We start from the raw sequence: 144,179 nt of genomic DNA, 5'->3' as shown, positions 1-144,179 counted from the left end.
CCTGATATCGGGGTGGGCAGTAAATTCTGGCCTCGTCAGTGATGCGCAGGTCCCACAATTGATTGAAAAAAACATTAAGGGCGGCCGAGTCCATTCCAGTTAAATGTAATAAAGCCTGATCCAGTTAAGGATGATATAGTCCAACTGAGTTAGAGATGGCACAGTATATTCCAGTTAAAAGTGGCAAAGTACAGTCTAACTGTACCCGCAATTTTTTCTGTCTTCTACAACAGGCTCTTTCATGGCTTCCTTGTATAACGTTGTCCCTAACTTACAGCAAGAATGAATTTTCTGAATCAACAATTGAAATTGCTGGAAACATTCAGCAGGCCATTCAGTAGCTGTGGAGAGGGTTGACTTTTCAGATGTGGATATTTGACAGGAACTAAAAGATACATGCGCGATCGTAAAGCCCACCTTCCCGCCCTCGGGAATGGCGGCGTGGGCTTAAAATGCGGAAAGTTTGGAAAACTGACTCTTGCCGGCAAGATTGCGTTTTCCGATTTTGAGCTAACCTCGCCGTCGGAGTGATGTGGAATACGTCGGGAAAGAGCGGGAACCTGATTTGAATGCATCAGCAAACCACTAGCGAGCACTCACAGATATTGAGTCCACACCAAATATTCAGCTGGCATTGGCATGATGTCCTGTCGGCACCATTCACAACAGCTCTACATAATTGTGAACCCGGCGCCATCACCTCCACAGGGGATATCGGAGGTGAGCGCTCAGGTGGCCATTACTTCTCAGGCATTTCAACACACGAGGGGCATCAGGGAGAGTACTGGGGATGCACACAAGTACAGCTCTGAGCCAGGCGTGAGAGTCACCGTGCCATCGTGGGGGCGGGGGAGGGGGTCACTCAGAGGCCTTACCTTCCCTTCATATCCCCTTGCTCCGAGGGGATGTGCTGGCTGGGGCCTCAATGCTGGGTTACTGTTCAAAGATGTAGCTAAGTGGCTGCCCTTCCCTTTGGGAACTGCAAACTGGGTGGGAGGCAGCCACAATAGAGGCTGCCTCCCACCCTGGTGTGACTATGAGGTCCTGGGGTCCTGCTTTGGGAGAGGCCAGATTGTAAGGGCAGTGTGGGGATATCAGTGATGAGGAGCTACTCTCCCTCATGAGGCAGAAAGACCCTCTCACTTGGTGGGAGGGCGAATGCAGTGAAACCTACAACACTCACTGTCAGTGGTGTGAGGCCAGAGGGGATTATTGGACAGGGAACTGTGGGAGACAGAGTGTAAGGAAGGCAGAGACTCTTTCATAAATAATCTTCATCTTTATCTTTAAATTTGGGACTTTCCTCCGAATGAGGGCAACTCAATTCCCTTCCCTCATATCACTTGATCCCTTTAGCCCCAAGAGCTATATCTAATCATCAGAAAGACAATGCAACACTTGGTTTTTGTGCCTGGATGCTTTGAATGCAGAAATGAAGAAATAACATTGAACTTGTGCAAGACTGTTTTTCTGTTGTAGGTGGAATATTGTTATAGTTTTGGGCATCCGTAGAATCCCTGAAGTGCAGAAGGAGGCCATCTGGCCCATCAAGTCTGCACTTGAAACTTGCTTGTTTTGGTCTAACTCTTGTCTCTCTATAGTCTTTGCTTTTCAATGGTAACGGCTATTCATGCCTTCTCTGAACATGTCTTTTGTTTCTTTACTTATCCCATTGCTATTCCCTTTGGCTCTGCTCACCACCCTTCTTTGTCATTTGACATCTCCTAACTTGTGCTCTATCACAGACCTTCCCTTTTTTTGTTTTTTTTCCAACCTTCCCTGTTTAAGCCACCTAGTACGTTTCTAACTTTTCTAGTACTAGTGAAAAGCTTGGAGCATTATCCCCAGCCCACACATTAGCCCAAGCCCCCACCTTTCCCCAACCACCAAATTTCCCAGCCCCCGTCATTCCCCAATTTCCTATACAGGGCCCCGGCTCTGGCTGTCCCCTCGTTCTGCTTACTGGTGCCCATCAGGAAGGCGAAGGGGTATATGACTGCATGCGGGAAACAAAAGGGTGGAGGGAGGTGTGTGACAATATTGTGCCTTTAAGAAATGTATTTTACTCATATTTCTCTACAGGTTGTTCAAACAAGCCCTGGTATTTTACTGTTGCCTCACTGTCTGTAGCCATGCCCTCTAATTGTTACTGAAGCAATACAATAGAACATAGAACATTACAGCGCAGTACAGGCCCTTCAGCCCTCAATGTTGCGCCAACCAGTGGTACCAATCTAAAGCCCCTCTAATCTACACTATTCCACTATCATCCATATGTTTATCCAATAACCACTTGAACGCTCTCAACGTTGACGAGTCCACCACTGCTGCAGGCAGGGCATTCCACGCCCTTACTACTCCCTGAGTAAAGAACCTACCTCTAACATCTGTCCTATATCTCTCACCCCTCAATTTAAAGCTATGTCCCCTCGTGCTAGCCAACACCATCCGAGGAAAAAGGCTCTCACTATCCACCCTATCTAATCCTCTGATCATCTTGTATGCCTCTATTAAGTCACCTCTTAACCTTCTTCTCTCTAACGAAAACAACCTCAATGATGTCGCTAGTCGCGTCCCGGAAATCCTGAGGTGGGAGGGAGAGGAGCCTGAGGTAGCGGTACATATTGGTACCGCTGATGTGGGTAGGAAGGGAGAAGGGGTCATGAAAAAGGAGTACAGGGAATTAGGGAGACAGCTGAGAAAGAGGAAAGCAAAGGTAGTAATCTCAGGATTACTGCCTGTGCCACGGGAAGGTGAGGGCAGGAATGGAGTGAGGTGGAGGATGAATGTGTGGTTGAGAGCAGGGGGCAGGGATTCAGGTTCCTGGACCATTGGGACCTCTTTAGGGGCAGGGGTGATCTGTATACAAAAAACGGGTGGAACTTGAATCACACGGGGACCAATATCCTGGCCGGTAGGCTGGCTAAGGCTACTGGGGAGAATTTAAACTAGATAGGTTGGGGGGAGGGGAGCTAGAAGAGTTGACTAGGATCAAGGAACTAATTGATGGGGGGGAGGATGCAGGGGTAAGGGGAATTACAAAATTAATGGTAGAGGAGAGGGTGCAAGTGAATGAAGGCGGTAATTTAGATAAGGGAGTAGAGGGAGAGGGTGTTCGCGACTCATCAAAGCGGGTCCAGATAAAAGCTGGAATAAGGACACTTTGCCTGAATGCACGAAGCATTCGGAACAAGGTAAATGAGTTGATGGTGCAAATCAGCACAAGTGGGTACGATCTAGTGGCCATTACAGAAACGTGGCTGAAAGGTGACCAGGACTGGGAGATGAATATCCAGGGGTATCAGGCGTTTAGGAAGAATAGACAGGAAGGAAAAGGTGGTGGGGTCGCGCTATTAATAAGAGATAATATCAGGGTAGTACTGAGGGATGACATAGGCTCTGAGGAACAAAACGTGGAATCATTATGGGTAGAGATGAGGAATAGTAGAGGGAGAAAGACACTAGTAGGTGTGGTATATAGGCCCCCAAATAATAATGTTGAGGTAGGGAGGGCTATAAACAAGCAGATAAGGGATGCGTGTAAAAACGGAACGGCAATAATCATGGGGGACTTCAACATGCACATTGACTGGCAGACTCAAGTCGGTAAGGGTGGAATGGAGGAAGAGTTCTTAGAATGCTGTCGGGATAGTTTCCTTGAACAGCATGTTACGGAACCGACGAGGGAACGAGCTATTTTGGATCTGGTATTGTGTAACGAGGTAGGTAGAATTAAGGATCTTATTGTGAAGGACCCTCTTGGGTCTAGTGACCACAATATGGTCGAATTTCTGATTCAGATGGAAGAGGAGAAAGTTTGGTCCCAAACCAGTGTCCTCTGTTTGAACAGAGGGAAATATGATAGGATGAGGGATGAATTGGCTAAGGTAGACTGGGAGAGCAGGCTGGCAGGTAGGATAGCTGAGGAACAGTGGAGGATTTTTAAGGAGATCCTTTTCAGTTCTCAGCAAAAATATATTCCAGCAAAAAACAAGGATTGTAAGAAAAGGGAGAACCAGCCGTGGATAACGAAGGAAATAAAGGAGAGTATTAAAATAAAAACAGCTGCGTACAGAGTGGCCAAAAATAGTGGAGAAACAAGTGATTGGGAAAAATTTAAGAAACAACAAAGAGAGACTAAGAAAGCGATAAAGAAAGGAAGGATAGACTATGAAGCTAGGCTAGCAATTAATATAAAAAATGATAGTAAAAGTTTTTATAAATATATAAAAAGGAATAGAGTGGCTAGAGTGAATGTTGGACCCTTGGAGGACGAGAGGGGGGAGTTAATAGTGGGAAATGAGGATATGGCTGAGTCTTTAAATAAGTTTTTTGTGTCGGTCTTCACGGTGGAGGACACAAATAGTTTGCCAAATATTAACGATAGAGGGTTGGCAGCAGGAGAAATACTTAATACAATTAATGTTACCAGAGAGGCAGTGCTGGGTAGACTAATGGGACTGAAGGTGGACAAGTCCCCGGGTCCAGATGGAATGCATCCCAGGGTATTGAAAGAAATGTCAGAGGTAATAGTGGATGCGTTAGTGATTATTTATCAAAACTCGTTGCATTCTGGGGTAGTGCCGGTTGATTGGAAAACGGCTAATGTTACGCCGCTGTTTAAAAAAGGAAGGAGACAAAAGGCGGGTAACTATAGGCCGGTCAGCTTAACGTCTGTAGTAGGGAAAATGCTGGAATCCATTATTAAAGAAGAGATAGCAGGGCATCTGGATAGAAATGGTTCGATCAATCAGACGCAGCATGGATTCATGAGGGGAAAGTCGTGCTTGACGAACATGTTGGATTTTTATGAAGATGTGACTAGGGCGGTTGATGGAGGAGAACCGGTGGATGCGGTGTTTTTGGATTTCCAAAAGGCGTTTGATAAGGTGCCCCATAAAAGGCTGCTGAAGAAGATTAGGGCACACGGAGTTGGGGGTAGTGTGTTAAAGTGGATTGGGGACTGGCTATCCGACAGGAAGCAAAGAGTCGGAATAAATGGGTGTTTTTCCGGTTGGAGGAAGGTAACTAGTGGCGTGCCGCAGGGATCGGTACTCGGGCCGCAACTGTTTACCATTTATATAGATGATCTGGAGGAGGGGACGGAGTGTAGGGTAACGAAGTTTGCAGACGACACAAAGATAAGTGGAAAAGTGAATCGTGTGGAGGACGGAGAAGATCTGCAGAGAGATTTGGACAGGCTGAGTGAGTGGGCGAGGATATGGCAAATGGAGTATAATGTTGAGAAATGCGAGGTTATACACTTTGGAGGAAATAATAACAAATGGGATTACGATCTCAATGGAAACAAATTAAAACATGCTACCGTGCAAAGGGACCTGGGGGTCCTTGTGCATGAGACGCAAAAGCCCAGTCTGCAGGTACAACAGGTGATCAAGAAGGCAAATGGGATGTTGGCCTATATTGCGAGGGGGATAGAATATAAAAGCAGGGATGTCTTGATGCACCTGTACAGGGCATTGGTGAGGCCGCAGCTGGAATACTGTGTGCAGTATTGGTCCCCTTATATGAGGAAGGATATATTCATAGAAATCATAGAAACCCTACAGTGCAGAAGGAGGCCATTCGGCCCATCGAGTCTGCACCGACCACAATCCCACCCAGGCCCTACCCCCACATATTTACCCGCTAATCCACGCATCTCAGAACTCTAAGGGGCAATTTTTTTTTAACCTGGCCAATCAACCTAACCCGCACATCTTTGGATATTGGCATTGGAAGGAGTGCAGAGAAGGTTCACCAGGTTGATACCGGAGATGAGGGGTTTGGATTATGAGGAGAGGCTGAGGAGATTGGGTTTGTACTCGTTGGAGTTTAGAAGGATGAGGGGGGATCTTATGGAGACTTATAAGATAATGCGGGGGCTGGATAGGGTGGAGGCGGAGAGATTCTTTCCACTTAGTAAGGAAGTTAAAACTAGAGGACACAGCCTCAAAATAAAGGGGGGTCGGTTTAAGACAGAGTTGAGGAGGAACTTCTTCTCCCAGAGGGTGGTGAATCTCTGGAATTCTCTGCCCACTGAGGTGGTGGAGGCTACCTCGCTGAATATGTTTAAAGCGCGGATGGATGGATTCCTGATCGGTAAGGGAATTAAGGGTTATGGGGATCAGGCGGGTAAGTGGTACTGATCCACGTCAGATCAGCCATGATCTTATTGAATGGCGGGGCAGGCTCGAGGGCCTACTCCTGCTCCTATTTCTTATGTTCTTATGTTCTTATGTTCAAGCCCCTCAGCCTTTCCTCATACGATTTTCCCACCATACCAGGCAACATCCTGGTAAATCTCCTCTGCACCCTTTCCAACACTTTCACATCTTTCCTATAATGCGGCGACCAGAACTGTACGCAATACTCCAAATGCGGCCGCACCAGAGTTTTGTACAGTTGCAGCATGACCTCCTGGCTCCGAAACTCAATCCCTCTACCAATAAAAGCTAACACACCGTATGCCTTCTTAACAACCCTATCAACCTGGGTGCCAACTTTCAGGGATCTATGCACATGGACACCCAGATCCCTCTGTTCATCCACACTACCAAGTATCTTACCATTAGCCCAGTACTCTGTATTCCTGTTACTCCTTCCAAAGTGAATCACCTCACACTTTTCCGCATTGAACTCCATTTGCCACCTCTCAGCCCAGCTCTGCAGCTTATCTATGTCCCTCTGTAACCTGCCACTTCCCTCCGCACTGTCTACAACTCCACCGACTTTAGTGTCATCCGCAAATTTACTAATCCATCCTTCCACGCCCTCATCCAAGTCATTAATAAAAATGACAAACAGCAGTGGCCCCAAAACAGATCCTTGCGGTACACCACTAGTAACTGAACTCCAGGATGAATATTTCCCATCAACCACCACCCTTTGTTTTCTTACAGCTAATGGTAATGGACATCTTGTTTATTTTTAATCTGGACTAATGCAGTATCCTGGGGTTTTATGAACCTTTTTGAATTGCTGGGTGGAGCATGATTGACAGGTCAGGTGCTGCCTGGGGACAGTTTTTTCCACAGAAAGGTCCATGGTTTTAGTTTCAATTTTCTCAGATGCTGCTTGGATGTGAGATAGAAAGCAGTGGTTGTTTTTTCCCCTCTGGAGTTCAAAATTCTGCTCTCTGTAAGTTGCTGTTAGAAGCAACTGAAGAAAGCAGTGTGTTTCTGTCTCTCTCTCTCTCTCTCTCTCTACAGAAGCGTGCTGCAAATTCCAGGACTGGGAAGTCTCAGAAATTTAATCCAATATTCAAAGGAACAATTCACAGCGGGTGTTGAAAAGCTGCAAAATCCAGCATCACATGAGCATACTTGCTTTTTATGCCAAGCTTAGAAAGCGGTATATGTTTGTGGGTGTTGTTTGACTTGTAACATCATAGTTAGCTGTTAAGGTTTATACCATATCAAGGTTGTTTCTTGTGATTGGTAAAGATTATGCTATTTTTTTCTTACTATATGTTAACTGTGTTCTTAAATAAACTTTGTTTGATAAAAGCTTCCTAGTGGGTCATTTGAATCATACCTGGAGTGAAACACCTCATGCTCACCCATGCCAAATTCAAAGGTAAAAACTTAAGGTCTAGGCTACCTTCATAAAAAACATTGGAGTTTCTAGCCTGGATCATAGCAGGTGACAACATGGGGAGAGTGAAGATGGCATCGGGATGGTGACAACATGGAAGGGGATGAGGAGGAAGAGCAGGGGACAACGGGGGAAATGAGGGAGCGGGTGAGGAGGAGATGGCATGGCATTTGGGAGACAATATTGGATGGAGGCATAGCATGAGAGTGACAGAGACATCAGAAAAGGGAGGGAGATGAGAGGATGACACAGGAGCAGGTCAAAAACTTTCATGGAGCTGTGGAAACAAAGATGGGAAGGGAGATGGAACAGGTGAGGGGGATTGTTTCTTTCATTTGTTCAGGGTGTAGATAGGGTCCTTCAGGATTTATCTACTCTCCTTAGGTAAGTTACTCAAAACTATAGTTTGTTAAATCTATTATCATTTATTTATAGCTGTGTGCACATCTTCGGAATGGGATGTGGTGATAAAGGAATTAAATGGGTAAGGCTTGAGGAGATGCATGAGAAGAATGAAAAGGCATTGGATGTTTCTTTAAAGAAGTACCGTTGCAATAAAGATACTAATTTCACTGCAGATGTTTAGCGGGTCTCTAAATTGAAACTTGTGAGACTTGCAGCAAGACCTAGACAATATTTAGGCTTAGGCTGATAAATGGCAAGTGACACACAAGTGCCAGGTAATAAATGATCATCTCCAACAAAAGAGAATCTAACAATCTTCCCTTGACATTCTGCAACATTACCATCATTAAATCCTCCACCATCCATCTTGGGCATTACCATTGACCAGAAACTTAACTGTATTTGCCTTATAGATACTGTGGCTACAAGAGCTGCTGAGTGGTTCAGAATTTGGCATCGGGTAACTCACTTCCTTACTCATCAAGGTCTGTCTGCCATCTCAGAGTGCAAATCAGGAGTTGATGGAACATCAATTTGCCTGGATGAGTGCAACTCCTACAACATGCAAGAAGCTCAACACCTTCCAGGACAAAGCAACCTGCTTGATCGGCACCCTATTTACCACCTTAAACATTCACTCCCTCCACCAGCAATGTGTTCCGTATACAAGATACACTGTAGCTACTTGCCAGGACTCTTTAACAGCACCATCAGATCTGGAAGAACAAGGGTAACAGATGCATGGAAGCACCATCACCACCTGCAAGTTTCACTTCAAGTCACTCACCATCCTGACTTGGTACTATATCATCTTTCCTTCACTGATATTGGGTCAAAATCCTTGAAATCCCTTTCTAGCTGCACTGTGGGTGTACCTACCCCACATGCACTGCAGCGGTTCAAGAAGGCAGCTCACCACCACCATGTTCTCAATTAGGGATGAGTGATAATTACTGGCTTTGGCAGCAATACTTATATCCCCAAGAACAAATTTTTAAAAACATAAATAATAAGGCATATTTATTAGACAGCAATTCACCTTCAAAATTATCTCACATAAAGTTACACTTATTTTATATCAACTTTCAAGCATTTTAAAGCACCTCATGAATAAATTCTGAAACAGATTAGTAATACAACATGCAAATTGTGTGCACTTATGTTTGCCACCACCCCCCCCAACTTAAGTAGATCATACTGAAATTAAACAGAACTACAATAGTGAATCATCTAATATAACATGTTAAAGTTGTTTATGCCACTCATAGCAAATTAGGCATTTTATGCAAACACTTTCCAGTGTAAAATTTTGATGACAGTAAAATACTGGCAATATAAACAAAACTGCAAAAACAGCTTGCATTTATATTGCACTTCCTCATGGAGAAAATATCCTTAAGTGTAATCAGACAAAAATTGATGTCAGGCCAAAGAAAGAGATGTTAGAAGGGTCTGGGTCAAAGGAGTATATTTTAAATAGAGTTTTAACTAAGTGAGGGTGATGGAAAGGTTTAGTGAGGGCATTCCATAGCTTTTAGACAATATAACTGTGTTAGGGATCTCAACTATTCATTATATTTATTAACCGTGTCGATGACAGGATAAAAAGACATATATTGAAATTTGCCAATAACACATAGATAGATGGTAATGTAAGCAATGCAGATTGAATAAAACTACAAAGAGATATAGATACATTAACTGAAAGGACAAAATTGTTTCAGATGGGTTTCAGTGTAGGCACATATGTGATGGTCCACTTTAAATATACAATATAACAGGGTACTCTCTAAATGGTGAAAATCTAGAAATGGTGATGGTCCAAAGCGACTGAGCGGTTGTAAGTTTTTGCATGTTTAAACTCTAATTCTGTGACTTAATATTAATTTGTCCTTTTGAAGCTTTGACCATTTGAACAATCAGAGAAAGTCTGGTAACATAATTTCAGGACACCTTTATTAAGTAATAACAAGGAATACTGAACAAAGTTAGGCAATGACTTTACTGGCTTCAGACAGGTCTGCCCTCCCAGTTTGGCCTTGGACGCAATCGACATGTGGGTTCGTACTTCTGTCTTTGTTCTTCTGCTCATGGCAGGCATGCAGCCTCTCCTCCTCAATTCTTCATCTTCGCACTCTGTGTGCCTTACTGCTTTTTAATCCATTCTGACACATAGTCCATCCTCTTAATCAGTGGCATTCCTGGACTCTGATTAGTTTAGACTGTAGGTGATCAGTCTCTGCTTGGATTAGGTAGTACATGATCAGTCTCTGGTTTCTCCTTCAGCCCTTCAAACTGCCATTAACACTTCCTCTGTCTCGTGCCCTATGCATTTGTGTTGCAATCTCTTCTAGTTCCCAACTATCATTGACTTTCTGTTCTACTACAGTATACAATCCATCACATTTCTCTCTCTTTAATTTTGATGAAGTCATACGGACTCAAAATGTTAACTGTTTCGCCCTCCACGGATGCTGCCAGATCTGCTGAGTTCTTCCAACTTTTTCTGTTTTATTTCATGAGTGTGTTGAACTCTCTTCCTGAGAGTGGTAGAGGCAGGGTCATTGAATATTTTTAAGGCTAATTTAGATAGGTTATTCATCGACAATGGAATTAAAGGTTATCAAGGGTAAGGAGAGTGGAGTTCAGGTCAACTATGGTCTTATTGAATGGCAGAAGAGAGGGTGTATGGCCTACTTCTGTTCTTCATTTATATGCTCTCTTTTTCTGAAGTCTTGCTTGGAGTTCAGCTGGTACCTCATTCGAATGTCCACTCTTCCATTGTGAGCCTGAATAATGAGTGGCTAACTAATCTTAAAGGACATCACATATTAGCCAAATCTTGTTTTAATCTAACTCCAGCAATAGATGTTAATTAAGATGTACAAGCTCTAACCCTGGCTGTAACAGGCTAACTCAGCATTGGAAGATTCTGGCTATGTGCCTTTAGCAACTTGGCCCCTGATGAAGCCATTTGCTGAAATCTGAGAAAATGCCCGTTTAAATGGATTATTAGACAATTCTTTACTCTTCTTCGTGTTATATTGTCACATTGACATTGGAGACAAACATAGTTCTTGTTAAAGCTTCAATATGCTTCTTGCCCAATGGCCTGTGTGACAAGAGAGAGATATTTATGTATTCTATTTTATGTGACGTATATAATTTAAGGAAAAACTGATTTTAAATTGGTATTTCAGCTAGCCTTATCTATGACAGGACTAGATTCTTAAATGGCATCAGTATCTAATCAATATAATCGGTTAAAGTGTCAAACCCTGGGAAACATTTATTTCAAATGAGACATTTTTTATTTGCTTCAAGGCTTTTGTGCAGAAACTGTTCAAAATGGTTTAATGGCTGGAAAAATTACTTTTAATATTAACCGATATATACAGATTGACACTAGAATGAATTGAACTGATACTGAGCCATTAAGGGAAAAGGAGTAATGAGGAGGTTGGGCATTATCGTCCAAATATTCGGTTTACAATATATACATATCTCTCAAGGAAATGGCTATGACATGAAAACATCCCATGGCAAAAGGCAGGACTCAGCGGACTAAACTTTAGTTCTAAAATGGGCAAAGTGGAAATTTGCATCATTCATGTGGAACAATTTGTTCTGAAAATTTATAAATTCTGTAGAAATATATTCTGAAGAGCTATGCCTTTTTCAAATGGATTCTAATTGCCTTGATTGAATGACTTGTAATATTTGGTTTATCTGTGCTATTGAATTGACAGGTAAAGGTAACCATGTAGATTTAACCTATATGCATTGTGTCAGCATGGTATTTTGCACCTTTGGGAGAGACAGGAGAACACTCTAGCCCAGATTATCTCCAATAAATCATATCCTGTGATTGTTAAACCTGGATATGCTAACCTAGACACAGCAGGTACAAGAGCTCAGGACTTGGTTAATGTGAAGTTTGGTCTGCTTATGAAAACCACCTTTTCAGTAGCAGGTGGCTTGTGAACCTTACCCGAGTACAAGTTACCAGCATCAGGTAGAGAGCAGTATCTGGAAACAGTCAGAGATCAATCTTAGTTTGGGGTAGGGAATTAATTGCTGATCATTTCTAAACACATAGATGGTACTATTTTATAGATATGGGTGATAGGAGCACTGTAGATTTGATTTAATTTCCTTAACAATGACTGCGCTCATCAAATTGAAATGGAGATATATTTCTAGTGAAAGGATTGGTATCTGATAAAAGCTGTCTTCAAAGAGGAACATGATGACTGTATCAGATAAAGCATTTTTGACAAATGGTATTTGTTATTGACTTATTACTTACCAAATCAATCCTGTTAGACAATATGAATTCCCAATAATCCATATGTATTAAACTGGCCCATTGGGAAAGAAAACACAATTATGTACATTTAAGAGACAAAGAAGGACAACTCATTTACTCTTTTCACCAAACATGAGGACACTATCAATAAATTACGTTATCCGGCATTGCAAATGGTTTTTAGTTTCAGTGTTTTTAAAAATTTGATGTGTTATTGTCACACGTATTGGGACGCAGTGAAATGTATTGTTTCTTGCGCACTATACAGACAGAACATGCCGTTCATAGAGTACATAGAGGGCAAGGAAAGGAATGTGATGGTTGTTTTAATTTTCGGTCTGAAACATGAAACCCTTCCGCTTCACAGCTAAGTTTAAAATCGAGAACTTGCTGACTACACACTGCATCCAGGAATGCAAACCTTGAATGTTTTTTAAAAACTCATATCCAGCCAATGAGGTTTTTTAAAAATCTGCACTCAATTGCAAATCCTACGTATGAATGTGGGCGTATTTAAGGTAAGAATCAATTTCCTCATTTAGTGACGAATAATCAATTGTATAAATTGTTAACCAGCGGTGCGTAACATAGTTCAGGACTTTGGAAATCATGTAATGCATCCTTTTCAAATTTATTCCAACGATGTATCTCCCTTTGGCGATTACTCAGCGATAGCAGCAGTTTTCAGTGCATTGGTGTGTGTGTAGGCATGTGGCTTCATATTATTTGCTTTCTGAAAAAGACTAATGAAATGAAATCGAAAATGCTAATAATCGGATTGCTCGGGGATTTGGTTATGAGCTGCACAATGTAATTAATTAATTAATGAAACTGGAATGAGAAAGGAAATGCACCCTGTCAGAGAAGCAAAAACGTATTGATTTTGTGATCATTTTAAGTGATCATCAAAGTGCTTCCAACGGAGATCAGAAATGTTACCGCAGCCATTGGGAAAGATGTTCACTGGATGGTAAGGGGTCCTCTGTTGTTTTCCTATCCACAACAATGTAACATTTGAATACGTTTTAAATTATTTTCATTGGCATTTTGAGGAATATGCATTCGTCGAGCACACGTGCACACATATGTTGTCTTTAATTGTAAATCTGACAGCAACTCCGAGACAAAATATATCTGCACAAAACACTCCGAACTAACGGGAAACACGGAGCTAAATGAAATGACCAGATAGTACCAAGAACAGTCTTTCAGTGTGGCTAAGCAGCCTGCTGTTACCCTCTCCACACACACACACACAGCTTCAGCAAACCAAAAAAGAAAACGCTGGAAAATCTCAGCAGGTCTGGCAGCATCTGGAAGGAGAGAAAAGAGCTGACGTTTCGAGTCCAGATCACCCTTTTGTCAAAGCTGCCAGACCTGTTGAGATTTTCCAGCGTTTTCTCTTGGTTTCAGATTCCAGCATCCGCAGTAATTTGCTTTTATCCAGTTTTTTAAAAAATATACAGCTTCAGCAAATACTGCAGGTGTTGGAAATGTGAACGACAAACAAATATTGGAAAATACTCAGGTCTAATCTGTACAGAGAGTAACAGGATCAACGTTTCAAATGTGATCTTTTCTCAGACTGCAAAATGCTACCGGTCTTAAGCGAACGCAGAGATAGGTAAAGGAGAGGAAGTTTTCTGTGACAGATAGGAATGATTTAAATTTTAAAAAACGGATGATGGTGCAAGAGGTGGTGACAGGTCAGATGCATTACACTAATTTCTATTCATATCGCAACCCCCATTTAAGGGTTCAGATTAGCTGGTGAAAAGGACTGAAGATAGGACATAACTTAGCTGACATGACTTCCACAGATTTGTACGTTGGAATAGTTATCTTGTGCTAAATCAATACTTCATAACTCGTTGTCACGCTAGAATTCCATTTAAACACAACTTTATTGAATGACTAAATTAATTTGAGTTGTTTTAGGCATTGGAAGAGTTACAAGGGCCTCAAAGCCCATATACTAAAGAGATGAGAAATGAACTAGAACTCCCATTCGAAGGCCTTACTGAAGTCCATGTAGACAGCATCCACTTCCCTACCCTCAATCATCTTCCTCACTTCCTCGAAAAACTTGATCAAGTTAGTGAGAAGCAACCTCCCCTTCACAAACCATGTTGCCTGTTGCTAATACATCCACTTATTTCCAAGTGGGAATAAATCCTGTCTTGAATCCTCTCCAATAATTTCCCTACCACTAACGTAAGGCTCACCGGCCTGTAATTACCTGGATTATCCTAGCTACCTTTCTTAAACAAAGGAACAACATTGGCTATTCTCCAATCCTCTGGGACCTCCCCTGTAGCCAGTGAGGATACAAAGATTTCTCTCAAGGCCTCAGCATTTTCCTCCCTTGCCTCTCTGTATTCTGGGGTATATCCCATCAGGCCCTGGAGACTTGTCTACCGTAATGTTTTTCAAGACCCCCCCCCCCCAATACCTCCTTTTTGATTTCAACATAACCCAAAACTATCTACACACCTTTCCCCAGACTCATCATCCACCAAATCCTTCTCTTTGGTGAATACTGACAAAATACTCACTTAGTACCTCGTCCAATTCCTCTGGCTCCACGCATAGATTCCTTCCCATCCTTGAATGGGCCAACCCTCTTGCTCTTTATATATGTATAAAAAGCCTTGGGATTTTCCTTAATCCTGCTGGCCAATGACTTTGTTACACCTTTTAGCCTTCCTGACTCCTTGCTTAAGTTTCTTTCTATTCCACACTTGCTTAGTGTATTCCCAGCCTTAGCCTTGACAAATGCTTCCTATTTGTTTACGACTTAAGCTCACAATCTCTCATTATCCAAGGTTCCCGAAACTTTCCATATTTATCTTTCATCTTTACAGGAATGTGCTAGTCCTGAATTCCTATCAACTTACACTTGAAAGCCTCCCCCGCATGCCAGATGTTGATTTGCCCTCAGTCTGCCCCCAATCTACATTCTTCAGTTCCTGCCTAATATTGTAGTTAGCCTTCCCCAAATTTAGTACCTTCACCCGAGAACTACTTATCTTTATCCATCAGTACCATAAAGCTTACTTACAGTAAACTGTTCCCTATTGAAACGTTGACCACCTGGTCAGATTCTTCCCCAATACCAGGTCCATTACGGCCCCTTCCCTAGTTGGGACTATCAACGTACTATTTCAAGCCCTTCTGGATGCTCCTTACAAACTCTGACCCATCCATGCCACTAGCACTAAGTAATAGTACCTCTAGTAAATGGGCTTCCATTAAGCATGGAAGTAGAAAGCAGTGCTTCTGTTATCATAGGGCAGCAAATATTTAAATACCTTCAAGGTGGAGTTCAACCCCTAAAGTTAATAGAAAAGCTACTTTTTTGGGGGGGAACCCCAAGTTTTGGGAACTAGATCCATACCAGTGACTATCAGCACCAGTCTTCCCAACTATTGATCAATGTCACAAAAGGCCAGGACCCTAGCATCAGTGAGATTGGTTATGTAAAATAAAAATTAACTAGACATTTTCAATAACTGATGGCAGTTTACAAGAAATTTTTTTAAAGTCTTAATTAGGCAGAATTTGGGGTGTCAAGACTAATGTATGTAAATTTGGATGCTACTCCAATTTCAGAGCTCGTCCAGTGTCATATGCCTTGCATCAAAGTTAAGGTAGAACTTTTTTTTAGAGAAAAGTTGAGACACAAGGCTTATAGTTTTCTGAATGGGCATGTGGTAAGCAGTAGGTTTCCATGCCCATATTGGACTTTGTGGGGTCTGGAGTCAATGTTGAGGACTTCCAGGATAACGCACTCCCGCCTGTATATCACTGTGCCATCCCCTCTGCTAGGTCTGTCCTGCTGCTGGGACAGCACGCACCCAGGACTGTTGAGGGTGGTGCCTGGGACATTGCAAGGTATGAGTCAGTATGACTCAGACTAATTCATATTATCTTCTGTTCTGTGGAGTTGAAGAATGACGTGATCTTATACAAACAAAATTCTTACAGGGGCTCAATAGGGTGAAGCAGCAAGGATGTTTTCCCCTAGCTGGGGATCTAGAACTAAGGGACAGAGTCTCAGAATAATGGACAGGCCATTTAGGACTGAGATAAGGAGGAATTTCTTCACTCGGAGTTGTAAATACTTGGGAATTCCATGGAGGCTGTCATTGAATATGTTCAGCGCCGATATTATACCTTTTCTACTTATTTTAAAAACATCAAGGGGTACAGGGATACTGCAACAATATGTTGACTTACATCAGCCATGATCTCAATGAATGTCAGAGCAAATGCAAAAATCTGAAAATGCTAGAAAATCTCAGCAGGGCTGACCGCTTCTGTGGAGAGAATAGAGCTAATGTTGAGTCTATATGATCCTTGGTTCTGACAAAGGGTCATCCAGACTCAATGTTAGTTCTATTCTCTCCACTGATGCTGTCGGTTTGCTGAGATTTTCCAGCATTTTCTATTTGTTTCAGATTCCAGCATCCGCAGTCATTTGCTTTTATTTTAGTTAAGCTCGATCAACTGATGACCTATTCCTGCTCCTTTATGTTCCAATGGCTGGGGGTGAAAGTTTTACAAAGAATGCAGAACATGAATACAATATTTGACAGTAAATTTATTTGATTTGGTATCACAATTATGCCATGAACTCATATGGAATTGGTTCTAGCAACTGTGGCTTGTTGTTCTTGGTTCGTACGAAGTGTGCCTTTCTGGGCTCAGCAGGCTGCAAAGTAGAAAATCAGCACGTTAGTTAAGTGGTATTGTTATTCTGATATTTAGCCACATTGATCTTAAACAAATCAAAATTCTGCTCAAAACTGAAACCAAAAAAATCCTGATAACCAGGGACACAAAATTAGTATATCCAAAACGTAAATCAATGTTTCAAAAATCATCCACTTGTTCAACTGCCATTTTTATTGAGCAATGAACATCTTGACCCCCCCCCCCACCACACCTTTAACATCCAAGTGCTCATTCAAAGATATTTTCAGGTCTAAACTAGCTGCGAGTAGAGTTCTGCTTTGTCTGTGCAGTGCCTGAAGTGGAGTGTTTCAGTAAACAAAGGTAAAGAAACTGGGGAAGAACAAGTTTTAATTTTCCAGCTAGGCTTAAAAGCAAAAGATTGTCAGTGTATATTTTAACTTTTGTTCATTTGCCATCCTCCCAAATACTCATTATCTTTGAACTATAAAAATCAGCAGACAGACTTCAGTAACGAGTATGTGAGATGGCCATGCCCTTGGGTATCTGACTTTGACACAGACAATATTCCACTTGTGTTCTGGGTGATCACCTAAAGTTGAGGTCACCGTAGAGTCCTTTACCTTGCGTTTCAGCTCAACCCAGGTCCCATTCTCCTTCGCTGCTTTCTTTGCTGCTTCATTCGCTTTCACACGCTGCAGAAAACTGTCTCTGCTTTTTGAATGCTTGATGTGCTCAATACGCACATTAATTCTTTTGGCGAGGATCTTGCCCCTAGGATGCAATTCAAAGCAAGGAATTCAGAGTACCATTAAAAACCATCTAAAATTCATAATTGAAACACCTGGGGCCCTCTATAGTATATGTAAAAATTGGACTTTATAAAAGGTAGTGTAACTGCATTTAGATCCTGTCTTATCCATTGATCAGCTTTAAACTAATGTGGCTCTAGATTTCTAGAAGCCCACGTGACAAGTTCCAATCAGACTCCTCAGTGCAAGGCCTTCTCAAATTAAATTTCAACACCTGCATTACACTCATTTTACAAAAACTTCAATATTTTGAATAAGCTTTTGCTAAATCAAGAGTATCTTTCACAATAAGATGCACAAGTACTTTTTTAAACTGGAGATTTTACTAGTTAATTTCAAATGATCAAATACAAATGTATCTGGTAACACATTAGAATTTATCATTTGATAGAATACATGATGGAAATATTCGGTGTGACGATTCAATTATACTCTAGTTTTCAAAGATGGGCACCAATGTGTTGACTTGTGACTTTCAAAAATCAACTTCAATGCAATATAAAGCAGCTAAAACAATCTGACAGTAAAGCATTGTGATCAGTGAGGCCAATAACCCTGAAAAAAAACATTGGGAACGTCAAAGGGCTAGCAAGATGCAAAACTACCAAAACCAAGGTAATGGTCATCACAGCTGGTATCCTAACATCTAACTGTTATCAAGATCGGTGAGATGTGAAAATGAATTCCTCACTGTTCTTGTTTATTTGCCTTTTGAAGTAGTGGTCATCCTTTTGATAGCATTTCCATTCAGATGATTGCAATGAAATATGATTAAAGTTCAGTTCATTTGATATTTTTGCATGGTATCCTGAATGTTACTGCAATGACTGTTACACAACGCAGGCCATTTAATGAAGGTACTCAAATGTATGAACACCAAAAAAAATAGGAAGTCTCATTCACTAAGCCTTATGGTGCTTTCATAATACTGCAATTCTGGAATAAAAATTCAAGTATCATTTTAGAAAAGATGATTTATCAAAACAGGTTTCACAATTTAGGTGTAAAGACATCTTAAGCCATCACAGCAAGGTTTAATTCTTCCAATATTCTTAAATGTCCCCTTTGACAGGAACCAAGTCAAATATAGATCTGCTTGGGTTTTTAAAAGGGCTTTTTTCTGTACCCCACTTGAATGACCAATAAAGACACATGTCTTGATGGCAAAGTGAAGAAGGGTGGCACAAAACTGGTTACACAGCATCGAAACAGCTCAAGTCACAATTCCACGAATCTGGTCCATTTGCTTCACATTGTTGTACTGTAAACCATACAATCCTTCAGTTGACATGGATGTGTCAGTCATTCAGTTTTGTAATTCCCTCCAATGAAACATTGGGAGAACCAAATCATTTTCTCACCAATTCAGAATTTAACTACCCACCACCAACCCTGCTGAATGGTTACCTGTAGCTGAAACCTTCTTTGTACCTTTTTGTCACAGGTTATTTTACTGATCTCCTGACACGGCTTCCATTTGCTACTTTTCATAAACTTGAAGCTCATCCAAAACTCTTGCCTCTTCCAGCCTTAAAAGAATGCTGCATTTCCTCCATTTTTTGCATCTGCGTTAGCATATGCTCTAGGATTCCCTTCGTAGATCTTTCTACTAATTTAAATCTGCCTTCAACTGTAAACCACCCTCCCAACCAAGATGTTTAGCTTCCAAGTTAGGTTTTGCCTGATTATGCTTTTATGAAATGCCACAGGACAGCACTGCCATGATATGATTGTAATCTGGTGTAGCCAGATTATCACCAGTAATGCATTTTACTCCTTTCCTGATACCACTACCAAGATCTCCCAATAATCTTTATTGCCCTGGTCTAGCAGCATAATGCAAAAAAACAAGGTCAACTTTCACATGTATGCCAACTAACAGCCAGCTCCATCATTCCTTGACTCGATGTTTGCCTAACAGCGTGTTAAACAAGCTGCATATTCTTCCGTTATCAGGATGGCAATCTTGCAGTCTTCACCACAAACTCTGTATGCATTCCACTGTTTTAACCACACCATTACCCATCTCAGACTGAACTACATCACTTGCAACCTCAACTGTTCTATTCAACTGAATTATGAAAATCATCATGACCACCATCACATACATGCATCTCTAAAATTGTCCACTGCTGGCCTCATCTCAGCCTGTCTATGTCTGATATGTCTGGGCAGCACGGTAGCACAGTGGTTAGCACTGCTGCTTCACAGCTCCAGGGATTTGGGTTCAATTCCCGGCTTGGGTCACTGTCTGTGTGGAGTTTGCACATTCTCCTAGTGTCTGCATGGGTTTCCTCTGGGTGCTCCGGTTTCCTCCCACAGTCCAAAGATTTGCGGGTTAGGTTGATTGGCCATGCTAAAATTGCCCCTTAGTGTCCTGAGATGTGTAGATTAGGGGGATTAGCGGGTTAAAATATGTAGGGATATGGGGGTAGGGCCTGGGTGGGATTGTGGTCGGTGCAGACTCGATGGGCCAAATGGTCTCTTTCTGCACTGTCAGGATTCTATTCCAAGATATCCTCATGACTTTCAATGTTTTCCTGCTGGCCTTCCACACTTCATTCATACAAAGCTCTGTTGTGCAAGTCCCATCTTGCACAAAGTCCATTCATTATTGCTACTCATCCATTAGTGACTGTCACTAATCAATTTTAATCGTATCCCAATTCTAACATCTTGCAGCTCTTCTAAACTCTTCACTTCCTGATTTGTGACCTCCAATGCTTTTTCTTTCCACAGGCAATCTCATCTCTGCCATCCAAATATCTCCTTTCATGGCTTGGCACCCATTTCTTGACCAGACCTCTTACAATGTTTCTAGACCATTTCCCATACTTAAAGCACAATACAAGTTTTAACTGCTTATACTCACTTGACTTGCTTGTTGATAATAATGCCCACAGCATGCTGTGTAACATTATAAATTCTTCCAGTCTTGCCATGGTAACATTTGTGGGGCATACCCTTTTGTACAGTGCCTGTGCCCTAAGGGGAAAGGGACAGTTCAGTCCTTACTCTGGTGAGTTTTGAAATCAATTCTTAGCATGGTTCAATGAAATTCAAATAGGAAAGTGTTTTAACACATCTAGGCATGAAGATTTTCTTTTTAGCTTTCTCTGGTATCAAATACTGCTTGCACTCAGTTTTGGAAATGCAATCTAAAGATAACTCATCATTTCTCTAGTTGTACAGTTATTTGCAAGTCAAGGCATAGGTTTTAAGCAGGGTGCGCAAAGAGGGATGTAAAGGAGCAAAGTGATTTGGAGAGGGAAGACGTAGCCAATGGGTGGGCCCAAAGCAGCACGGGATGTACAAGTCAACAGGAGAAATGAAGAACAGCTGTACAATCAATTTTTACATTACTCCAAAGAACACATTAAAATGTAAAGCAATAAAATGGCACGGGTGTGGCCATGTTATTCAGAAAATAATTTGATAAAATACATGTACTTGAGTCTTACTAATATGCACAGAACTGATTAGTCTAAAGAGCCAAACTTGCATTAGTCCTACTTAACAGCATTGAATATGGCTCCAGAAGGGGTCAACCCTATTCTATATACCCCATAAAGGTTTCTGCAGATGAATCATATGGACCATGAAAAGAAATGTAGATTTCCAAAGAGGCCTGCTCCCCATATCGATCAGAAATCTATCTACCCGTGATTTAAACATATTCAACGAGGTAGCCTCCACCACTTCAATGGGCAGAGAATTCCAGAGATTCACTACCCTCAGAGAAGAAGTTCCCCCTCAACTCTGTTCTGAACCGGCCCCCACTTATTTTGAGGCTGTGCCCTCCAGTTCTGGTTTCCCTTCAAAGAGGAAAGAATCTCTCTACCTCTACCCTATCCAGCCCCTTCATTATCCTATATGTCTCTATAAGATCACCCCTCAGCCTTCTAAACTCCAACGAGTACAGATCCAATCTGTTCAATCTCTCCTCATAAGCTACACCCCTCATCTCCGGTATCAACCTGGTGAACCTTCTCTGCACTCCCTCCAAGGCCAATATATCCTTTCGCAAATAATGGGACCAAAACTGCACACAGTACTCCAGTTGCGGCCTCACCAGTGCCTTGTATAGTTGCAGCAAGACCTCCCTGCTTTTATATTCTATCCCCCTCGCGATAAAGGCCAACATTCCATTCGCCTTCTTGATCACCTGCTGCACCTGTAGACTGAGTATTTGCGATTCGTGCACAAGGACCCCCAGGTCCCTCTGCACAGTAGCATGATGTAATTTTTCTCCATTTAAATAATATTCCAATTTATTATTTCTTCCAAAGTGGATAACCTCACATTTGCCAACATTATATTCCATCTGCCAGATCCTCGCCCAGCCTATCCAAATTTCTCTGCAGACTTTCCGGGTCCTCTACGCAATTCGCTTTCCCACTCATCTTCGTGTCATCAGCAAACTTTGATACCCTACACTCAGTCCCCTCCTCCAGATCATCTATGTAAATGATAAACAGTTGAGGCCCCAGCACCGATCTCTGCGGCACGCCACTGGTTACCAACTGCCAACCAGAAAAGCACCCATTTATTCCAACTCTGCTTCCTGTTAGATAGCCAATCCCCAATCCACGCCAACACCTTACCCCCAACTCCGTGTACCCCAATCTTCTGCAGCAGCCTTTTGTGAGACACCTTATCGAATGCCTTCTGGAAATCTAAAAACACATCCACCGGTTCCCCTCTGTCAACCGCACTAGTCACATCTTCATAAAAATCCATTAAATCCGTCAAACACGACTTTCCCTTCATGAATCCATGCTGCGTCTGCTTGATCGAACCATTCTTATCCAGGTACTCTGCTATTTCCTCTTTAATGATGGACTCCAGCACCTTCCCAACTACGATGTTAAGCTAACCGGCCTGTAGTTACCCGCCTTTTGTCTACTTCCTTTTTTAAACAGCGGCGTAACAGTAGCTGTTTTCCAATCAGCCGACACTACCCCAGATTCCAGCGAATTTTGATAAATAACTACTAACGCATCTGCTATTACCTCAGCCATTTCTTTCAGTACCCTGGGATGCATTCCATCCGGGCCCGGAGACTTGTCTACCTTCAGTCCCATTAGTCTGCCAAGCACTACCTCTTCAGTAACAGTAATTGTACTGCAAGTGATCAACATATTGCATGGATTTGTAAAATTTTGATGTGGGTGTTGCAATTGTTGTCCATCCCCCATTGTCCTTGAACCAAGCAGCTTACTATGGCATTGCAAAGGGCAGTTAAGAGTCAACCACGTTGAGGATCTGGAGTCACATGTAGGCCATGCCAGTTAAGCATGGCAGATTTCCTTCCCTTTGATCACAAGATTTATTAGACAGGGACTATGAATTCATTTAACAATTAGATGCTTGAGAGAAATGGGGTGTCAGCTGCAGCAATCTATGGTTTTTCAGGGATGAATCACCACCATTATCTCATGGAAAACTACTCATCAGTATAGTCACACAACAGCATTAATAACAGCAACACTATTGGTTTCTAGAAAACAGAACATCCTATTTTACGGTACATTAAACTTAATATTTATGCTTCAAAAAAATGTCAATTTGTCACATAATTTCACTGATAAAAGTACACAATGTATGGCCACGTGTCTATTAAATACCTTAACGTCAACAATATCGCCTTTCCTGTAAGTACGGAAATAAGTAGAAAGAGGAACAGGCCCTAAAAAAACAAACAAATCCATTTTAAGTCAACAACTCAAATTCATTTTATCTAATACCAAAGTCAATGTTGCATATTCCATTTATTCAAAGAGCTTATGATATAATTTGTGAACAAAATTAAGGCGTATGAAAAAAATGGCTCAAGGACAGAAAACAGCAAGCCATGGTAAATAGTTCTTTTCCTGACTAGAGGATAGTAAACACTGGTGTTCCCCAAAGTTGGGTGTAAAGATTTGGATATTGATCATGTGTTTCAATGTGAAGTTGTTCACTTTGGCAGGAAGAATGAAAAGCCAAGTATTACATAAACTGAGAATGGCTGCAGAATTCAGAGCTGCAGCAAGATCTATGCGTTCTATTGCATGGGTCAAAGTTAGCATGCAGGTACCGCAAGTAATTAAGGCGGCTAATGGTATGCTATCCTTTATTACGAGAGGAATTGAATATAAAAGTCAGGATGTTAAGCTTCAGTTTATACAGGGAATTGGGGAGACCACATTTGGAAGTGTGTGCAGTTTTGGTCTCCTGATTTAAAGGAGGATGTAAATGCATTGGAGACAGTTCAGAGCTCAACTAGATTTATACCTGGAATGAGCGACGCATCAGACAGACTTAATATGGGGTGATCTGATTGAAGTACTTAAGATTCTGAACAGTCTCGACAAGGCGGCACAGTTGTTAGCACTGCTGCCCCACAGCACCAGGAACCCAGGTTCAACTCCAGATTTGGGTGACCGTCTGCGTGGGTTTCCTCTGGGTGCTCCGGTTTCCTCCCATAGTCCAAAGACGTGTGGGTTAGTCTGGCCATGCACGATTGTCCCTTAGTGAAGGAGTGTGACAGGTGGATGCAAGATAAATACATGGGGTACAAGAATTGGGCCTGGGTGGGATTGTTGGTGGTGTAGGCTCGATGTGCTGAATGGCCCTCATTCTGCACTATAGGGATTCTATGATTCTTCTATTCTAAAGTGGACGTGGAAAAGATGTTTCCTTTTGTGGGCGGGTCAAGAACTAGAGGCCACCACTTAAGACAAAGTTGGTGACTTTTTTCTTCCAGAGGGCTGTGCAAATTTGGAATTCTACTTCCGCAGACTGTGTCATTGTATATTTTTAAAGCAGAGATAGGTAGGATTCTAGTTCGGTATGGGAATCAAGTTATCGGTGATAGATGGGGATGTGGAATTCAAAACAGACAGCCACAATCTTATTGAATGGCAGAACACACTCGGCCGAAGGCCGAATTCTGCTCTTTTAAAAAAAAAATCATTTTATGGGACGTGAGCGTTGTTTGCTGGGCCAGCACTTCTCTGCCTCTCCATTTGAGTCAACCACTTTGCTGTGGATCTGGAGTCACATATAGGCCAGACCAGGTCAGGACAGATTTCCTTCTCTGAAGGATATCAGTGAACCAGATCTTATTTCTTATGTAACCTATAGAAAGCTCTAGTTAGACCATGACTAGAATAGTCTGTCCAGTTCTGCCCAGAACATTTGAGGAAGAATCAGAGGCTCCATGAGAGAGGGTAGAAGGGATTTCTGAGAATGGCTCAGGGATGAGCAATTTTAGTTTCAAAGCTGGGGTTGTTCTCTTTGGAGCAAAGAAAATTGAGGAGTTTTGATAGAGGCATACAAGATTATATGGCAGATTTAGACAAGATAGACCAGTGGTTTCCAACATTTGTGTGTTATGGAACACCTCTATACTATTAAACCTTTGATGCATACCTATTTTCTGTTGAGTTCCCTTACTGAGAACTTCATTTTTAACTTCACCTGTTCTTTCTTCCAAACCGCTCCATCTCACTTCTCCCAGGGTTTTTGCACCCTTTGAGTTTTTGCTTTTTGTGCAGGCACGTGGGACCTTTGTCTTCAGCTCCATGTGAATGGGCCTGACCAGCATAAAAAATCTAAACCACACATGTATGGCTCTTTCCCAGCTGGCACATGCACAGGAGGCTAATCGGAGCTGAAGACGAAGTTTTGGTTTAATTAAACAAATTTCTAATATTTTGAATTTTCTTTCACTGGGGGTGTTTTCTTTGGGAACCACTGAGGTAGACAATGAAAAACTGTTCCAATTTGCCGATGGCTCAAGGACGAGGGGACACAGATTTAAGGTTTTGAACATGAGATGCAGGGATGGATGAAAGCAAGAACGTTTTTATTTTAAATACACAAGTGGTAATGACCTGGAACTATCCAATGACCTTTGCTGAGAAATGTACATGCCAAATGGATTAGGCCCAGCTTTGACATTCCCCATTCCCAAAATTGAACATCCTGCCACCATCCACCTGTTTCTCATAGGTTCCAGAATGAATGAGTTCCTCCAGGACAAAATACTCTATTCCAAGCAGTAGTTAATTGGTTGTAAAATGCTATGATGTATGGGGGGCAAAATAAGGTACTTTTTTTTTTTAAAAAAAAGAGTAAAGCTTCCACAAGTTCTCACTCACACCTCCCCAATTCTGGTTTGCTGTGTGCCGGTGAAATAACCTTCACATTTTGTCTCAGAAGACAATCATCGGAGTTCATTCATCATTGAACATCAGATATCACAGAAATCCATATACCAGCATCATTAACGGAATATAATCAACCCGTCACACTAATATCTTACACCAGAAACAGAAGCGTAATCAAAGAGATCATGAAAGTCAACCTCCCCTTCATGCAGGAACCCTGGTATTCTTGGTCTGCTTTCAATAGCAAAATGAACAGAGATGGGCCCAACTTCACAATCTAGTTACTATCTATTAACTCCTTCATTACATGAAAGATAGGATTAAACGGATTTGCCCAAAATTCAATAACCTACAAAATAAAACGACAGGATTGCTGATTCACAGCCCAGCAGCAGATTGGTACAGCTATTTAATTGCTATATTTCCCTATCGATAACATAAATTTTCTTGACAAAAATCGGTGACTGTAATAAAAAAAATAAGAGTTCTCACCATGTTTCCGGAAGGGTCTTGCAAACATATATCGAGTCCCCCTCCTCTTACCCCGGGTGTTCGTCATCTTGAACCTTTACTGAAGAGAAACCAGTGTTACTTAGATTCCTGTGCGCGCGTCTGTATACATTGGGGGGGGGGGGGGGGTCTTGCACAATAGAATAGTTAAAGTATAGGAGACCATTCTGCCCTTCATGCTGGCTCTCTGCCAAAAGAACTCATCTCATTCCAACCCCCCTCCGATTTCCTGCAGTCCCGGATTTCAGTTACTTATTTAACTCGCTTTTGAAGACCTGGATCGAATTCCCACCACTGTCAGGGGGTGCATTCCAGATCCTAAGGACCACTCAACCGGTGTCGACTGATTAATGTGAATTAACAAACGTGGAGATGACGCAAGCCTACCGCTTAAAACCGACTCTTTTCACAACGCTTTAAACCGAGCCGGATTTGACCTGCAGCAGCCCCTGGCTGCAAACCCTACCACTGTCTCAGTCCCGGTTTAAGACGACGTTAAACAGTGTGGCCCGGTCTGGGCGGCCATGTGGCCGAACAAGCCGGCGCAGGAGCGGCTCGGCCCTCGAGTGTGTGGAGGAACAAACCCGACACTAAACAGAATTTATTCCGTCACAACCCGCTTTCTGCAACACTATGAGCCGTGTGCGAGCCCCGAGAGCCGGTGTTTTATTCACAGGGCGGAGCGGAGCCCGAGCGCCGCGCTACCTGCAAGATGGCGGAGCTCGGCGGAAAAGGAAGAGCCAGGACCCCAACCGCCTTAACATGGCCATCGGCAACTGTCTAACCCAGGGCCTGAGCAGAAAGCAAACCATTCCGCGCAACGTTCATCCATTTAATTCATCAATATTGCATTCGTTCAGCAACTACACAAAATATTCATGGACTCGGCGAACAGTTTTTAAATGACGTGGCGTAATAGCTCGAAGGACCTGTACCGTTGACGGTCACGTGACTGGGGGGGTTTGTTTACCCAGTTGTGTTTCTAAAGCAATGTGGGGTGAGGCAGTTTATAGGAGGGAGTAATAATTAAACAGCAAGCCCAAAGAGATATTAGCACAGAGGGTCAAAAAACCTGGTCAAAAAGGTAGGTTTTAAGGAGGAAGGGGAGGGGCTTAGGGAGAGAATTTAGTGTCTTCTGGAGTTAGGCAGTCAAAAGTATTGTCACCAAATGTGGAGGTTCTGGAAGGTTTAGAATCAGAGCTACCAGAGGTCAAAATTGGAGGAGTGTACACACCTCTGAAGCTTGGAGAAGGTTGCAGAGATTAAAGATGGATGAAGTCACAGAGGCATTTGAACACTATGAGAATTTCAAAATCAAGGCACTGCTTTAACTGGGAGCCACTGAAGACATGGGTCGCAGAGTTTTAGATGACTTCCAGTTTCTGGAGGATGGAATGTGGGAGGCTAACGAGGGTTGTGTTGGAATAGTCTACTTGAAAGGCAATAAAGATAGAGATAAGGATTTCAGCAGCAAATGAGATGGGATGAGTTGGTGATTAATTGGGATGGATCTGGTTAGAGTTAAGCTAATTTAATATTATATCATGTTTCACATGATCTAGTTCACCCAACAGAGTTCAAAATAGGATTCTCTATTAAAAATAACATTCTTCTGTCATGTGTCAATTTTTCCAATGCTGACAGATTTATGTACAGTTCTTTAACATGAAAATTTACACAGTGTAAATGGAATCATTCATACAATGATGGAAATCACCTATTTACTTATCTCTTTAATTGCTGTTAGCTGTTTAACTGAACTACGCAAGAGGTGAAATTAAACTTGCATACATATGAATGTAGGAAAATTTGTTTCAAATTCTTAAAATGAACCTATTAATGTTGTAAAAGAAGTCTTTTCTTTGAATTTTCATTGTCTCATGACACTATGCTTTTGCAGAGTATTCAACTGTGGGTGCAAGAAATTGCAGTCAAGCACGACTTGCCCTTACAGTTGATTTATCAAACATGCATGCACTTTTTTAAAAAAAAATCTTATTGGGTTAAGGGCATCACTAGCACAATCAGCATTTATTGACCATCTCCAGTTGCCTTTAAGAAAGGACAGATAAGCTGACTTTTTTGAACCACTGCAGTTTGTGTGGTGAACTCAGTACTCCCACAGTACTGTTAGGGTTAGAGTACCAGGATGTTTATGCCAACAATGATGAAAGAACAGGAATGTATTTCCAAGTCAGGATTGTGTGACTGGAAGGTGATGATGTTCTCGTGCTGCCTTGCCGTTTTAGGTGATAAGGGGTCATGGTTCAAAGAGGTACTTTCAAAGAAGAATATCGTAAGCAGTTGGCCTTAGTGTTTACTGCAGTACAGCCATGTGGGAAAGATGATATTTCTGCAAGGAGCCACTGATATCAATCTGAATCCTGTCTAATTCTACCCAAGAAAAATAAATATTTGCATTTGTATCGTACCTTTCACATCAAGATACTCCCAAAACGTTTTACAGCCGCTGAAGTCACTGTCATAATGTAGGAGATTTCCACTCCATCTGACGAAGGAGCAGCGCTCTGAAAGCTAATGGTATTTGCTACCAAATAAACCTGTTGGACTTTAACCTGGCTTTGTTAAAACTTTTACTTATAATGTAGGAAATACAGCAGCTAATTTGCACACAGCAAGTTCCTACAAATAGCAATGAGATAATAACGTGATAATGTTTGCGTCATGTTTGTGAGGAATAAATATTGGCCTGGACATGTGAGAGAACTCACCTTCTCTGTTATTGAAATAATACCATGGGATTGTTTGCATTTGCCTGAGAAGGCCTTGGCTTTACATGTTGTTCAAAGCTGGTATCTCAGAATGCAGCTCTCCCTCAGTAATGGAAATCCCCAAAGTCCAAGTAAAATTGCTAATTCATAGGTGTCAGAAGGATGGGTCAATGCTGTACGTATGGCAGGAAGAAATTGATTGTGCAATCTGGTCATTTCAGATAATTTGACGTGGAAAAAATTAAAGTGATCTGACTGCGTTTTCTTTATTGCAAACATTCCTAGCTGCCTACTGAATTATTTTTTAAAATTGGTTTGAATATTTCATTTGCTAAATTGAAGCAATCCACACTGATAACTTAGTAAAGAGTGGCTACTTGACTGAATCGCAGTTTTGTATCTATGAACATGTGACAATCTGCCACTTTCCCACGCACCCCTGGTCAATTTCCCAGTAAATCTAGAAGTGGAAAGCAACTCACTCATGTGTTTTGCTATGCTATCATCTTCCCACTATTCCATGTACCAGAACCTTCAAACAAACTAAAATCCCATGTATGCAGGTGAGAGAATGAAGAAGAAGCATACGTGAGGGAAATGTGGCCTCAATTATGTTTCTCACCACTTACACTTTTTAAAACTTGGGTGTGGAGGCTTGCTGTTAAGCTTCAGAATCAAAGATACAGAGTGGCCACTGAGATCAAACCTGGAGAGGGGCCTATACTCCATCAACTAAATTAAGGATTTTCCAAAAAGCTAGCTTACCAGCAGCTCTACTTCCTACTGCAGCAAACCCCAAAGACTTGTCTAAAAATTGCCCATCTCCTGATTGGGAACACTCCTCCAGCAGAGGCTGAAGATTTCATCTGCTTTCTATAAGTTAACCCAGACCCTGAAATACAACCAGGGCTGAGTCTTCTTGGACTCCAAAAGTTAACACTGTTTCTCTCTCCACAAATGTTGCCAGACCTGCTCTGAGATTTTTCAGTAAGAAGTCTCACAACACCAGGTTAAAGTCCAACAGGTTTATTCGGTAGCAAATACCATAAGCTTTCGGAGCACTGCCCCTTCATCAGGTGAGTGGGACTTCTGTTCACAAACAGGGCATATATAGATACAAACTCAATTTACAAGATAATGATTGGAATGCGAGTCTTTACAGGTAGTCAAGTCTTAAATGTACAGACAATGTGAGTGGAGAGAGGGTTAAGCACAAGTTAGAGAGATGTGTATTGTCTCCAGCCAGGACAGTTAGTGCGATTTTGCAAGCCCAGGCAAGTTGTGGGAGTGTATCTTGTAAATTGAGTTTGTATCTATATATGTCCTGTTTGTGAACAGAACTCCCACTCACCTGATGAAGGGACAGTGCTCTGAAAGCTTGTGGCTTGTGCTATCAAATAAACCAGTTGGACTTTAACCTGGTGTTGTGAGACTTCTTACTGTGCTTACCCCAGTCCAACGCCGGCATCTCCACATCTAAGACTTTTCAACATTTTAGGTTTTCAGTAGCAGGGGATTTTCACAGTAACTTCATTACTGTGTTAATGTAAGCCTACTTGTGACACTAATAAATAAACTTAAGCAATTGTGGCAGTTGGTCTGCTCTTGCTTTTATTCGCCTATAGATCAGTTAATGCCACAATGAGTGTTTCAATGGGAATCCTTTTGGGAGGAGAAGAGGCTGACCAATGGAGGGATACAAGTCAGGAAATCCTGTACCAAAGGTATTGTGTTCACCCACATACCAACATCTACAAATTGAGCTGCAAATGCCTTGCTTTGTCAGAGCATTAGTGCAGGGGAGGCTGTGACAACAGACCTCTGAGCTCAAGAATGGTATATAAAGGGTTGTCCAACCTTGATTCTAATGGTTCTTCAGAAATACTCAAATCATCATATGTTGTAGTTTATATGGTACTGTACAAAATAAACTAGTGAGCTTGCGCAGGCCAGTAGGAGAGAGACTGCAGCCGGAGTGAGATTCAGTCAGAGTAAGGTATCGGGAATTTGGAGCTGAGTGGGAATTCGATGCTGAGGGGAAAGAGGCGTTCATCTTCGAGTGGAGAGGCGCACCTGTGAGGGAGATTTGAGGGCAAGTGAGAAGTAGAAAGAAATTGAACCGTGCCATCACTGCCAGCAGGTTTGACTGGTAAGTAGTTTTTCATTTGTTGTCTTTTTCTCTTGGCATTGTCGTTATTGTTAAGTTAACTTGAGGGTTAAGTCATGGCAGGAGATTCCAGACCCATGTTATGCTCCTCTTGTGCGATTATGGGAATTCAGGGATTCTTCTGGTTCCCTGGCTCCTTCACATGCGAGAAGTGTGTCCAATTGCAGCTCCTGTTAGACCGCTTGACGGCTCTGGAGCTGCAGATGGATTCACTTTGGAGCATCCATGATGCTGAGGAAGTCATGGATAGTGCATTCAAGTGAGTTGGTCACATCGCAAATAAAAATTACTGAGGGAGATAGGGAACGGGTGACCACCAGACAGAGGAAGTGTAGGAAAGCAGTGCAGGGGTCCCCTGCGGTCATCTCCTTCCAAAACAGAGATATAGTTTTGGATGCTATTAGGGGAGATGCCTCACCAGAGGAAGGTGGCAGCAGCCAGGTTCATGGCACTGTGGTTGGCTCTGCTGCACAGGAGGGCAGAAAAAAGAATGGCAGAGCATAGTAATAGGGGACTCAATTGTAAGGGGAATAAACAGGTGTTTTTGCGGACGCAAATGGGACTCCAGGATGGTATGTTGTCTTCCCGGTGTAAGGGTCAAAGATGTCTCAGAGCGGCTGCACCTGACAGGAGTGGAACGAATGTCCTGGGGAGGAGGGGTGGGGGGGGGGAGGTGGTTAGTGTTTGCTAGTGCTGTTGGGGAGGGTTTAAACTAATGTGGCAGGGGTATGGGAACCGATGCAGGAAGTAAAGTGGGGACAGAAACAAAAGGCAGTAAGAGGAAAGTAGAAGGCAGTGAAACCAAAGACAAAAATCAAAAAGGGCCACAGTATGGAGTACAGAGATTGTGGAGAACTCAGTGAATGGGTCCAGTGAAGCTAGGCAAAATAAAACAGGGAGAGTGTACAAAACATGACAGGACAGATGGTCTGAGAAATCAGGGCAAAGAGCAAGGGAAGTCTAGATTAAACTGCATTTATTTCAATGCAAGAGGCCTGTCGGGCAAGGCAGATGAATTCAGGGCATGGATGGGTACATGGGACTGGGATCTTATAGCTATTACTGAAATATGGCTAAGGGGGGAGCAGGACTGGTAGCTCAATGTTCCAGGGTACAGATGCTATCGGAAAGAACGAACAGGAAGTAGGGAGGAGGGGGAGTTGAGTTTTCAATTAGGGATAACATCACGGCAGTACTGAGGGGATATATCCAAGGGTTCGCCCACCTAACACGGGTAGAACTGAGAAATAAGGAGGGAGAGATCACTTTGATAGGATTATGCTACAGGCCCCCAAATAGTCAGCGGGAAATTGAGGAGCAAGTATGTAAGGAGATTTCAGATAGCTCCAAGAAAAATAGGGTGGTAATAGTAGGAGACTTAAACTTTCCCAACATTGACTGGGACAACCACAGTATTATGGGCTTGGATGGAGAGAAATTTGAGTGTATTCAGGAGGAGTTTCTCATTCAGTATGTGAATGGCCCAACTAGGGAGGGCGCAAAACTTGACCTCCTCTTGGGAAATAAGCAAAAGTGTTAGTGAGGGATCACTTTGGGACCAGTGGCCATAATTACATTAGTTTTAAGATAGCTATGGAGAATGATAGGTCTGGCCCAAAAGCTAAAATTCTAAATTGGGGTAAGGCCAATTTTGATGGGAACTTTCAAAATGAAGACAGGAACTTTCAAAAATTGATTGGGGAGTCTGTTGGCAGGCAAAGGGATGTCAAAAGCATGTTGACCATGGTTCAGGGTAAGCACATTCCCTTTAGAGTGAAGGGCAAGGCTGTTAGAAGCAGGGAACCCTAGATGACTCGGGATATTGAGGCCCTGGTCAAAAGGAAGAAGGAGGCATATGACATGCATAGGCAGCTGAGATCAAGTGGATCCCTTGAAGAGTTCAGAGGTTGTCAGAGTAGAGTTAAGAGAGAAATCAGGAGAGCAAAAAAGGACATGAGATTGCTTTGGCAGATAAGGCAAAGGAGCATCCAAATAGCTTTTGCAAAGGACAAAAGAGTAACTAGGGAGAGCGTAGGGCCTCTTAAGGATCAACAAGGTCATTCATGTGTGGATCCACAAGAGATGGGCGAGATCCTAAGTGAATATTTCTCATCAATGTTGCTGTTGAGAAAGGCATCAATTTTTGGAATCTTGGGAAAATAAATAGTGATGTCTTGAGGAATGTACGTATTGCAGAGAAGGAGGTCCTGGAAATCTTAAAGCGCATCAAGGTAGATAAATCCCCGGGACCTGACGAAATGAATCCCAGGACATTTTGGGAGGCTAGGGGGGAAATTGCGGGTCCCCTAGCAGAGATATTTGAATCATCAATAGCCACAGGTGAGGTGCCTAAAGATTGGAGAGTAGCAAATGTTGTGCCTTTATTTAAGAAGGGCTGCAGGGAAAAGCCTGGGAACTACAGACCAGTGAGCCTAACGTCTGTAGCAGGTAAGTTGTTAGAAGGTATTCTGAGAGTGAGGATCTGCAGGCATTTGGAGAGAAGGACTGATTAGGGATAGTCAGCATAGCTTTGTGAGTGGAAAATCATGTCTCATGAATTTGATTGAGTTTTTTTGAAAAGGTAACCAAGAAAGTAGATGAGGGCAGTGTAATTGATGTTGTCAATATGGACTTTAGCAAGGCCTTTGACAAGGTACCGCATGGTAGGTTGTTGCATAAGGTTAAATCTTACGGGATCCAGGGTGAGGTAGCCAATTGGATGCAAAATTTGCTTGATGACATAAGACAGAGGGTGGTTTTTCAGACCGTAGGCTTGTGACCAGTGGTGTGCCTCAGGAATCAGTGCTGTGTCCACTGTTATTTGTTATTTATATTAATGATTTGAATGAGAATTTAGGAGGCATGGTTAGTAAGTTTGCAGGTGACTCCAAGATTAGTGGCACAGTGGACAGTGAAGAAGGTTATCTAGGATTGCAACAGCATCTTGATCAATTGGGCCAGTGGGCTGATGAATGGCAGATGGAGTTCAATATAGATAAATGTGAGGTGATGCATTTTGGTAGATCAAATCGGGGCTGGTAGGGTGTTGGGGAAGAGTTATACTACAAAGAGATCTAGGAGTACAGGTTCATAGCCCCTTGCAAGTGGAGTCACAGGTGGACAGGGTGGTGAAGAAGGCATTCAACATAGAACCATAGAAACCCTACAGTGCAGAAAGAGGCCATTTAGCCCATCGAGTCTGCACCGACCACAATCCCACCCAGGCCCTACCCCCATATCCCTACATATTTACCCGCTAACCCCTCTAACCTACGCATCTCAGGACACTAAGGGGCAATTTTTGCATGGCCAATCAACCTAACCCGCACATCTTTGGACTGTGGGAGGAAACTGGAGCACCCGGAGAAAACCCATGCAGACATGAGGAGAATGTGCAAACTCCACACAGACAGTATTCAAGCTGGGAATCGAACCCCAGGTCCCTGGAGCTGTGAAGCAGCAGTGCTAACCACGGTGCTACCATGCCGCATGTTTGGTTTCATTGGTCAGAACATTGAATATAGTCTTGTTGAAGTTGAATAAGACATTGGTAAGGCCACACTTGGAATACTGTGTACAGTTCTGGTCACCCTATTATAGAAAGGATATTGTTAAACTAGAAAAAGTGCAGAAAAGATTTACTAGGATGCTACCTGGACTTGATTGTTTGAGTTATAAGGAGAGGCTGGATAGACTGGGACTTTTTTTGGAGCGCAGGAGGCTTAGGGGTGATCTTATAGAGGTCTATAAAATAATGAAGGGCATAGATAAGGTAGATAGTCAACATCTTTTCCCAAAGGTAGGGGAGTCTAAAAATAGAGGGCAGAGGGGAAAGATACAAAAGGGTGCAGAGGGGCAATTTTTTCACTCGGAGGGTGGTGAGTGTCTGGAATGAGCTGCTGGAAGCAGTAGTGGAGGACGGGTACAATTTTGTCTTTTAAACAGTTACATGGGTAAAATGAGTATAGAAGGATATGGGCAATTGGGACTAACTTAGCGGCATGGACCAGTTGGGCCAAAGGGCCTGTTTCCATGCTGTAAACCTCTATGACTCTATTGTCTAATTCATTCCACCAGTCATAATTGTAGCAGTCAATATAACAACCTGACAAAACATAACAAACTATCTTCACAGGTATTGGATCATCTACAAGGGCAATCTAAGCTAACAAGTGGAACAGATTTGTTACAGATGGTAACAGTGACTGTTATTTCAAATGTATGAGCACTCTTTTCAAGCAAGCTGCTGTGTTTCCTCACACAACACCACTTTCACTTCACCCATTATGTTGCAAGGTGAGGGGTCAGCTGGTAGACTGTTTTCTCACTTGATTGTAGTCTCGGTCTCCATTTCGTATCTCCATATTGTTATAATCTTTTATTCATTTTCTCCTCCCCACTCCGCTTTCAATTTTTGACAATGGCCGCCAATGGATTGTAAAGTCCTTTCATGCTTTCTAAAGACTGAGAATGTCCTTGTTCCTTCCCTTCCCTTTAAATTTCCACCTTTTACGTTTCACCTGAATCACAAGTTTTCAGATTCACCCCTAGACTGGTTACCAATGCAGGAGGACTGCATGCTGAAATTTCCTGTGGGGAAAGCATGGCTTGGTATCCTCATCATCTCCTCTGCCATCCTCTTCTACTTTATCCAACTTTGCTTCCTGCTTTACTTTCATAATTTCCTTTAATCCTTTCCTTTTCTAACCAAGTCTCCACCATCCCCTGCCCTTTCACAGCACCTTTAGCCTTTTCACCAGCTCAACCGCTGGATCCTTCCCTCCCGATGTTCTCTGTTTTCTCATCTTCATTTAATAAAAATAAAGAGCTACTTTCATTCCAGGAGTCTTAGGGACAGTTATTAGCTAGCCAGTCCCTTGCCTTTCTCCATTAGATTAACTGCAGTAGCGGATAGAGAAATCCCTAAGACTATTAAAACAAGTAGATTGGTTTAAAATAGGGACCACAGTGTGCCATACATACATATATATATATATGTGCCTCATTTATGTAACATACGAAGAGATTGTCTGTATAAGCACATGTATAATCATTTTTGAACAAGTATTATAGATTTAAACTGTATTTTTGCATTTTCTTGTGAGCTTTGGCTAACAAGCAATTTACCCCTTAGCATAATGGGAAATAAGTTTAATTAGACCACATTCTTTTGGAGCAATGAAGCACAGAGCATATACCCTATTATCAGGGGCAGGTCAGGCAGCTACAAGCAAACAAAGTTATTGAAAATGAAAAAAGGATTCAGCTTCTAGCTCTAATGCATAGCTGCAATTCAACCTCCACTGATAAAGGAACAGAAAACAGACCAGAGAAGATTACTCCCTTCTGGTTCCTAACACCTGGATTGCAGGTGTTAGGGGCGATCCTTGAACCTCTCAGATTTGTGTAGGTAAGGTTACTAGGCAATGGGGAGGGGGGGAAGAACTTCTGGGTTCGGTTGACCAATGAATTCCTAATTCTGCTAGAAGGTAGAATGCTATTGGCCGAAGTAAATAAAGTGTATTAATGTAATTGGACCGTCTAGCTTGGATGACAGGTTGGGCGGGAATATCAAATCTTCAGAAATGTATATCTGTTGTACCCATGTGATATAAGGTCAGAGAGAAGTTGGAATCCTCTGACTGTCTCTCCCAATGCGTTGTTCAAATAAAGAACATCTTTAACCACATACTGTCTTCGCAAGTCCTTGTGATTGCTGAGATCAGCTGAATACAAGACCCCCAAAGGGATGCCCTGAGAAAATCCCCCTACAACTGGCATAGTCGGCAGGATCGGTCACTGGAATCCGGATGCAAGACGTGTTTCCTAGAAGCCGGTGAGTACATTTTCTAATTGCCACCCAGTAGTTGGGGGATCACACGTCTGGAAGCCATAAGTTGAGCAATCCAAACCGGGGAAGGGGTGCATATACTGTATGACTGTGTAAAGAAACCATGCTTAAAGCAGGAGACCAGGGATGGAATCCTGGGGCACCCTGTGAGCAGAGCGATTTTTAAAAAAACTGCGCAATAAATAAGCGCAGGTTACTTCTAACATCCTTAACGTAAGGGACAGACATCTGGATCGGTTTACAGAGCAGTGGAATAAAAGCCGCACAGCAAGAGGCACCGAGGAATTAGACCGTACAAAAGGGTGACGGATAGTTCGGGCGTGAGGAATCCCCAGTGGGGGATTTAAGAAAAAAAAGAGGTGAAGGGACGGTGTGGGTCCTGGAGTAGGAGTTTCCAGGGAGAGAGCTATCAGCAAAACAGAAAGAGGTAGTGAGGTGAGGGGCCACAAGGTGACAATGAGCGGCCCAGATTTGACAAATCCCGAATGGGAATCTGATAGTTTAATTCAAACGATAGCGACAGCACATGGAATAATATTGAAGAAAATGACAGAGAAAGGGTATAATCCAGAGGCGCCGGAGCAAAGGCACGGTGGATTAGACAATCTAAACTCAAAGCAGAAATGGCGGTTGTGATACTGGCTCGTATGATGAGAAACTGCCTCCAGAGGGAGGCAAAGTCAGGAGGCAGGTGGCTGTTGCGAAGGCGGCGCAGGAAGAACCAATGAATACCCCCATGGGTGGAATGGTGACGGGACAATCGGGTCCCTCAGTAGTTTCCCCAATTGCAGGAGAAGGAATGAACCTGGGAACTACGCAGGAGAAAATAGTTCAGAATGATAGTAATCCCCTCTCTACGGAGGCACCTCTGTCCGCTAATAAGGCCCCAATTCAAACTCTAACAAAAGCTCATGGAGCAACCTACTGTTATTACACAAGAAATGCCACTATCGGCGACGGAGAAGCAGATGCTTATGGATAAACTAGGCCCGTTATGACAAAATCACCAGAATTCAGCCTTTTGGGATAACATGGATGAGTTAAAGGAAGTTCATAATTTAACTTTAGATGATGTAAGGATATTAGTGAAGGGAAAATTAGCTAGTGCCGGGTGGCATTTGCTACCCCCTGATTTATAAGGGGGAGATTGGATATTGGCAAATGATCAACAAAAGTATGACAGATTTAAAAGGAGAATTGGACGGGCAATCGGTAGGGGAAGAGTCAATTGGACCAAGATAACATTAGTTAAACAAGAACCCAAAGAATCGGCAGACGAATATGGGGAAAGAAAGTTTAGGGCTTACGTAGATGCTGGAGGGTTAGCCGATCCTAACAGGAATGATGAGATGCTTTAAGGTCCACTTGAAGAAGGATTTAGTCCAGTCCTGACTAAAATCATAAAAATGAGTCTCCTGATAGGAAACAATTATTGGGAAATTATGAATTGGGCTTTGAAAAGAGAAGGTAATCATAAAACTCCAAAAACAACCCCAGCGCAGATTGATAAGCCCCAGCCACAGTCCCAGGTTAGAGCTAATGGAGTATGCTTTGTAGGAAGAAAGGACATTAAGCTAGAGAATATCGAAGCAAATCCACAGAGAGTAATAAGTGTCATAATTGTCAGAAAAAGGGTCATGACATAAAGGACTGTTGGCGAAAGGGGGGAGGGAAGGAAGGACAGGGTCCCAGATGGGTGAGGCAGCCCTCTGAGGCTCCACCCCCAGCACCAGCCCCAGCACAGACAGTAATCCAGATGTCAGCAGATGAGTTGCAGAAGTTATTAGGACAGAAATGACAATTTGCAAGTCTGGAGATACAGACCGAGATCCCCAAATGTATGTAAGGGCAAAATTAGGGGGTTATTATTGTACTATGTTAGTGGATACTGAGGCAACTATATACATAATGGACTTACCCTTGTGGTTCACCCACGAAATGATACAATTGGTAAGAGTGGATGGGGGGGCTCAGATGGCTATATTAAGTGAGCATATTACATTAGAGATATTGGGAGGAATTGGTTTCAGGTTTGGATATGTTTAATGGGAAAAGGAATATTTTGGGAATGGATCTGTTAGAACAGTTAGGAGCTGTAATCGATGGAAGCAGTTAAAATCATTATTGCAGACTTAGAAAAGCAACAAATGGTGACTAAAACCACCTCTGAGAATATTTAACCGATCTGGCCAGTCAAAAAGCAAGATGGCAGTTATCGATTGATGATCAATTATACAGCCTTAAACCGCTACATCCAGAGCTCCCTATTGTGGCAAATCCAATTAGTATTTTGAATAACATTGGGTCAGAACAGATGATTTTCACAGTGCTAGACATTGCTAATGGATTTTGATCAATTCCAGTTGCATAGAAGCACCAGTAGAAGTTTGCGTTCATAGTCGGGAACCAGCAGTACACTTGGACCTGACTGCCACAGGGATTTCATAATAGTCCGGCCATATTTCACAAATATATGGCTCAAATAATTGATCCATTAGAATACGTAGGAACGAGTTGGGGATGCTTAGTCATTAAGTGAATTTTTAAAAATTACACAATCAAAACTTAAGATTTTGAACATTTATTAAATATCCTCTAAGAAAATCAACCCCGGTGAACATAACTGAAACCTTTCATCCCTGCTACTGCTCTGGTAAATTGCTCCTTGCCTCTTTCTAAGGCTGTTACATTTCCTAAAGTGTTTTGCCAGTGTTGGCCACAATACCCCAGCTGCAGCCTAACTGTCTTTTATATATAAGATGCATAACTCCCTTGCTTTTATATTTTATGTCTCTATTAATAAAAGTCAAGAATCTCATTTAACTTTTTAACTGTCTTTTCGACTTGTTCTGCCACCTTCAAAGATTTGTATATCTACATCCTTGGGTGTCTGTTCCAAAACCCCATTTAGAATTGCATAATTTACTTTATATTGCCTCTTCTCTTTCTACTAACATGAATAACCCTGATATCTCTCTACATTAACATTGAATTTGCCACATATCTACCCATTTCACCAGTTTACCTTCGATTATGTTCATAGCTGTAATGCATGATACTGGCATTATGCAGATGGTGCCAAGGGCAGTATGAACGGGTTTGCAAATACTAGCACATTAAAATCACTTCTTGATCCACTGCAACAACCTACAAGTGATTATTTAGATTTTTGCCAGCTGAGTAATTAATTTAACCTGATTTTAACTACCTCTCCTCTGACGAGAAAATAATTCCCAACAGAATAACCTCCCTGCCATTTTAGGGTGCTTAAATGGAATCAAAAAGAAAAATTTATGATAAAGTTGAAAGGACAAATTTGAAAAACAAATCGATACTATTAACTCAATGAACCAAGTTAACATCTTTAGGAAAGTTCACATTTAAACTGAAGTTTTCACTCTACAGGTAAAGCCATTTGTCTGGGGAAAGTCACACAACATTATGGGAGGGAAGTCCACACTCGTATGACTTTTCAGGCTTTAATTACATACCTTATCAGACATGTAAATAATTCGCCACTGAGAGTCAGTAGCAAAACAGAAAATTTTGGTCTGGAATTTGGCCCCGAACAACTGCTAGGTTAACTCCTGGGACTTTGAGCCTTGTCAGTTGTGGGCTAGAGTAACTGACCATCCCATTCTTCCCTGGATATTTGATGAGCCTTTCTCTGCCAGTTCAAGTGCAATTTAGTGCTGGTTCTTGTTTCACATGCTGAAATGTTATATGTCTCCAGTGTTGCGAAGGATGGGGCCTGGCCACATTGCCATGGAACACTCCAGTTGGTTGGACCATGCCATAGCAGCTGCCCCTCATGGAAAACTCTGTACGTAAAAACACCTTAGACTACAAGTACATCAGGCAGTGGTCTGCACCTAATGTCCTTGAGGCCCTGCAGGAAAAGGATATTGTGGATCCTGTCAGATGATTTCCTGAGCCAACTGTCGAAGTCATTTGACAGAATGTCTCATCACCAAAACTTTCAAACAAGCACAAAGACCTAACTTGGTTGGTAGTGAAAAGGGCCATGCCTGTCATATCCTTTCTGCATGTTCAGGGTTTTACTGCCTCCATCTGCTGCCCTTGAGGCACCTATAGTGGGGAAGAGACTATCGCCACTTCTGGAATGTGCCTTTGCAAAGCAGGTCTAGAAAGAAATGGAGATGTTTTTGTTGTGGATCATCGTAAGCAGCTCCATAACACTGAACATGGTGTCCAATGGGCTGATCCCACCCAGATGAGCATCAATTGCTGCTGAGGAGCATCAACTCCGTGAAAGATGCTTTTTGATCTGCCTGAAATTTGCTGGTCTTCCAGTACAAAGATATGTCGATGGAATGTGCAGACTGCAGCACTTAGCCAAGATCCAGGACTACATGCTGAGGGACACATGGGACAGCTGCCGTAAAGCCTCAACTGGGAAAGGCCACTTTCTAAGGCCTGCAACCATAATATATCAGGGGCTCAACCAGGCTGTATGCATGAGTGAATGCTTGACCTGAAATGTAACTGCTGTTACAGGTTATATTTAAAATGCGGAATGTTGTGAGACACCTTATGTACTGTATTGAAATAAAGATCTGTAATGCACTTTGCGTATTATCAAATTTGAACAGTACTTCGAGAAACTTTATGAATGAAATATATTTTTTGGGGAAAAAGCCCGTTCTCCTTTTTCTCAGCTGACCAACTCCACTGATTTCTCCCTTTTTGTCACAATGTAATATTTCTTTGTTGAATATACACTGGAAAAGCCTTTGAAGAAAACATTATAGCCCAAAAAAATAGAAGATTTTGAAAATCTGTGACATATAGTCAAGTATCTTGAGGTGCTGCAAAGAAATGATTTTTGCCAACAGATTATTTTTAAAGTTGAATTGCCGAGGAGGAAGATTTTCTTTAGCTTTATTATAATCAATCGCCACGTCAGCCAGGAATGCAAAGCAGAAAATGGAACCTTGTTTTTAATGATGTTATTGAGCAGCTGCTTCAGGCACTAAGAAAGAGTGATGCCTTGTTTCAGAAAGGCAAAGGAAGCCAAAATAAATTTAATGACTTTCCTAAGAGGTAGATGAAAAACTATGAACCTTTTATATATACCGACAGCTGTTTGAGAAGTCCTGGGCAACAACCTGGTGTATGATATCACTCAATGTCACACTCATTTAAATGACATAATTTAAGTTTATAGAATCTTATACTCAGTTAGGCACATCGCTATCTGTACACTTTGCACAAGACTAGTTGGAAACAAAAGAAGCAGCAACTTCAACTTCATTACGTGCTCCACCCCCAAATTTGATGCACAAACAGATGATTCGGCTGCTATTGGAGGCTGCTCCAAACTGCAGTTACTAATGAAGATCCCAAGAGAATGAAACTTGTCACAGAGTTGTTACAGTATTTGACCCATCATGCCTACACCAGCTTCCCCAGATGAGTAATTCACCTAATGCCACCTGCCTTCTCCATGTAACCTTGTGCAATCCTCCTTTTGTATTTAAAAAAAAATCATTCTCAGGACGTGGGCCACTGGCTAGGCCGGCATTTCATAGAATCATAGAAACCCTACAGTGCAGAAGGAGGCCATTCGGCCCATCGAGTCTGCACCGACCACAATCCCACCCAGGCCCTACCCCCACATATTTACCCGCTAATTCCTCTAACCTACCCATTTTAGGATTCTAAGGGGCAATTTTTAACCTGGCCAATCAACCTAACCCGCACATCTTTGGACTGTGGGAGGAAACCGGAGCACCCGGAGGAAACCCACGCAGACACGAGGAGAATGTGCAAACTCCACACAGACAGTGACCCGAGAATCGAACCCGGGACCCTGGAGCTGTGAAGCAGCAGTGCTAACCACTGTGCTACCGTACCGCCCTTATTTATTACCTTTCCCTAATTGCCCTTGTGAAGGTGATGGCCGGCTCCCTTCCTGAACTGCTGCAGTCTGTGTGGTGTAGGTACATCCACAATTATGTTAGGGAGGGAATTCCAGGATTTTGACCCAGTAACTGAAGGAACAGCAATATATTTCCATTCAGGATGGTGGGTGGCTCACAGGGGAAGTTCCAGGTGGTGGTGTTCCCATTTATCTGCTGCCTTTGTCCTTTTGGATGGCAGTGGTCATAGGTTTGGAAGCTGCTGCTGAGGAGGCTTGGTGAGTTCTTTCATTGCATCTTGTACCTTACATCCATTGTGGGAGACCTCACCACCTGCTATTCCTGCTCATCTCCAAAATGAGAGGTGATCAGGGCATCCCTTGCTCAACGGCCAATTCTGGCCCTGTCCACTGCCCAGCATTCTTCCTTCTCCTCAGCATTGTCAGGCCCACCACCATCCTCAATATCCTCCTCATCCGCGGAGATCTGGCGCTTGCCCATCTCCTCAAGTCGAAGTTGAATTCCCTCTGAAGCGCTATGTTGTGAAGAGTGCAGCAGAGCACAATAATGTGGGATACGCTCTGGGGGCTTTATTGTCGGATACCCCCTGACTGGTCCAGGCACCAGAACAGCAACTTCAACAGTCTGAGCACCTGCTCCACCCAACACACGCTTTGAAGCGTGAGCATTGCATCGAATCTCCACTGGTGTTTGTGGCCTCCACACTGGTGTCATCAGCTACCTTCTGAGTGGGTAACCCTTATCCCCAAGGAGCCATCCCTCCAGCCACTGCTCTCCCTCAAAGATAGCTGGCTCACAATATAACTGTCATGGAGTAGACTCAATGGGCTGAATGGCCTAATTCTGCTTCTATATCTGGGCGCTCCCCAGAAAATGAGCACAAACCTGCATGAAGTGCATTGTGTGCTTACAGACAAGTTGGATGTTGAGGGAGTGGAATCCCTTGTGGTTCTTGAATGGCCATGGTTTAAGAGCCACGTGGGTACAGTCTATCAGATCTTGCACTTGGGACATCCCTGCTAGGTAGGTGAAGCCCATGGTTCTTGCCTGGTCCTGGTCAAATTTGATTAACATTTCAGCTTTGGCATTAAGGGCATCGGTCACTTCTCTAATACATTTATGAGCGGCAGACTGGGAGATGCCACAGATGTCCCCTGTGCTGCCCTGAAACAAACTGCTCGCATAAAAGTTCAGAGTGGCTGTAACTTTAAGGGCCACAGGCACCAGGTGTCCTCCAGTTCCATGGGGTACCAGCTTGTGCAGTATGTGGCAGAGGTGGTCCACTGTCCCCTGGGTCAGACACTGGCTTCTCCGAAACTGCAGCTCAGACAACTGAAAGTAGGAACACCAACGCTAGAAAATTCTTCGCCGCCACTGTCTCAAACGTTGCTGCTGCATGTGTGGAGTTGCAGGCCGCTAGTCCTGGCCATGCACAGCAGCACATTGTTGTCTCTGCTGCTGGTCAATTCCAATCAGTAGAAAGACCAACTCAACAGGCTCCATTATTCTGATGAGTCATGCACTGTGTGATAATACTGTGCCTTTAAAAAATGTATTTGTGTTATGTTTCTTGTGCAGGAATTCCTTTTAGCAATCAGTTGTATTTACAGCTGCCACTTTGTCAATGACTGGCAACCTACGTCTTGATGCTATAGAACCATAATTGATCTTAATTGTTGGAATGTTTGTTTCAATTTTGTTGTCGTTTCAGTGTTTTCCCCTGGGGTTTTTCAGAGTGGGGCTTGATTAGGTTGATTGACAGGATAAACCATGTGACTGGGCAGGCCAAGGCTCCCAGAGAAAAACAAGCTTAGTTGCAGCTTGGGATCTGTGGAGAGTAGGAATAAATCTCACTATCTCTCTGGATTTGAAGACTGGGATCTACCAGAAAATAGGTCTCCTTCGCTGAGGTTCTGCAGTTTGGAGATAGCTCTTTATCTGGAAACTGCTGTATGGGAGTCACAAGACAGGAGTCTTTCTGTATCTGGCCAGAGGTTACAAGACTGGAAACGAGATACTCACATGAAGTCATGTCTATGGAGATACTGCTTAACTTGGAACTATAAAGATAGCTCGCTGTTAAGAATTATACCTAGTCATGTTTAAGTATTTCAATTGATAAAAGTTGGTGTTAATTGTTTTTGTTATATTTTAACTGAGTTATTAAATAAAGTTTGTTTTAATAAAAACTTCCTAGTGGGTCAATTGAATCATACCTGGAGTGAAACACCTTCTGCTCTCCTTATTGCAAAATCAACAAAGGATTGGGGTCTAAGCTAACTTCCTAATATAACTTGGAGTTTCTGATCTGGTTCCTAACAACTGAAGGAGTAAAAACACCACTCTGAGCACTGAGGAATTGTCATAGCCCTGACCCTCATCGCTCCATGCATCTACAACTTCTACCCCAGTGCTTTAAATTACTTGCGTGAATTTCTGCTCTCCCTTACACCACCCCCCTGACACTACAGCCACATCCACACATAGCTTCCTCTGTACTCCAGCAGGATGAACAGTGTTGAGTCTCTCTTGTCTCATGGCATCTGATCTGCACATTCTGCAAACCACACCCCCCCCCGCCCCCAGCCCAAAAAAAAACGTAAGTCCTGACTTGCATAGTGCTAACGTGCATTAGAGAGAGTACATGACAACAAGGTCCACATCCTGATGAGGCATGTCAAAAATGTTGCCAGACACAATATTGAATGTGGGGAGTGGTGCAAGCTATCACCATGCTACCTTACCTGGGTATTCTCCACAGTGTGAGCTGTGTATTGCTAAGGCTTGATTTGAAAGACGCATCTACATTCTTGGGGATTGGTGTTCCAAAGGGTTATTCTTTGTCCCTAGATTGTGCAACTAGATCTAGCTCTGGATATTAAACTGGCATGCTGGACTCCTCCAAGATTGCTCTAGCAACAACATTCATCTTGATGAGACAAAGTTGCATCCTGAGAGGTATGAAATTAGTTCTGAAACAATTCTCTAGAGGACAGACTCATTCTTTGGGGTCTTCAATGCTGTGCAGCTAAGCAGCCTTGCATGAGAGCAATCAATGCATTCTCACTGTTGGACCTGAGAGTCAGAGTTCACAGAGAAGTGGATTTGAACTTGCATTCAGTAATCCCCCCCTGGCCTCGCACCACTGACAGAGTGAGTGTTGTAGGTTTCACTGCATTCGCTCACCCCCCAAGTGACAGGGTCTTTCTGCCTCATGAGGGAGGGTAGCTCCTCATCACTGATCCCCCAGACCTTACAGCCTGGCCTTTCCCAAAGCAGGACCCCAGGACCTCATAGTCATACACAATACTGCTCCTCTGTTGTGGCCACCTCCCACTCAGTTTTCAGCTCCTACAAGGAAGGGCAGCCAGTACTATTATTATTATAATTACTACTATTGAACAGGTAACCCAACATGAAGGAACCAGAAAGCAATGCCTGCTTGGCAGTCAGAACATCCCCTCAGCAAGGGGTGACCTGTTATGAAAGGAAGGTAAGGCCATTGAGCGACCCACACACACCCCCCTCCCTGGATGTCACGGTGACAGTCAGCCCCAGCTAGAGCTCCACTTGTGTGCATCCCCAGCATTCTTCCTGGTGCCCCTTGCATGTTGGACTGCCCACCCAGCCTGAGCGACCATCACTTACCTCCAGTATCCCCCTCAGAGGTGACGGCGCCAGGTCCATACTTATGTAGAGCTGTTGTAAATGTCGCTGATGTGACGTCACACCGATGCCAGCTGAAAATTCGATGTGGGCTCAATAACCTGAGAGTGTGCTAGCTAATTGCTGATGCATTCAAATTAGATTTCTGTCCTTCCCTGATGTGCATTTCACATCACTCTGCCGGCGAGGTTAGCTCAAAATCAGAAAACGTGATCTTGCCAGTGAGAATCACACTTTTCTGACCTCTCTGAATTTTGAGCCTGCATCACCATTTCCCCGGACAGTGAACATGGGCTCCAGATGTCGCCCAGGGTATTAGAGTATAGGTGAATAGTTAAGATACTATTTAGCATTTGCTTTGTTTTGAACCTTGGAATCTTGTGGCCAGATTCTTTCAGTAAATAACTTGGTTATAAGATTTCTTTTTAAAAATGTTATTGGTCCCTGTCAAGATCATAAAAACAACTGAAACCACCTGTTCTCTTCGCAGATGCTGCTTGACCTGCTGACAATGCTGATGTTTCCAGTATTTTGTGTTTTTGTTTCAGATTTCCAGAACCTGCAGAATTTTTGTCTTTTTTCTTCCCTCAGGAAGAAAGGTGTGTTGAGTATCCTAAATCTGTGACACTATTATTGGACGGTACCCAATGGTTATTGCTACCTGGAATGAAGCTACCACTCAAAGCCTCAGAATGGAAATGGAATCAAGCAATACTATACAATTTCACTGGTACAAATTTCAGATCTACTGTAGATATTCTCTCCTATAAGGAACATATTAATATCCTGGTGGGTCCAGTCTGCATTTTTCTATTAAGGTCAAAGAAAGTAATCAGGATTTTTTTGGAGTTAATCCTGAAGTTGAGTTCATATCAAAAATATTTCAGCTAAAATGCCTTCTAGGTTAAATAGTCAATAACCACTAATTATGTGACTACTGCTTCTACCAATTTATTGCCCGTTAAACATGTCATTGCAAGTTATATTTCATGATTAAGGATATAAGTACCTTTTTAACCTTTGTTAATAACATGTCACCAACTTGTTAGGCACATAGTGTTTGATCTCATTCCTGCATGTAGTGAATTGTTGTTAGAGATTTTCTGTACCCGTTTTAACTCTAAAGTATGCACTCCAATTCATCTGTCTTGATCTTCTTTATTTCTTTCTCAAGCTTTAATCTCAATGGTTAAGTGCTAGTGTTAACTAAGGTTCCAGGTGCCCTGTTACTGCTACCATGCCATAATCTAGTTGCCCCATCCAGCAAGTTTGGGCTGAGCTGTACATTGTTTTGAGCTGAATGGTGCTGGAAAAAGCCCAAATGATCACTAGATACTCTATTCCAAACAGGTTCCGACTCTGAAGTGCCTAGAATTTGCTGCAGTGACAATACTGATGACAAATGCCACAGTTAATGAATCGTGTTTCCTGATCCTCTCGTGGCAAGCACATGTCAGAATTTGCTGGAAAAAACAATTGAAGCAGCAGCGAGATTAGAAACAGATCGGGAAAATCATGCCCGATGTCTAATACACATTAAAGGTAAAGAGCCTGACATAGAATTAGACAACAGTTAAATTGGGATGCATTTCGGAGCAATGGCTCTGATCTGTTGATATTGTGTTTATATGATAATGTGGTTTGTTTTACATTTGGATGAGCTGTTTGTAATGGGGTGGGGGTGGCGGGGGGCAGCGGCATGGTAGCACAGTGGTTAACACTGCTGCCTCACAGTGCCAGGGACCGGTGTTCGATTCCCGGCTTGGGTCATTGTCTGTGTGGAGTTTGCACGTTCTCCCCGTGTCTGTGTGGGTTTCCTCCGGGTGCACCAGTTTCCTCCCACATTCTGAAAGATGTGCTGGTTAGGTACATTGACCCGAACAGGCGCCGGACTGTGGTGACTAGGGGAATTTCACAGTAACTTCATTGAAGTGTCAATGTAACCTTACTGGTGACTAATAAATAAACTTTAAACTTTAACCCTGGAAGGTATAGCCTCAGAAGGTGTAGCCCCGGGAAGTTACAAATAACTTACAATGGACCCTATTTTCATTTGGGATGGAAGCTGTTTTCTATTGTATAAATTGTATAAATTCTGTGGTTATTGTGCTTTGTTAGTTTGTGCTGTTGTATGAGGATGGCATATTCATTGTTGACATTGTGTTATATTGGTTGTCATTTTATAATTTATTATTGTGAGATTGTATTGTATTCTGGTTTGTAATTTGAAATTGTAATGTATTTTGGTTTGTACTTGGATGAATTGTTTAAATAAAAAAATTGGCGCAGATCTGATATTGTGGGGATGGGATGCAGTATAGAGGGACAATGTCCAGCTTATTTGCTTGATGCGTTGGTAGAAGAACAGTTTTGAGGTGTAAATCGATATTATGAATGGGTGAGTATGTATCGAGTTGGCTGGGTTAGTGTGTATCGAGAAGCAAATCCAGGTATTTCCCAACCGAAAACCATAAATGAACAGGGATATCCACTGCTTGTTGAAGTCCGGGTCTGAGGTGTTCAAGTCAGGCGACCCTGATCTATACAAGAAAGCCAGATATGATCTACGGAGATCCATCAAATATGTCAAAAGACAGTACCGGCCAAGCTAGAGTCCCAGGCTAGCCACATGGACCCCTGTCAACTATGGCATGCTCTGCAAGACATAAGTGGTTACAAGATGAAAGCATGTAAAATCGCTGGCTCCAACGCACCCTTCCATGAGCAGCTCAATGCATTCTATGCCCATTTTGAGCAAGAGGTCAGCGAGAGCATGCCCTCTACTGTGGAAAGCTCGGATGAACCTGCATCTGAGGTCACCATTGCAGATGTCAGAGCAGCCTTTTCGAACATCAACCCACGGAAAGCGACTGGCCCGGATGGGGTACCTGGACGAGCACTTGGATACTGCGTGGATCAGCTGGCGGGGGGGTATTCGCAGACATCTTCAACCTCTCTTTACAACAATCTGAGGTCCCTATCTGCTTCAAGAAGATGACCATCATCCCAGTACCAAAGAAAAGCCAAGCAGCATGCCTTAATGACTATCGTCCGGTGGCCCTGGCATCCATCATTATGAAGTGCTTTGAAAGGTTAGTCATGGCACAAATCAATTTCAGCTTCCCGGATTGCCTGGAACCACTATAGTTCACCTACCACCGCAACAAGTCCACAGCAGACACCATCTCCCTGGCCCTGCACTCAACCCTGGAACACCTAGATTCAAGACACATATGTCAGACTCCTACTTATTGACTGCAGCTCAGCTTTCAACACCATTATTCCTATGAAACTCAGCTCCTCCCTCTGCGACTGGATCCTGACCTTCCTAACCCACAGACCACAATCAGTAAGGATAGGCAACAACACCTCCTCCATGATCATCCTCAACACCAGTGCTCTACAAGGCTGTGTTCTCAGCCCCTACTATACTCCTATACTTATGACTGTGTGATCAAATTCCCCTCCAACCCGATTTTCAAGTTTGCCGATGACACAACCGTAGTGGGTCAGATCTCAAACAATGACGAGACAGAGTACAGGAATGAGATAGAGAATCTGGTGAACCGGTGCAACGAAAATAATCTCTCCCTCAACGTCAACAAAATGAAGAAGATTGTCATCGACTTCAGGAAGCGTAGTGAAGAACATGCCCCTATCTACATCAATGGGGACGAAGTAGAAATGGTCGAGAGCTTCAAGTTTTTAGGTGTCCATATCACCAACAACCTGTCTTGGTCCCCCCGTGCCGACATTATAGTCAAGAAAGCCCACCAACACCTCTATTTTCTCAGAAATCTCTAAAGAAACCTGGCATGTCAGCTACGACTCTCACCAACTTTTACAGATGCACAACAGAAAGCATTCTTTCTGGTTGTATCACAGCTTGGTATGGTGCCTGCTCTGCCCAAAGCTGCAAGAAACTACAAAAGGTCATGAATGTAGCCCAATCCATCACGCTAACCAGCCTCCCATCCATTGACTCTGTCTACATTTCCCGCTGCCTCGGTGAAGCAGCCAGCATAATTAAGGACCCCACGCACCCCAGACATTCTCTCTTCCACCTTCTTCCTTCGGAAAAAAAATACAAAAGTCTGAGGTCACGTACCAACCGACTCAAGAACAGCTTCTTCCCTGCTGCCATCAGACTTTTGAATGGATCTACCTCGCATTAAGTTGATCTTTCTCTACACCCTAGCTATGACTGTAACACTACATTCTGCACTCTCTCGTTTCCTTCTCTATGAACGGTATGCTTTGTTTGTATAGTGCGCAAGAAACAATACTTTTCACTGTATGCTAATACATGTGACAATAATAAATCAATCAAATCAAATTCTGAACTGCCTGCGATCCCTAGCCACATACAATAGATTGCAGTCTACGTTCAGCGTACAAGCTCAATAAACAATATAGAAATATTAGTTGGGGGAAATCAGAACATGCCAGGTTGTCAAAACTCTTACTTATTACTTAATTGAGATTTAATATTTCAATGAAGTTCTTGGAGCAAGTCAATAAAATGTTACCCTCAGGAATCTTGCTGAACCATTGAACAGTTTGCTGTTCCGGACTCCTTTGGTGTCATTCTGTAACGTTCTGAATGGCTGCAGTGACCGCATTGATGTTAATGCAGCAAACTTGTTATTGCCATTGATTTTAATGGGAGCAGATCTAAGATGATTAGCTGTTCAATTTCATCAATGAAAGTGTGGAGAAATGCTCAAGTCCCAGTAAATTAAAGTATGATATATTTTAATAACATAAGTCATTGTGCCATAAGGTTTTCCACTGTCTGTATTATCATAATGGCCTTTGCCATAGTGGTGCAAGTTTTCAAGTTATTCATGTCCCATGTAGCTGGTATTATATTGTTTCATATTCTACCACAACCTGAGAAAACAAGTAAATTCCTTTAAAATTCAATAATAAAAGTGAGGAGATCTTGTTGCCTGGTGGGTAGCATCCTGGTAGCGTCAGCTTGGGGCTCAAGTCCCACCTCAGAACTTGATGGTCAAGGAAAGTGTGTTCATAACATGGCCAGCAGCTAGAGTATCAACCAGCAAAATCCTTCAAGGGCAGGTGGTAAGAGCGGGAGAGACCCCTGGTCAGCAATGCTTTATGTGGAGATGCCGGCGTTGGACTGGGGTAAACACAGTAAGAAGTCTGACAACACCAGGTTAACATAAACCTGTTGGACTTTAACCTGGTGTTAGACTTCTGACAGCAATGCTTGGTGCAGAGTGGTGCCCCTCAAGCTATAAGCCCCAGTGCCAGGCTAGCGACCTGTTCCAGGAAAAGTTTTGCTACAGACACAGATGGCAAGTGGAGAGTATTCCATCACACTTCTGACTTGTGTCATGTAGATGGTGGACAGGCTTTGGGGACTCAGGAGCTTGGTTACTCTCTGCAAAATTCCTGGCCTCTGACCTGATCTTTTTGCCACAGTATTCATATGGCTAGTGCAGTTTCTGGTCAATGGTAACCACCTATATGTTGATACTGGGGGATTTGATGATGATGTTATCTTTGAACATCAAGAGGAGATGGTTAAATTCTCTCTTGTTAGGGGTAGTCCTTACCTGGCACTTGGATGACATGAATGTTACTTGCCAATTTTCAGCCCAAACCTCAGTGTTGTCCAGGTCTTGCTGTATATGAACATGGACTCTTCAGTATCTGAAAAGTCATGAATGATGCTGAACATTGTGCAGTCATCAGTGAACGTTACCACTCCTGACCTTATGATGGAGGAAAGGACATTGATGAAGATGCTGAAGATGGTTAGGACTAGAACACTACCCTAAGGAACTCCTGCAGTGATCTCCTTGGATTGAGATGATTGGCAACCACAGCTATCATCTTTTGTGCTAGGTATGATTTCAACCAGTGAAAAGTTTTCCCCTTGATTCCCACTGAGTCGTTTTGCTGGGGCTCCTTGATGCCACACTTGGACAAATGGCCTTGATGTCAAGGGTAGTCACTTTCACCTTGCCTTGCAGTTGGTTTCGATATCCAGGGCTAGAAAGGGTACACAAACTACCAGAGCTCTTGATCCTGATTGTCATCCAGTGGCTTCTGCAAGAAAATACATTTTCTTTCCAAATCTCTGCTGATCAATTAAATCCAAATTTTCCTTTATACCACTGTACTGTATTGTCCAGTTGTTTGCCTGAAATCAATAGTGACTGGACCAAAGATTTCTCCAGCTTCTTTCTGTTCCATTTAGTGCAACCTCTGTTTGACTCTTGGCTGAAGATCAAATCTCACATCACATTGATTCACATTTGTCTAACATTTCCAGCCTTTGTCCCTGCCTCACCATTAATCTGAAACTTTCATCCACACTTTGTGCATCCTTAGGTTTAGCTCATTCAGGGACTGCTCATTGAGTTTTCTTCTTCTGACCTGGACTTGATCTGCAAAGATGTTTGCATCTCTCAATAGCAACAGTGACCTGAAATGGATTGCAACAATACTTCTCAGTCTTAAAGTGAAAGGCTAGTTCAAACACATCACTTTAAGAGCAGAATTATGTATTGAATGGTAGTATCCTATCACTATATAGCACCTGATTTACAGTGGAAAATATTGCTGGAGACATATATATCCCCATTCTTTGTGAAACCGAGATAGGCAGATGATGAAGGATAGAATACTAGTGTCTAACTTTTATTCACCTACAAGCTTTTCTTTACAAAGACACATTGCATACCATAAATCCCCCAAGAACCTTCCTTTTCAGCTGCTTCTATTATCTATAATGTGTGTACACACTTGTGCATATATCATCCCCAATTAATAGCCACAATCGGAATACAATTAACACTTTTTTAAAAAGTTGATGCTATTTTTCAATTTATTTGAGTCAACATTTAATTGATTTACATTAAAAAATAATTTAACTTGTGTACAAATATGAATGTTAGAAAATCTGTTTTAAATTCATAAAATTACAGTGATTTTGACAAATGGCTCATTCTTTGAACTTTCACCTTAGCCACATGACTATCTTCACATTTCACTTTCAGCACAAAATTCCAACTGAGCACTCACATTTGAATTCTCTGCTGAAGTATGAAGATAATTACACCAAAACAAGAAGGTATACTACAACCATTAATAATTGAAAAATTGGCTGGTAACTTGTAGCAAGGAAAAAGGCACCCTGTGAATTCTGAATTGCTACAAGTTGCCAGCCAATTTGTGTTGTTAGCTTTACAAAGACAACATCTTGTGCCTTAATTTCCTTGTGATTTTTTTCCTGCATTTGCACATTAATTACCCATCAAACTCACTGAATCACAGAATTGTTAGTGTAGAGGTGGCCGTTCGACCCATCATGTTTGCAATGGCTCTCCGAATGCAGACAGTTAAGTCTAGTAATTAAAAGTGCAAGTATCCTTTAAATTATGTTATATTTAATCAATGAATCCCTCGACAAGAAAGTAAACAATTACAATTTGTGTATTGAAGATTTATGCACAGTTTGATGCAGCCACACACAAATGTGGCTATCAGGATGAGGGTGACTTTGGGCATGTCTTTCCCCCTTTATCTTGATGAACGCGGTCCATTTTCGATCCCAAGATAAAGCGGAAGATGGCTCGGATGATCGCCGCAACATTGGAATGAGCCAGTCTCACTTCATGTACAGCAACACCAAAACTGCCTCACACCTGACGACCAGGTTCTTATCGGCAATGGAGAGGGAGTGTCACTCCTACATGTCCAGACATGCACAGTTTATATTTCACTATAGCTACTCCTTCCAGTTTCTAATGCTTTCACTGGCTTATTCCCAACCAGACCTCTGCCTCTTATAGTGTCGGTAAGATAAGATATTGGAGCAGAATTAGGTCATTTGGCCCATCGAGTCTGCTCTGCCATTCAATCATGTCCTAATGAAGCTCAATAGAAACTCCAGGAACAGCACCTCATCTTTCAGTTAGGCACTTTACAGTCTTCTGGACTCCAATTTTGAGATCAGCAACCCTGGTTCGTAATCACTGGTCCTATTTCTTTGTAAGAGTTTTAACAACACCAGGTTAAAGTCCAACAGGTTTATTTGGGAGCAAATGCCATTAGCTTTTGGAGCGCTGCTCCTTCGTCAGATGGAGTGGAAATCTGCTCTCAGACAGGGCACAGAGCCACAAAGTCAAGTTACAGAATACTGATTAGAATGCGAATCTCTACAACCAACCAGGTCTTAAAGGTACAGACAATGTGAGTGGAAGGAGCATTAAGCACAGGTTAAAGAGATGTGTATTGTCTCCAGACAGGGCAGCCAGTGAGATTCTGCAAGTCCAGGAGGCAAGCTGTGGGGGTTACTGATAGTGTGACATAAACCCAACATCCCGGTTTAGGCCGTCCTCATGTGTGCGGAACTTGGCTATCAGTTTCTGCTCAGCAACTCTGCGCTGTCGTGTGTCGTGAAGGCCGCCTTGGAGAACGCTTACCCGAAGATCAGAGGCTGAATGCCCGTGACCGCTGAAGTGCTCCCCCACAGGAAGAGAACAGTCTTGCCTGGTGATTGTCGAGCGGTGTTCATTCATTCGTTGTCATAGCGTCTGCATGGTTTCCCCAATGTACCATGCCTCGGGACATCCTTTCCTGCAGCGTATCAGGTAGACAACATTGGCCGAGTTGCAAGAGTAGGTACCGTGTACCTGGTAGATGGTGTTCTCACGTGAGATGATGGCATCTCCACATCATGCCTATTTCTTTGAACAGTCGCTGTTGGTAATGATTCTGCTATTAAATTTATATCTCAACTAGATCCATTTTGTTTTACTTGTCCTATCCCATTTGCCATTTATTTTTACTTTGCAACATCATCCCTTTTGTCATTAAATTTCTCCTGCCTGCCACCTTATCACACCTTGTTATTTTTCTCTTCCTTTCCCTGCTTCTGCATTTCACGCCGTTTTTGTTTACAGATACCGAAAACCGTGCTCCGCATCTCTAAAAATTTGACCTCCACCCCGCAATGTATAAACGCATGTACGAATGTATCTTGAGTGAATACGTGTAGAGGTTGGCTGAGGATGTGCGGGCGCTAGGACCCCGCGGCCGCCGTGTCCTCCTCCACCCCCGCCCGCAGTCGGTGCTGAATGAGCGGGTGAAAGATGGCGCTGGACGGATGGAAATACTAATGACAGTCGGGAAACTCGCTTCCATTTGTACCATGGTAGGTGGCCAGAGCGGAGACCCTGCAGTCTCGGGGTGCTCACTCGCTTCCCGTTCAGCAAACAGCTTCGCCAGCCGTTTGCCGCGGTGCAGAGAGCGGGGGCGGAGGCGCCCCTTCTCTCCCCGGGCCGCCGCTTGACTCCCAGTCCCAGGCTCTTCTCCGGCCTGCTGCTGCTGTTAGACTCGAGGGGGGGGAGGGAGGGGATGAAAACACCCCATTAAAATCAACGACGGAGCGAGGCCTCCGCCTTTTGGAGCCAGGCTCCTCTTTCCCCCCCCCTCAGCCGGTGCTGTAGTGGCGGCTGGCACGGGCTGTCCCTGTGCCGGGCGGCGGCTGCAGCGTCCCCCGAGGCCGGGAGGCAGGTGCAGGGGGAAGGGAGAAGAGCTGCAGAGCCTGGGAATGCTGTGTCGAGAGTCTTGCTGCTCCTGTTTCCCACTCTCCTAGTTTTGAACTACACTCTCGTGCATTTGGTGTATTTAGTTTTTCTGTAATCCACTCAAAGGATCTTTTAAAGAGGCATTCTACAAAAAAATCCCGTGGCATTCCTCTCAAGGATTAGTAAAATCCACTGTGCCACTTTGTTCAAGGAACCACCCCAAGTCCAGCCCCACCTGAATTCTTGTGTTTGCATTAAGTTTAATCAAACCTCAAGGTTTAATTGGAAAATGCCTGTGATCGATTTTGTGCTTTCACACAAGATTAAACTATCACAGCATGATGTTTCTTAGGATTACATATGAAATATGCGTTTAATTGTCATAAGATCCTAAAAAAATAGGAACAGGGTTAGGTCATTTTTCATCTTTATTAAATAGTGCAGTATACATTACCATCTTGTCAAAAGACTACTTTTTACTTATTGATCTGCGGTAGTGAAGCCCTCTTTAATTTTAGTGGTGCAATTTCGGTATGGAGTAAACTCTCCTTGTAAAATAGATTCTTTTTTTTTGTTTTTAAAAGAACAAAGTGGCCAGAGTGACTAAATCTGTAAGGAAGGAACTGCTGCTCTATTTGTAGGTGTCAAGACTGTATTAGATATGAGTGGGTGGTTTTACCAATGTATTGTCACAGATAGAACAAATGGTTTGCTCTAGTTCAACATTCAGGGCACATCTGAGAATTTTGCAGTGCAGCATAACATTTTTAAAATTAATTTCTCTGTTCAATGACAATTAGCATGTTTTTTAAAAATTGGCATTTAATTTCAGCACATCTAAATGGGAAGCAGTTTCCAGTTGGTTATGATAATGGCAGATTGTATATTCGGCACATGCTTCTCACATTAACACTAATTCAAACTCTGATTTAAGTGCTAGTGGACAGCACAAGTAGTTGTTAGAATCACCAACGGTAAACTTGCTGCACTTCTCAAGGCAGGGAGCAGGATAACATCAATGCTTTCAGACACAATGCTGATTAAATGCAATATAAAAATATATGAAGTTGACTATGCAAAAACAGTATTGCTGATAATACTGCTGCTTTAAATTCAAAACATTTTTCCTGCAACTGCTTTGGAATTTTCTGTAATTTTGCTATGCTAAATCACTTATCTAGTTACTGAGTAAGATGTGTCTTGTGATCGGTTTCCCAATTTATCTGAGTGCTGATAATCACATTTTAATTTGATGTTTTCAAGTTTCCTTTGTACTTTGATTTTTGTTCGGGCTGTTCCCCCTCCTTTTGGGGAGCTGCCCCTTTTACTTTGTCCTGACTTAATTTGAGTTTGTTTATTTGGCTTGATCTAAAAAGAGGTCACAAAAATATGTCCCTTGTCTTTAATTCTGTCATGGGATGCAAGTGTTGCTGGCAAAGCCAGCATTTGTTGCCTGTCTTTAATTACTTTTGGAGAGGTAATAGTGAGCTGCCTACTTGAACTGCTGCAGTCCATCTGGTGTAGGTAGGGATTTCCAGGTTTGTGTCCCAGCAATACAATGGTCATGCCAATTGCCACCATCTAGAGTGTACATGTCTGAACGGACAAGTATAAATTGGTGTTGATTTGAAAAGTTAGTAACTGCTTGGTGTCAGCAGCATTTGAAACCTAAAGTAATAGGCAAAATAGTGCAAAACAGTGAAATATGGATTGCAGGGGTGGTGGTGATGGTTTGGGAAAATGTTTTTTAAAAAAAATCAAATTAATGTTTTGAGGCCACCTCAACCATCTTTAAAGCAGAGAGAAAATTGTTCGCAACTTTTAATATAAATTTGTATCAATTTTTATATAAATTATTATTGATGAGAATTTCCACTTTTCATGTCTGTTGAAGTAGTGTTATCACAGAGGAAAACACTGCAGCCGTTTTGGGCATTCCAGGATCCCATAAAGAGTAAAGAAGATAAATAACCCGTGGTTATTGGATAAATAATGACCAAGCTACATGGAGAACTCCATGTTCTATTTCAGTTAGTGCTGAAAGACAATGCAGCATTCCCTCAGTACTAGACTAAAATGCCATCCTAGATTGTTTTAGATCAGAGTTTGAACCCACAATCGTCTTACTCTGATCAAGCTGATGCTTTTATTTAACTATATGTGTACACTTGCCACGATTATCGCATCTCCTGTGCTTATTTCGTGCACACTTGTCAACCTTTTCTATCACAATTAAATTTGCTTATTTATTTCACTTAGCTCTGACTCCTCGGGTGGCATTGTTACTTGCTGTGTGCGCTTTCTATTTATGTCCTTAAGTCAATTAATACTGCTTTGTTGGCCAGCGATGTGATACTGACAACATCCCTCTTGCTGTTGCCTTTTTTGGCTACCATTTCCTCCCGGCCACTCCCATTTTCCCTGATTCCTACTTCTCCAGTTGCACAGAATTATCATGACTGGACCATGCCTCTATTTAGCCTCCCTAAAACTACTTTCTGGTCATGATTGGAAATTGGTTTGAAGTTCATGAACAGCAATGTCAATCATTTTAAATGATAAAAGTGTTGAAAAAACACTTCAGAAACTTAAGCCAATTTTCAGATGCCCACATTTTTAAAGTTTATTTATTATTTGTGTCACAAGTACGCTTACATTAACACTGTTCGGGTACATTGAGGGAGAATTTAGCAAGGCTAAAATACCTAACCAGCACATCTTTTGGAATGTGGGAGGAAACCGGAGCACCCAGAATCGAACCTGGATCCCTAGCGCTGTGAGGCAGCAGTGCTAACCACTGCTACCTACATTTGGGAGTGTATGTGGAATTTGAGAGAGAGGATGCTGACAGTTGAAGCAGGCAATATTGGGGGAAGAGAATTTTTGGTTTTCAACACCAGTAATGTAGCAAAACTTGCATTATATTTAAAATAATTACTCAGCTAAATTTCAAATAATACAGCTATCAATAGGTCATAATTAAGGAAGTCCACCAGCACTGAATGCTCATACCCACAGATTTGCCATTTCCCACCAATCCCATCCCCAATGCTGAGCATCAATTCTTTTCCCTGCTGCTAGTATAAGCTTTTATCAATAACCCCCTGCAGTCCTCCTCCTAGTGTTCCCATATTTCTGATTTTCCCTTATCAGTGTGCATCCCTTTAACATCTCAGCACTGCATCATACTCAAGCCCCTCTCCAATCACTGCTGCACCCACTCCCAGCACTCTGATCTCCTATTTCTATCAGAGCTTTGTATTTTTCGCAGATACTTAACATTCCGATAATCCTAAACCTTACGCCACTTCCTAACATTGCGACATGGTCTATAATTTTTGCCATGCAGGCACCAGCAGAAAAAAAGCAGAGGATCAAACTTTATTGCAGTTTTAATGAGTGAAATAAAATATTTATACATAAATGCAATTGACTGCTGAAAATACACATTTTACTTTGTGATGTAGTTCCATTATAACAATGCCAACATGCTGTCGAAGCAGTAATCTCATTTAGAATTGTCCTGCACAAATGATCACGTGCATTTGTTGGGGAATTTTTGCCAGAAGAAATGGAGGTGTTTTATTCTGGCATTATTTTCTAGTTTTGTATAAAGAGCTTATAATTTCAAATGCCTTCAGTAACTTGGCACATATATTAGCACCAAATTGATTGCCTGCTTACAATACATGCACAGTCCACATGTACAAATTTGTTTCAGCTGAATTGCATCTTTTTTTTGCACTTGTGCCGTTATTGCTGCTTTTGATGTTTTGCTTATACATATTTCCTCCACAATATTTTGGTGCCATTCTTGCATCACCGCAACAAGGTTGGTTCTGTCATTTCTGTGGTCATTGATCATCTCCGTATACTGTGAAAGGGTGGCAGGGGATTTATCTGCAATAGAGAAAAGGGAAATCCGGACAACACTTAACTCTTGCACTTCTGCCAATTTACTTGGGGCAATGCTGAATATGCTTCGGCTTATCATTCATCACACTCTGCAGTCCAACTTTCGTGGAAGGGAATCATATTAATTCCTGATTCAACAACAAAGGCAATGTGTTTGGCATGATCTTAAAAAAAACTTTCAAAATTGAGTTTAATCCATACAAATAACTATATGACTAATTTGCACAGCGGAAATCCTGGACTTCAAAACTACTGTGCTTTAAAAGATGTTAGAATGTCCATTGTTGAGTATTTGAAAAATACTATGAACCAGGATGTCCCCCATGCAATCACAGAAGGTGCAACGCCTGGCCCTTTACGTCCTCCTCATTGTCCAAGGGTCAAAACATTCCTTTCAGGTGAAGCAGCATTTCACTTGCATCTCCATTAATTTGGTATTTGCTGCTCCCAATGCAGTCTCTATGTTGGGGAGACTAAACGCAGACTGGGTGACTGCTTTGCAGAATATCTTCGTTCTATCTGCAAGCATGATCCCAACCTTCTGGTCGCTTGCCATTTCAACTTGACATCTTGCTCTGCCTGCATGTCCTTCCTCTGCCTGCTGCAATGCTCCAGTGATGCCCAACATAAACTGGAAGCACGGCACTCATTTTTCGGTTAGGCATGTTACAGCCTTCTGAACTCAACATTGAGTTCAATAGACTGTAAACTTTCCCCTCTATCTTGAGGCCCCCCCCCTTTTGTTTTTTGGTTTGCCCCAATACAATCCCTCCATGCCCACAGGGCCACCTGTCCCTTGTTTTTCAGCTTTGTTCTCCTATTGATACATTCTGCTATCTTTCTTATATGCCACTATTAGCATCTCAGTCCTTAATGCCACCATTAGCATCCCCATTGTCTTGTGTCCATGACATTTCTGTCAATTTTTCCTTGGCACCGACCTATCCATGACCTATTCTCCCCACCACTTCCACCCCACTCTGGATATATAATTCATTACATTTCTATCACTCTTCAATTCTGTGGATGTCTTATGGGCTCAGAATGTTAACTGTGTTTCTCTTTCCACAGATGCTGTCAGACCTGCTGAGTTTATCCAGCATTTTCTATTTTTATTTCAGATTTCCAGCATCTGCAGTATTTTGCTTTTATTATAATGGCAGTATTTTCCTTTCTGTAAATTAATGATGTTACACACCAGTAAGATGAGATAGATGATGTGCTGACTCTGTCTGAAATCAAATCTTTCTCTTGTATGAGGAAAGGAAGGGGTAAAAATAACAGTTACAGTGCGACACTGCTCCAGCTGTACCATCTGTCAACCCGGTAGAGGCATCACATATTCCTTTGCCTTGTGCTACAACTTCAAGTTAAAGTCATCAAATTGATTGCCTCTATATCATCTGTGCCCAAGTAAAGTGGCAGAGGTGGATTCATACTGTTTTGAGCGAAATAGTACGTCACATACCTGTTTTAGAAAAACATCTCTTTCAACAGTTACAGGAAAGATGTCCTCATTACAGGAAAGATGTCCTCATTACAGGAAAGATGTCCTCATTACAGGAAAGATGTTGAAGCCATTGAAAGGGTGCAGAGGAGATTTACAAGGATGTTGCCTGGATTGGGGGGCATGCCTTATGAGGATAGGTTGAGGGAGCTTGGTCTCTTCTCCCTGGAGAGACGAAGGATGAGAGGTGACCTGATAGAGGTTTACAAGATGTTGAGAGGTCTGGATAGGGTAGACTCTCAGAGGCTATTTCCAAGGGCTGAAATGGTTGCTACGAGAAGACACAGGTTTAAGGTGCTGGGGGGTAGGTACAGAGGAGATGTCAGGGGTAAGTTTTTCACTCAGAGGGTGGTGGGTGAGTGGAATCGGCTGACGTCGGTGGTGGTGGAGGCAAACTCGTTGGGGTCTTTTAAGAGACTTCTGGATGAGTACATGGGATTTAATGGGATTGAGGGCTATAGATAGGCCTAGAGGTAGGGAGATGATCGGCGCAACTTGTGGGCCGAAGGGCCTGTTTGTGCTGTGGCTTTCTATGTTCTATGTTCTAACAGCATTTCTTCTATATGCACTGTTTCTGAAATTATTTAAAATGCAAAATGGGAAGTATTGAAGATACCCTTACCCATGCAGTAATCTTATCAGAATTATTTAAGTGACATTTATCATGAATTTGTTTTCACATTTGCAGTTTATTAAATTATTTTACTACTTTTGCGCTTACTCCAATTATTTGCTTAATATAGTTTCACAAGTAATGTTCGAAAAGGCAAAGTTCAGTACTGCATATGGAAGTATGATTTCAGACAGGATCACCTATCTCACCTTACTGGTGTGTAATATCAATTTACAGAAAGGAAAAATACTGCCATTGTAATAAAAGCAAGATGCTGGAAATATGAAATAAAAACAAAAATGCTGGATAACTTCAGCAAGCCTGGCAGCATCTGTGGAGAGAGAAACACAGTTAAAATTTGAGTAAATAAGACTCCTACAGAACTGAAGTGGGATGAAATAATCAGTTATAACCTCTTGATTTATGCAATCCCTATACCTGTTTCAAGGCACTTGGGTAAGGGTGGCTTTGACCATATCACATCATTAACTGTATCTTATTTGACTTTAAAAATGATCATTAACACTGTAAAAATAGTTCATGGAATACTGAACATCTATTATATACAAAGCATATGTAAGATTTTTCAAAACATTTTAACTTATTTTAGGAAATCTTAACTTGGGTTTTATGGCTATGTACAAAAATGATAAAATGCTTTTGGGGTTTTTACAAATGTGAAACAAGTGGTCTAAAATCCTGATGCTCAGTGTGACTTTGTAGCTTCAATACTGTTCTTCATAACAGAAATAGTTCATTTTTGGCCTGTCCCTGCTAAAGTGCTAGTAGATTGCTATGCAAATTGGTATATTTTCTGTAACTCGCATTCTTAGTGCATTTCCTTTCATAGTAAAAATTGATTGGAGGATTTAAATGAGATAAAAAATTAGTACAAAGTATGTACTCTGATCCGATGTGGCAGAATATCAAACTTCACCTTTGAAATTTCATGTATATTCCAAACAGTAAATTTAGGACCAAGTAGAAAGGTTGGCATAATTTTCTTTGTAAAGTTTCCATTATTTCTGAACGATGCAGTGCATCTGTTTATGTAATTGACATCTGAACTTTAACTAAATTGAAAAAAGCTCAACAGTGGCTTTTAGCTAAGTTATGGCATAATGAGCTTTTCTTTCACAAAAAAAGTACAGTATTTTCAAAATTCAACATTTGTCACTATGTAAATTCACAGTGCAATTACTACAGACTGAGGCACACTAGAATGTCATTTCTGAATGCATTATAGGTAGCAAAGATTTATAGTTATAAATATTTAACATTGGTCACCATATTTCCTCTGTGTACACTTGGGAAGTAACTGCACTTCCTAGGGGTGCCATACCCAGTCACAAGATGCACTGTGCTAATTACGAGTCGGGGATTATTTCAGCTTTATTTTATTTTAATGAAACCTAATTTCTTAACCATTTAGCTTTATACTGCTTAGTTTGTTGACTAGTTCTGTTCACTGCTAAGCTCTTTGCATTCACTAGAATAAACTTTGGTTGCTGCCTGATGTGAATTTGACCGTTACGTTGTTTGATGAAAATGCTTAAGGACGGACATTCTGCACACAATGTATGCCAGCCTTGCCAGTGATTCCCACACTGTGGCATGAATAAAAAGAAAATAGAAGTTAGAAGAAATTAAGTTTACTGTCTATGCAATGGTTCCACATGGTTTAATTTCGCCTGTGCTTGGGGGATGGGAGACCGTGAGCCAGATCTTCACAGCGTGAGAGGGAAACTAAAACAATAAATGCTGATTAGTCAGGCCAAATGTGTAAAGAAAGGAGAGCTGTTGTTATTTGAGAAAACCATTTATAAAATTGAACACAATAAGGGAAAAAGGTGGTGGGAAATACAAAAGAGTACAATCACCTGTAATGTGATTAGTTGGAGAACAGGAGATGGTTAAATAAGAAAACTGATAGTGAAGATGAGAGAAATTACATTAAAAGACCTATGAGATCCAGAGAACATGTGAATAGTTGAAGCAGGATAAATTGGAAATGGAAATAAGGACTCTCAGTCGCTCAGGAGTCTGGCGGAAGAACAAGGCAGGTCGAAACATGGGGTGCAGGTCACTTTGCGGTCGACACTCCAATGAGAATCCACATCCCAATCACCAACCTATTTCCTCTCCCAACATCAGAAGCACGAATGCACCCATCCCACATTATGAGCTACTCTATCAAAAGAGAATGGGAGCAGTGAGTTGAAGTTGTTGAAGTCAATTTTAAGACCTGATGGCTGAAATGTAAAAGTAGATGGGTTTTTAATGCTTTTAGGGTAAATTGTTGAGTTATCCCCTCTTCATGCACCTGCTAATGGCGAGCTAAAGTGCTTTTGTCATAGACCAAGTAGAAAAATCGACTATCCATTTTGGAATGATGTATGCTGCACATGTCTTAAAGGGACATAAATCAATGGAAGCAGTAAGCTTACTTAATTCTCCGCTCCAAATTAAGGATGACATCCTACCTCAGGTGGTAACTATTTCCATACTTATTGAGAATGTTTAGTATTCCTCTTTATACATAACAATATCTCTATGTACAGTAAGGAAGAATGCTGTCTTTTATCTAGGATGTAATTGACTCCTTATCTGAATTTAAACTTTTACTTGTTTTACTAATTTTAGGTTTAAAGATTATTGTGCTGTCACTTGGTGCATTGATCAAACATAATCATAGAAACCCTACAATGCAGAAAGAGGCCATCGAGTCTGCACTGACCACAATCCCACCCAGGCCCTACCCCCATATCCCTACACATTTACCTGTTAATCCCTCTAACTTACGTATCTCAGGACACTATGGGGCAATTTTAGCATGGCCAATCAACCTAACCCGCATATCTTTGGACTGTGGGAGGAAACCCACGCAGACACGAGGAGAATGTGCAAACTCCACACAGACAGTGACCCAAGCCGGGAATCGAACCCAGGTCCCTGGAGCTGTGAAACAGCAGTGCTAACCACTGTGCTACCGTGCCGCCCAGATAAGCAGATGGCTTTGTCAGTTCACTGCTTTGTTCAGTTTTAATTTTCCAGAGCTTGTGCTACAAGTACCCAAAGTAGATGCTGGGTCCTAAGAACTGGTTGTTTAAAAGCTAACTTTAATTATATGCAAATTGTATTCCCTTTAGAAATGCTGAAAAGAAGAATTCAAAATGGGTGAAGAACCTTAATTGATATAGCGGAGAGAGGAGTAGGGGCAAGCAGGATGATAAATTTGTATGCAAGAGATTGGAGACTGAGGGGTTCAGCTACACAGTTCTTTAAAAGTAGAAGAGAGATTTATAATTCTTTTGAAAAGGGAGGGAAATGGGCTCCTGGGTTCTCTTAGATGTATCGGGCTGGACTTTCATTGGGCCGAGAAGGAGTAATCCGTGGTGGACAAGCTGGAAATTTTGGAACACAAAAGGATGTGCCAAATGAGGATAGATAGAGTTAAAAGACAGGAGGCACAAGCAGCAACTAATCAGAATGACTCCAAGATGCTGTACAGGATCTTATGGGATCTGACTGGATGCAAGAAGCAGTTCCACTGTACCAGTCAAGGGCTAGGGTGGCAGGAGGCGAGGTGGGTGGAACATTTTCAGGAGATTCTCAACCAGTCCAGTTCTGAGTTTGGTGACAGCACTGCATACCAACCTGGAAGAAATTACCACATCAGGGGTCCAAAGATGTGTCAGGAATCAAAGAGAAATGAGCAGAACTGTTGAAAGGTGGCAAGAACACCACCACAACAGAGGGTTCAAGGATCAGTTCAACAAGATTTGGACTGCAGGAGGGCATCCTGGATGACTAGAGGCAAAGGTTAATTGTCAAGCTGTCAAAGTAAAGCCGCTTGGCAATTGCAACAACTGGAGGGGCATAACGCTGCTATCGGTACTTGGCAAGGTCTTGAGCATGATGCTCCTCAGCAGATTTGAAAGCAAAAGTAGATGACACCTTTTGCGAGAACAGGCAGGTTTCCAGGGTGACACATCATCTGTGAACAAATCTTTACACTCAGGAACATCAGAGCCTAGCCAGAGACCTCTTGTTAAATTTATTGAAATCAAGAAGGTTTTCAATTTGCATCTACTGGCAGTCTTTTGGAGAGACTGCATCACAAATGAAGTAGTTCTTCAGAGAATTGGTCAGAAATGCCTGCGGGACATCATGACGGAGAGATGACTGAGACTGGCTGGACACCTATTTTGCCTTCTGGAGGTACAGTGGCAGTAGAAAGGACACCACTAGATGGAAAAAAGAGATGGAGTTGGCCAAAGACTCTGAAGTACACTTGAGGGCATTCAAGAGCAGGACACCGCCTGGGCTGGAGTGAAAGAAATTCCAATGAACCGGGGCCAGTGGTGGTGTCTTGCTGCTAATTGTCCCACATGGGACTGGAGAAGCAAAGAGAATGACATGCCAGCTTCACGATGTGGTCCTCAGTAATTTTGGTGGTGACATTAGGTTTTTGTGCAGGAGCAACCTTCCCCAAAGTGACGGGTCATTAATTCACTCTGCAAGTGAGCCAGTTAGTTGAATTAGAGAAAGCAGTTTTGGAGGAAAAGTCACTGGTTACATGCAGGGACACAACTTGATCCATGAAGAGGAGGCAGCATCGAAATGGGGAGCCAGTCATCAAGGTGGGTGTATTTAAGAGCAGTGTGTAAAAAGGGAAGGATCGGAGAGCTCTTCATTTAGTAACACACTGGGGCCATTTAAGAGTTTTGCAAACATTTTGACCTATGAGCACTGGCGCAATTTGGAAGAAGGTAGGGGGCACAGGCGAAGGGGTCCAAACAGCCATTGTAGTGCATCTGATGTCAAGGAAAGCCATCTCTGAAAATGGGGCTGAATTACTCTGCTTTGGAGACGAGCAACAACAATGTGCAGGCACTACAACAACAAAGATGTGAGGTGATAAATGTGGAGCAGAAAGATCACAAAAACAATACCCTCAACTCCTGCCTTATCACCATATCCTCTGCCCCTAATTAGACAACCAAAGCACTATTGGGCCACCAATTTGTCTCTTTGACTGTCAGATACTGGATCTCATGATCCCAGCATCGGGACCTGAAACACAACTTCAGCCAATTGAGAACTAGCGTAATGTTCTACCTGTATACATGATTGGTTAAATCATAGTTAGAATATTGTGCCCAGTTTAGGCATCCTACTCTAAGGGTGGAAAGGTCAGCCACTATCACAGATTAGGTTTCAGTTATGAGGCAAATCTAGATAAGCTACTATATCCTGCCCCTTCTCCTTCCCTTCTCCCCTATGTACTCTATGAATGGTATGTTTTGACTGTATAGTGTGCAAGAAATGATACTTTTCACTGTAACCCCATACATGTGACAAATCAAATCAAACTCTAGCTAATTTCATTAGGACAGAAAAAGTTAAGGAAATCTGATATCAATGTTGAAAATTATGAATGGTTTCAAGAAGACAGGCAGTGTAAAATAATTTCCACTGGTTAATGAGTTGTTAATAGAGGCCAGTAAATATAAGATTATTGCCAAAAGAGACAGAGTTTTGTTTAGCAGAAGCCTATTAGGACATGGAACGTCCCACCAGAACCAATGATTGAAGCAGTATCGATTACAGCTTTAAAGGAATTTCTCTGTGAAATGACAGGAAATCATGTTGCTGCTGGGACATACAGGACGATATCAGTTGTACAAGGAAAGTATTTGAAACTATAAACAAAGTACTGTAGTAATTTTAAATGATTTGATTTGATGTCACATGTATTAACGTAGTGAAAAGTATTGTTTCTTGCGCGCTATACAGACAAAACATACCGTTCATAGAGAAGGAAACGAGAGAGTGCAGAACGTGTTACAGCTATAGCTAGGGTGTAGAGAAAGATCAACTTAATGCAAGGTAAGTCCGTTCAAGAGTCTGAAAGCAGCAGGGAAGAAGCTGTTCTTGAGTCGGTTGGTACGTGACCTCAAACTCTTGTATCTTTTTCTGGATGGAAGAGAGAATGTCTGGGGTGTGTGGGGTCCTTAATTATGCTGGCTGCTTTGCCGAGGCAGCTGGAAGTGTAGACAGAGTCAATGGATGGGAGGCTGGTTAGTAGTTGTACATCAGGTCCTGTCTTGCTCATGGGATTGGACAGCATCATGAGATGGAAGGAATAAGTACAGTTGGCGGCTATATGGAGCAAAGCATGACAGGTTAAAAAGACCAGGGTGGAGTAGGGTATAGGGAAAACATGTCAAGCTTTAATTTTTCACAAATTAAAACATGCTTTTTATTTTGGTTGACAACCAAATGTGGTACAAATGGCTGCTTCCACCCCCCACCCCATGTTTGCTTGATATGAAATGCTGCCACTGGTCACTTATGACTGTAACAATTGGAAAAACATGCAGACAGTGTTGGGAGAATTCAGGAACAGAGAGAATTAGATGCAGAAAAATCAATAATAGTGTCATGAGCAGGAATATTAAATTCATAACTTGTGATCAGTTTTAAAAAAATTATGTAAGGGAGAAAGACTGACCTTGCATTTTGGAAAAGATGCAGCATTTCACTGCTGATACTTAATATCTTTGCTCCCTTTGGGAAATAAGCGTTGCTTCATTTTAAACAACATCTTGTTTTGCATGACTGAAGCGTTGGAACAAAATGTACACAGCTGGTAGCAGAATCCCCAAAGAGAAAAGGACTTTCACTGGAACTTGCTTCCAGAACAGTTCGTATGAAAGGTGGTTGCAAATGAGGATTAGTTGTTACAAGAACAGTGACCTGTATTTATATAGTGCCTTTAACACAAGAAAATATCATTGCAGGAGTCTTATCAAGCAAAATTTGAAATTGATTTACATAAGGTGATATTGGGGCAGATGACTAAAGAGCTAGGTTTTAAGAAGCATCTTTGGGCGGCACGGTAGCACAGTGGTTAGCACTGCTGCTTCACAGCTCCAGGGTCCCGGGTTCGATTCCCGGCTCGGGTCACTGTCTGTGTGGAGTTTGCACGTTCTTCTCGTGTCTGCGTGGGTTTCCTCCGGGTGCTCTGGTTTCCTCCCACAGTCCAAAGATGTGCGGGTTAGGTTGATTGGCCAGGTTAAAAATTGCCCCTTAGAATCCTAAAATGCGTAGGTTAGAGGGATTAGCGGGTAAATATGTGGGGGTAGGGCCTGGGTGGGATTGTGGTCGGTGCAGAATCGATGGGCCGAATGGCCTCCTTCTGCACTGTAGGGTTTCTATGATTCTATGATTTAAAAGGAGTAGATGAGGCGGAGAAGCGTAGAGGGAATCCCAGTGTCCAGGACCCAGGCAGCTGAAGATAAGTGTCCCAATGGTGGAATGATTAAAATTGGAAATATGCAAGAGACCAGAGTTCGAAGAGGCTACGGAGATGGGGATGGGCAAGGGCTTTGAAAACAAGAACAGAAATTTTAAAATGGAGATGTTGCTGGACTGCATTGTAGGCTGATGAGGTCAATGAGCACGGGGTGATGGGTGAAGATAGGAGCAGTAGAGTTTTGGATGAGCTGAACTGGAAGATGCGAGGTCAGCAGGAGATCATTGGACTAATCAAGTCAAGAGTTAAGAAAGGGAAAGATGAAGCATTCTGTATATGAAAATGAAATTAATTATATTCTTAAGAAATTATATATTTCAAAATCATTGATATTTAAGCCATACAGCTGGGTCATATCTGCTTTGGCCATTGTACTTGCCAGATAATGCTTAAAATAGTTAACGTTTAATTATTCATGATAATCTTTCAAGACTGTGTTTGACAGTTGTGTAAATATGTAATCACTGGATGCTTTATCCTCCTTGTAGGCTCTGTAAGTAGCTCTATCATGGACTTAAGTCTTGGGATAAAGTCCTGTGAAGTAATGATAAAAATAAAGTTCACAAGGAAATGCATACGTTAGCAGTTCAGTGGACCAGCATGACTCTAATAGTACAGCAGGAACCTAAAGGTTCTGCCCAGACTGAACCCTGGACTTCAGATGTTGTGACGATACTAGCAGGGTGTTATAAACTCTGTGTTAACCATTCAGTTTTGTATGTGAGACAGAGTCTATCCACCACTTTTCAACTCTACCGTTGTGCACAGCAGATGAGCACAGATCACTAACCATTTTTCTTTCCTTTTTACCAGGGCATCAATGCCTCTGCTTTGGAGAAAGAGATTGGGCCAGAACAGTTTCCGGTCAATGAACATTATTTTGGGTTAGTCAATGTAAGTGGAGAGGACTGATTTTATAAATATCTCCAAAAGGAACTAGCCGCCAAAGGCAATTTGCAGTGTGTATTTGTGTACTTAATGGTGAGGGTTAATGATGTGGGTATGGGGCGGTTAACTATTTTCCTCTAGTAAAACAGTGACTGCACTTAACGTATCCAGATCAGTTGGATGAAATACAAGAGATGCAGAGCTCCTTTATCTTGTTCTGACTAATAATTTATTCTCAAGAGAAGTAGCACATTTCTCAGGGATACACCATATATCCCATCGAGCCTACTCTGCCATTCAATACAATCATGGTTGGTCTCGGGCTTCAACTCCATTTTCCCACCCACTCCGCATATCTCTTAATTCCCCGAGAGAGCAAAAATGTGTCTATCTCAGCCTTGAATGTATTCAATGATAGAGAATTCCAAAAGATTTACAACCCTTTGAGTAAAGTAATTTCTCCTCCTCTCAGTCTTAAATGATCGGCCCCTTATCCTGAGACTATGCATCTATCCTTTAGACTCCCGAACCAGCAGAAAAATCTCTCAAAGTCTACCTTATCAAACCCCTTCAGAATTTTGTAGGTTTAAATGGGATCATTTCATTCTTTGAAACTCCAGAGAATATGAGTCCAATTTACTGAGCCTTATCTTAGGACAACCCCCATCAGTCCAGGGACCAATTTAACTAACCTTCTCTGTACTGCCTCCAATACAAGTATATCCTTTCTTAAATGTGGAGACCAAAACTGCATATTGAATTCCAGATGTGGTCCCACCAAACCCCTGTACAATGCTTCTTTATTCCTGTTTTCCAATCCCCTAGCAATAAAGGCCAATGTGCAATTTGCCTTCCTGCCTGCTGCACCTGCATGCTAACTTTCTGCATTGCTTGCACAAACACATTCAAGTCTCTTTGAACATGAACACTTAGAAGTGTCACATATTTTAAAAAATATTCTGCTCTTCTATTCGTATGAGCAAAGTGAATAATATTGCCCAGCCATTTAACCCGTCTATATCTCTTTGCAGCCTGTCTGTCCATTTCCACAACTTGCCAACCCACTCAGCTTCGTATCATCAGCAAACTTTGATACATTACTCTGTCCCTTCATCTAAGGCATTAAATAGCAGAGACCCCAGCACTGATCTTTGTAGCAATCTGCAATCACTGCCTGCCAACTTGGAAAAAGCCCTGTTTATATCCACTCTCTGCTTTCTATCTGTTAACCAATCCTCTATCCATACAATATTTTTGTATCACCTCCTTGAGTCCTTGCCTTCCCTATTAATCTTTTGTTTGGCACCTTATCAAATGTCTTTTGGTAATTGAGGGTTCCCCTTTACCCTACTCCTCTATATACATGACTAATAAATTTCCCATTAGTAAAACAATGTTGACTTGTTCTCATCACACTGTTTTTCTCAGTGTATTGTTAACACTTCTTTGATAATAGATTCCAGCATTTTCTCAACAACTGATGTTAGGTTAACTGGCCTGTAGTTCACTCTCCTCTCTTGAAAAGCAGTGTAACATTTGTCAATTTCCGATCTAATGGGATCATTCCAAATGTAAGTAATTTTAGAAAATCATAGTCAGCATATCCACTATCTCTGTAGTTATCTCTTTTAGAACACAAAATATTTGTTCAAAACCTCTGCCAGTTCCTCGTTCCCCATGATAATTTCTCCTATATCTGCTTCTAAGGGACTAGTGTTTACTATATCAATTCTCTTTCTTTTAATATACTTATAAAAGCTCTTACAATCTGTTTTTATATTTCTGGCTAATTTAATCTCACTTCCTATATTTTTCCTTTATATCAACCTTTGGTGGCCCTTTGCTGATTTCTAAAACACTCCCAGTATTCAGACTTGTCAGTGTTTTTTTTTAAACTTATGTTCCCTGCTTTGGCCTTTTTTTGTTGATGTTTAATTTTTGTTGATTATTCCTTCCTGTCTCACTCTTCTTGTCTTTACCCTCTTTGCTCTACTGTACTGATGCTTCTACTCTCTTTGGATTTTTAAATGTCAATTCACACAATTCCCCCCCCCACTTGAATGGAAAGGCAGTATTCAACTGAGCCATCCTACGTGAAACTAAGTTTAGTATCAGCTACTCAATATTTGCTTAAGATTCTTAATAGCCACCTGAAAGAGATTTTGCCATTGGTGGGCAAATCAATGCTATAGATAGTTTCTGTATTCTTTATAATCCCACAGTCATTGCTGATTGTTTCCTAAAATATCACAAACATTCTGGAGAAAAGGATTGGTGGTGACAGAACCTCAGTGAGGTTCTCTAAACCTCACTGAGGTTCTCTAAACCTCACTGAGGAGTCTCTAAACCAATCAGTTCAATTGATCACAAAAGAGAGAAGCGCTGGGAAAAGCTATCACTGGTTTACAATACCAAAGTTTCAGTATTGCACCGTAACAGTGAAATGGGAATTATACAAAGCTCCACACCTGTGCAAAGAATAACTCATAAAGTTCTTGGGTTTAGACAAATCATGTGCTGGTGTAGATTTCCATGCAAACACTTGGATGCAGAATGGCTCATCTTGAGGTTGATAGCAATTTTCTATGCAGTTTTTTTTTTAAATTGAAAGATCTGTACTGAAACCTGCATAATAATTAATTTCTGCATGTTAGATTCATGAAATTGTGGTCCAATGTTTTAAATATCCCAAAATTTAGTTTTTATGTATGTACACAATAAAATGTAGCTTTCTCTTTTATAGTTTTTGTAAAACAAAATGTACTGTAATGCTACCTCGGTTGGAAAATACAAACTGCAAGTTAACATTTTGTTTCACAATAGATGAAAGCAAATATTCAAATTGGCAATATTTAAGAATGGCTAGGAAATTATAGTTATTTATTCATACAAATGTGTGAAGAGTTTTACTTTTCTGAACTGTTTTTGGATTTACCTTTTGACTGATTTCAGCTTGTTTGTCCTCTCTTGTGCTAATAGTTTGGGAATACCTGCTACTGTAATTCAGTCCTTCAGGCACTTTATTTTTGCCGTCCATTTCGAGAGAAAGTTCTAGCCTACAAGAATCAGCCCAGGAGAAAAGAAAACCTACTCACGTGCTTGGCAGATCTCTTCCACAATATAGCTACACAAAAGAAAAAAGTTGGTGTAATACCTCCCAAAAAGTTTATAACAAGACTACGGAAAGAAAATGGTAAGATTCTTATACAAGGTCAGCCCAATTTGTGAACAAATCTCAGGTTATAATGGGCGGAAGTCTCCAGTTCCCCCTGCAGCGAGGTTTCCAAGGTGGAGGTGGTTCCCCCTGCAGCGAGATTTCCCAAGGTGGGGGCGGCCAGCAAGCATTTGCCATCGGCTGCTGGCAGGATCTTCCAGTCCTGCTGAAGTCTCTGGAAAATTGTGGTCAACTTGGTCCGGCCAGTAGGAAGGGCTGGAGGATTCCACCCAATCAGTCTGCCAACACTTTAGTGATTTTTAAATGCTGACACTTGGGGTTACTCACAAAATGAGTGGTGATGGTTGATCATTGTAAGATAATATTTGGGAAATCAGCATGGAGAAAACCAACAATTTGATCATTTTTGCTTTATATGTCTTGGATAGATTTTATTCTTTGAAACAATAATTGACAAATCAGTCACAGCATTTACAGATTATCTGAATATTGAAGGATGCCAGTACTGTAATTCTTTAATGGTAAAGCATTTTGACTATCTCTGTATAATTTTGATGCTACCTGTGCCATTCTTGTTCCAGAACTCTGTCTGCACTGCATACTCATTGTTGCAGACTGGGCTGGGTGCCGTCTTGCACTAGTGTTTGGCAAAGGCACAGCGATATGCCACTGAAGTTTGCAGATTAGGAAGATTGTGACATCAGTTGGCATATATGCTTATTCTTGTTTTCAAATTTAATTCATGACCTTGCCTCCTAAAAAGAGGTCAAATTTAATTCATGACCTTGCCTCTCCCTGACTCTGTAATCTCCTTTAGCTCCACAACCGAGGTACCTGCACTCTTGTAATTCTGGCCTTTGTGCGTCCCTGATTTTAATCGCTTTACCACTGATTCAAATTGGTGAGTTCTATTGGGAATCCAATTGCCTTGGTCTTGACTGCAATGGTTCTGGGCAAACAACTTGCTCACAAACAGTCACTTGGCCTGCAACTGGAAAGGAAGAATGAGGAAAGGGATAATACAGAAAGATGAATTGCTTGAAGGGAAATGGGGAGAAGCACACTCAACAAGAGACCATATTCACCCTGCATGTTGAAAAGCAATTCTCCACCTCAACCTCTGAGCAGCAATGAGTTAGACATCTCTGATTCACCTGAGAAAATACTCACTGAAATATACTACTGTTGCTTTTGAATTTCAGCCTTGGGGCTGGGTGAGGTAGCATTGTCAGCAGCTGTGAAAGTGACTGGCTATGAATGCATCAGGCTTCTTCCATGCTGGAGTAGGTGCTCCAATATCTCGTAGTTCCCCGCCCCCCCTCACTGATGCATACAGGAGATCATTGAGATTCCATATGCAAAAAAACCTGCAAATATTTCACTCTCTTGCCCAGGGGAATCAGGTGAACGAGCTTGCGATTTTATGAGGATTGCAGGCTACTCCATAGTGTATTTGTCCCTTTGTAGGCACCACATGTACATCAACGTACCCTCTAATATTTTGGAATGTAGAACCTTTTTTTGTGCAGGATAGAGACTGACTTATGAGCAGCCTTTGTGGAAACTTTTGGATTGTGGCATGGCCCATTGATGTCAATTTTGAGACGTGCAATAAACAGAATGGATTTTACATTCTCAATATCCAGCAGGTGTGCAACCATACTCTGCATCATGCAGGCAATTCTGGTAGCAATCTTGGTGCCTTCATTCTGTGGTAGTCTGATGTGCTATCGGCATTTGAATTACCATGACAAACTAAAACATGGCTATTGGGTGACAAAGGCTGTCTGCTGTCCAGCTGGCTTATGACTCTGGTGTGCAACAGATGGAAATGTGGGCTGCTGTATAACAGAGGGTTAAAAACGGCAGAGCTTTAGTTACAGGTTGATGTTCTCTTACATGGCTGCTTTTTCTCTGCCTGTTTCCCGTGTTAAGGACTTATGATGTCACTTTTGTGAATACATAAATACAGCAGAATTCAGTAAGCCAGTAAGAATTAATACAAATACATAATATGAGCAACTTGTACATGGTGAAAGCAAATCTCCACATATTGAGCAGAGCTTTGGGATGCATAAACAGTGCTTCCACTGCCTGAGTTGTTTTGGAGGAACCCACCAGTACTTGAGTAGAGCTTGTCAAGATTCGTTATTGCTTGCTGCACAACCTTGCTATCATGAGGGTTACAGGCTTTCTATCAGAGATATTGCAAACAACTGAGGATGAAGGAGAAAAGGAGTATTCCCTCTCTGGCTGGGCTATCCATAGTTGAATCATCCAAATGCAACCCCAGTTCTCTTCACCAATAGTCCAACATCTTGTTGCTCCTGTCATAGTGCCCCCTCGGCCACAAAATAAACATTTCAAACTAAATTTATAAATCAAGCTAATACAAAGACAAAATACTGTGGATGCTGGAAATCTGAAATAAAAACAGAAAATGCGAGAAGTATTCAGAATTAACCTTCCATCTGAACTGAATCAAACCATCCACTTGTTCCATACAAAAGTCAGCTCTTTTGCAAATATTTCACTCTCTTGCCCTGGGGAATCAGGTGAATGAGTTTGCATTCCCTTAGTGGAGTGTTGTGCCGCACCCGCTGACTTCAGTAGATTGCTGACTTTCCGAGAGAATCTTGCACTGATCTGGTCTACGAGAACCTGGTTTTAGACTGTACCATCTAAGCAGGGGTGATGGAAGTTTGGACTGGCTGGCTGACAGGTAACTGCAAAATACCTGGCAGACTTATAATGCGCTAATCCTGACAGACTGAGCCACTGTCTCTCCCAAGAACCACATTGAATGACATGGTTCTAAACTTGTATGACACCTACTGAGTTTACATGGTTTCATTCCGAGCTTTCACTGCAGCACCCAAATGTTGGGTGCCTTCTGCTTGTGCTGTAGTAGAAATTGCGAAATCAGCCATCTGATGCTAAAACCGCAAGTGTTCTCTTTCTGGACGCCAGTTCCAGACTGGAAAGTGTGGGCAGCAAGACCTGTGCAAAGCCCTGTGCCAAGTTGGTGCCAGACTCTTCCTTTCTTCTTGATATTGAGCGTAGATATTTTGGCAGGCCTGCCAGTGTACAAAGCAGTTCAATGTTCACACCGAACAGTCGTCTTTGGTGACTTTGCCATCAAAATCCTCATCTGATTTCTTTGCAGCAGAACATGTGTGTCACCTCACACTCCAGCGAGCTGGCACCAGTGGTACCCTAGTCCCAGCTCCTGCTTGCAGGCCACTTGTGCTCTCTGCCTCACCACATATAGACCTTGTCTCTGAGCAGCTCTCTAAAAGGGTGCAGATTCAATATCTGAGTTGGTGGTTACAGATATGAGAATAAGTCTCTGTGTTTCTTCATCACAGTTTTCCTGTTCTTTTATCTTTTAGTCTTCCACCACTGCCTGAAAAGATGGTAATTCTTGGGCACCTGAAAAGAAAACAATGCAAGGGTAGGGCTTGGGTATGAGGACTGCGCAATGGCAGGGAACAAGAGATGCATGCTTCTAGCATGTGCAACCTGTATATCAGAAGTGATTGTGGGGTGAGGGGAAAATGAGATGTGAGATGGAGAATTGGGGATGAGCATAATGTCATCTTCGATGTGGTGGCACAGTGGTCTCCCCATATCTGCGTGGGTTTCCTCCCACAGTCCAAAGATGTGCGGGCTAGGTGGATTGGTCATGCTAAATTGCCCCTTAGTGTTCAAAGATGCGCAGGTTCGGTGGATTAATGGTGGTAAACGTGCGGGGTTACGGGGATAGGGTGGGGGAGAGGGCCTTGGTAAGATACTCTGTCCGAGAGTCAGTGCATTATGATGGGCTGAATCCATAGCATCCCTAAAATACAGAAGGAGGCCATACAGCCCACCAAGTCTGTACCGACCACATCCCACCCGGGCCCTATTTTGCTAACCCCACACATTTACCCTGCTAATACTCCTGTCACTAAGGTCAATTTAGCATGGTCAATCAACCTAACCCACACATCTTTGGACAGTGGGAGGAAACCGGAACACCCAGAGGAAATCCACGCAGACACGGAGAGAAAGTGCAAACACACAGGTGACCCAAGGCCAGAATTGAACCTGGGTCCCTGGTGCTGTGAGGCAGCAGTGCTAGCCACTGTGCCGCCCTAAATGGCCTCTTCACTGTGGGGATTCTATGATATTTCCAACACTGCCGCTGGTCATGGCCTCATTTGTGGCTCTGGTGATATACAGCACTGGAATAAGGATCTTTAGCTGTGCCATTTCCTTGTTGGTTAGCTCTTGCTGCCTTCAGTCATGTGCCAACATATTCTGCAAGAGAGAGTGAAATTGGTCAGTGAATGTGATGCAAGTGTTTGGGTGACGTGCCTGTTATGTTTGAATAGCTTACAGTGTACACAGGCTATGCCTTGTGGGTGAGGCTTACAATAGTGCTAATAGTTAGGGTGGGGTGAGGCTTAAACAGTGCTAATTGTGAGGGTGGGGTGAGGCTCTGAATGTGAGGTTTGAATCATAGTTGATTGACATTGTTGGTAGTTGAGTGAAGGAAAGTTGATGAATTGAGCAGTATGTGACCCAAGTGTCTCGGTTATAAGGGTATGGCTATTGAAGATGAAGTCACGTACTTTGTCCACTCCATTTGATTTATTTTAGTCACATGTATTAGTATACAGTGAAAAGTATTGTTTCTTGTGTGCTATACAGACAAAGCATACCGTACATAGAGAAGGAAACAAGAGAGTGCAGAATGTAGTGTTACAGTCATAGCTAGGGGGTAGAGAAAGATCAACTTAATGTGAGGTTCAAAAGTATGATGGCAGCAGGGAAGAAGCTGTTCCTGAATTGGTTGGTACGTGACCTCAGACTTTTATATCCTTTTCCCGACGGAAGAAGGTGGAAGAGAGAATGTCCAGGGTGCGTGGGGTCCTTAATTATGCTGGCTGCTTTGCCGAGGCAGTGGGAAGTGTACACAGTGTCAGTGGATGAGAAGTTGGTTTGCGTGATGGATTAGGCGATGTTCTAGAGTGTGACAGTTGGTGTCTCAGTGAGGGAGTGCTGCTCGGGCTGCAGTAGAGTGTGACAGTTGGTGTCTCAGTGAGGGAGTGCTGCTCGGGCTGCAGTAGAGTGTGACAGTTGGTGTCTCAGTGAGGGAATGCTGCTCGGGCTGCAGTAGAGAGTGACAGTTGGGGAAGTGTGGGGAAGTTTTTTTTTTTTGTTTTCTTTTTTTCTTGCTGGTAATGGCTTCAGGGATGGCAGTTCAGGCAGTATGCTGCATCTCCTGTGGGATGTATGTGGTGAGGAAATCCAGTAGTGTTTCAGGAGATTTTAGTTGTAAGAAGTGCATTAGATTGCAGCTTCTGGAGGAGCGTGTAAAGGAGCTGGAAGGGGAGGTAGAGGAACTCCGCATAATTCGGGAGGCGGAGGTGGAAGTTGATAGGAGTTATAGAGAAATAGTAACTCCTAGAAATGAGGCTTGGGTCAATGCCAGGAGGAGGGGTAAGAAGCAATCGGGAAGACAATCCCCTGGGGCGGTTCCCCTCCATAATAGGTTTTCGGTGCTGGAGGCTACAGTTGAGGAGGAATCAACTGAGCATAGAGAGCAGATCTCTGGGGGTGAGCCGAGTGAGAAAGCTCAGGTGGTTAGGGGCTGTAAAAGACTGGGCCTTGTGATTGGGGACTCCACAATTAAGGGGACAGATAGGAGGGTCGGAACTAAAGGTAGGGACTCAGGGTTGGTGTGTTGCCTACCAGGGGCTGGGGTCCGGGATGTGTCTGACAGGGTATTCAGGACTCTTAGGGGGGAGGGAGATAAACCACAAGTTATTGTACATGTGGGGACACACGACATAGGGAGGATAGGGGAAGGGGATATTAGGCAGGGATTTATGGAGTTGGGGTGGAAACTAAAGGCCAAGACTGACAGAGTGGTTATCTCTGGACTCTTGCCTGTACCACGGGATAGTTTAGAGAGGAATAGGGAGAGGGAAGGTTTGAATTCATGGCTGAGGGGATGGTGCAGGAGGGAGGGGTTCAGGTACTTAAGCAATTGGGGCTCGTACTGGGGAAGGTGTGACCTCTATGAGAAGGATGGTCTACACCTTAATCAGAAGGGGACCAATATCCTGGGGGGTAAATTTGCTAAGGCCATGCAAGGAGGTTTAAACTGATTCGGGGGGGGGGAGGGATCCTGAGTAGTGGGGCTGAAAGTGAGGGATGCATGGATGGGGACTGCAATGCACCGCATTGCAGAGGTGGGGTGGAGCAGGGTTTGAAATGTGTATACTTCAATGCCAGGAGTATTCGCAATAAAGTGGGTGAACTTGCAGCGTGGATCAGTACCTGGGACTTCGATGTTGTGGCTATTTCAGAGACATGGATAGAGCAGGGGCAGGAATGGATGCTGCAGGTCCCGGGGTTCAAATGTTTTAGTCGAAGTAGGGAAGGAGGTAGAAGAGGGGGAGGGGTAGCATTATTGGTCAGAGATTGTATCACAGTGTCAGAGAGGAGGTTTGATGAGGACTTATCTGTTGAGGTAGTATGGGCGGAGATTAGAAATAGGAGAGGAGAGGTCACCCTGTTGGGAGTCTTTTATAGACCTCCTAAAAGTTCTAGAGAGGTTGAGGAAAGGATTGCGGAGTCAATCCTGCTTAGGAGTGAAAGTAATAGGGCAATTGTTATGGGGGATTTTAACTTGACTAATATTGACTGGAATTGTTATAGCTCTAGCTCGTTAGAGGGGTCAGTTTTTGTTCAAAGCGTGCAGGAAGGTTTTTTGACTCAGTATGTAGACAGGCCAACTAGAGGTGAGGCTATATTGGATCTGGTGCTGGGAAATGAGCCAGACCAGGTGCTAGACTTGGAAGTTGGTGTGCATTTTGGTGATAGTGACCACAATTCGGTTACGTTCACCTTAGTGATGGAAAGGGATAGGCATGAACCTCGGGCCAGTGGTTTTAGCTGGGGGAAGGGTAATTATGAGGCTATTAGGAGAGAATTAGGAAACATAGGTTGGACTAGGAGATTACAGGGACTGGGAACGTCCGACATGTGGAGTTTTTTCAAGGAGCAGCTACTGCGAGTCTGTGATAGGTATGTCCCTGTCAGGCAAGGAGGAATTGGTAGGGCTAGGGAACCGTGGTGCACCAAAAAAGTTTCTTTGTTGGTTAAAAAGAAAAAGGAGGCTTATGTTCGGATGAGACGTGAGCACTCGGGTAGTGCACTAGAAAGCTTTAGATTGGCTAAGAGGGAGTTGAAGAGCGAGCTTAGAAGGGCTAAAAGGGGACATGAGAAGACTTTGGCGGATAGGGTTAAAGAGAATCCTAAGGCGTTCTATAGGTATGTCAAGAACAGAAGGTTGGTTAGGGCAAGTTTAGGGCCAGTTATAGATGGCAGAGGGAAGTTATGTGTGGAACCGGAGGAGATTGGTGAAGCATTGAACCAATATTTCTCTTCGGTGTTCACGCAAGGGGACATGAATATAGCTGAGGAGGACACTGGGTTGCAAGGGAGTAGAATAGACAGTATTACAGTTGATAAGGAGGATGTGCAGGATATTCTGGAGGGTCTGAAAATAGATAAATCCCCTGGTCCGGATGGGATTTATCCAAGGATTCTCTGGGAGGCAAGAGAAGTGATTGCAGAGCCTCTGGCTCTGATCTTCAGGTCGTCGTTGGCCTCTGGTATAGTACCAGAAGATTGGAGGTTAGCGAATGTTGTCCCATTGTTTAAGAAGGGGAACAGAGACTTCCCCGGGAATTATAGACCGGTGAGTCTCACTTCTGTTAATCATAGAAACCCTACAGTGCAGAAGGAGGCCATTCGGCCCATCGAGTCTGCACCAACCACAATCCCACCCCACATATTTACCCGCTAATCCCTCTAACCTACGCATCCCAGGACTCTAAGGGGCAATTTTTAACCTGGCCAATTAACCTAACCCGCACATCTTTGGACTGTGGGAGGAAACCGGAGCACCCGGAGGAAACCCACGCAGACACGAGGAGAACATGCAAACTCCACACAGACAGTGACCCGAGCCGGGAATCGAACCCGGGACCCTGGAGCTGTGAAGCAGCAGTGCTAACCACTGTGCTACCGTGCAGAGGAGGTTTACCAGGATGTTGCCTGGTATGGAGGGGAGATCCTATGAGGAGAGGCTGAGGGATTTGGGATTGTTTTCGCTGGAAAGGCGGCGGCTAAGAGGGGATCTTATTGAAACATATAAGATGATTAGAGGTTTAGATAGGGTGGATAGTGATAGCCTTTTTCCTCTGATGGAGAAATCCAGCACGAGGGGGCATGGCTTTAAATTGAGGGGGGGTAGTTATAGAACCGATGTCAGGGGTAGGTTCTTTACCCAGAGGGTGGTGAGGGATTGGAATGCCCTGCCAGCATCAGTAGTAAATGCGCCTAGTTTGGGGGCGTTTAAGAGATCCGTAGATAGGTTCATGGACGAAAAGAAATTGGTTTAGGTTGTCGGCAAGATGTTGGAAAAAATTATAAGGGATAGGATTTATAGTTATTTGGAGAGTAATGAATTGATAGGTGATAGTCAGCATGGTTTTGTGGCAGGTAGGTCGTGCCTTACTAACCTTATTGAGTTTTTTGAGAAAGTGACCAAGGAGGTGGATGGGGGCAAGGCAGTGGACGTGGTATATATGGATTTTAGTAAGGCGTTTGATAAGGTTCACCATGGTAGGCTTCTGCAGAAAATGCAGATGTATGGGATTGGGGGTGATCTAGGAAATTGGATCAGGAATTGGCTAGCGGATAGGAAACAGAGGGTGGTGGTTGATAGTAAATATTCATCATGGAGTGCGGTTACAAGTGGTGTACCTCAGGGATCTGTTTTGGGGCCACTGCTGTTTGTAATATTTATTAATGATCTGGATGAGGGTATAGTTGGGTGGATTAGCAAATTTGCTGATGACACCAAAGTCGGTGGTGTGGTAGACAGTGAGGAAGGGTGTCGTAGTTTGCAGGAAGACTTAGACAGGTTGCAAAGTTGGGCCGAGAGGTGGCGGATGGAGTTTAATGCGGAGAAGTGTGAGGTAATTCACTTTGGTAGGAATAACAGATGTGTTGAGTATAGGGCTAACGGGAGGACTTTGAATAGTGTGGAGGAGCAGAGGGATCTAGGTGTATGTGTGCATAGATCCCTGAAAGTTGGGAATCAAGTAGATAAGGTTGTTAAGAAGGCATATGGTGTCTTGGCGTTTATTGGTAGGGGGATTGAATTTAGGAGTCGTAGCGTTATGTTGCAACTGTACACAACTCTGGTGCGGCCGCACTTGGAGTACTGTGTGCAGTTCTGGTCCCCACATTACAGGAAGGATGTGGAGGCTTTGGAGAGGGTGCAGAGGAGGTTTACCAGGATGTTGCCTGGTATGGAGGGGAGATCCTATGAGGAGAGGCTGAGGGATTTGGGATTGTTTTCGCTGGAAAGGCGGCGGCTAAGAGGGGATCTTATTGAAACATATAAGATGATTAGAGGTTTAGATAGGGTGGATAGTGATAGCCTTTTTCCTCTGATGGAGAAATCCAGCACGAGGGGGCATGGCTTTAAATTGAGGGGGGGTAGTTATAGAACCGATGTCAGGGGTAGGTTCTTTACCCAGAGGGTGGTGAGGGATTGGAATGCCCTGCCAGCATCAGTAGTAAATGCGCCTAGTTTGGGGGCGTTTAAGAGATCCGTAGATAGGTTCATGGACGAAAAGAAATTGGTTTAGGTTGGAGGGTCACAGATTTTTTTTTTTTTTAACTGGTCGGTGCAACATCGTGGGCCGAAGGGCCTGTTCTGCGCTGTAATGTTCTATGTTCTATGTTCATGACCTTTTGTAGTTTCTTGCAGCCTTGGGCAGAGTAGGAGCCATACCAAGTTTTTAGATGTCCAGAACACCAACAACTTGTCCTGGTCCCCCCCATGCTGACACTATAGTTAAGAAAGCCCACCAACTCCTCTACTTTCTCAGAAGAGTAAGGAAATTTGGCATGTCAGCTACAACTCGCACCAACTTTTACAGATGCACCATAGAAAGCATTCTTTCTGGTTGTATTGTGAAGTCGATATCAGCGCGGTAATTAAACTTCTTGCACTGCATCCCAGTCCTCACTTTTGCACTAACCACAATGGCTGCTTTTTCAATGGCCTTCTACAAGTTTGGCTGATGGATCATTTGTCCCGTGCATAGATAATATATCCCCTCTTGTTCACCTCCTGCACCAAGGCCTCTGTGTCTGAAAACCTTGGAATGCACTTTCTTCCCTTGTGGGCCAGTACTCAGCCTTCTTGCAGATCACCGTATCTTTCCCTGCCACCTCGAGGATCTGCTCCAGCCAGAATACACCTCCCATTTAAGAGGTAATACAAAGGAAATATTGAGGTATAGAATATAAAAGCAGGGAGGTTATGTTAGAACTGTGCAACACTAGTTAAACACAATCTGAATAGTGCATACACTTCTGGTCAACGCTTGTATTGGAAGGAATGGATGTTGTTTAATTGCACAAGGTGATCCTGCATCCATTTTCAGGGGGTATTGAATTCTGCTGCTGTTATTTTTTTCAGATATCTCTAATTGTTTTTGTTTTCTGTTTCCTGAAGGTGTTGGTCCTGCATTGTATTCAAACTCGAGTATCTTCTCCACCCCAAAGACTAATGCCGTTGTTGGTCTTCAACACACTTTAAGTCAACCATTGCTAATCTCTCATCCACGTCTTTTGTCATTTTCAGAATTGACTATTCCAGTGCTCTTTCAGGCCGTCTCCCATCCTTCAGCTTCTGTAAATATCAGCCCACAATACGACTTATATCCTACATTGCACAAAGTCCACTCTCAAAGCAACATTTTCATTGTTGACCTACATAGAATTCTGTCCCCCCCCCATCCCACATCACAAATTTAAAATTCTCACCCCGTAGAATGGGGCTTTGAAAATTTCATACACCAGAAGACCATAAGATATAGGAGCAGAATAAGGCCATTCGACCCATCGAGTCTACTCCGCCATTCAATAATGGCTGATAAATTTCTCAATCCATTCTCTGTCTTTTCCCAGTAACCAATGATTGCATTGTGGACATTGTCACAGTTATTTAATTTCCTGAGAGAAAATTCTGAACTTCAGAGCTCCAGAATATTCATCCAGCATCCTCCATGTGCTCCTGGATTGCAACCTCCCACCAAAACATTTTTTCCTTCCATTTCAGTAACAGGATGTTGAAATCATTACTCCCCTGTGCCAAACACTGACTGAAAGCAAAATTGCTGTATAATGGTACTTTCAGAACAATATACCGTTAGATTTTTCACGAGAAAGCATTACATCATTGCAGTACAATCTACTTTGGGTGTGTTGAAGGCGGACAATCCCAAACTCATTCCACACCATTCCCACATCATCTTCTATTATTGTGATTACTGGAACTGGTGGGTAGCTTGGTCTGCTCTTTTTGACTCTGATACTAGGGTGAAGCTCACAATTAGGAACTTAAATTGAGTACTTGTTCCAATTAGTAATACATTGCAGTTCATATTTTGCTCCCTATCAGTACAGATAAAATTGTTCACCTCATTCTTTTTTTTTTGTTTCAGAACTTTTTGATAATTACATGCAACAAGATGCTCATGAGTTTTTGAACTACTTGTTAAACACCATTGCCGATATCCTGCAGGAAGAGAAAAAGCAGGAAAAACAGAATGGACAGCTACATAATGGCTGTATCAACGATGACAATGGCAATGACGTACCAGAACCAACTTGGGTGCATGAAATGTTTCAAGGAACATTAACTAATGAAACCCGATGTCTTAATTGTGAAACTGTAAGTTTGGCATTCAATAAACTTCATGATTTCTGAATTTGTCAATTAACTTTTATTTTCCACTCCTTTCATTGTCTGTGGTTGCTTGAAATATAGGGACATCATTTAAGCTGCTGCGTTAGTGCTAGCTCCACATTAGAATATCTATCCTTCTGCTATTTTGCCACTTTATCCCAGATTCTTTAACATTTTTCTTGTAATTCCTATGTCGTTGACTCGGTTTGATCACCCTTGGGTCTTGTTTTTGCTTTAAAAACAGATGCACGCTTCCATTCATTTAACTATCCACAAGTGTCCCAGAAAGAATAAATCTCTGGTGCATTCTTTTGTTGTATTTGAGGAGAAACTGCTTTCAGATTATTGTATTACTACTGCTAGTAACTTTAAATTTTCCCCTCTTCACAGGTAAGTAGCAAAGATGAAGACTTTTTAGACCTTTCTGTTGACGTGGAGCAGAATACTTCAATTACACATTGCTTGAGGTATGCTGAGTAAAATGTTAAAAGATATCTAACTTTAATTATTTTTAGAAATCAGAATTTTTTGTTATCAAGTTAAACAATCAGACTAGATGATTTCTAGATGTCGTTTAAAATATCTAGGCTAGAATTCTCCCAAAAACAATTCTAAGTGCCGAATTTGAGTAAAAACTGGAGTAAATCCAGCTGCTTTTTTTCGCAAGATTTTCAAAATGAATCCCACACTCTGCATCACAGAGAGCCCCTAGCGTGAATCTCGTTAAAAATCAGTGGGCGGGGCCTATTCTCACCCAGGAGGCCGGCAGCATAGCGCTCAGTAAGCCACTGTGCATGTGCTGATTTGTCATAGCGGAGATGGCCGCTTGCGCAGTAGCCCGCACTGCCGGCCTCCGGATTGCTGGCCAGCTCAGTAGCTGGCCATCCCCACATCGCTGGCCTCCCAGATGTGATGTGGAGATGCCGGCGTTGGACTGGGGTGAACACAGTAAGAGTTTGAACAACACCAGGTTAAAGTCCAACAGGTTTATTTGGTAGCAAATACCATTAGCTTTCGGAGCGCTCCGAAAGTTAATGGTATTTGCTACCAAATAAACCTGTTGGACTTTAACCTGGTGTTGTTCAAACTCTTACTGTGTTCCTCCCAGATGTGTCCAGGCCAGCAAACCCCTCCCCCCACCCCCACTCCCGCCGGCAGTCGTGATCAGTCCTTCCCTCTGTCATCGATCCCAACTGCAGAGTGGCAGCGGGGCCCCACACCCCCACTGATCTCCCCACCCCTTTGTCACTGCTTGATGCCTGGTAGACAGTGCCAAGGTACCCCCAGGCTTTGCCCCTTGGGCAGTGCCAGGGGGTCAGGCTGGCAATGCTTGAGGGGCACACCCCCTTGCCCCCGACCTCCTCGAGGGTCTTCATGGTCCCCCATCACTCCAATGGGGTCTGGTCGCCAGTTCTCCATTAATGGGGAGCTGTTGTAAACCCTGTTGGAGTGAAGCACTCCTGGCTGGGGGTGGGGGGGAGGCTGCTAATTGGCCTGCTAATGATATTCAAATCAGCTTTGCGCTGATTTGTGGTGTGGAGCTGGCGACGCCAGAAATCCAGTGGCTGGAGACGCACGGAAGCTGTGACGTCCAGCGGGAAGTCCGCTACATGGCCTATGCTTATGTACCCTGGCAGCGCAGCGGGCTGGGAGAATTCCCCCCCCCCCACCCCCAGTCAATTATCATCTTTTAAAAATTGAATTTATTTAAAATTGAATTTATAAGTATAGAAGATAAATGCAAGATCTGCCTTTTCTTGCACAGGGGGTTTAGCAATACAGAGACGCTGTGTAGTGAATATAAATATTACTGTGAAGTATGCTGCAGTAAACAAGAAGCTCAGAAAAGGTAAGAATCTATATATATATATATATATATGTATTGTTTTAACTAACATGTTTTAATCCATTATTATGACTGTCGGAGTTGATTATTCAGATTCTGATAAAAGAAACTAACTTGAAATTGCAGGTCCTTTTCTGTATCAAATAGAGAAATGCATAGTTGCAGTTCTTTGCAGTTTTCTGAAAAAACTGAATCATTTCATAATTCTTTATATTCCTTCAGGGTTGCTTTTAGATTCGTCATTGTTCCAAATTAGTAAAAATCAAATGATACGTGAATGAAAGGAGAAGATTAAGTGTCCTTTCTGCAATGGAATTGCTCTAAAGGGAATTGAATAAGTTGCATATAATCATGAAACCAGTGTTGTTGAACTCATTATAGACTGTGTTGTAGATTGCTTTCCTTAAATTTATTTTCCAATGAGGAACTGATGTTTCAGCATTCTTTTTTAACTTGAATAATATACGCTGCATGTTCCCTGTTTCTGCTACTACAAATATAGAAATGTATAAAATAGGAACAGGAGTGGGCCATTCAGCCCTTCGAGCCTGCTCTACCATTCAATGTGATCATGGCTGATCCTCTATTTCAACGCCTTGTACCCAAGCTCTTCCCATACCCCTTGATATCTTCAAGAGTCTAGAAATTTCCTTCTTAAATATATTCAGTGACTTGACCTCCACAGCCTTCTGTGATAAAGAATTCCACAAGTTCATCGTCCTCTGAGTGAAGAGGTTTCACCTCACCTCAATCCTAAATGTCCTACCGCATATCCTGAGACTATGACCCTTTGTTGTAGATACACCCAGCCAGAGGAAACAACATCCCTGCATCCAATCTATCCAGCCCTGTCAGAATTTTAAGCGTTTCAATTGGATCTCTTCTTATTCTTCTAAATTCCAGTGAATACAGGCCTAGTTGACCCAATCTCTGCTCATACCAATCCAGGAATTGGTCTGATGAACCTTTGCACTCCCTTTATGGAAAGTATGTATCATTTCTTGGATATGAAGGTCAACATACCATTTGCCTTCCTAACTGCTTGCTGCACCTGCATGTTTGCTTTCAGTGATTTGTGTACTAGGATACCCAAGTCACCTTTGTATGTCAACATTTCACAATCCATCACCATTTAATTAATACTCTGCCATTCTGTTTCTCCATGCAAAGTGAATAACTTCGCATTTATCCATGTTATACTGCATCTTCCATGCATTTGCCACTCACTCAACTTGTCTGCATCACCTTGAAGCCTCTTAACATTCTACTCACCACTCCCATTCCCACTAAATTTTGTGTCATTGGCAAACTTGGAAACATTGCATTTATTTTCCTCATCCAAATCATTGATGTATATTGTGAATAGCTGGGTCACAAGCACTGATCCCTGCGGGACCCCATTAGTCACTGCCTCCCACTTTGATAAAGGCCCATTGATCTCTGTTTGTTTTTTTGTCTGTTAATCAATTGTTATATTACCCCCAATCCCGTTCACTTTCATTTTGCACGCTAACTTCTTGTGTGGGACGTTTTTTAATCAAAAGCTTTCTGAAAATCCAAAGACGCAAAAAAACTTCAGTAGGCTTGTCAAACATGATTTTCCTTTCATAAATTCATGTTGACTTTGTCTAATCCCATTGATATTTTCCAAATGTCCTGTTATCGCATCCTTTATAATAGGCTAGCGTTTTCCCTACTGATGTTAGACTAACCGGTCTGTAAATCCTGTTTTTTCCCTTTTAAGATAGCATGATTACATTTGCGACCCTCGAATCTACAGAATTTTGAAAGATGACAGCTATCACAATTAGTACTTCCATGGCCACATCCTTTAGTACCATGGGATGTAGATTATCAGGCCCTGGAAATTTACCTGCTTTCAGTTCCATTAATTTCTCCTCTCAATATTTTTAGTAATTTCCTTCAATTCCTCCTCCTCACTGGATTCATAGTTCCTTAGCATTTCTGAGAAGTTATGTGTGTCTTCCTCCATGAAGACAACTCCAGTAGTTGTTTAATTGCTCTGTCATTTCCTTGTTATCTGCTATAAATTCTCCTGTTTCAGACTCTAAGGGACACTTTTATATTACATTTACTCTCATACTCTCTTTTTCCCTTGTTAATCAATTTCTTAGACCTCCTTTACTGAATTCCCAATCCTTAGGCTTGCTACCTTTTTCTAGCAACTTTATGTGACCCTCCTTTCGATGTAATACTATCCTCAATTTATTTTGTAAGCCATTGTTGGGCCGCTTTTCTTGCTGTTTTTTGTGTCAGAAAAGGATGTGTAACTGGATAACGCACACATTGGTCTGGTCAAGTAAAAGCAAAACTTAAGGCACCAATGTTCTCTTCGACTGAGTCTTCAGACAAAACTGCCCGATTGGTTTTTGCCTGTCAGAAATAGCCTCTGATTTCAAGGTGTCTCAGATCCACAAATCTGTAAAATGATAAGAATTGGGGCTGCTCATGAATTGGTCCAATGCTAAGTGTTCATCTCATTAATTTCCAGTATTTTGGTTTTGTGCAATTGCTGGGAAGAATGTTCACTCCATTCAATCAAGAAGCTTCACGGTTCTGCATCGGTTGTCATTGCTTGCTGCAGACAATTTGCTCTTTGTCATCAAATATTGGTGATGAGGAACAGATTCACTGCAAACTGATGAGCAGAACTGCTGTAGTAAATATTCTTTACTTGCTTCAGATGTCAAATTTAGTTTATTTGCAAGATGTTTCTAGAAATCCTAAAAATGACCAGAAGTGATTCCTCTGGTTGCAATTTCAATAATTTTGAGTTGTTTTAAGGATCACTGTAATTACTGTAGTATTACTGTAATTGCATTTATTTAATTCACCCTTAAAAGCTACTGAAAACCATATTATACATTTCTCGTCTTAATATCAAGTGGTGTAGTTCAAGTGATCTAAGGTCATTTTAAGCATTAAATTCCCGCTGTACTTTTTTTTAACTTTGCGTAGCTCCAATTATTGGATAATGCAAAAATATACCTGAATTATCAGGAAAAAGCCGTACATGATTATGCAATATTAACTCTTAGGACATTCCAACCACCTTAGACTGGCTGCTTTGTTTATTTGTCTTAATTGCATATAGTTAATACCACAATAAAATAAAACATTTAAATCAATCTAGCTCACGCATCTTTATCTTTTCAGTTTGTTCCCCATTTTCCCTCTATTTACTTTTGTCTTCCACAACTCACCTGAGAAAAGCATTGACTGACTGAAAGCTAGCACTTAAAAAAAAAAAACAATTTTCAGTCCCTTTGAGAACTTTTACCTAAAGTGATTTTCTAGTTTCCAAATACAGAAATATTTGATCGGATGGTTTGTTTTGCTATGTTGTTAGAGGTCTAATGATTGTATTTTTCCATGGTGCACCATGGACTTCTACATAAATGGAAATGTTAACAATTCATGCATCTTGGTGGTTGGACAGGTTGATTTTTTTTTTCTTTCAAATTTAGATCACATTTGTTTAAGATTATGCTCTTGATCAGCTATTCTCCTGAGGAAGGATAGGAAGAGTTTAAGAGGATTGATGGACTAGTTTACCTAATCTTAAAGGTGGCGATTCTTTCAGCTAGCTATGCACACTGAAGAAACTAATCAGCCCAGGACAAATGCAGCGATTTCAGGGATATCACCATGTTTTCTCTGTTCTCCCTGTGCTGTATACTGATCAGTTCTGTGGTGCTTTTAAAGCAATGAGCTCAGGCAAATTGATTTGGTCTTGGCCTGCCCAGAACAAGTTAAATATCTGTCTTCCTGAACTGTGCAGGTATTTCTAAGCTGACTACTGTAATGAATATCAGTTTTTTTTATCTAACAGATTTTATGCAGCAGTGTGCTTTTTTTCAAAATAAGTAGTTGCTAATGCTGAGCACATAAAAATGTCTTCCTGTTAGTTGTATAATTGGTGAGAAATCATTTACTTAGAAGTCCAATGTACTAAATAGCTTTGGAGTGGTAAGTACCTTTATTAGAATCAATTAAACTTCAGGACAATGTTTATCTGGTAGATATAAAGGGACAATAACGAGAACAAGCTTAATCTGTCCAAAAGATGTTATTAAACCACAGATAAGTTTGGTAGCATAAACAGTTGAACAACCACATCGCACTAACAGATGTCATTTGGATGAATTAAGATTTGGTGAGGAAGAGGGCAGGGAACGTGGAAGAGCTTTTTAAAAAATTCATAATTTAACCAATAGGTTCAGCAGTGTCTTTACTAGTTAAGCTTTACTGTGAAGGCATCTTGCTATTGTGGAATTGTATCACAGTATTACTGTCACTGCTAGACTACAAGGGCTAGACTTTTGTCTGTTCCATTTGGGCACAAAGTAATGGATGGATTGAATCATCAAATGGTTACAGCACAGAAAGAGAGTGCAGTTTGTCATGTCCATGCCAGCTCTGTAAATAACGTGCAAATTAAAAAACTTGACTCTAATCTGATAGGCCTTTTGAGATTATCAAAATATATTATATTTGTCACATAACCCTTTGTTATTTTGCAGGATGAAAGTAAAAAAACTTCCTATGATTTTAGCTCTTCACCTGAAGAGATTCAAATATATGGATCAATTACATCGATACACAAAGTTATCCTACAGAGTAGTCTTTCCTCTAGAACTCCGACTATTCAACACATCAGGCGATGCCACCAATCCAGACAGAATGTATGACCTGGTTGCTGTGGTGGTACACTGTGGAAGGTAAGCACTAAATGTTCTGTTCGCATTTAAGGATACGAGAAAAATCCATCAAAGCATTCTCTTTTGGGTACATACTGTGCTATATCTAGGACTCTGACCAACCCATTTCATCCCTGAGGAAAGGGGCAGAAAAGACCTTGCCAATCCCCCACAACTCCCCAAACAAAATAAAATCAAGTAAAATTCCAGAATAGCTCTCTGCCCAGCTGAAGGATGCGTTGTTAATGATGGAATTGTACAATTGCATTCGGCATCTCTGAGCTAACAAGGGGAAAAAGTAACCTGGATTTTTGTTTCTTATCGCAATCCACTAAACCTCTCTTAGAAAATGCACATTCATGAATGTAAGATGAGAATATGAGCAGGCACATGTTCAGCAGTGTCTTTACTAGTTAAGCTTTACTGTGAAGGCATCTTGCTATTGTGGAATTGTATCACAGTATTACTGTCACTGCTAGACTACAAGGGCTAGACTTTTGTCTGTTCCATTTGGGCACAAAGTAATGGATGGATTGAATCATCAAATGGTTACAGCACAGAAAGAGAGTGCAGTTTGTCATGTCCATGCCAGCTCTCTGCAAGCGCAAATTGGCTAGTCCCACTCCGCTGCCTTCCCCTGTAGTTCTGCAAATCCTTTTTGGGTAATGATACACTTGTATTGATTGTAATTTATGAATGTGCTTTATCCAAATGCCCTCTCGCTCAAAAACTATATTTGCAAACTCGTACTCATATACAAATGTATGTCTCTCACTTGTATATACTGCCTGGGAACCTCTTGTCATTTTAAATTGCTATGTTCGATTTTATAATAGAAAATGTCACTGAACTTTCTACTCTAATTGCACTCTTCCCTCTGTGTAGATGATCTGCATCATCTGCCCCACTCCTTCCTGCCACTACATCTATAAAGTGTAATGATGAACGAGTAACACTTGCACTATATTCCATATAATCCCAGTGCAGAAAAAGGCCATCCAGATGATCGAGTCTACACTGACTCTCCGAAATTGCATCCCACCCAGGCCCTTTCCTCCACCCTATCCCCGTAACCCCACGCATTTACCGTGGCTAATCCACCTAACCTACATATTTTTGGAAACTAAGGGGCAATTTAACATGGCCAATCCACCTAACCTGCACATTTTTGGGTTGTGGGAGGAAACTGGCGCACCCGAAGGAAATACATACACACGCAGACACGGGGAAGAACGTGAAATTCCACACATACCCAAGGCCAGAATCGAACCTGCGTCCTTGGCGCTGAGAGGCAGCAGTGCTTGCCACCGTGATGCCTGATATTTCATTCAAAGTTTGAAAAGTGCCCAATAGTAGTTGTAGATATTTTTCTGAACTTCCATTGTGTCTAAAGGGAACATTTTCAGCTGTGGTAATACATAGGTGATTGAAGCCAGTGGCGGTTTCAGCACTTTTAGCTGATGAGTTAAGAATATCACAAAGCATTTTGAAATGGCTTTAAGCATCTTTTTTCTTATTGCATATTGGTACTAGTTTACAAAATGAGCTTGGCAGTAATACTGTAAATTAGTTTTTTATTATCTGAGAACTGGATCAAAATCTATTGGAGCCTCCTTTAATGACAGCCTATAATCTAATATTTTGTTAAATATAACACAGGTTATCTGTATGTGATATAGCCAACAGCAGTCTTTTGAGACTTAAAAAATCCCTTGTAGCAATTTTTTTTGTGCAAAGCTGATTAAACCTTTAAGATGTGGATTAATCACTATATCCTGGGCTCCCTGCCAGATTTTCTGGCAAAATCTAATATGAGCTGTGAGGAGAAAATGATGGATAGGCAATTTCATCTTCAAAAGCTAGAATTTTACTGCAACACTTATTCTCAACCCTTGTTAGTATAAAATTTATCTGACGCTACAGAAACATTAAAGGGAGATTTTGTGCTCATGCTAATTGTTTCTTTTCTTTAGTGGTCCTAATCGAGGGCATTACATTGCAATAGTAAAGAGCCATGACTTTTGGTTGCTGTTCGACGATGATATAGTAGAGGTATGTTTATTCAAAGTTATTTCGTGCAATTAGTACAGTTTTGGAAAGCAACTTTTATGTGTCCAATTGTATCGGTGTGATTTGATTATGCTGCGAGATTGTCAAATATTGCAGCTAATTAAGAACATTAGTTTACCATTATACTTGAAACTTGAGTGGGGTGGCACAGTGGCGCAGTGGTTAGCACTGTAGCCTCACAGCGCCAAGGACCTGGGTTCAATTTCCGGCTTGGGTCCCTGTCTGTGTGGAGTTTGCATGTTCTCCCTGTGCCTACATGGGTTTCCTCTGGGTGCTCCGGTTTCTTACCACAGTCTGAAAGATATGCTGGTTAGGTACATTGACCTGAACAGGCACTAGAGTATGGTGACTCGGGGAATTTCACAGTAACTTCATTGTGGTGGAAACCTACTTGTGACTAACAAAATAAACTTTAACTTTGAGTTAAAAAGAGCATGGACATTTGTATGACTCTTAATACCATATCTGCAAATGTGTTATTGATGCAGTTGTTAACCAATATATCTGGGATCTTAACAATGTTAGCTGATAGCAGGTCAGGTGAATTTTTCCTCGCTATTTTTTGGAATATGCAGAAAGCTAATAAAGATGTTGTAACTGAATTGGAAGATCCCAAAATGGAGCTCTGGCCCAGAAGACTGTAACTTTTTACTTTTTTTTATAAAACATGGAGGAACAGAGTCATAGGACTGTCAATTTGTTTCAACAACAAAAAACATTATTATACATGAAAATATTGGATTACGATACTTTGCTTTCCACCCTTATTTTAACAATTAAACACAGATTTTAAGATTAACACGAATTACAAAGTAGATCTTAAACTACAATGATTCCATTAACACACAGTCCCATTTAAGCATGCAGATTGGCTGTGGTTAAATACACGCACTTTCTCTGAACTCGAGTTAGTGTCTGTGGATTTCATCTCAGAATCCCCCAAGATGATTGTCACAAAAGCTTTCAAACTCCACCCCCAAAATCTTGTCCAGGCTTTTCAACTCATCCTTTAGGATTTCTTTGTCTTGATTGCTGTACAAACTGTTCCAAGTTTTAAAGTTCATTTATTAGTGTTGCAAGTAGGCTTACATTAACACTGCAATGAAGTTACTGTGAAAATCCCCTAGTCGCCAAACTCCGGCACCTGTTCGGGTACACTGAGGGAGAATTTAACACAGCCAATCCACCGAACCAGTACGTCTTTTGGACTGTGGGAGGAAACCGGAACACCCAGAGGAAACCCACTCAGACAGAAGGAGAACGTGCAGACTCCGCATAGACAGTTACCCAAGCCGGGAATCGAACCAAGGTCCCTGGTACTGTGAGGCAGCCGTGCTAACCACTGTGCCACCTTGCTGTGTTCGCAATTGCTTAAACTCTCAATTCCCAGACTCTTATTAAAATGGCATCAAATATTTGCGTCACCTCTGGTGTCTGCTGTCACACTTTAAAACTGGCTACTGCAATTGCCCCTTTAACTCAGAGCGCTTTGTTTACTCTTCCTTGAATTCTTCTGAACAATACCTTGGTCTCTGTTCTCTTAGCTCCAGTCGTCTTAAACATTCTCTTAGCTCCAGTCGTCTTAAACATTCTTTATGTCCAAATTTCCTGGTATTCTGGACTGTAACTCCTTCCTTAAGAAGCCTGCAGCTTTGCAACTCTTTTTTCCTGTCCAGCTTCTCCTGGCAGAGTTGAAAGATGTTTACTCCCCAGTGTCCTGACCCCAACTGCAATATATCCAGCTAAAACTTAAAAGCTTTTCTGCCCTTACAAGGGCCTTGCTAAGGATCCCCTGCTGCTACTATTTATTCTTCATGCCATAGCCCCCTCTAGTCATGTTAGAAACAAAGTTGGAACTTAACCAACCCTCACAGATACAAACACCTTTGTCTAGCATGAATCTAACTACAGGTTTTACTCTACCCTTTCAAGCACAGAGACATTATATTAAGCCCACTTAAAACTATACCTTCTAATATTTATCAATACAAATGTAAATCCCTTAAAACTACCTTTCTTTTCCTAACAAGGGAAAAGAAAAAAATATATGAAAAGCTGAGAGTATGTACCCTCACTAAAGGGGGAGAAGTCTCAAAGTGGTAGATTTAAAAAAATAGAATTCTTGATAGCTCATGAAACTTCTCTGAACTCAGATTAATTTTATGCCCTGATTTTATATAAATATAGTTTGTTTTTAAAATGGAAGTTCTCCAAATTACTTTTGAGCAATGGAATCTCAATATTTCATAAAACCATAAGATATCGACAGAAGTAGGCCATTTGGCCCACTGTCTCTGCTCCGCCATTCAATGTGATCATGACTGATTTGATATGATAATTCTCAACTCCACTTTCTCGCCTTACCCATAACCCTTGATTCCCTTATTGATTAAAAATCTGTTCATCTCAGCCTTGAACATACGTAACCCAGCATCTACAACCCTCTAAGGTAAAGAATTCCACGCATTCACTATCCTCTGAGAGAAGAAATTTCTCCTCACCTCTATCTTAAATGGGTGGCCAGGGAGATTATTCTCCCTGGTCCTAAACTCTCTTTGCATCTACCCTGTCAATCCCCCTGAGAATCCTGTATGTCTCCGTAAGGGGACACACAGGATTCTTCTAAACGCCAATGAGTACAGGCCAAATCTACTCCATCTCTTCTCCATTCCTGGGATTTACCTAGTGAACCTTCTCTGGACTGCCTCCAATGCTTTTCATTAGGTAAGGAGACCAAAACTGTTCAGTGTTCCAGGTGTAGTCTAACTAGTGCCTTGTATAATTTTAGCAGGACTTCTCTATTTTTATACTGCATTTCCTTTGAAATAACGTTCCCCCATTACCTGCTAAAACTTACAAGCTACTTTTTGTGATTTATGCACAAAGACCTCCATTCCCTCTGTGCTGCAGCTTTCTCCAGTCATTCTCCATTTAATTAATATTCAGCTCCATTCTTCTTCCTACCAAAGTGCATAATTTCACTACATTATATTCCATCTGCCAAGTTTCTGCCCACTCGCTTAACCTATCTATATCCCACTGTAGCCTCTTTGTGTCATCCTCACCACTTGCCTTCCCACTTATTTTTGTGTCATTCGTAAACTTGGCAATAGTACATTCACTTTGCTCGTCCAAGTCATTGCCCCAGCACTGATTCCTGTGGCACGCCATTAGTTGCAGGTTGCCAACCTGAAAATGTCCCTCTTATCTCAACTCTCCTGTCTTCTATTAGTTAGCCAATTCTCTATCCATGCTAAAATACTGCCCACAAAACCATGGGCTCTTTTGTGGGTTATTTTTGTGTCATTCGTAAACTTGGCAATAGTACATTCACTTTGCTCGTCCAAGTCATTGCCCCAGCACTGATTCCTGTGGCACGCCATTAGTTGCAGGTTGCCAACCTGAAACTGTCCCTCTTATCTCAACTCTCCTGTCTTCTATTAGTTAGCCAATCCTCTATCCATGCTAAAATACTACCCACAAAACCATGGGCTCTTATCTTATTAAGTAACCTTTCTAATGAACTCTTAACATTTTCCCAATGTCAGATGTTAAGCTAACTGGCCTATAGTTTTTTTTTGTCTTCCTTTTTAAATAAGGGTGTTACGTTGGCAGTTTTCCAATCCTCTGGGACTTTTCCAGAATTTAAAGATTCTTGGAAGATTACTATCAATGCATCCACTATCTCTGTGGCTACTTCCTTGAATATCCTGTGATACAATCCATCAGGTCCAAGAGACTTATCAGCCTTTATCCCCATTAGATTCCCTAGTACTTCTTTCCTGGTGATTGTTATTGTATCTATTTCCTTACCACCCACTCCCAACACCACCACCACACTTGCCCTTTGATTATTTGGTATTTTTGGAATGCTATTAGTATTTTCTACTGTGAAGACTGACGTAAAATATTCATTTAACTGCTGTGCCATTTCCTGATTCTCCATTTTACTTTCCCAGTTTCATTCACTAAGGGGCCTATTTTTTTTATATATTTAAAGAAACTGTTATTGTCCGTTTTTATATTACTTGCTTGTTTATCCTCCTAGTTTATCTTATCCCAATCTTCTGGCCTATCATTAACCTTTGCCAAATTGCAAGTTTTTTTTTCAGTCTAATACTATACTTCTTAGGTTAGCCATTGTTGATTTATCCCCTTCCTCATTGGGATATATCTTTGTTGTCATGAACTATTTTGGTAAATGTCTGCCATTGCTGATCAACTCCTTTTCTGCTAAAGTCCTTTTCTAGTCCACTCCAGTCAACTGTGCCCTCATTCCTTTGTAATTATCCTTATTTAAGTATAGCACAGTTGTTTCTGATCCAAGTTTCTTATTCTCAAACAAATTGCTAAATTCTGGCATATTATGATTGCTGTTTCCTAGGTGATCTTTTACTCTCAAATTGTTTATTAGTCCTACCTCATTACACATTATCAAAACTGAAATAGCCTGATCCCTGGTTGGATCCACAACATATTGTTCTAGGAAACTGTACCAAATAAACTCTAAATTCTTCCTCTTGGCCATGTCTGCCAACTTCATTTTCCCAATTCACATGAAGATTAAAGTCAACCCTGATTAATGTAGTGCCTTTATTATTCTCCATCCTACAGTATAATTATTGTTGGAAGGTCTATAGACTACTCCCACCAATGCCTTCTTCCCCTTGTTATTTCTTACGTCCACCCATATGTATTCTACGTCTTCCAATCCAAGATCATTTCTTACTATCGTATTTATTCCATCCCATACTAACAAAGCTACCCCATCACCCTTTCCTTCCTACCTCTCCTTACAAAGAAATCACATACCACTGAATATTCAGTGCCCAGATTTGATCTCCTTGTAACCATGTCTCTGTAATGACTATGAGATCATGCTCATTAACCTCAATTTGTGTGGTTAATTCATTTATTTATTTTGTGCCGGATACTAAGGGCCTGTTCAAGTGCTGTAATTTTCTTTGTTTCTTTTAGTTCAGTCGGGCAGCATGGTCGGTGCAGGCTTGGAAAGCTGAAGCGCCTGTTCCTATGCTGTAATTTTCTTTGTTCTTTACTACATGCATTCAAGAGCCATTAATTTTTCCTTTTTACCATTTTTGTTACCCCTTTAACCCTATTTCCCCTCTTTTTTTAATGCTTGTACACTCTGTCCCTTCCTGTCGCACTCTGGATATCATTACCTAAATAGCTGCCTTGCAATGCTGCCATATCCTTTTGCTTTGTAAGCCTATGCATTCCCTCTCCAGAACCATTTCCCTTCTCTATTTAGTTGCAAAACCCTCTTATGCAGTGTGCAAGAACACTGGTCCCAGCACGGTTCAGATGTTGGCTGTCCCAATGGTACAGTCCTCACTTTCCCCAGGACTGATGCCAATGTCCCACAAACTAAAATTCATTTCTCTCACACCAGTCCTTGAGCTACATATTCATTTTAATGTTATGTACTCGATGCTAAATTGCACGTGGCCCTGGTGCTAATCCAGAGATTATAACCTTGGAGGTTCTGTTGTTTAATTTAGTGGTTCCCAACCAGTGTGCCTGGTGTGCCTTGAAAAGATTCAAGATGATTCAAAATTCATGTAATTAAACTAAAACTAACCTTTGTCTTCAGCTCTGTGGTCAGCAGCGTCAAGATCCAAAGAATCTTGAACCTCCTGCGCATGCACCAGTTGGTTTAGATTTTTAATGTTGGTTAGGCCCGTGTGCATGACCAATGGGACTTGGAGCTGAAGACAAAGGTCCCATGCACCCACACAAAAAGCAAAAACTCAAAATGAGGGCAAATTCCCTTGGAGCTGCGAGAGAGACAGGGAGTGGTTTAAAGAGCGGTTTTTTTAAAAAAACAGGCGAGGGGATGGGGGAAGTTAAAAATGAAGTTCCCAATAAGGGAAGAAGACTGAAAAAATAGGAGGTGTGCCTCAATTTTTTTAATAGTATGGAGGTATACCATGGCATAGAAAACCATTGATTTAGTGTCTAGCTCCTCAAACTCTCTATGCAGAACTTCTTTCCTCGTTCTACCTATGTTGCTGATGCCTACACGGACCGTGATAATAGGATTCTCCCCCTCCTACTGTAAGTTCTTCTCCACCCCAGAGCAGATGTCCCGAATCCTAGCACCAGGCAGGGAACATGACCATCTAGATTCTTGCTCCTTCCTGCAGAGTGTGTCAGTCCCCTACTACCACTAGATTCTTAAGTGCTCTCCCGACTTTAATTGGCTTCCAGCACCACTGTGTCATGGTCAGTCAGCTCATCCACTCTGCAGCACCACTCTCATCCAAACGAGCTGAAAGAACCTCAAACCTGTTGGGTAATTGCAGAGGCTTATATTCCTCCCCCTTCTGGGTCCTCTTAGCTGCCACAGCTGCAGTCACACCCTCCTGCCCCCTGACCACTTTCCAAACCAGAAGATTCGATCCTGGGGTCATGACCACCTCCTGAAACAAAGCTTCCAGGTAACTCTCTCCCGCAGTGTCCACAGCTCAGTCTCCAGTTCAATGAATCTTGAGCCAAAGCTCTTCAAACTGCAGACACTTAACTGCAGATGTACTTGTCCTGGGTAGCAATGGTATCCACTAGCTCCCACATGCTGTAGCCTTGACGCATCACCACCTGTCCTGCTATACCAATGAACTGTAATTACTGAATTATTTTATTCAGTTATTTATTTTAGATATTTTTAATCTTATCAAAAACCCCAGTACTATTTTAAACCTTCACAACACAGACCTTGACCACTTAGCAGATATTTACATAGGAACAACCTGTAGCTATTCAGTTCTTTAAATCTACTCTCCTCCATTCAATGAGCCCATGGCTGACCTGTACCTCCACTTTTATCCACCTTAGCTCCATATCTCTTGACATCTATATCTATCAAATCAAAAATAACAATCTCAGTTTTGAAAGCACTAACTGGCCCAACGTCCACAGCTTTTGGGGATTTCTAGAATGTCAGTGTTTAATTTGTAAAATATATATGTAGACTCTTGTGAAATACTTAGCACAGCTCCATCCTTTATCTTATGTTTGAGCATGTTAGGCTTCACTGTTCTGGAAAAAAAAAATTGTAGTACAACTAAATAATGTATAAACTTTGTTAACCAACCCTTCAGAACATCATTATTTTAATGGAGGCTTTAAAATATTTTTTTTAAAAGGTGGTGGTAGTAGATTTGATAACCTTCAAAAGGAACATGGATGTATACATAAAAAGGAAAGATTTTCAGAGCTAAGGAAAGGAGCCAGAAAGTGGGCCTAATTAGTAGCTCTTTCAGTGAACCAGGATAGGCCCAAAGGGCTGAATGCTTTCCTATATGAATCTCTGTGCCTTTGCAGGTCTAAAAGTCGCTTTTTTTGTGTTATTAACTGTACCAAAGTATAAGTAGCTCGATTTGAAAAAGTGTGGTTTTTCTGTTGTCTGGCAAACTTTCAAAGCATAGTTCTAATCGCACTTCAATGTTAAACAGTAAACAGAACTTGTCAGAATTTCCCATCTTTGACAGAAATCCATACATAGTACATTTAGAAGTGATTCTTTGTGTTTGATTTTTTTAAAATTCTGAAGTGAGAGAAGATGGAGAAAAGATTGTAGGCTGCCTGTTTGAAATATTCTGCTGAACTACTGTACAATTCTTAAATATTGAACTTATCTTGATTGGTGTCTTTTCGATGTCCCTCCTTATTCTGGCCTTTGTTCTGCTTTAGAACTGGGTAGAGACAGAATAAGAAGTCTAACAACACCAGGTTAAAGTCCAACAGGTTTATTTGGTAGCAAAAGCCACTAGCTTTCGGAACAGGCTGTTCCTTCGTCAGGTGGGTGGGAGTTCTGATCACAAACAGGGCACAAAGACACAAACTCAATTTACATGAATAATGATTGGAATGTGAGTCTTTACAGCTAATCAAGTCTTAAAGGTACAGACAATGTGAGTGGAGGGAGCATTAAGCACAGGTTAAAGAGATGTGTATTGTCTCCAGACAGGACAGCTAGTGAGGTTTTGCACATCCAGGCAGGTTGTGGGGGTTACAGATAGTGTGACATGCACCAATATCCCGGTTGAGGCCGTCCTCATGTATGCGTAACCTGGCTATCTGTCTCTGCTCAGCGACTCTGTGCTGTCGTATGTTGTGAAGGCCGCCTTGGAGAACGCTTACCCGGAGATCAGAGGCTGACTGCCCGTGCCCGTTGAAGTGCTCCCCAACAGGAAGAGAACAGTCTTGCCTGGTGATTGTCGAGCGGTGTTCATTCATCTGTTGTCGTAGCGTCTGCATGGTCTCCATAATGTACCATGCCTCAGGACATCCTTTCCTGCAGCATAACAGGTAGACAACGTTGGCTGAGTTGCAAGAGTATGTACCGTGTACCTGGTGGATGGTGTTCTCGCGTGAGATGATGGCATCCGTGTCGATGATCCGGCACGTCTTGCAGAGGTTGCTGTGGCAGGGTTGTGTGGTGCCGTGGTCACTGTTCTCCTGAAGGCTGGGTAGTTTGCTGCAGACAATGGTCTGTTTGAGGTTGTGCGGTTGTTTTGAAGGCAAGAAGTAGGGGTGTAGGGATGGCCTTGGCGAGATGTTCGTCTTCATCAATGACATGTTGAAGGCTCCGGAGGAGATGTCGTAGCTTCTCCACTCTGGGGAAGTACTGGACGACGAAGGGTACTCTGTCCACCTTGTCCCGTGTTTGTCACCACACAACCCTGCCACAGCAACCGGATCATCGACACGGATGCCATCATCTCTCGTGAGAACACCATCCACCAGGTACACGGTACATACTCTTGCAACTCAGCCAACGTTGTCTACCTGTTACGCTGCAGGAAAGGATGTCCCGAGGCATGGTACATTGGGGAAACCATGCAGACGCTACGACAACGGATGAATGAGCACCGCTCGACAATCACCAGGCAAGACTGTTCTCTTCCTGTTGGGGAGCACATCTGCGGTCACGGGCATTCAGCCTCTGATTTCCGGGTAAGCGTTCTCCAAGGCGGCCTTCATGACACACGACAGCGCAGAGTCGCTGAGCAGAGATTGATAGCCAGGTTCCCCACACATGAGGACGGCCTCAACCGAGATATTGGGTTCATGTCGCACTATCTGTAACCCCCACAACCTGCCTGGACTTGCAAAGTCTCACTGGCTGTCCTGTCTGGAGACAATACACATCTCTTTAACCTGTGCTTAATGCTCCCTCCACTCACATTGTCTGTACCTTTAAGACTTGATTAGCTGTAAAGACTCACATTCCAATGATTATTCATGTAAATTGAGTTTGTGTCTTTATGCCCTGTTTGTGATCAGAACTCCCACCCACCTGACGAAGGAACAGCCTGTTCTGAAAGCTAGTGGCTTTTGCTACCAAATGTTGGACTTTAACCTGGTGTTGTTAGACTTCTTACTGTGTTTACCCCAGTCCAACGCCGGCATCTGCACATCATAGAGACAGAATATCCAGTGGAGTTTCATGATGTCCAATGGTGAGGAAGTTCTGATCCTATATTGCTTCCAGTCAGCAATTCAGTAACATACAATGTGGCAGCAAAGCCAGACTGAGGCACAAAAGAAAGGGTAGCTTTACCTTTTCAAAAAATATTTTGGAGCAATAGTGCAGTTAATTTCTGTTTACTGTACTTCACTTGCAATTCTGCTTCACAAAATGACTGATCAATTACACTTCAAAGATCACTTGCTGATTCTGAGATGAAGACTTTGTTCATGTGTTGCTTCTAAACCTTGTTGTAAATCACGAGGAGTAATTGCCTTAAGTCAAGGGTATTGAGGGATATAGGTCGAAGGTGAGTAAATGGTGTTGAAGTATAGATCAGACGTGATCTAACTGAATAACACAACAGGCAAAAGGGGCTGAATGGTCCATCCAGTAATTCTTACATGTTTTCCTAATAATCTACATTGTATATATTATTTACAACTACAGTGATGATTCCATCAATTAAACAAAAAATCTAGTCAAACATTGAGGGTGAAATTCCTCTCGGCTGGTAAGGCAAAACAGGTGACCTGTTTTATGCTCTGTCCAGTCGCTTCTGATTTACTATTACCATTTTATATTGCTGCTGAAGACAAATTTCACCCCTATTGATTTGTCAAGAAGAGAGTTGCCCCATCTGACAGAGTAGGTTATTATTCAGCTGTAGTAAGTGAGGACTTTTGACAGCGAGACATGTACACAGGTATTTCTTTATTTCATGTGTAATATGTTTACTACTGGGGCAGAAGCTTTGACTTGTGAGATATTTGGGTACATCATTACACTAAATTTGTTTCTTAGACAGCTATTAGAACTGAACTAAACTCTGCTCTTTTAAAAAAAAATTGTTAACAATGTTTATGTTGTCTACCACACAGAAAATAGATGCGCAAGCCATCGAAGAATTCTATGGACTGACATCCGATATCTCAAAGAACTCTGAATCTGGTTATATCCTTTTCTACCAGTCCAGGGATTAAATGGATGTAGAATGCAGGAGAACAGTTCCACCTCATTCACTTCCCAATGCTCACCTTTGCAGAAACAAGGCATTGAGACCATGCAAAAGAAAGAGGATGATAGAATGTTTCAGTCTTGTTTGCAAAGCTTGGGTCACACTAGAGTAATACTGAATGTAATGGTAAAGCAAAAATATCCATGTAAGCAGAACAGTTTTACTCATTGTGAAAGCACATTGAAATAAAGCTGTAGCAGCTGTGTATAAGGGACGCTGTGTAAGTGACACTGAACTGATGCTGTGATGTCAGTTCCAGAGCTCAAATCGACACAAGAGAAAATGATGCATGCTAAATGCATACGCATGAAACCAAAGTGAACTGATGTTCAATCAGATTGATCTCTCTCTGGCTTCATCCTGTTGGCTTTTTAATTTATATAATTTTTACATTCTCAAATTTGGGAACTACTGGGATTACATTTTTTTCCCTTTTAAAAATAAATGACCAAAAACAATGACAGTTGATATTAACAAATTTGAACAAAATTTCCCGCCAAAGATGAATATGACATTGTGGATTATGTAAGGTGTTTACACCTCTTAAAACATATTTGACTGGTATCTAGCCTTGCAATTGTATCTACTTTCAATTTCCACAAGGTAAATATATAAAATATCAGCAGACTTGGTGTCAACTTGCATTAAGTTCAAGTATTTCTTTTGTTTTACCATCTATTTACACATTGGCACTCTATTCACACAAAAAATCTGGTGCTGATTGCTGGATAGTGATCTAATGCACAAGGAGCATTAACTGCGAGTAGATGTTAAATGCAGGGCAGGAGCAATGGCAGGCAAAGAGTTGTAGAGCCTTGTAAATATTACAGTGAAATAATTTGTTAGTGTCAAAGAATTAAATGCGTTTTGTAAAGTATTTTTGTTATCCCAGAAAAACTGTAAAGTGACGGTGTTATAAAAGTAATTCCAATTTGCTTTTTGACTCCATGCATATATAACATCATGAAAAAGTAAATAGACCATATTTTAAATGTCTCACTAAAGTGAAACACTCTACTGTTCTGCCATATTGGAGTGTGCACTAATTATCTTCTGTTGTATATAGTATGTAGATAATTTGATTTACATGTTTAAGATCCATCAGTTTCTTTATAAACCATTTCAGTTCCTATAAATCTTTGGTTGTTCGCTATTATGTATAATATAATTATTCTTCATTGTAGCATCTTATAATGTCTCCTGCATTAGTTGTCTGCATTGCTAACCTGCTCCAGCACACTTCAGTGTAATAATTGAAGTAATCAACTTGTTTGCCTGAAAAATATGGTCCATGTTCCTAAGCGCTTAGTTGAACTCACAGTCACAGATGAATGTAATATCTCAAGCTCCCGTTTAGACAATTTGTACATTCAGATCTGTTTTGCATTTCTGTTTATGGGAATCCAAGTACTCTGTTCGTATGGTACCTATAAATTTGTAAGTTTTATGTTTAAAAAAAAATCCTACCTCCCATATTAATTTAAAATCTGGTCATGTATTTGAATCAAACTGATTATGAATTCTTGCTTGCCGCCTCCTTGTGGTGCACACTAGCCCATGCCTCTGACATATGGTTTGACAGTCTGACTAATTGTCCTGGTTTAAAGCCAGAATGATGTGTAAGTGGAGGTAGATTAATAGCAGTTCAAATTCAGTAGAATCTGAACACCCATTCTGGCTGGTGACCTAGATGAATATAGAAGGCAGATTAAAATTAATTTTAAAGTGGCTTGCATAAACTTTAAAGTAGGATTTAAGACCAGAATCACTGTTCTAAATGAATCAGGTGGAGAACTTTACCACCTTTCTCTTGTACAGTACCTAATATCAATACTTTTAAATCCTGTGAAAAAATGTCTATCTGCTGCTAAACTGAACTTTAATTCATCGGAGAACATTCTGTAGCTTTTAGAATAATGCTTTTTTGACCTGTTGGCTCAGGAAATGCTGTGGTCGTAACATTTGATGCCATTTAACCCTTAGCATTTACCTTTAGGTATTTTTTTGAAGGAGAATAGTATCATGTTATTAAGGCAAGGTGTAAACTTGTGGGGGCAGAAGTTCAAATGACTACTTCTAAATGGCTGAAGTGCCCAAAATATTTTTTTTCAAAATTGTATTTTTTCATTGAAATCCGCTAGGCATTCTTTAAAGTGCTTTGATCAATCCCTTGTATTTCCTGCATTAAAGTTCACCTTGGGATTCAAAAATAGAGAAGCCATGTACATTCAGTTTTTTTTTCTGCTCCTCCTCTTCTTCTCCCCACTTTCGTGTTTAGAAGATGATATGCTTAATGGTTGCTATATATAGTTTCAAAAAAAGCCTTCAATTGTATCAAAAAATAGTACTTCATCATTAAAAAATCGGTGATTAATTCAAATTTGTTAGAATATTGCAGCATTATGCATTTATTCCTGTATTATGCTCGGGATTTGTAAAAAGAAAATAGAGAAATGTTTTTGGGTGTGGATGTTAATGAATATTAGGAATTGGTCCGGCTACTGTGCAGTAGTTAAATGGTGCAGAGTTCAGTTTTGGACATTTTAAGTACAACAAAATTGCATTTTAGCCATCAGAAATCAGGGTGATAGGGGGGGAAAAGTAACCAGTAAATAATGGAACTGATTAATGTCTTTGTCGAGAAGCTCTTTGGGACACAGCAGCTGAATATTTTGTATATTGGGTCAGAAATTTCTACAGAAAAAAGTATGTTCTTTGATAGCATAATATTGTATGTATATATATTGAAAAATTACTCTAAATTATAAATTGCACTTTTGATACTGATTTTTAGGTGTATTTAAAGGGTTACATGAGATGGCCTGTTGTTTAATTATGTTTTTGTCTTACAGAAATAAAAAAAGATAATTTACAGGCCTAAAGACTGCTTGAATTTTATGTTTAACTTGTAATTACACAAATTATTCTTCAAGTCAATCTTTTTAACTCCCAGTTGCATTATATTTGAAAAGAGTATGTTTTGTTTAACCTCTGCTTTAGACACTGAGCATCTGCATTACTTTCACATTTTTGTGTAGTTGTCAAAAAGAACTTAATTTTTTGTCAAATGACTTCATGTGGGACTAAGACTTATATATTTCAAAGATCTCTGAGACCTCATTCAGAGGGATGATCAATCTGGAATTGCAATCGATGTCAGCCACATACATAATTTAATGTTCATTGTTTAAATGTATTACTAGCAGATCTCATATGGTGTTGTTTGCAGAGAGTCACTGAACATGCAATATACATTTGAAAGCATATATATACTTTGCTGTCGACAAATCTGATCTGTTCTAACACTTATTGCGAACTAGTTGATCTGTCATTGGGAGTTAGGACCAAGTATAGTCTTTAGGTGAAGCAGTTTTATAAGTCAGAAGCTAATTAGACTAGAGCATGCAACCGTCATTCAGTTCTCATTTTAAAGTCATATTTTACCCATTCCCATCATAAATTCTTAAATGTACATTTATAATGGAATAATTAATCTAAACTTGTGCTGTAATTACACCCTCCTACCTATGGTAGTGTTGTAGTGCCTTCCCAGTGTGGAAGATGGGTTGGTTCATTAGAGACTCAAATTTATATCAGAAATTATATAAATGTGAACATTAGAATTTAGAATGGGAAAATATTAAGGCTTTTAATATGTTAAAAATCTTGTTTGGCAATGCACACGATCAAATGTGGCTGTTCTATAATCTCTTTTAGACTGCATGATAATTGGACCAGATGTCACAATTTTAACTCATACATTCTTTTATTTCTATATTATCCTATATTTATAATGTAAACCTGTCATGCTGTAATTACATCCTTCCACCTATGATGTAGTGCCTCCATTGAGTGGGTGTTGCGAGGGGAAGGAAGTTTAATTACAACCCAACAACTTTTCATAATAAATGTTGACATAAGAATGAAAGCAGGGTAATAAGACAGGGGTTGTGCAGATAGGAATTAAATCCAAATAATTATACTGGAACCTTACTATATGAACCATCAGTGGCATTCTGTAAATAAACATGTATCAATTTTATAATGAAAATTTACATTAAACATTGATAATCTTAAATGTTATTGATGAATCCCAGGAAGCTGTACACACTGCACATATCCAGATGCAGGACCCATGTTCAGCTATACATTTTTAGCTAGCATGGTGACACTTCAAGAGTAAGGCCAGGCTTTTGGAATTTAGCCATCATGGTTTGTAATGAACCAATTAAATTATTCAAGATGTTTTTATGGGGGAAGATTGCCTTTTTTTCACCAATTGAAATTTCTAATGCCCAAAGTAATGTTTAAAATAGAATGCTAAGCTAAACATATCTCTCAGTAGCATGGTTGGATTTACCCACTTTTATTTTTAAATTGTGTTTTTAAAGCCTTCCCTGCTCACAGGCCTCTTCCAAAAGCCTTACATTATTCTTGAAAGTGTCACCATGCTAGGTAAAAACGTATTAACTGAAAATGGATCCTGCAGTGTGTAGTCATCTACAGGGGCTCTGGGACAGTGTGAAGAGGACAATCAAAAGTTTGTCTTAGCAAGGATTCTGCAATCCAAATGGTAAGACTCAAAGTCTAAAGGATGAAGTGTAAAATTGAAAATTTAATATAAAATTATTTACAGAAAGCAAAAGAGGGGGGGAGGAAAATGCAATTAAGAGGAAGAGATCGAAGAAACAAAACTTTTTTACAATCTCCAACAATTAAAATCTGAATGAGCCTCCACTCTAAATTTTCAGTGTCATTTGAATGGGCAAGCATTGGTTTTTCTGTCACGTTTTATGGGTATCTGGTGCGCAAGCAGCACGATTTCACACCATATTTTTGAATGCTGAGTTTCTTGGCGAGGTAGCGATAGAGTGAAACTCGAGGAGCAGGAGAACTCCGACAACAACTCTTTAATTTCTATATTTAACTGCATATGCAGATGTCTGATTTCAAAATCCAGAACAACGCTATACCTGTGCACTTCTGAGGCAGAGTAATCTGTTCTATCCCTTTTTCTGTATTCCTAATGACTGCATGGATTGCCTAAAAAACAATTTGTGGACATGGGCTTCGCTGGCTGACCAGCATTTATTGCCCATCCCTAGTTGCCCTTGAAATTGAGTGGTTTGCTAGGCCATTTCAGAGGGTAGTTGAGAGTCAACCACATTGCTTGGCTCTGGAGTTACATGTAGTCCAGACCAGGTGAGGACAGCAGGTTTCATTCCCTAAAGGACATTAGAGAACCAGATGAGTTTTTCCAACAATCGAGAATGGTTTCATGGTTATCAGATTCTTAATTCCAGACTTTTTCATTGAATTCAAAATTCCACCATCTGCTGTAGTGGGATTCGAACCTGGGTTCCCAGAACATTAGATGAGTTTTGGATTAATGGTGTAGCAAGAATACCACTAGGTCATTGCCTGAGAAATAGTTTCCTCAGCTGTCATCTTTCTGCCGTGATAATTGGCACAATAAGGTCATCAACAGATCACGAGCCAACTGAAACAATCAGCATAAGGGTCCATTTGCTGTGATTGATCCTTTAGCATCCTATGTAACCTTTTAGACAGGCTGAAAAATATCACCATTTACCTTCGCGCCTGGCCCAAGTAGTTCAGTATCCTCACTGTCAGTCAACGCATGGAAGTTCAGCTGCTGTTTAAAGCTGTTGCTTTCAGAAAGTAAGTTTAAACTTTTAGAATCAGTGAGGTTGCAAAATAATAACTTTAGAATTGGATTGTGCCCGAATCATGACATGTCCTGCTGAGCTGGCAGTGAGAGAATGGTAAATTAATTGGCTTGCCTCATTAGGATAGGCTGGTGATCCCCATGTGATTGGTGACCCAGAGCCAGCTCAATAGTCGTGACAGTAGGCAATGGAGTGGCAGGAACTGGGGACTGCCAGCTCCACAGTAAGGTGGTAAAAGAACCCTGCGCTTCTGAGTGACTATCTCCAGTGATCCATTTGAGTTGTTAATTTGGCTTCTGAGTATCAGAAGAAACTGACAATGGTATACATACGACAGTGGCCGCCTTAGGGCATCTTTCCTGGCTTTGAGCAGTTATCTAAGCAGGCAGTGAGCATGTATCATTCACAAATTTGGCCTAGATGCCAAAGCAAATGAGATTTTTCAGGGTGACATCAAAAATCTTGAGCAATGCCTCCAAGCTCACTAAGTCTAAATGACCAATCGTGATGAATGGCCCCTTGTCTGTTGTCAAGTATATAGGAAGCATATAGTGAGACAAAGGGATAACCGATATCAATCACTTACAAATTGAACAATCACCAGAAGCAGCTTGTCACCATCCAGGACAATGCAGCCGCCTCCAAGTCACTCACCGTCCTGACTTGGAAATATATCGCTGTTCCTTCACTGTCACTGGGTCAAATTCCTGAAATTTCCTCCCCAACAGCACTGTGGGTGCAGCTGCACCTCAGGAACTGCAGCGGTTCAAGAAATTAGCTCACCACCACCTTCTGAAGGGCAACTAGGGAAGAGCAATAAATGCTGGCTAAGCCAGCGATGCCCACATCCCATAAATGAATAATTTTTTAAAAATCTCAAATTGCAACAGCTATAACACTCAACCATCTACTCACGTCAAGGGCTGTTCTGTATACTTTGAACTCGATTCTCTCTTATCTGTATGAATATATATGTGTGTGTTTTACTATTTTCTTGTCTTTCAACTCTCAGCCTGGTTAAATTGGCTCCTTTCATGAAACGTGATCTCTTGTAGATTAAATCTTGACGCACTCAACAGAAGGGGGTTGAATAAAGTCGAGGAGCCAGTTTATTTATCCCTCCTCCGGGATTGTAACACTTTGTGGGTATTCCAGCTGGACGGTGACAAATTGAGAGGTTTTGCCCAGATCAACAAATTTGTCAATGAACAGAACAAATAGATTGGATGGTTATAAGGCATCAGGTGAAGAGCTATGGGGTTCATCAGTAGGAAGAGCTTCCACTCTCTCAACATTCAGCTGCTCTGCAACAAGCACTTCCTCCCTAACAGCACTTGAGTGCTGTTCTGGAAGCTGCCACAATACCTTCATCCTCTGATCATCACAGATTTTACAGCTCTTCATGACACCAGCAAAAATTTGTGGCTGGCAGACTAAGGGATATCCATTGAAGAGGTGACCTTTGATACCAATGTGTTGCTCTGGAATCTGGTCACAAGGACTTTCATCAAAAAGATCATTGGACTTTGAAAATGTTGCTTTGGTGCCTTGACCATTTGGATGGAGTTTACCAATTTTTGTTGTCAGTATATCTTCACACCCATGCTATGTTTTTACCCTTTGGGGATACCGGGGAAGTGGTGGAAAGATTTTTAAGCAGAACTGCATTGAACTCCTTCCTTAGCCAACAAGTCCTGGCTTTGGACTTAAACTTGGAGCTTCTAGTCCATTGGTAGGGGCACTACCACTGTACCCTGAGGTCTCCCTACAACTCACCAGTCCACCTCTTTGAGGGCATCACACATTGTGGTGGTCTGCTACACTATCCATAACATGGCCTCCAGAGAGGCAAGGACCTCAAAGAAAAAGAGTGAAGCTCTAAGGAAATGAATGCTTCTCTGTACTGTCATGGTCCCTGGAAGATCTCTAGGGAGATATCAGAAAAATACAAGGCTGACTGGGAACTGGTTGATAGCTCTGCTCTGTCCTCCATCTGTGGATGAAATGGCCATGAAATGGTGGCTGCTGTTTACCCTTTGAATTGGGCCTGTTCTGTTTAAGACCCACCTAATTCAATGGCAATCATGCCCTGAAACCTCATTATGTGGTCAAACAGGTTAAGTGTGTGAGAGACAATCCTGGACTTATCTCTCTGGACTTGTTGGAAATTAGATAGACCATACGATTCAAACTGTGAACATTTCATCTGTTTTCATTAAAAAAACTGAAGCAAAGTTGATCAATCAAGAGAACAAATACTGTATGAATTATTTAATATTGTGAAATGCTTTAAATCCAATTCATAAAAATAAAGGTCTGAGATGTTTTGACTTTTTAAATCTCCAGATTACCTCTGGTATAATGTGGAAGCAAGGTGAATGCATGGCTGGAGAGATGGTGCAGAAGAGAGGGCTTTAGATTCTTTGGGCATTGGGATCAATGCCAGGGAAAGTGGAACCTGTATAGGCTGGACATGTTGCACTCAAAGGAACCAGGACTAATTCCCTTGCAGGGCAATATGTCAGTGCTATTGGGGAGGTTTTAACTAACTTGCCAGGGGTGTGGAAAATAGAAGGTAATATTGGTGAGGGGTACCAAGGTGCAAAGAATATTTGGAGATAGAGATAATGCTTCAATAGGAAATAGAAAGGTATTGGGTGAGTTCAGTGTAAGAGGGAAAGTAATAAAGTCTGAAGTTCCTATCCATGTATGTAAATGCAGAGGGTGGTAAATAAGGTTGGTGAGTTTAAGATGCAGAGAACAATATGGAAATATGATGTGATAACAATGACGTGTCTGAAGAAGGGCAGGACCCAGAAGGGGTCACTAGTCTGTTACCAGGGGCTTATAGCTTGAGGGGCATCATGCCACATCAAACGTGGCTGACCAGAAATGTCTCCCACACACTTAACCTGTTTGACCACATAATGAGTGCACTAGCAGGGACGCAACCCACTACGCCACAAGACCACCATGCGAAGTAGCATACCTGCTCACAATGAAACTACTTTGTTTTCACAGAGGAACTACACACTTAGGTAGTTGACAAACTAAAATGAATCATTTCATTTTGGGAGCTGCATTGTGTTATCATATCTTTCCCATAATGAGAATATAAATGACCTTCCATGGAACCAGGCACATAAGATTATTTTTAAATTGTCACAATATTAGCAAGCTACCAATTCTTTGTACACACACGAAGTGTGCGTTTATAAACATATCCACATAATCAACCAAAAGAGATGTTGGGGGTGATCTCGCTGTCCGTGCGAAAATCGGTGGGGACTCAAGATCCAGAAGTTGCAGGTCTCACCGGCGAGATTGCCATCCTGGATCTTGCCCGCCCCTCAACAGTGGCATCATCAGGTTTACGCCCATAATAGGCATGAACCTGCTTTACATGAATTTTAATACATTTGAATCTCAGTAACCCGTCCCCTCGCCATTTATTGTCACCGCGCTGATGTGACATTATGTTGGTATGGTGTACAACAGATTCACTTAGACATGAACCTGTTATGGGGTTCTCCCAAATGAGAGGGTGGAGGAGCTGGGCTCCGTCTCCAACTATAGGAGGGAGGAAGGGGTTGATGATTGAGGGGTGGGCAGAGAAGTGCCCCTGAGACCTCCTTGGTGGGCTTGTAGTGGGGAGGTTTAATACTGTTCTGTGGTCTGATTGGGGCGCCCTTTAAAGATTGTGCCCAATCTCTGTGCAGCCGGATTTTGCTGTGTCTTGAGGCCCTGCCCCACCACCCCCCCCCCCCCCCCCCCCCCCAAATAATATGAAACATGTCCCCTTGTTTTTTTGGCAGTATGTCGTAAGATCTGGAGAGAAAATCTACCACAAACAGCGCTCTGTCATTTTTTTGGTAAAATTCCCCCCCTTGGGTCTGTGTCATAGACTCTTAATCTGACCTGGATAGGAAAGATCTGGTAAGTATACTTATACATCTTCAAGATGCTTCCTTTTGGTGCAAGTCCATTTCTTGTTACTATAGCGCCTTAAGTTTCCTCTTGTGGTAAAGTTTGGCAAGTCAATTGTTGCTCTGTTTCAAGGAGAGGTCAGAAGTATTCTTTAATAATTTCTTGGCAAAAGCAGGATTAGTGATTTATTTTGTTTAAATTACTTAGGCATGTTTAGATTCCAGGGCTTTTAACTTATTAAACAAAATGGACCACAAGAGTTACGATTAATTAGTTTACCCCAGCTTGCAAGGCCATTAGAATCAAATACATATGAGTTTGCAACATCAACATATTTAGCTAATAACATCAGATTTTTTAATGAGTTATGTTGACCTTACAGGAATTCACCATATGACGTACACATTTAGAGTTTTTAATGACCTATTTTTAAAATGATCTATTTTTAGATTAATACAGCATAGGTAAGAGATTGTAGTTTCAACTCCTTTGGAGGTTTAAGCTAATATGCTAGAGTTTATATTTCTTGGTAATGTGAGGGAGGTGGAATGTAAAATGAGGAGTCCATTTTCTCCTGCCCCACTGTCTCTGCCCTCCCAATCAAGCATCAGATGGCCAATTAGTGGCCGTTCAGTTGGAAGGAGGCCAATTATAGATGCACAGGAAGTTGATTGCTGACCACAAATACTTCCTCTTGTTTCCTTCCCACCTTGAGTCATTATCAGCACCAGTTTCTCTGTTTTTGATGACGCAATATAGCCGGCCCTTGTGACTTTGAGTTAGTGTAGAAACTAATGTGGTCGTGAATTTTTGTTGCAGCTAGGTTGACAATGGAAAATGAATCGCATTGGTGTGAATACATAACTTGTGGATTCTGAGAATCAGAACTGTTTACATGCAGAAGAGGGGTAATGCCTCAGTTACGACTAAAGGCTCCCTGCTCTCAGAACCCGTCTTCATTGTCCACTGAAGGCGTAGAAAATATATATATTTTAAATGCTACTAAAAGTCATACAGATGCTGCTGCCTTCCTCAGCATAATCTACTGGTGCATTCAACAATGATCCCTGTGGCAGTTCTTTTGGTAGTCATGATGTGGAGATGCCGGCGTTGGACTGGGGTAAACACAGTAAGAAGTTTAACAACACCAGGTTAAAGTCCAACAGGTTTATTTGGTAGCTTGTGTGGCTTTTGCTACCAAATAAACCTGTTGGACTTTAACCTGGTGTTGTTAAACTTCTTACTGCAGTTCTTTTCCACAGCCTTGAGCTGCCATGTTTTTAACTGATGTAAAAAGACTCCCAAATCTTTTTATGTCCAACACACAAGAAATGCAGTGAGCAACAAAAAATTGCACATGATTAGATTGTTAACAAGCTTAACAGCTCGTTATTTATTTATTTTTATTAGTGTCACAAGTAGGCTTACGTTAACACTGCAATGAAATGACTGTGAAAGTCCTCTAGTCACCACAATCCGGCGCCTGTTCCGGTACACTGAGGGAGAATTTAGCATGGCCAATGCACCTAATCAGCACGTCTTTTGGACTGTGGGAGGTACCCAGAGGAAACCCATGCAGACACGGGGAGAACATGCAGACTCCACACGGACAGTGACCCAAGCTGGGAATCGAACCCAGGTCCCTGGCGCTGTGAGGCAGCAGTGCTAACCATTGTGGCACGGTGCCGCCCTTAATGATCTCAATTAATTGAGATCATTAAATTGATGGGTGGGCTGCTGAGTTTGGCACCCGCGTGCCTTCTGCATTATGGGAAACTGGTGTGATTACGTTGTGTTGCTGACCAGACATCAGCACACCAAACTTTTCATCAGTGCATCTGATTTGGGAACATAGAATCCAACACAATATTAGACACCTGCTGAACACAAGAAGTAGAGACAATTGAAGGAAAAGGAAACACATTTTCACAATCTATAACTTAGATAAGTGTCAAAGGTGAAGTAGTGTCACCTTTGACACTTATCTAAGTTGTAGATTGTGAAAATGTGTTTCCTTTTCCTTCAATCGTCCCTATTTCTTTCTTGAAGATGCCGATCCTTGCTAGGGTACAGTTCCAAGAGTATGAGTCACTTCTCAGTACACAGCTTAAATGGTTATTTATGTGTGGGCTTAGTGAGTGCTGGCATCCCACATCTGACTGAAGATGGCAAAGACTGAATCTGCTGACATCCAACATCTACATACACAGACATTCTTTCAAAGGTCACTTGATAATGATCAGGAGTAGGCATCCTGGCTAATTTCTTTTTCACCATCCTCCGAATAAGGTGCTGAGGCCAATTGTAACAGTAAACTATTATCCCAGCTGAATCTATTCAGGCTAATATCAACTAGCTCAGTGACTGCATTTAGAATTTGAAATCACTGTGGAACAAGCTAAGGAGAGCATCATCATTTTGAGGTGTTTGTACTAAATGTAAGACATTTAATGCAAAAATGGCAGCAAATGATATTATGGGGTTGGAATTGCATGGATAAAGAGATGGCAAAGAGGCACACATAGATGGGAGGGGGTAAATGGTTTTTTTTTGGTTTGGCGAAATTAATGCAAACACTTCAGTCTAAGTGAACCTATGGAATTCTCTACCACAGGAGGCTGTGGTGGAGAAGACACTGAATGTATTCAAGAAAGAGATAAATAATGTGTAACTGGGGTGATCAGTAAGTTTGCGGACGACACAAAATTGGCAGGACTTGCAGATAGTGAGGAGCATTGTCAGAGGCTACAGAAGGATATAGATAGGCTGGAAATTTGTGCGAATCTTTATAGGTAATCAAATCTTAAAGGTACAGACAATGTGAGTGGAGAGAGCGTAAAGCACAGGTTAAAGAGATGTGTATTGTCTCCAGACAGGACAGTTAGTGAGATTTTGCAAGCCCAGGCAAGCCGTGGGGGTTACAGATAATGTGACATGAACCCAAGATCCCGGTTGAGGCCGTCCTCATGTGTGCGGAACTTGGCTATCAGTCTCTGCTCAGCGATAAAGATTCGCATTCCAACCATTATTTTGTAAATTGAGTTTGTGTCTTTATATGCCCTGTTTGTGAACAGAACTCCCACTTACCCGACGAAGGAGCAGCGCTCCGAAAGCTAGTGGATTTTGCTACCAAATAAACCTGTTGGACTTTAACCTGGTGTTGTGAGACTTCTTACTGTGTTTACCCCAGTCCAACACCGGCATCTCCACATCAAATTGCATGTACGCAGCCAGCCCGCTCTGGCATGCACAGACAATTTGTCGGGAGTTGAAGTTCCTGACCTCCGGTTTCAACGTTAAGGTAAGTATTACTTTCATAACAATGAGAAAATATATAGACAAAGCAGCCTGACATCCCATCCACCACCTTAAATGTTCACTCCCACTACTACTACATGCACACAATGGCAGCAATGTGTGCCATCAGCAAGGAGCAGTAAAGAAACTCACCAAGGTTCCTGAAACCTCGACCATCAAGAAGAACAAGGGCAGCAGAAGCATAAGAACACCACCATCTCATTGAGAAGACCGAAACCATTCCTTCAGGTTCTGCCACAACACTGTTCCCTAGCTGCTGACTCTATTCCTCTCCATGGCAAATCCTAAAGGCTGAAACCATGCTGCCATATCTGACCAGGACCAGCTTCCAGTCACATTTTCATGCCATCCATTTCCATTTATTTAACATCATCAGATTTGATTTGATTTATTATTGTCACATGTATTGGTATACAGTGAAAAGTATTGTTTCTTGCACGCTACACAGACAAAGCATACCGTTCATAGTGAAGGAAACGAGAGAGTGCAGAATGTAGTGTTCCAGTCATAGCTCGGGGGTAGAGAAAGATCAGCTTAATGCAAGGTAGGTCTGTTCAAAAGTCTGATGGCAGCAGGGAAAGATTTAAATCGAACATTATTAGAGCGTTTAAAAGAGTTAGAGTTCAGTTTTAAGAGCATAGTATGAGAGAAGAATATTGAATTGGAGGACATGATGGGGACAGCTCCCAAGAAGTCGTCATCCTTCGGCGCTATCTTGGCTTCACCTGCCTCAACTCTTCCGTTCAAAATGTTGCACCAGGTTTTTTTCGCCCATCACTCTTGTGCTCGGTGACCAACAGTGGCTGAAAGCAATAGCTCAATTTAAAAACTTTCATTCTTGTTTTCAAATCCTTCCGTGGTGTCACTCCATGCTACACTACATCTCTCCAAGATCTCTGTGCTCCTCCAATTCTGGCCTCTCGAACATCCCCAATTTTAATTGCTCCACTATGGGCCGATGTGTTTTCAGTTGCTAAGAACTTAATTTCTGGAATTGCCTCCCCAAGCCTCGTTTCCACTCTCTCCTCCTTTAAGATGCTCCTCACAACCCACTCTTTAATCAAACTTTAGTCATTAGACCTTATCTCCTTCTATGTCTGGGTATCAAATGATTGTTTGATAATATTCCTGTGAAGCACCTTGTGAGGTTCATTATGATAAATGTGCTATACTAGGCCACACTTAGAATACTGTGTACAGTTCTGGTCACCCTATTATAGAAAGGGTATTATTAAACTAGAAAGAGTGCAGAAAAGATTTACTAGGATGCTACCGGGAATTGATGGTTTGAGTTATAAGGAGAGGCTGGTTAGACTGGGACTTTTTTCCCTGGAGCGTAGGAGGCTTAGGGGTGATCTTATAGAGGTCTATAAAATAATGAGGGGCATAATCAGCAAGATAGTCAATATCTTTTCCCAAAGGTAGGGGAATCTAAAACTAGAGGGCATAGGTTCAAGGTGAGAGGGTCCAGAGGGGCAATTATTTCACTGAGGGTGATGAGTGTCTGGAATGAGCTGCCAGAGGTAGTAGTAGAGGTGGGTACAATTTGTCTTTTAAAAAAACGTTCAGACAGTTACATGGGTAAGATGGCTATAGAGGGATATGGGCCAAACGCAGGAAATTAGGACTAGCTTAGTGGTTAAAAAAAGGGGCGGCATGGACAAGTTGGGCTGAAGGGCCTGCTTCCATGCTGTAAACCTCTCTGACTCTATAAATACAGGTTGTTAAAATAGCTTTCATATTTTGCTGCAATTTGAACTTCACGAGTACAGAGTGGACTTTGCACTTATCAGAGAAGAAATTAATTTCTATGAAACTTGAGAATTCCATTAGAATAGATTGCTTCCACCTTAAGCAAACAATGAGCTGCTGCTGGCTGTCTCAAGCTCTACATTAATCACATTTTAACTTGACTTTGGACAGCCTACCTGCCATTTCCATTCTTCGAAGCCTCGCGCTCTCCATTCAGGAATAAGCAGTGTATTGGACTTTTTTCATTCCTGGTTTATTCAGATTCTGCCATGTTTTGGTAACTCTGGCACCACAAAAAATTGCTTACACCTCACTCAAGAATGCGGATTCGATCCAAAAAGTGTTGACAGCAGAGAACAGGAGAGTTAGGAATAGAAGCAATTGTTTGAGGGAGGAACTGAGGGACCCTATTCCAAGCTGCACCTAAACAATTTGCCACCAACAAGTAGACAAAAGCTATTCAGAGACACTAAGGGATATATCAGACATAAAACTTGAGAACTTTAGCTCAGCATCAAAAGCCAGGAGCAGTTGAAGAAATATTTTATTTATTCATTTGTGGGACATGAGTATCGCTGGCTGGCCAGCATTTATTGCCCATCCCATGTTGTCCTTAAGAAGGTGGTGGTGAGCTGCTTTCTTGCAACGTTGATACAACTGAGTGGCTTGCGAGGCCATTTCAGAGGGCAGTTGAAAGTCAAGCACATTGCTGTAGCTCTGGAGTCACATGTAGGCCAGACCAGGTAAAGACAGCAGATTTACTTCCCTAAAGAACATTAATGAACCAGATGGGTTTTTCCGACAATCAACAATGGTTTCATGGTCATCTGTAGATTCTTAATTCCAGATATTTTTATTGAATTCAAATTCCACCATCTACTGTGGCGGGATTTGAACCTGGGTCCTCAGAACATTAGCTGAGTTTCTGGATTAATAGTCCAGCGATCGCCTTCCCTAAATTATGGTAATGCAGCTGAAGGAAAAATAAGGAGTACATGTACTCAATGAAAGCAATTGTTATCGCTAAGGATAAAATTGAAAGAACACTAGGCGTCTAACAGACCCATTGTTCAACATCTCCAACCAATGGAACCAATAGAATGCTGAACTATACACCCAATTCAGACAAATGCAAACCCTGGGAAGTTGCACTCAACTGGTAACCTGCATTGGTCAGTCCCACAACTTGAAAACTGTGTCCACTTCTGGTCACTGAGACTGGAGGGAGACATTCATGGATTGGAGGCAGCACGTAGAATTGGTCGGAATTTTACCGTCCTGCCCGCCACAGGAATCGGAGCGGGCGAGGGCCGGACCATGGAAAGGTCCGTTGACCTCAGGCAGGATTTTATGGTTTCGGGACGAGCGAGAGCTGTAAAATCCTGCCCATAATCATAGAGTCTGAGTTACACGATAATTTTGGGCTTTGCACCCTTGAAAGGAGACAACTGAGAGATGATCTTATAGAGGTACATTATATCACCTTTACCATACAGTAGTCTGAAAAAAGTAAATTTGTGTAATTAAATTAGACACGAGACCAGAAGTTTCAAACTAGTAAAAGGCAAATCTCAGACTGATATCAGGATGCTCCTCTTCACATAAAGACTGATCAATATATGTATTTGGCTAGCAGATGAAGTAGTGGAGGCGGGAGTTCTGCAATCATTTAAGAATCAGTTGCATACTGTTATGGGAGGGGTCACGAAAGATCATTCTAGAAGACTGCATTAAGCTGCGGCAATTTGTTTTCAACCATCTATCAATCATTTTGTGATACCATATGGTGGGTGGCACGGTGGCACAACGGTTGGCACTGCTGCCTCACAGCGCCAGAGACCCGGGTTCAATTCCCGGCTTGGATCACTGTGTGGTGTTTGTATGTTCTCCCTGCGTCTGTGTGGGTTTCCTCCGGGTGCTCCGGTTTCCTCCCAAGATGTGCAGGTTAGGTGGATTGGCCATGGTAAATTGCCCCTCAGTGACACAATATGTGTAGGCTAGGGAGCTTAGCGGGGTAAATACATGGGATTATGGGGATAAGGCCTTGGTAAAGGCGCTCTGTTGTTGAGTCAGTGCAGACTTGAAGGGCTTAATTGCCTTCTTCTGCACTGTATGGATTCTATGATATGCAAACTTTCCTCTAACCTGACTGTGATCATCAGATTTCACAATGTTTACATTTTCCTCTACACCTTGAAATTCCAGGAGGCTGATAGGAAATGGGAGACTCATAAATGGTCATTTCTTTTATTTCAAGGTCTTCAGAGAGAACCCCGCCTGCCCACCATGTTGGAGGTTCAGACATGATCTGCCAAATGTTAAATTTCTGATATGTCATAGAAACATAGAAACTAGAAGCAGGAGTAGGCTATTCGGCCCTTTGAGCCTGCTCCATCATTCATTATGATCATGGCTGATCATCAAATTCAATATCCTAATCCTCACTTCCCCCCATATCCTTGATCCCTTTAGCCCCAAGAGCTATATCTAATTTCTTCTTGAAATCACATGTTTTGGCCTCAATTACTTTCTGCGGTAGTGAATTCCACACATTCACCACTCTCTGGGTGAAGAAATTTCTCCTCACCTCAGTTCTAAAAGGTTTACCCCTTATCCGCAAACTATGACCCCTAGTTCTGGACTGTCCCACCATCGGGAACATTCTTTTGGAATCTACCCTGTCGAACCCTGTTAGAATTTTTAAAGTCTCTATGAGATCCTCTCTCACTTTTCTAAACTCCAATGAATACAGTCCTAATCAACTAAGTATCTCTTCATATGACAGACTTGGCGTCCCAGGAATCAGCCTGGTAAACCTTTGCTGTACTCCCTCTATAGCAAGGATACCCTCCCTTAGATAAGGACACCAAAACTGCACACAATACTCCAGTTGTGGCCTCACCAACACCCTATACAATTGTCATAAAATATCTCTATTCCTATACTCAAATCCTCTTGCTATGAAGGCCAACATACCATTTGCCTTCTTTATTGCCTGCTGTACCTGCCCACTTAATTTCAGTGACTGATGGACAAGGATACCAAGGTCTCGCTGAGTATCCACCTCTCTCAATTTACACCCATTCAAATAATAATCTGTTTTCCTAATATTGCTACCAAAGTGGATAACCTAACATTCATCCTCATTATACTGCATCTGCCATGCAGATGCCCACTCACTCAGCCTGTCCAAATCACACTGAAGCATCTTTACATCCTCCTCACAGCTCGGCCTTCCACTCAACTTTGTATCACCTGCAAATTTGGAGATAATACATTCAGTTCCCTCTTCCAAATCATTAATATATAATGTGAACAGTTGGGTTCCAGCACAGATCTCTGCGGTACCCCACTAGACACTGCCTGCCAATCAGAAAAAGACCCATTTATGCCAACACTTTGTTTCCTATCTGCTAACCAGCTTTCTATCCATTTCAAGATATTACCTGCAATCCCATGTGCTTTAACTTTACATAGTAGTCTGCTGTGTGAGACCTTGTCGAAAGCCTTCTGAAAGTGTAAATAAACCACATCCACTGGTTCTCCTCAGTCAACTCTACCAGTTACATTGTCAAAACATTTCAATAGATTCGTCAAGCATGATTTCCCATTTGTAAATCCACGCTGATTTTGTCTGATTATACCACTGCCTTCCAAATGCTATGAAATCCTTGATAATGAACTCTAGCAACTTCCGCAGTACCAATGTTAGGCTCACTGGTCTATAGTTCTCTGTTTTCTCTCTACCTCCCTTTTTGAATAGTGGGCTTACATTAGCTACCCTCCAATCTGTAGGAATCAGTCCAGAGTCCATGTCGGGAGTATGGTGTCAGAAAATTTACTCTTGAGGCTCAAAATGGATGGGATTTTTATGACTGAGATGCAAATGAAAGACGCAAATTCTCTCATTGAGAAAATCATAAAACCAAATAGATCATTAATACAACTGTCATAATACATTCCCTGGACTGTGCAGAAACTATCTTTGAACTTCCTCTTTACTTGAGAGACGTAAACACAAGTCAGAGGAAAGATTTACTCTTGGTGCTGTGTGTTTATGTGAGAGACTTGTTACAAGCAGATCACAAAGGAAATATTTCTCCATTTATAGAAATGGATCACAATTCTTTGCTCCCATCCATACTGTCAATGCCCTGTGTGTGAGCTAATGAATCACATTCACCATTTAACCAGGTATTGGACAGAATTATTCTTTCTCCCTTACTATTAGAAGAAAAATAATAAAGGCTGGAAATGCACAACGAGCCATCAATACCGGTAAAGGGAAGAGTTGTGTCCAGATTTCACTTGTAACTCAGAGCTGCATTCTAGAAGGTAGGTAATTATTTCTGATTCCAGGCCCAACATGATAATATGTTTTTTCTGTTATTAAATGCCGATGATCCTCTGGGGTACAATGCAGCTATATTCCTGTTGTATACCCCAGTAAGTACTCTACTTCAGCAGGAGAAATCAAAGTTGCCACTAAAGGTCAAATCATTCAGATCCTGACTCTCGAGTGATTTCAGTGATACCAACAAAGACCAAGAATCATGAATACAGAGAGTCAGAACAAAATCAGATTGATCTTTTGGACTGATCTTAGTTCCACTGCCTTCACCTCATCCATGATGCAAAATGACAGATACTATTCTGCCAGATGGAAGCAAGTCTACTCTGCTGACCTCACTTGGACCATCAGAGGCAATGACCCATAGAATCATCATAGAAACCCTACAGTGCAGAAGGAGGCCATTCGGCCCATCGAGTCTGCACCGACCACAATCCCACCCAGGCCCTACCCCCACATATTTACCCGCTAATCCCTCTAACCTACACATCCCAGGACTCTAAGGGGCAATTTTTTACCTGGCCAATCAACCTAACCCGCACATCTTTGGACTGTGGGAGGAAACCGGAGCACCCGGAGGAAACCCACGCAGACACGAGGAGAATGTGCAAACTCCACACAGACAGTGACCCGAGCCGGGAATCGAACCCAGGACCCTGGAGCTGTGAAGCAGCTGTGCTAACCACTGTGCTACCGTGCCGCTTCAAATGAACAATCAAAATCTTTAATTGAACTATCAGCAAAGCTTTACACAATTCACTACTTTCCAACACATAGGATTGGATTTTACAGGTCACCTATTGACATGAAAGCAAACAGGTAGAACCATAAAATAGGGCACTGCACTATTGGTGGGGTGCCCATCACCAGCCTGTCCATCCTGCCCCAATTTTACCAGCAGTGGAAGAAGCATTATGTGGATTACCTACAATTAATGCCCATTTTTAAAATTCATTCGTGGGATATGGGCGTTGCTGGCCAGTATTTATTGCCCATTCCTAGTTGCCCTTGAAGGGCAGTTGAGAGTCAACACCATTGCTGCAGCTCTGGAGTCACATGTAGGCCAGACCCAGGTAAGGACGGTGGATTTCCTTCCCTATAGGACATTAATAAACCAGATGGGTTTTTCCGACAAAGATATTTTTGATTTAATTCAAATTCCACCATATGTCGTGGCGGGATTTGAACCAGTGTCCCCAGAGCATTAGCTGAGTTTCTAGATTAACAGTCTAGCGATAATATCACTAGGCCATGGCTTCCCCCAAAAGGGGGCCTCATCCTGCCACAAGGCAGATTTAACAGGAAAAGCCTGCACCCATTGTGCAGCCTGACAGGCTTGACCCTCATGCCAACCGGAGGCCCTCAAACACCCACTCCCACTCCACAGATTCCTTTCCCATGTTTCCCTTCCCCCTGCCCTGTCCAATACAGTTGGAAAGAGTAATTATATATAGGTGTTTGTAAAATTGTAAAATGCTAGGGAGAAAACATTGCATGGCCCTTAAAAAGTGATGCTTTTTCTGTGCTTAGGGAGTTAAAAAAAAATGCAAGTACATTGGGAGCCCCAAACTGAAACATTTGTATCGAAAGGCCAATCAGCAATTTTTACCAAGACAACAGGCTTTTGAATTTAGCCAATCAACTTGAATCAGGCACTTAGATACCAAGAACCTATTAAATTTAAATCTGATGGTTTTGACAACCTAGGCCCAATCCTATTGTGGGAAATATTGATATGTCATCACAGGTGTAAAAGAAGGGGACAGTTGAACAAAAGGAGAGAGCAACTGCCACCTGCCAAAGATAACAGCTCACAGTTCTCAAGAGATAGAGAATCGCTGGCTCTCACAGCTTCATCTATGTCTTAGAGAAAGCACCATCTAGATAGCAAAGGCACCAAAGAAGAAAGAAGTTCCAGACAGAAAAATCAACAAATAAGGCGCAGAATATTCTGGAAGCCACAAAAACTGGTTATAATTTAGAGAGTGACTAAATTCTATTTTTGTTAATAAGTAAGAATTGTATTTATTGGAAAAGCATGCCATTAGAATTTTGATTTATTTGGGAATAGTTAATAGTTAGAAGTGATTTATTTGGTTTGTTAATAGTTTAGTTAAGTTGTTCACTGTTAGACAAATAAACCTTATGTGTTGATTTTAGAGTAGGTGTCAGGGATATATTTTGTATTTAACCATGAGAAGTTGTTGAAGCGCAGGTCAAATCACTTCACACACACGTTTTACAGATTATAAGGCAAGACACTCCTCTTTAGGTTTTGCTGTTAGTTCTCAGAGGAGGATCAACCCCCTCCTTCTAACAATACGCTCCTCCATTCCACAATTCCCCTTGGACAGGAAGGTGAGGAGGACCATTGCCAGGCCTGTCAGTCTGGTCCTGACGAGATCCTGGACATACTTGCAGTTCCAGTCCATCGCTGAACACCTCCTCACTGTCCTCAGTGCAGTACCAGCACTGGCCACTACTCTTGGTGGCGTAGCCAGTACTGAAGAGTTGTTAGCCTCCGATTGGCCAGCAGCTGTATGAGACAGTGCTCCTTTGAGAAGGATGGTGGATGTCTCGCCTCATACTAATTAAGGGTTGTTGATCATAAAATGAAAGTGGGATGAACCAGCCAACCGGAGAAGGAGTCGCCCCCAACATTTACACCATGTTGCAGAAAGACCACCCTCAGCATATAAGCCAGCCCAGTATCACTTTTGCAGAATGTACATGTACATGGAGTTCACATGAGCCATTGACAAAGCTGCCATTAAGTTAATTACAAGAGGTTGCTACAAGATCCACATGCACAGCACAGTGAACTCCTTAAAATAAATGAAGAAAGTGGTAATCCAGACATCACGGCTGCAATTCTCCGACCTCATCGTGGCTGGGATTCTCCAGTCCTGCTGCTGTGAATGGAGATTTGGCTGAGTGCCAAATTCTCTGTTCGTGTCGGCAGCGATGGTGGAGTGTATGCCATCGGAGAATTCGGCCAATATCTGATCTTTAGCCACTTTTGAGCATTTTCTTGAAGAGCAAGATGGAGGGGGCGACTTCAGAATTGAACTTGCCAAGATCTAGATACAGAGCCTGGCTACTAATCAGAAAGGATAGTGCTATATTAGAAGCCACCAACTCAGTGCCATGATCCAACATACCAAAGAGCACGACAAAGACAAGACTTATTTTGTCATTTGAATTGAATTGAAGGCTTTAGACAGCTTTGCAAAATGTCTTGGAACTGCATCAAAATAGTAATTTTACAATAAAACTGAACATGTAAATTCTCACCTTCCATTAAGTGCTAAGATTTTACAGTCTTTAAATAAACAGTCATTTGTCCCATACTCAGTTTACCTCAATACTCCGTTTGAGTATATATTATATTTACACATATAACAAATTTGGCTCTGTTCAAAGTTGAATAGAAACATTTTAGTGTAGGAGAAATGAATGATTAATATTGGTAAATCCTTCATCCTGCATATTTCTCTTCAGGGAGGGATCCAATTCATCTTTGAAATATGCTAATTTTATATTTCCCATGTAGAATTTGTATAGCTTCAATCTCAGCTGCTGAGCTAAAAACTAAAGAACTTGTATTTTTGTAAAGTATTTCATGTGGTTTTTCTGCTGAAATTTTTAATTTTAGAACCATAGAACCATAGAAAATTACAGCTCAGAAACAGGCCTTTTGGCCCTTCTTGTCTGTGCCGAACCATTTCTTTGCCTAGTCCCACTGACCTGCACTTGGATCATATCCCTCCACACCCCTCTCATCCATGAACCCCTCCAAGTTTTTCTTAAATGTTAAAAGTGCATTTACCACTTTATCTGGCAGCTCATTCCACATTCCCACCACTCTCTGCGTGAAGAAGCCCCCCCTAATATTCCCTTTAAACTTTTCTCCTTTCACCCTTAACCCATGCCCTCTGGTTTTTTTCTCCCCTAGCCTCAGTGGAAAAAGCCTGCTTGCATTTACTCTATCTATACCCATCAAAATCTTATACACCTCTATCAAATCTCCCCTCAATCTTCTACGCTCCAGGGAATAAAGTCCCAACCTATTCAATCTCTTTCTGTAACTCAGCTTCTCAAGTCCCGGCAACATCCTTGTGAACCTTCTCTGCACTCTTTCAACCTTATTTACATCCTTCCTGTAACTAGGTGACCAAAACTGTCCACAATACTCCAAATTCGGCCTCACCAATGCCTTATATAACATTACCATAACACTCCAACTTTTATACTCGATACTCCGATTTATAAAGGCCAATGTACCAAAGGCACTCTTTACGACCATATCCACCTGTGACGTCACTTTCAGGGAATTCTGTACCTGTATTCCCAGATCCCTCTGTTCAACTGCACTCTTCAGAGTCCTACCATTTACCCTGTACGTTCTACTTTGGTTTGTCCTTCCAATGTGCAATATCTCACACTTTTCTGCGTTAAATTCCATTTGCCATTTTTTAGCCCATTTTTCTAGTTGGTCCAAATCCCTCTGCAAGCTTTGAAAACCTTTCTCACTGTCCACTACACCTCCAATCTTTGTATCATCAGCAAACTTGCTGATCCAATTTACCACATTATCATCCAGATCATTGATATAGATGACAAACAACAATGGACCCAACACCGATCCCTGCGGCACACCACTAGTCACAGGCCTCCACTCAGAGAAGCAATCCTCCACAACCACTCTCTGGCTTCTTCCATTGAGCCAGTGTCTAATCCAATTTACTACCTCCCCATGTATACCTAGCGACTGAACCTTCCTAACTAACCTCCCATGAGGGACCTTGTCAAAGGCCTTGCTGAAATCCAGGTAGACAACATCCACCGCCTTCCCTTCATCCACTTTCCTGGTAACCTCCTCGACAAACTCTAATAGATTGGTCAAACATGACCTACCACGCACAAAGCCATGTTGACGCTCCCTAATAAGTCCCTGTCTATCCAAATACTTGTAGATCTTATCCCTTATCACACCTTCCAATAACTTGCCCACCACTGACGTCAAACTTACTGGCCTATAATTTCCCGGATTTCTTTTGAAACCTTTTTTGAACAACGGAACAACATGAGCCACCCTCCAATCATCCGGCACCTCCCCCGTGATTACTGGCATTTTAAATATGTCTGCCAGGGCCCCTGCAAGTTCAACACTAGCTTCCCTCAAGGTCCGTGGGAATACCCTGTCTGGTCCTGGTGATTTATCCACTCTGATTTGCCTCAAGACAGCGAGCACCTCCTCCCCTTTAATCTGTAAAGGTTCCATGACCTCCCTACCTGTTTGCCCTATTTCCGTAGACTCCATGCCCGTTTCCTCAGTAAATACGGATGCAAAAAAACCATTTAGTATCTCCCCCATCTCTTTTGGTTCCATACACAGTCTACCACTCTGGTCTTCAAGAGGACCAATTTTATCCCTCACTATCCTTTTGCTCCTAACATACCTATAGAAGCTCTTTGGATTTTCCTTCACTCTGCCAAAGCAACCTCATGTCTTCTTTTAGCCCCCCTGATTTCCCTCTTAAGTAGCTTCTTGCACTTTTTATACTCCTCGAGCATCTGATCTGTTCCTTGCTGCCTGTACATTTCATACAACTCTCTCTTCCTCTTAATCAGTGTTACAATCTCCCTTGAGAACCAAGGTTCCTTATTCCTATTTACTTTGCCTTTAATCCTGACAGGAACATACAAACTCTGCACTCTCAAAATTTCTCCTTTGAAGGCCTCCCACTTTCCATTTACATCCTTTCCAGAAAACAGCCTGTGCCAATCCACACTTCCTAGATCTCTTCTCATTTCATCAAATTTGGCCTTTTTCCAGTTCAGAACTTCAACCCGAGGATCAGATCTATCCTTATCCACGATCAGGTTGAAACTAATGGCATTATGATCACTGGATCCAAAGTGTTCCCTCACACTCACATCCATCACCTGCCCTAACTCATTTCCCAATAGGAGATCCAATATCGCATCCTCTCTAGTTGGCACCTCTATATACTGATGTAGAAAATTCTCCTGAACACATTTTACAAACTCTACCCCATCTAAACCTTTAACAGTATGCGAGTCCCAATCTATATGTGGAAAATTAAAATCCCCTACTATCACAACTTTGTGTTTCTTGCAGTTGTCAGCTATCTCTAGTTACACAGTGGAACTAGTTACACCGGGGCATCGGGAGGAAGACACGTGGGTCGCAGTTAGGAGGAGTAAAGGTCAGAAAGGTAATGTACCAGAGAGTATTCCAGTGGCTGTCTCTCATAATAGGAAGGGCTCGGCAACCGGTGTGAGAGAGGAGGGGAGTAAGCAATTAGTGGAGGGGTCACCTGTGGTTGTCCCCCTCCAAAACAAGTATATTGTTTTGGATAATGTGGAGGAGGATGACTCTCCAGGGGTAAGCCACAGTGACCAGGTCACTGGCACAGAGTCAGGCTCTGTGGCCCGGAAAGGAAAGAGAGGGGTTAGGAGAGCAATAGTGGTGGGGGATGCGTCGGTTAGAGGCACGGACAGGCGATTCTGTGGGTGCGAACGGGACTCCGGGATGGTAGTCTGCCTACCTGGTGCTGGGGTAATGGATGTCTCCAAGCGGATAGGAGGCACCTTAAAAGGGGAAGAAAAAGAAACGGATGTCATTGTACACATTGGTGCAAATGACGTAGATAGGAAGAGCAGGGGGATCCTACGAGAGCAATTCAGGGAGTTGGGAAATAGACTAAAAAGTAGGGCCTCCAGGGTGGCCATCTCTGGGCTGCTCCCAATGCCTCGTGCCAGTGAGGCTAAGAATAGAGAGTTAGTACAATTGAATGCTTGGCTAAAGGACTGGTCCAGGAGGAAGGGCTTCATTTTCCTAGATCAATGGGAAGTTTTCAGGAGAGGATGGCACCTGTACAAGAAGGACGGGTCACAACTAAGTTGGAAGGGCACAAATATCCTGGCTGGGAGCTTTGCTAGTGCAGTTCGGGAGGGCTTAAACTAGTATGGCAGGGGGGTGGGGATCAAAATATTAGGTCTACAAGTGTAGAGGCTGGGGACGAGCTTGGGGCTGGGACAAGGCTGGCAAAGAAGAAGAGCACTCTGGGGGAGGATGACCTCACTGGGCCTGGAGGTCTGGAATGCTTATACTTCAATGCAAGGAGCGTAGCAGGTAAGACAGACGAACTTAGGGCCTTAATGCTCACGAGGAATTTGGATGTGGTTGCGGTGACAGAGACTTGGTTGAAAGAGGGACAGGACTGGCAGCTGAATATTCCGGGGTTCAAGTGTTTTAGGCGAGACAGAGGAGGGGCCAAAAGAGGTGGGGGAGTAGCAGTATTAGTTGGAGAGCATATTACAGCGGTGCAGAGGGAGGACAATTCAGAGGGGTCGTGTAACGAGTCACTCTGGGTGGAGCTTAGAAACAGGAAGGGTGCAGTCACTATGTTGGGGGTATGCTACAGGCCCCCCAACAGCCCAAGGGAAGTGGAAGAACGGATATGTCAGGAGATACTGGATAGGTGCAGGAAAAATAGGGTTGTTGTAGTGGGAGACTTCAATTTCCCTGGTATAGACTGGAAATCGCTGAGAGCTGGACTCTGAGTGGGGAGGAATTTGTAAAATGCATACAGGAGGGTTCTTTGGAACAATATGTAGATAGCCCGACTAGAGAGGGGGCTATACTGGACCTAGTACTGGGGAATAAGCCCGGTCAGGTCTTCAAATTTTCGGTAGGGGAACATGTGGCAAATAGTGACCACAATTCTGTTAGCTTTAGGATAGTGATGGAAAAGGATGAGTGGTGTCCCAAGGGTAAGGTGTTGGATTGGGGGAAGGCTAACTTTAATGGGATTAGGCAGAAATTGGCAGCTCTTGATTGGGAGAGGCTGTTTGAGGGTAAATCCACATCTGGCATGTGGGAGTCTTTTAAGGAACAGTTGTTAGGGCTACAGGACAGGCATGTGCCTGTAAAAAAGAAGGATAGGAAGGGTAGGATTCGAGAACCGTGGATAACCAGGGAAATTGAGGGACTGGTCAAAAAGAAAAGAGAGGCGTATGTTAGGTCCAGGCAGCTAAAAACGGAGGAAGCTCTGGAGGAATACAAAGAAAGTAGGAAAGAACTCAAACGGGGAATTAGAAGGGCAAAAAGGGGTCACGAAATGCCCTTGGCAGACAGGATTAAGGAGAATCCCACGGCATTTTATTCATACATTCGGAACAAAAGGGTTGTCAGGGAAAAAATCGGACCTCTCAGGGACAAAAGTGGGGAATTATGCTTGGAGCCCAAAGAAGTAGGGGAGATCCTAAATGAATACTTTGCGTCGGTATTCACAAAGGAGAGGGATGTGTTGACTGGGAGTGTCTCGGAGGGGAGTGTTGAACCGTTGGAGAAAATCTCCATTACTAGGGAGGAAGTGTTAGGTTTGTTAGAGAATATAAAGACTGACAAATCCCCAGGGCCTGATGGAATCTATCCAAGGCTGCTCAGGGAGACGAGAGATGAAATCGCTGGGCCTCTGACGCAAATCTTTGTCTCGTCACTGGACGAGGTGAGAGCTGGGACTCTGAGTGGGGAGGACCCAGGTGAGGTCCCAGAGGATTGGAGGATAGCTAATGTGGTCCCGTTATTTAAGAAGGGTAGGAAGGATAACCCGAGTAATTATAGGCCGGTGAGCTTCACATCCGTGGTGGGGAAGTTGTTGGAGAAGATTCTTACAGATAGGATGTATGCGCATTTAGAAAGGAATAAACTCATTAACGATAATCAGCATGGTTTTGTGAGAGGGAGGTCATGCCTCACTAACCTGGTGGAGTTTTTTGAAGAAGTGACTAGAATGGTTGACGAGGGAAGGGCCATGGATGTCGTCTATATGGACTTTAGTAAAGCGTTTGACAAAGTCCCTCAGGTGAAAAAGGCTGGTGAAAAAGGTTGGATCTCATGGGATAAAGGGGGAGGTGGCTAGATGGGTGGAGAACTGGCTTGGTCACAGAAGACAGAGGGTGGTAGTGGAAGGGTCTTTTTCCGACTGGAGGCCTGTGACTAGTGGTGTTCTGCAGGACTCTGTATTGGGACCTCTGCTGTTTGTGATTTATATAAACGATCTGGAAGAAGGTGTAACTGGGGTGATCAGTAAGTTTGCGGACGACACAAAATTGGCAGGACTTGCAGATAGTGAGGAGCATTGTCAGAGGCTACAGAAGGATATAGATAGGCTGGAAATTTGGGCAAAGAAATGGCAGATGGAGTTCAGTCCTGATAAATGCGTAGTGATGCATTTTGGTAGAAATAATGTAGGGAGGAGCTATATGATAAATGGCAGAACCATAAAGGGTGTAGATACGCAGAGGGACCTGGGTGTGCAAGTCCACAGATCCTTGAAGTTGACGTCACAGGTGGAGAAGGTGGTGAAGAAGGCATATGGCATGCTTGCCTTTATAGGACGGGGCATGGAGTATAAAAGTTGGGGTCTGATGTTGCAGATGTATAGAACGTTGGTTCGGCCGCATTTGGAATACTGCGTCCAGTTCTGGTCGCCACACTACCAGAAGGACGAGAAGGCTTTGGAGAGAGTACAGAGGAGGTTTACCAGGATGTTGCCTGGTATGGAGGGGCTTAATTATGAGGAGAGATTGGGTAAACTGGGGTTGTTCTCCCTGGAAAGACAGAGGATGAGGGGAGACTTAATAGAGGTGTATAAAATTATGAAAGGCATATATAGGGTGAACGGTGGGAAGCTTTTCCCCGGGTCGGTGGTGACGTTCATGAGGGGTCATAGGTTCAAGGTGAAGGCGGGGAGGTTTAACACAGATATCAGAAGGACATATTTTACACAGTGGGTGGTGGGGGCCTGGAATGCGCTGCCAGGCAAGGTGGTGGAGGCGGACACACTGGGAACGTTTAAGACTTACCTAGATAGATATATGAACGGAGTGAGAATGGAGGGATACAAAAGAATGGTGTAGTTTGGACCAAGGAGCGGCACGGGCTTGGAGGGCCGAAGGGCCTGTTCCTGTGCTGTATTGTTCTTTGTTCTTTGTTCTCTCTGCTGATTTGCTCCTCCAATTCTCGCTGACTATTGGGTGGTCTATAATACAACCCCATTAATGTGGTCATACATTTCCTGTTTCTCAGCTCCACCCATAGGGCCTCTGTAGACAAGCTCCCTAATCTATCCTGCCTGAGTACCGCTGTAACATTTTCCCTGACCAACAATGCCACCCCCCCCACCTTTTATCCCTCTGCCTCTATCCCGCCTGAAACATTGGAACCCTGGAACATTGAGCTGCCAGTCCTGCCCCTCCTGTAGCCAAGTTTCACTAATGGCTATAATGTCATATTTCCATGTGTCTATCCACGCCTTCAGCTCATCTGCCTTCCCCACAATACTCCTGGCATTGAAATAGACACACCTCAAAAGATTATTTCCACCACACTCAACCCTTCCATTTGTGATTTTGCTTGAACTAACCTGTCGTTTTACCCCTGCTCCACTATCTGCTCTGGCACTCTGGTTCCCATCCCCCTGCAAATCTAGTTTAAACGCTCCCCAATAACACTAGCAAATCTCCCTGCAAGTATATTGGTCCCCTTGTAGTTTAGATGTAACCCATCTCTCTTGTACAGGTCCCACCTGCCCCAGAAGAGGTCCCAATGATCCAAGAATTGGAAACCCTGCCCCCTGCACCAGTTCCTCAGCCACGTCTTCATCCACCCAAGCATCCTACTCCTGCCCTCACTGGCATGTGGCTCAGGTAGCAATCCTGAGATTACTACCCTCGGGGTCCTGCTTTTTAACTTCCTTCCAAGCTCTTTGTACTCACTCTTTAGGACCTCCTCACTCTTCCTTCCTACGTCATTTGTACCGATTTTACTTGATCTGTAAAGTTGTTTTTAACCTGTGTTGTGGGAAAATTGCCACTTCGGAGTCAGACTTGGAGGTTTCAACAATACAGTTTGATTTAATGAAGCTTCGTGGAGAAAAGGCACTGGCACTCTGCAGTACACTAGGCAGCTACCTTCTCTCAATGGTACAATAGGAGTGGTTCATTTTTATACTTTTCAGACAATGGATAGCCCGGACATTAGCCATTTAACACATCATTATAGCTGAGTAGGATTGATAGTTTAACACATCGTTACAGCCAGACATATACAGACATTGGCTTTTAACATCACATTGTTTCATAGAATGGGTACATTTTCCCTATCAATGACTTAGTTTTGGTCTATTCATACAGTAATTGGTTTTCCTGCATTTATGTATTCCCGTTCCCGTTTGTGGCTAACCTCTTTATCAGTCTTTATTATCCTAGATCTGTCCTTATCCTAAAAAGTGCCTCAAGCCCTGGCTGGCTTCCTGCACGATCTGATTCCTGCATGTTTAACTTTAAATAGCTGTCTGTCCTTCATGTTTTAATTTCAAGTAGCTGTCTGCACTGAAAGTCAGTGCCTGTTTAATGTCCCTTCCTAGGTGACTGTTCATGTGCCAGGCAGCCATTTTATGTGTTATGTACCCATCTTTACGTTTTTCCCACTTCAACCTGGCTTCCAGTTCAGGTGACCTTGACTAAACAGTGCTGATTGAGAATGAAAAGCAGCAGCTCACTGCAGTGAGGGCATCAACATTTGGGGTAAGATTTCTATTTTAGCAAATCCACAAATCCAAGGGGTGCCACTCCAGAGGTTATGCCAGGGTAACACTTGCCAGTGTTCTTCAGTGCTGACCTATCTCGGCTTCCCAAGATCAGCAGGAGGGCACACAATTTAATGTGGCTGCCAGAAATTGAAGGCATTGCAGATGTATCCTTTGTGCCTATTTTCTATTCAGCCCTAAATTCTGAGGTTTCAATGTATCACCTTCAGCATCCTGTGCAAGGGCACCAATCTAATATTAAGTTATAAAGCACCTTTATTTCATTCATTTGTGGGACATGGGCGTCATTGGCTGGCCAGCATTTATTGCCCATCTCTAGTTTCCCAAGGGCAGTTGAGAGTCAGCCACATTGCTGTGGCTCTAGAGTCACATGTAGGCCAGACCAGGTAAGGACGGCAGATTTCCTTCCCTAAAGGACATTAGTGAATCAGATGGGTTTTTCTGACAATCGACAATGGTTTTATGGTCATCAGTAGATTCTTAATTCCAGATTTTTAAAATTAAATTCAAATTCCACCATCTGCCGTGGCAGAATTTGAATCCAGGTCCCCAGAACATTAGCTGCATTTTTGGATAAATAGTCTAGTTATAATACCACCAGGCCATTGCCTCTCCTTTCTTCAGGGGTCCTGACAATTTCCCTTAACTGATCCTCGGTTAGGGTTCATTTACGATTATCTAGAGGCTGGTATTCCTCATTTCAACTGGCTCGTTAGTCTCTAGTCTAACTCCAGCTCCTGACTGAGCCCGGGAAATAGAAGCCACTTCCTGGGGCTGCCTCCAAAGTGTTATTTACCTCATAAGCAGCATTTTGAGGTTCTTCCCAGTACAAGGCTACATGGACTTCAAGGCAAGGACCCAGTGGATCCTGTGGGTTACGCTAGACACCTAGCAGAATTTGGCAGGTTTTTGAGCCCTTTTTTGCCCCCACATCCAACACAATCTGCAATTTCTTTAGCGAGTCATTTGGTTAGCTCAGTTGGCTGGATGACTGGTTCATGATGCGGAGTGATGCCAACAGCATTGGTTCAATTCCCGGACTGGCTAAGGTTATTCATGAAGGCCCGCCTTCTGAACCTTGCCCCTTGTCTGAGATGTGGTGACCCTTAGGTTAAATCACCACCAGTCAGCTCTCCACCCCCTCAAAGCCTATGATCATCTGGAATTACGGTGACCTTAGCTTTCTCCTATTTTAGATGGGTGTGATAATGATTGAGCAGCTGAAGAAAAATGTTGTAATATGCAACAGGGATTGTAGGGTATCTCATTTCCTGGATGCACTGGTCTTTTACAGTCCATGCAAACTCCTAAGTTCCTATGAGACAAAGTTTTAAAATTATATTATTAATCACAGATCCAGTGGCTGAACCTCAAATCATAAGGAAGATTAATCAACAATCTGCTCAGATTACTCAACTCTGATAAATGTATGCAGCTGGAATATTACACAGTGATGAGGTAAATGGACGAGTCCACATAACAAAACCATGATGTGTCTGTTGAAAAACAAAGCACTTGATTTCCTAACGCATGCAGAACAGCCATTTCTGAGACAGATGAGATTCAACAGGAATGAATCTCTTTGACATTTGGTTGGGGAAAATATAAACTGTGTTTGATTACGTGGATTTCTGAATTAATTTTTAAATTCTGCAAGTTTCTGCTTGACAAGAGCAGAGCCACTGCACAGGCCAAGAGGAGGTGAAGTGGAAATGGTGCATTTACCAGGACACCCCTAGTTTTTACATGGGTTAAATGAGCTCTGTTTCTGGTACTTAGCAATCACCAGCTGAACAGAGCAGTGCCATCTGGTGACATAAGCGAGAAAGAGTAGATAAGGGAGACTAATGTGGAAGTGAATAGTCTTTGATAGTCAAAAGCAAAGAAGGGTAAACACTGGCAATAAATGTTTGATCCACGTTCCCTTTGAAAATCCTTCTCTACCTACAGCGCAGGATAGTCTATGTGTCTAAAGGCTGAGAGCCCAGTATCTGTCAACACCCTTCCATAGATCACCACCTTGACATGGTGGAGAGGCTTGCATGCTCCTACGATCCCTTGCGTGATGCCGTCAGAAGATCTTTTCTCCTGAGAGGGCCATCCATGGCAGCAAGGTCAGTGGACGTTGCCAGGCAGAGTGCAATCCAGAAGGTCCTCAATGGCAGAACTGACTAAGGGAGATTGTGCATCTCACCAGCTGCAAAAGTGGAAGAGGCTGCAGCGACTGGCTGAATTCTGAAGGCCATATTCACCAGACTGGGCCCGCAGCAGGCGGTGAGAGAACCAACATGAGGGAAAAAAACTACTTGACCTTGTCCTCACCAATCCACCTGCTATAAATGAATCTACCCATGACGCTATTGGTAGAAGCGGCCTCTGCACAATCCTCGTGGAGGTGAAGTCCCATCTTTACATTGTGGGCACCCTTCATTGTGTTGTGTGGCACTACCACTGTGCAAAATGGCTTTGATTCAGAATAGATCTAGCATCTCAAAACTGGGCACACACAAGACACTGTGGATCATCAGTAGAAGCAATCTGCAGCCTCATAGCTCTCACTCTACCAATATCATCTAACCGAGGTTCAATGAGAAGCGTAAGAGAGCATGCCAGGAGCAAGGCCAGGCATGCCTACAAATGATCCGGTAACCTGGTGGCACTGGACTTCATGCAAGAACAACGAACAACTTTCTATGTGAATGTGCGGAAAAATGCACTGTGGCTTACTATATACTATGTAACTTTTGATGTCATACTATGTAGATAAAGGTTTTGGCAGTAGCATTTGACCCACCACATTGAGCATGCTGTCAGAAGTATACAGTTGGGATTGAGTGGATTTTGATAGCTGTAAGGGAACCAACAGATATAAAAACAGCAGAGAATAATTAAACCTTCATTCTGCAACTATACAGGACATTGACAGCTGGGTGAGTTATGATGGCTTTGAATATTCCAATACTTTGTCCTCTGGAGATCAAGGGCGTTTTGCGAGAGAATTGGAAATTCTTCAGCTCTCAATGGAAGAATTATGAGATTGCCACAGAGTTAAACAGGAGGTCTTGTGGCACAGAGGGTAGCATCACTCCTCTGAGTCAGAAGCTCTAGGTTTGAGTCCTATCCCGGGATTTGCTGGCTAAGGAAGGTGTGTTCATAATGTGACCAACAGGTGAGTACCAACACCTCAATGGAAGGCATAAGAGTGGGAGAGACTCCTGGTCAGACATGCTTGTTGTGGAGGCTACAAGCCTCTGGCGACAGGCTAGTGACCTGTTCCAGGTACAACTTGTGATGGAACCAAATGAAAGTCTGTCTTGTGCACCACTAAGTGCAGGGAGAGAAACAACAGGAAACAAGAGAGTTGAACAAAAACCTGAGCAAATAAGAGTAGCAACTCTGCTTTCTGCGTTAAGGCAGTAATTGCCATAAGCTGTATTGCAATCTAGACCACATTGAGGAGCAGCAATGGAAGTGGTGTGAAATTATGTAGGGCTTAAAGACCTACTTTGGACCCTTTACTTTAAGAACTTGGTGGATTTGACGCCAGAACACGGGAAGAGAAGGAGGATATTTATCAGCATGTGATGGCACTGAGACATCTCACTGAATCTTGAGTTTGGGCAACTGAAGGATGAGAGATAGGATTGACTTAGGAATAAGAGGTCCTGCTGTGACAGCACATCTGGTGAAAGAAGAGAAACCTCCTCTCATGAAAGCAATCACTATTGGCATAAGCTCCGAAGTGGTTAATCATCAACTGAAGACTATTGATGGGAGGAGAACTGAGGAGGTTTTGCACAATGCTGAGAGACACACCAACCCTTCCAAGCACATTTCAATGATGAAAAGAAAGGGCAATTTGCAGAAAGGCTGAGGCACTGGTGAAAATTGCCAAAGAGATCATAAAAATTCAACTCCATCCAACACAGATGTGTACAAGGCAATCGTAGCAGGACAAAAAACACCTACTGAAGGCCATGGAAGGAAGTCCAGTCCAGTTACTAATGGCACATTGCATCCAACAGCTAAAACTCTACTGAAACTAGAAGCAGTAACATGAGTGAGTGAAAAGTTCAAAATTAAATCAACAGAAAGCCAAACTTCACTTTGATAAAGCTACCAAATTGTTGAAAGATTGGAGAGTTGCAGAGCCTGTCAGAGTGCAAGCTCTGCAACTCTGACTATTGTTAATAGTCAGCCTATTTGACAACATCGGACCCATGCATTAGAGAAGTTGTCACCTCAATTGCAAATGGTGATAGTGAATGGCCAAATCCATTTTCACAGCTCCAGACATCTATGTGGAATCAAAGAAGTTGCTTCTTCACAGCAGACAACTGATGAGGCAGATTTGATTTCACCGTCTGAGCAAGAAACTGAATAACCATCAGTCCCAGAGGTCAACCATTCCCCAAATGCTGCAGATCAACAGCAACAATTACCAAAGCAGCAATACTCACCAGGGCCACAACCTTTCCCAGAAAAGCAATGTCATCCCAGGAACAAGCAAACACCAGAGGAACAGTCAAAACAAACTCCCACATGTACCATAAAAAGACCTGAATGTTTTAAAGGTAAAGCGTACAAGACATGCGTAGGGACTGACAACACTGAAACAGTGTAGAAAGAACAAACAGTTTTTGCACATCTGTGGTCATTTTCTTTATGGGCAATGTTTGTGGAGTAACTTGCAAATGATAATGCACCCAACTTCGATTTGATTTATTATTGTCACATCAGTATACAGTGAAAAGTATTGTTCCTTGCACGCTATACAGACAAAGCAAACTGTTCATAGAGAAAGAAAGGAGAGGGTGCATAATGTAGTGTCACAGTCATAGCTAGGGTGTAGAGAAAGATCAACTTAATGCGAGGTAGGTTCATTCAGAAGAAGCTGTTCTTGAGTTGGTTGGTACGTGACTTCAGACTTTTGTATTTTTTTCCCAACAGAAGAAGGTGGAAGAGAATGTGTTCGGGGTGCGTGGGGTCTTTAATTATGCTGGCTGCTTTGCCAAGGCAGCGGGAAGTGTAGACAGAGTCATGGATGGGAGGCTGGTACGCTTGATGGATTGGGTTACATTCACAACCTTTTGTAGTTTCTTGCGATCTTGGGCTTTTTATATAAAAGGGAGACATTTGGATAAATACTTTTGTATGCTATGGCTTACCATACTCATCTGATCTCTATTGTCATGATACGTAAATAAAAGTTTTGAGCAGTGACTGTTTCACAGACCACATAGAGCGGTGAAGAAATATTTCCCGTACCCTTTCTTGTTCTTTGCCAATTATTTTACATAGAATCATAGAAAAGTTACGGGATAGAAAGAAGTCATTCATCCCATCATGTCTATGCCAGCAAATAAATGAAAAATAAAAAACTAGCTGGCCATTTTTATCTCACTTCTCAGCACCTGGTCTGTAGCCTTGTAGGTTACAGCATGTCAGCTGCAGATCCAGCTACCGTTTCAATGATTTGAGCATTTCATGCCCCACCACCAAATCAGGCAGTTAATTCCAGATACCCACCAACCCCTGGGTGAAGAAATCTTTCCTCATGTCCCCTCTAATCTTCCTACCCATTTCCTTAAATCTGTGCCCCCTGAAAATTGACCTCTCCACTAGGGGAAACGCATCCTTCCTGTCTATACAATTTAAGGCCTCATAACTTTGTACACCCCAATTAAGTCACCCCTAGCCTTCACTGTTCTAAGGAAAACAAATCTAGCCTATCAAAACTTTCTTCAAAGCTGCAATTTTCAAGTCCTGGCAACATTCTTGTAAATCTCCTCTATACTGTCGCCAGAGCAATAATGTCCATCCTGTTATGTGGTGACTAGAACTGTACACACAATTCCAACTGCAGCCTAAACAACATTTTATACAGTTCCATCATTACATCCCTGCTTTTGTATTCAATACCTCACTCAATAAAGTTCCATATACATCAATAAGCATTAGTTACCAATCCAAGAGGAAACAGCTACTTGTTCTCATCATTTTGAATAGCCCTGTTAGGTCTCATCCCCTAATCTTCCCTGCTCTAAGGAATCTCTCCATATGACTGACATCTCTCATCCCTAGCGTTATGCTAGTAATCCTCAACTGAACCCTCTTCAATGACCTAACATTGTTCTTATAGTGTAGTGCCTAAAATTGTAAATACTCAGCTCAGGGCTAACTTGGGATTTTGTTGTTTTTGTGTACAGAACCTCCGATTTTCAGAGCCAAGTGGTCCAAATGCTTTCTTAGCTGCCTTGCCAACTTGCCCAGCCAGCTTCAAAGATTTGTGCATATGCACCCCAACCCTTCTGTTCTTGCATTCCCTCTAAATAGCACCATTAGATTATCCTGGCTCCCCAAGTTGGTTCTTCCAAATGCCATCACTTTGCATTGTTGAATCTTAGAATCAGTAAGTAGAACAGCCCAGAAGAAGGGCATTCAGCTCATCGAATCTGGATGAGTGAATAGCACAGAAAGTCCTCCTAATATCAAATGCATTTTTCAGTGCTTATGTCAGATGAAGCCACATTCTTGAGAGGTTAGTGATAATTCCCAAGTACTATTGCTACAATTGCCATACGTAAATTGTCAGAAGCAGCACACTGCATTTCTAGAAGGCCAGAGCACCCACACATGTGAGTAATACAACTTATTGCTTCAAAGTGCAGGTGATTTGCTATTTACCCTTAAAGTGCCATAAATCTCAATTATGTTGAAAGCGATAAAGATTGTTCATTAATTTTCTCCTGTTTCTGTTGCTGTTTTGCGTCAGCAGTAATAAGTTTGTCTGATGAATTTGCGAACCATGGCAAGTTGTTCAGGCTTCCTGGAACAAATTTATAACATAAATTCAGAAAAATGCCTGCATGTCACAGAGTAATCGGGTGATTGTCATTATTGCGAGGAGAACTAATGAACCGACATCAGTCACACACCGACTGGTACTTTCCAAGATATTACAGCAAGCGTCAGAACAAATGCTTACTTTCTGCCCAAAGGCTGCACAGAGTAATGCACAGTACCCTCGTACACAAAACACATGACCAGCCCAACCCATGAGATTATTTATACAGAAAATCTATTCAATCCATACATATTAGGAAATCTCTCAAGCAACACAGTGACTACTATACTGTTTAATATGATAATTGAAAATTGTCTACATGTTCTGACATTCATTAAGACAACAGCTGAACTTCTACATCAACTGTACTTTCTGACCCAAGAACTTATCCTTTGATTATTTTAGTTCTCAAAAATCTGCTATACTTATTCTTGAATAAAATCATATCATAGAATCCCTACAGTGCAGAAGAGGCCATTTGGCCCGTCAAGTCTGCAGTGATTCTCTGACAGAGTACCTTTACCCAGGCCCTCTCTCCCATCCTATCCCCGTAACCCCACATATAAACCAGGGCTAATCCACCTAATCGGCACATCTTTGGACTGTGGGAGGAAAATGGAGCACCCGGAGGAAATCCACGCAGTCATGAGGAGAACGTGCAAGCTCCACACGCAGTCACCTATGATTGGAATTGAACCTCGGTCCCTCAAGATGAGGCAGCAATGCTAACCACTGTGCCGCCCTACCTGACATTTAATTAAGATAATAAGGTATCGGATAAGAATTAGGCCATTCAGCCCATTGAATCTGCTTTGCCATTCAATCATGGCTGATATGATTCTGATTCTCATTCTCCTGCCTTCTCCCCATAACCCTTGATCCCCTTATTGATCAAGAACTATCTATCTCCGTCTTAAAGACACTCAATGAGTGTCTTAAAGACACTCAATGATCTGGCCTCCACAGCCCTCTGTAGCAATGAGTTCCACAGATTCACCACCCTCTGGCTGAAGAAATTCCTCCTCATCTCAGTTTTAAAGGAGCATCCCTTCACTCTGCCCTCCATCCTTGAATATTTGAGTATTCATACTCAATAATTAATCTCTCTGGGATTGGGAATTCCAAAGATTCACAACCCTCTGGATGAAGAAAACTCTCTTCACATCAGTCCTAAATGACTGACCCCTTGGGCGGAATCTTCCAGTGGCTGTGAGGTTGTTGGTGTTGGGACAGGAAGTGCTTCTGCTCGGGGCAGGATGGCTGGCCACATGACGATTAGCCAATTAGCTACGCATGGGTGAGGAAGGTGACAAGTCACGCGGCAGGGGTGACCAAGAAGTTGGCTGCCTCAATAGAAAGGGTGGTGGCTGCCTTGGAGATCCAGCTCCCACAGAATACGCAGTAGTTGTCAGCTATGTGTTGGACCAGAACCTCATTGTGCTAGCCATGGATGCTGTGTTGTCGTGGCTGGGTGAGAAAAGCATGGGGCACCTCAACCTCCATCCTGGTGTCCCTTCTCCTTAAGGAGTCAGGGAGGTGCCATCAGGTACCCACAGGGAGGGCAGAGTGAAGGGATGCTCCTTTAAAACTGAGATGAGGAGGAATTCCAACAAGCCACCCAGGGGTTTCATCATAGGACACTCCAAGGGTGCCCTGCCTCTCCACCTCCCTTCTGCCTGCAGTGCCCATTGCCTGCAGCAGGTCAGGCTGAGGAGGGTGCACGTGCACCTGTGCAGAAGACCCTCAGCAGGCCGGAACCTTCTAGGCCTCAGACCACCAGAGGAAGACCACTAACGTCATCTCTGGCAATAGGGCATAGAGGTCAGCAAGCTGCCTCCACCTCAGTATTCCAGGTATGGTCACAACAGAGTGCAATATAATTAC

The 144,179-nt window shown here is 42.2% G+C and overlaps 2 protein-coding genes and 1 non-coding gene across 7 annotated transcripts; 1 reads left to right on the top strand and 2 right to left on the bottom strand.

Moving 5' to 3' along the window:
* Positions 1-16,895: 16,895 nt before the first annotated feature.
* On the bottom strand, positions 16,896-27,481 carry rpl21 (ribosomal protein L21). Of its 5 annotated transcripts, none has more exons than XM_078222183.1 (6): positions 27,454-27,481; positions 26,466-26,544; positions 23,445-23,506; positions 20,690-20,802; positions 17,629-17,779; positions 16,896-17,024 (listed from the first exon to the last, which is right to left on the bottom strand). In XM_078222183.1, exons 2-6 carry the CDS (start codon positions 26,530-26,532, stop codon positions 16,935-16,937), a joined length of 483 nt encoding a protein of 160 aa, XP_078078309.1. In that variant the 5' UTR covers positions 26,533-26,544; positions 27,454-27,481; the 3' UTR covers positions 16,896-16,934. The 5 variants fall into 5 exon arrangements, with proteins under 5 accessions (XP_078078309.1, XP_078078307.1, XP_078078308.1 ...); XM_078222181.1 differs by lacking the exon at positions 27,454-27,481 and adding an exon at positions 27,189-27,405; XM_078222182.1 differs by lacking the exon at positions 27,454-27,481 and adding an exon at positions 27,193-27,215.
* On the bottom strand, positions 18,872-18,999 carry LOC144500150 (small nucleolar RNA SNORA27). Its single transcript, XR_013498938.1, has one exon. It is a non-coding gene; the product is annotated as a small nucleolar RNA SNORA27 (small nucleolar RNA).
* Positions 27,482-55,822: 28,341 nt separating the features above from the next.
* usp12a (ubiquitin specific peptidase 12a) lies at positions 55,823-107,642 on the top strand. The gene is made up of 9 exons (XM_078222178.1): positions 55,823-55,992; positions 70,538-70,618; positions 73,592-73,805; positions 85,373-85,602; positions 86,008-86,084; positions 87,383-87,466; positions 92,008-92,205; positions 94,158-94,236; positions 104,629-107,642. The coding sequence occupies exons 1-9, from the start codon at positions 55,945-55,947 to the stop codon at positions 104,728-104,730; spliced, it is 1,113 nt and encodes a 370-aa protein (XP_078078304.1). The 5' UTR covers positions 55,823-55,944; the 3' UTR covers positions 104,731-107,642.
* Positions 107,643-144,179: the final 36,537 nt, after the last annotated feature.

This window comes from Mustelus asterias, chromosome 10 (assembly GCF_964213995.1).
Source record: "Mustelus asterias chromosome 10, sMusAst1.hap1.1, whole genome shotgun sequence".
Lineage (NCBI taxonomy): Eukaryota > Metazoa > Chordata > Chondrichthyes > Carcharhiniformes > Triakidae > Mustelus > Mustelus asterias.
This window is presented reverse-complemented; position numbering and strand designations above follow the sequence as displayed.

Excerpts from the sequence above, each read along its gene's own strand:
- rpl21 (XM_078222183.1), bottom strand. The coding sequence starts at position 26,532 with ATGACGAACACCCGGGGTAAGAGGAGGGGGACTCGATATATGTTTGCA. Across the intron at positions 20,803-23,444 it reads GCGATATTGTTGACGTTAAG|GGCACAGGCACTGTACAAAA; the intron begins GTATTTAATAGA and ends CTTTCCCCTTAG. Across the intron at positions 17,025-17,628 it reads GGGTTGAGCTGAAACGCAAG|CCTGCTGAGCCCAGAAAGGC; the intron begins GTAAAGGACTCT and ends TCTACTTTGCAG.
- usp12a (XM_078222178.1), top strand. The coding sequence starts at position 55,945 with ATGGAAATACTAATGACAGTCGGGAAACTCGCTTCCATTTGTACCATG. Across the intron at positions 85,603-86,007 it reads GATGTCTTAATTGTGAAACT|GTAAGTAGCAAAGATGAAGA; the intron begins GTAAGTTTGGCA and ends CCCTCTTCACAG. Across the intron at positions 87,467-92,007 it reads AAACAAGAAGCTCAGAAAAG|GATGAAAGTAAAAAAACTTC; the intron begins GTAAGAATCTAT and ends GTTATTTTGCAG.